The 114339-nt window shown below is 31.4% G+C and overlaps 12 protein-coding genes, 2 non-coding genes and 1 pseudogene across 17 annotated transcripts; 10 read left to right on the top strand and 5 right to left on the bottom strand.

Annotated features, from left to right (window-relative positions):
* Positions 1-5916: 5916 nt before the first annotated feature.
* On the top strand, positions 5917-20148 carry LOC114394619 (annotated as a pseudogene).
* Positions 20149-34016: 13868 nt separating this feature from the next.
* On the bottom strand, positions 34017-39045 carry LOC114394865 (DNA-binding protein HEXBP-like). Its single transcript, XM_028356535.1, has 5 exons — positions 38901-39045; positions 36104-36202; positions 34960-35106; positions 34699-34797; positions 34017-34229 (listed from the first exon to the last, which is right to left on the bottom strand). Exons 2-5 carry the CDS (start codon positions 36188-36190, stop codon positions 34128-34130), a joined length of 435 nt encoding a protein of 144 aa, XP_028212336.1. The 5' UTR covers positions 36191-36202; positions 38901-39045; the 3' UTR covers positions 34017-34127.
* A 3126-nt stretch (positions 39046-42171) lies between these two features.
* On the bottom strand, positions 42172-47152 carry LOC114396692 (digalactosyldiacylglycerol synthase 2, chloroplastic). 2 transcript variants are annotated; one of them, XM_028358793.1, is made up of 5 exons: positions 46954-47152; positions 45711-46101; positions 44789-45055; positions 43614-43963; positions 42172-42885 (listed from the first exon to the last, which is right to left on the bottom strand). In XM_028358793.1, exons 2-5 carry the CDS (start codon positions 45990-45992, stop codon positions 42393-42395), a joined length of 1392 nt encoding a protein of 463 aa, XP_028214594.1. In that variant the 5' UTR covers positions 45993-46101; positions 46954-47152; the 3' UTR covers positions 42172-42392. The 2 variants fall into 2 exon arrangements, with proteins under 2 accessions (XP_028214594.1, XP_028214595.1); XM_028358794.1 differs by lacking the exon at positions 46954-47152 and adding an exon at positions 46669-46825.
* A 2169-nt stretch (positions 47153-49321) lies between these two features.
* On the top strand, positions 49322-52980 carry LOC114397675. The gene is made up of 7 exons (XM_028359847.1): positions 49322-49479; positions 50074-50409; positions 50503-50596; positions 51110-51231; positions 51404-51553; positions 52318-52410; positions 52655-52980. The coding sequence occupies exons 2-7, from the start codon at positions 50089-50091 to the stop codon at positions 52703-52705; spliced, it is 831 nt and encodes a 276-aa protein (XP_028215648.1). The 5' UTR covers positions 49322-49479; positions 50074-50088; the 3' UTR covers positions 52706-52980.
* A 682-nt stretch (positions 52981-53662) lies between these two features.
* On the top strand, positions 53663-54399 carry LOC114397676 (NAD(P)H-quinone oxidoreductase subunit S, chloroplastic-like). The gene has a single exon (XM_028359848.1). The coding sequence runs from the start codon at positions 53720-53722 to the stop codon at positions 54179-54181; it is 462 nt and encodes a 153-aa protein (XP_028215649.1). The 5' UTR covers positions 53663-53719; the 3' UTR covers positions 54182-54399.
* Positions 54400-57254: 2855 nt separating this feature from the next.
* LOC114394778 lies at positions 57255-60468 on the top strand. Its single transcript, XM_028356451.1, has 2 exons — positions 57255-57578; positions 60092-60468. The coding sequence occupies exons 1-2, from the start codon at positions 57396-57398 to the stop codon at positions 60173-60175; spliced, it is 267 nt and encodes an 88-aa protein (XP_028212252.1). The 5' UTR covers positions 57255-57395; the 3' UTR covers positions 60176-60468.
* On the top strand, positions 58696-58838 carry LOC114397817. The gene has a single exon (XR_003663438.1). It is a non-coding gene; the product is annotated as a small nucleolar RNA snoR135 (small nucleolar RNA).
* Positions 59163-59305, top strand: LOC114397818. The gene has a single exon (XR_003663439.1). It is a non-coding gene; the product is annotated as a small nucleolar RNA snoR135 (small nucleolar RNA).
* A 5549-nt stretch (positions 60469-66017) lies between the features above and the next one.
* LOC114394531 (NAD-dependent malic enzyme 59 kDa isoform, mitochondrial-like) lies at positions 66018-73965 on the top strand. The gene is made up of 19 exons (XM_028356140.1): positions 66018-66470; positions 67607-67703; positions 67859-67977; positions 68074-68241; positions 69058-69186; positions 69662-69722; positions 70052-70155; positions 70243-70326; positions 70445-70551; positions 70709-70811; positions 71114-71221; positions 71410-71475; positions 71654-71726; positions 71819-71905; positions 72074-72128; positions 72220-72291; positions 72797-72859; positions 73242-73356; positions 73529-73965. Exons 1-19 carry the CDS (start codon positions 66351-66353, stop codon positions 73598-73600), a joined length of 1803 nt encoding a protein of 600 aa, XP_028211941.1. The 5' UTR covers positions 66018-66350; the 3' UTR covers positions 73601-73965.
* Positions 73966-78830: 4865 nt separating this feature from the next.
* Positions 78831-81490, top strand: LOC114395184 ((+)-neomenthol dehydrogenase-like). The gene is made up of 5 exons (XM_028356898.1): positions 78831-78899; positions 79091-79337; positions 80430-80471; positions 80572-80745; positions 80834-81490. The coding sequence occupies exons 1-5, from the start codon at positions 78880-78882 to the stop codon at positions 81209-81211; spliced, it is 861 nt and encodes a 286-aa protein (XP_028212699.1). The 5' UTR covers positions 78831-78879; the 3' UTR covers positions 81212-81490.
* A 2194-nt stretch (positions 81491-83684) lies between these two features.
* Positions 83685-87417, bottom strand: LOC114395181 (pentatricopeptide repeat-containing protein At1g03100, mitochondrial-like). 3 transcript variants are annotated; one of them, XM_028356895.1, is made up of 2 exons: positions 87220-87397; positions 83685-86795 (listed from the first exon to the last, which is right to left on the bottom strand). In XM_028356895.1, the coding sequence occupies exon 2, from the start codon at positions 86738-86740 to the stop codon at positions 84386-84388; it is 2355 nt and encodes a 784-aa protein (XP_028212696.1). In that variant the 5' UTR covers positions 86741-86795; positions 87220-87397; the 3' UTR covers positions 83685-84385. The 3 variants fall into 3 exon arrangements, 1 of the variants encoding a protein (XP_028212696.1); XR_003662967.1 differs by lacking the exon at positions 83685-86795 and adding an exon at positions 86796-86913 and having other exon boundaries at positions 87220-87417; XR_003662968.1 differs by lacking the exon at positions 83685-86795 and adding an exon at positions 86802-87005 and having other exon boundaries at positions 87220-87417.
* A 5998-nt stretch (positions 87418-93415) lies between these two features.
* LOC114395187 (sm-like protein LSM6A) lies at positions 93416-95208 on the bottom strand. The gene is made up of 4 exons (XM_028356900.1): positions 94996-95208; positions 94546-94681; positions 93803-93916; positions 93416-93680 (listed from the first exon to the last, which is right to left on the bottom strand). Exons 2-4 carry the CDS (start codon positions 94658-94660, stop codon positions 93634-93636), a joined length of 276 nt encoding a protein of 91 aa, XP_028212701.1. The 5' UTR covers positions 94661-94681; positions 94996-95208; the 3' UTR covers positions 93416-93633.
* A 1270-nt stretch (positions 95209-96478) lies between these two features.
* On the top strand, positions 96479-99652 carry LOC114395183 ((+)-neomenthol dehydrogenase-like). The gene is made up of 5 exons (XM_028356897.1): positions 96479-96638; positions 96757-97003; positions 97814-97873; positions 98747-98926; positions 99049-99652. Exons 1-5 carry the CDS (start codon positions 96619-96621, stop codon positions 99424-99426), a joined length of 885 nt encoding a protein of 294 aa, XP_028212698.1. The 5' UTR covers positions 96479-96618; the 3' UTR covers positions 99427-99652.
* A 2561-nt stretch (positions 99653-102213) lies between these two features.
* LOC114395186 (phosphomannomutase) lies at positions 102214-106491 on the top strand. The gene is made up of 12 exons (XM_028356899.1): positions 102214-102383; positions 102691-102785; positions 103217-103261; positions 103406-103472; positions 103815-103891; positions 104232-104267; positions 104590-104645; positions 104740-104839; positions 104944-105039; positions 105129-105218; positions 105751-105802; positions 106247-106491. Exons 2-12 carry the CDS (start codon positions 102717-102719, stop codon positions 106300-106302), a joined length of 744 nt encoding a protein of 247 aa, XP_028212700.1. The 5' UTR covers positions 102214-102383; positions 102691-102716; the 3' UTR covers positions 106303-106491.
* A 240-nt stretch (positions 106492-106731) lies between these two features.
* LOC114395182 (bifunctional protein FolD 4, chloroplastic-like) lies at positions 106732-110127 on the bottom strand. Its single transcript, XM_028356896.1, has 5 exons — positions 109850-110127; positions 108204-108529; positions 107723-107959; positions 107425-107592; positions 106732-107270 (listed from the first exon to the last, which is right to left on the bottom strand). The coding sequence occupies exons 1-5, from the start codon at positions 109974-109976 to the stop codon at positions 107100-107102; spliced, it is 1029 nt and encodes a 342-aa protein (XP_028212697.1). The 5' UTR covers positions 109977-110127; the 3' UTR covers positions 106732-107099.
* Between the last annotated feature and the right edge of the window lie 4212 nt (positions 110128-114339).

Below are 114339 nucleotides of genomic sequence, written 5' to 3'. Positions count from 1 at the left end.
TAACTTTATAGTACGGATGTTGCTTCCTCTATTTCTGTTTTGCTTCCTGCACCCCATAGAGACCCGAACATACAAAAATATCCCTCACCCTCTTAAACACACCAAGCACCCCACAATCATAGTCTCCTTTAAGTTTTCTAATTATGCACTGCCCAAGCTATTTTCCTTTTCTTCTTCCACCTTCCCTTTTTCTTGTTCTCTTCTTGCACCATTTACTGGAACGTATTCTGGAATAAATATTTCATAAGGGAAAAAATATTTTTCGTGTTATGGAAAAGCCTATCATAAGCCAATTAAAAATATATTCTGGAACAATCATTTCACAAAGGAAAACTTATGTTTTGTGTTATGGGTGTAATTCAAAATTATGTTAACATAATTATGGAAAAACTTATTTTTTGTGTTATGGAAAAGCCTATCCATAAGGGCTTTGAAGCATGATGTGTTATGGAAAAGCCTATGTAAAAGGTTTTGAAGCATGATGTGTTATGGAAAAGTCTATCCATAAGTCAAGTGAAATCATGTATATTAGCCATCTACATGAGGACAAGTATGGGATTTTTAAAATTATGGTGGTATAGGAAGCAATAGGCTGATTATACTGGCTTTAAAAACTCCTCCACCTGACACTTGGACCATGCACATTGTAGATGAATTTTGTTATTCTCATATACCTCGTTTTTTTCTTTATTGCTTTGACAAAAATATTTTTAACAAAAATATGTTTTCATTCTGAATTATAAATCCCCTAATAATATAATGAAAATACATTTTTATTATATAGATTCACAAGATTTGTTGAAATGTGCATCAGACATCCATTGTGTATCTTGATAAATGTTGTTGAAATATACTATTTCTGTTAATAATATTTTTGTTAAAAAAGAAATTAAAAAAATAAGGGTGTGAAGTTAGAAAAAAATGTGTGAGAATAGTAAAGCTCATGGAAGATTATATGTGCTTGATGTTGAAAAAAAGACCCAATTATGTATGCATGATCAATGCCCAAAGTTTGGATTTTCCGTTCCAAAAATTGGATTGTGATGGAAAATATATTTAAGCTGGGTTCATTATCCAATTACAAAGATGTGAAGGGATATCATATAATGATCAAGATTCTTTCCTTTGCAGGAGTATTATTAAATTTAACCCTTGTGTTTGTCTAGACTATAAAGAAAAAAACAAAAATGATAAAAATAAAACAAAAATATCAGTGTGTAAAATCATTTAAAGAATATTTTTTTAACTCAATCATTCATTTTAAATTCAAGACTTGAATATACAATTACAACAAATATATATTTGACAAAAGACTTTAAGTACAGTAAATATTTGACAAAAGACTTTATTATTCATATTGGTCAAACCTAATTCAATCAAATGTCTATTTTATTATGGGAATATGGTGAATTAACTCTAAGATTAATCTACATGTCTTGTTTAATGACATGTAGACTAGGGCACTTCATTGGATCCATTAGTGCACCTATTTTCTTTAACTAATATTTATATAAAATAATTGATATAAAAAGAATCTCCTTTAATGACATATGTAGAATTGGACACTTCATTAGCTAGCACATTATGCTTGGGTGCACCTAACCTTTTTAACTAATAGTTAAATAAAATAACTGATATGAAAATAATTTTTAGTTAAACATGTGATTTTATCTCTATCATTTTAAAAAAATATTTTAAATTTTATATCACTCTTTTTATTATATTTTACAATTAATTATTTCATTTTGATATATTAAATTTTAAAATTTTTATTATGATCCTTTATGATTTTAAAATGTATCATCTTTTTTTTTTTTAATTTTTCGTTAAAAATATTAGTCTTTTACTATCGTTTAAAATTTAAAATAATTAATTTAACACCCTAACCATTAAAACTGGTCATTATCTTTATTTTATTTCAAAAATTATAATTCACTAAAAAATACAAAAAAATATCGTGGGCGTGTAAACGTGAAATAATTAACGTGTATAGATACAGGGAATATTTGGATTTGGTTTGCTTTCACCGGCGGCGAAGGTAAGGTTCTCTAATTCTCCAAAATCAGATCGGAGGAAGGTTCTCTAGTTCTCTAATTTTTAATCATCATTATGATAAATTGATTATTTTAAATTTTAAAAGTTAATAAAAGACTAATATTTTTAATAACAAATTGAAATAAAAATTAAAATGATGTATTCTGAAAAAAAATTTAAAATAAAAGACACAAAATAATATTAACAAATGTTTTAGATTATATGTTTATTCAAGAGATTTAAGGTCTATATTAGTTTCAATAGCCTTTTTGGGAAAGGAGTATAAAAAACTATTTTCTTAAACCTTTTTTTGAAATAAATAATAAGATTAATATTTAAATGATTTACTACAACACCTATATAAATATCTTTACATTCATAGTCTTACTAATGAAAATAATGACAAATAAAAATTGTATCATAATAAGTTTTATTCCTTGATACAACGATAATTTTTTAAAGAAAATTATGAATAGTTTTTGAGACCTTAAATAATTTGGATTTTAATACAATTATCTTATTATTAAGTTGGCCATGACCTTGCTCTTATAAGAAGGAACCTCTGTTCTTGATATTGTTTATATTCATTGATTCATTCAATTAATAAAACTTCCTATTCATTAAGAAAATTCTAACAATTATGTAGAATTTTTCTAATGCTGACTCAGTAGTAGAAAATAAATTTAAAATAACTCCAAATTGATCCTTAGTTTCTAAAATCACACCAACTGGGACACCTTTTTTGGACCATCAGTGCATATTGGCATTTTTAAATTACTTCATTACTCCTAAAAGTGCAATCCAGAAGCAGAATAAAGGTAGGGTTACACACATGTGTAAAAAATGCCAAATTCCAACATCTTCATTCTTGACAATCCTTACCATTAGCAAACTCACAATTAGCATGTTGAAGTTTAAATAACAGATGAAGATTACAAAAAACTAGCTGAAGATTTTTTCTAGTGCGTACCACTATTAACGATATGAATCTGGACATTAAAATAGTATCAGACCTACTCACAAAATATTTGCCTAACACTTATCTATAAAGAAGGCCTCCCACTAACGTATACTAGAGTGACTATTAGCCAAGGCTCGTTAATTATTTTGTGAATGAAAAAGATTAACAGCACCCATAACTTTTAGACGAAAAGTTACAAATTGACTGTGACTTGTGTCATCATGTTTTAGTTAATTTATTTTTGTTTTGTTTTATATCTTCTCTTTTGCAAGTGCAATTGTAGTGCAACTTGCGAGTTCATACAAAGTTATTAGGTAATCTTGAAATCATTTCTGTTTAATTTAAGGAGGATAATCTATTTTTTTCTTCAATCATGACATGATATATAATAGAAAATCAATTAATAGCACTACTACTTTATTTGGTTGAGGTAGAGAGGAGGAAAAAAAATAATGTGAATTTCAGTCCCACACTTTCTACATTTTTTTAATTCAAATATCTCTATTCAATTTTCATTTTCTATTTCCATTCTCTCAATAAACACAACACATATACATTTGGAATATCAAGTTACCTTTACAATGAAAATATCTTTCTCTTTGCATAATATATATTACATTCTCCGCTTGATTTTGAACTATTTTAAGTGTATGCTTAGATGTGTGTGTGTTTTAGTTTAATTATTGATTTTATTTTTACATTTTTTTAAATAGAAGTACTTCTGTTATACCAAGCAACAAGAGTTGGGAGTATATGATATAGAGAAAAAACCAAAAATTCAATAGTGTTTAAATTGTCGTTTGAAGCACCTAAAATGAATATTTTCACTTTTTTCTTCTTCTTTTCAACGTTAAAAAAAGAAAACATTTTCAATTTGAAAGAGGACACGTAAAAAAGAAAAAAAAAAAACTACTGTCTACAGTGTCATTGGATATGACCTCCATTAAGGAAACTGATTGCTAAGCTCTCTCTAAATCATGGATATGATGAACGAAATAATGCTCTGGCAATTAGTCTCATAATAATTAATATACACTACTATATTATAATTTAGTTTGATTTCTTTTTTTCAAGTTCAAACACTGAAAATACAAACTTGTTTTTTTTCCTCTAGCCATACATACCATGAGATTTTCTTTACCCTTTTCAAAGAAGGAATTTCTAAGATCTCCCACTAAAATCCAAGTTAATTATATGATAAAACATATATATATTTCCTACCACATATATACAAAGTTAGGTCCACACTTTTTCGCCTTTATATATCTTGCAGATTATAGGCCCTTTAGGTTCAAGGTGGTCTTTGATCTTAGAAAAGTCACAATTTGCAAACCCAAAGTCTTTCACTTTCTCACCTAATCTAGGAAAAGGAAAAACAAAAGGCAAACAAAATCCACATCCCATTATATTGAGAACTCAGAACCAACATTTCCTTAATTTAAATATAACTAAACTCATTTTTTTAAGTAAGATGATAAATTTAAATTTTGTGAATAAAAAAATATAATAAAAAACACATTATAAATGATCAATCAAAATTTTAATAAAAACTAATTGTTAATAAAATTAATAAATATTTCGTACAATGTGACGATGATAAAAAAAAATTATAAACTCAGACCTTTTACATGGTTTACATTAATACTTTCTTTACTACCACATCCGGGGTTTGTCACTTACTTTTGTGACAAAATTTCATTCACGAATAACTTCTAGACAACGCATAAGCTTGCACGCTCTTATCTATGACTATATATGTCTGAGTGACCCACATTTATAGTGCAAAAAATACTTAAACAAAGAAATTGTGGGAAAAAGTGACACCATGTATATTATTCATCGTCATGCCTGATATGGATAGAAGAAGAATATTCTTGGTGGACCATACAAATGAATGAATTGTGTGCTTTAAAAATAAATGGCATGTGAAACGGTATTATACATTGGAAAAGGGACACCCGTTACTGCCACAAAATGGATTCAAATTAACTAGATTTTATTGTATCCTTGTAGTAAATATTTTACTTTAGCAAAATACCCAAACACATGTTCACATCTGAAACATATAGTTAGGAAAATTTGGAGCATTTCTTTTACATTTCTGTGGACATCTATAAAATTATATTATACATAGTTTTTGGATAGACATTATTTTATGTTTTATTTTGATATATTATTAGCGTAAAATGTTTAAATTTTATTAAAATGTAATAACAACATAAATGGTTTTTTATATTGTAATTTAATTATGAATTCTCATGTATAGTAAGTATTGTGTCATATTTATATGGTCTTGTCAAATCTTATTTTACACTTTTTAGAAGTTTTTTTCTTAGATAAATTTATTTTAAATTAACTTAATTAATTAACGTTAAATTGAAAATTCTTATATATTTTTAAAATTTCGTATTAGTTAATATTTGTTTGGTACTTTGTCTATATATAATTAATAGGATAAAATGTTTAATATATATGAAAACAAATTTTTTAATTATTATATCCTAATAGTTACTCAATTTTTATAAGATTTGATACAATAATTATGATAATTGGAAATTATGATTGAATAATTGAATTGTTAAACATCATGTCATCATGTCACATATAAAGTTATTGAAAAGTATGTCTTAAGTCTTATATTAATAGAGCAATCCCTATAGTTTCTGATAAACTCTAGAAGTCTTTTTATGTTTTTGGGTATACTAGTGCTTGTATTCAAAAGGTACTCTAGTTTGTTCATAAGTTGGGTTAAAAAAATAGTCCGGAGATATAACACTGTTAATTATCAACAATTGTGGACAAAATAATTAACTGAACTGCATAAAGACACTTTTGGACTCAGGACAAAACACGTGTCCACTACTGATAGAAAAGTTTGGCAATATATGATTTATAAGATCATCATGGTGATTCTTACCATGCTATAAATTTTATAGAGGGGTTTTGGTTAACATGTGAATGTGTGCCCTTTTGATTTTCTAGAAGCCAAGAGAGTGTGTCTCACAGTTTCAGTTCTGTATACAGTGGTGAGTTTGGCTTCTAAACTTGGATTTGTTGGTTGTCAAGTCACTCATCACTTTGTTACATGTATATGTTTATCCAGGAGCTTCTGTTTAAAGATAGTAAAATTTCTATATTTGTTTTCATTTTCAGGTAAATTTTGCTCCATGCTTTTCTGTCAAGTGTGTCTAAAGCATTGAAGCAGAAGTGTTACACTCATGGATTAATAATGTCTTTAATCTTCATCTCAGCTATGGTAAGTCAACGCGCATACCCTTTATTTGAATACGTGCATATGTTATTTTTACCTTTTCATTGGCAAATTAAAAGTGCACACATCATGTATTTTGAATCCTATGATACTTTTACATATAGCAGCTATATATATAACTCTTCTTTACAAACAATCTCCCTCTGATCGCGTGATCGATTTGGAGGATGTATTTTTCAATTTTCAAGTGGTATTGCATTAATCGTTCATGAGTGTTATCTTATTCTATATATATATATATATATATAATCCTAGTTCATTAGTGTCATGATATTGTTCAAGACTTCAAGTGCCTCCCTGTGATACTAATAGCAGAAATATATAACTTCTTTAAATTAAAAGGATCTGCCTCTGATTGTGCATGTGGTCGATTTGGAGAATGTATATTTTTAAATTAAAGTGTTATGTTATCATATAACTGAGTGTTATATCATAGTTCAAGTGACACTTGGAGGAGTCTCTTGGAAACTCATGTTTCACTCATCATGTCAACATGAATGCCTTTTGGTTCTTATATCAACAAGTGGGCATGACTTTAACATAATTGATGAGAAAATTAACAGTTGATATCAAATGTGTATGCATTTGTTAGAATATCGGCCATTAATTTTCTCATTAATTATTGACGATATTACTTACTTTATCGAGACAAATATGAAAAAGTAGATCATATAGCCGTAACAGGAAAAAAAAATTGTTGTACCATGCATTTCTGTATGTGTGAATGGAGTTGTTAACAATTATTAATTCTTTAGTAATTAGAAGAGTAATTGGGCGATTTAGTCATCATAAAATTAACATTTTAGTTTTTTTATGAAATAAAATTAACATTTTAGTTAGTGTAAGAGTATCTCTAATATGTAAGAACTCAATTTGAATTCTTAACTCTCTTTTAGTGGATCTCTTATTATCACACGAAATTTAAAAATTAATACTCACAATTCTTAACTTCAATAGTTAAACCTAAGTTGAGCTTTTATATCTTATTTTAAGTGGGTTTCATTTTATCTCTTCACTCACACAAAAAAAACCCATTTTAACTTGGAAAATTAGTTTTTAATAATCAGAGACAACCTTGATTGTGGTAAGTAACTTCTATAAGAACTTTACAAGCAACAACTGCTTGCTCTCTCAAGCCAAATAAAAAAAAAAACTACTTGCTCTCACACAACAGTAATACTTATTATTTGTTTGACCACAATTGTATTTTGAGTACATATTGCATGATTTTTCAAGACTTAGCTATACATAATCCCAGAAAATTAAACGGATAAGTGCCTAGTGACAACAAGCCTAATGGCACAAATTTTGAAAGCATAATTTTGTATATATGTGTGTCCTTAAGATTCCCTCTATCCACCTACATGGTGCAGTAGTAAGGTTTGTTTTTCTCTCTCCTGCTGCACATGCCCCTAATGGAAAGGATCCTAAACTCGTTTGTGACTTTGTGTGTTGTATAATTCATAACGAACTTTTGTACTAATGTTTATAGCCGCAAATATTTCCTCTAAGTCAATATAGTTTTGCTTGGTTGTCATTTTCTCTTAGAGATTCCTTAGCAATAATATATCAGGACAGGACCACCTGTGACTCGTGCGAAAAGATTCTTTGGCTGAGTATCCTAAAAGCAAAATATTCTAATTTGATTTCTGTATATCATTTGAAATCTCAAAAATCTCATATAAGAAAGGTTAAAATTTGTTTGTGATTTTTAATAAATATTTAATTTCTTTTTGTTTTCTAATAATTTTTTTTTGTTTTTTATGAAACAAAAATTTTATTTTTTGTTTTGGTATTTTCTAGTCCCAATAAATTAGTAATTTCATATTTGTTTTCTATGAAATTTCTTTTCATTTGTTATTAGTCTCTTTGAAAAAATTACTAATAAATGAAAATTTTTATTAGGAAATAAACACAAAATTTATTAATTTAGTAGAAAATATTAAAGAAAAAAAATAAAATTATTATTTTATTAAGAACTTAACAAAAAAAATTATTAGGAAGTAAATATAAAATTTGGGTATTTATTAGGGATCAAAATCATATTTTAATCTTGTATGAAAAATGTAATTAAGCTATTCTTATTATTTATTTTTGAAATTTTAAAATACGTAATTGTATAATTTGTTTTATTTTTTGTGACCACATATAGTTCTTAGATTTGACAAACGAGTCTCAGGAGATAACAAAAGCCAGTTTAATAATTTTTTTATTGCTACAAATACTACCCATCACTATTAAATTGCTATATACTATATTATAGATCAATAATACAAAAACAGAGTCATGCAATTTTATGTATTTTCTTTACTTTTTCTTCTTTTTAGAGTCTTGCCTTGCTGGCCGACTTTAGATGCTATAATCTTTATTCGTTAGCGGAGATATGTGGTTAGTTATGTAATTAAGAATGATATATGGGAAGGAAAGAAAAGTCCCAGATTCGATTTCTTTTTGTTAACGAAAATTAATAAAATAATTATTAATATTTGGTGATAAAAAATTTTATTTGTTAGTTTGTTATGGACGAATTTTGGCTCCTTTTAGTCATCAAAAATCCACGAAAAAGATAGTTTATTCTAATAATATAATTACCATTAATTCATAATGACACATAAAAGAGAACAAATGGCAGACTTCGGTGGAGAGCTTAATTTTGAAAAATTTATGATTATGATAGATTATCTTTGGTAAGTCATTTTAGTTAGTTTTTAATATTTTTTATTAATGAATTTTTTATTATTATTTGATAAACAAATTTTTTAAAGTAATTTTTAATATTTTTTTAATAACTTTTAGTATTTTTTAAAGTTATGTTTGATAAAATTAATCGAAAAAGTTAGATGAAAGCTAATAAGGTAGCTGGTAGTGAAAGTTAACAAACTATTTTATTAAATTATAAGTATTTGGATAAAATTAAATATTAAAGTAACTAAAAAATATAGAATGACAAAAAAATAATAAAATTATGATTTATTTAAAAAGAATAATTAGAGAATTGAATAAATATATTAAAGAAAAAAAAAGAAAAAGTACAAAAAATTAGAAATTAAAATTAAAAAAAACTTATTTATTGAACTATAAAACAAACTTTTTAGCTATTAAAAAAAAGTTAAAAACTAATGATAATATCTTGTTGAACATAACTATTAATCGCTTCTAATATTTTTAAAACATTAATTTCTAACTTTAACTTTTTTATATTTTATTTCTTTTTTATCTTTAAAATATTTATTCAATTTTTTTATTATCTTTGTTAAAATATTGTTGATGCATGTATTATTTATTTAACAAATTATCTATTCTCAATGTAAAAATAATACATGCATGTATTAGTTATCTATTAAATTCATTAAAATATTATTGATGCATCTATTATTTATCTATTAAACTCATTAAAATCAGTAATTTCTTTAATTATTTTAAAAGTCATATTTAACATTATTTTTAATTAAAAGTCAGTTAGAAATTGAATGTATTTAGAAATAATTTTAAATATGACTTTTAAAATAATTAAAGAAATTACTGATTTTTAATGAGTTAACTAATACATGCATCAACAATAATACATGTAATCATTAATTATCTATTCTCAATGTAATCATTTTTATATTGTCAAATAACTAATCAGAAATTTTAAAGTAATTATAGTAAAGTTATATAATCTAATTGTATATGATAATTTGTTATTATATCACTGAAAAAAATTAATATTGTTGATGCATGCATTATTTATTTATTTTTAATTACATAACAATTAATGATTGAAAGATAATTAAGTTTAATTTTTGTATAATGAGTTTTTATACTATTAATAAAGAAAAGAAGATAGAATAGTATATTTTTGTTTCTTGAATATAATTTTGAATGTTAAACACATGTGCACACGCTTCCATGGTCCATGGAGAAAAGGAAGAACCACCCGTATATAGTTATTATTATATTGATTTTCAACATTATCATTTAATAATAAAATTGTCTTATAAATTTAATAATACGATTAATTTATTATATTTTTTACATTTAAAATATTTTTTTAAAGATTAATTTATCAACTATTTACATATTTTAAAAAATAAAATAAATGTTTAGCATTATTCGACAGCAGTCCTCTTTAAAAAAAATTCTCTCTCCATATGTTGGTGTATATTGTTAGACAGTCTCTACTCCTGCTCATCGGTTAACGTCAATCCTTGAATTGTCACGTGTCCCTTTTCTCGTACTTTCATTGCTTATATATATATATATATATATTGGATATTTTAATTGTACTTTAATTATATTTTACTATTTCCTTAAAAACAAAAAAGTCTGAAACCGACAAATAATTTATGAAAAAAGAAGTTATGCACTAAATATATTATAAAATAATTTTATATTATAATTCAATTAGAATTTATTTTACATAATCAATCATCACAGTCAAACTCTTAATTTGTTCTAAACCGTTTTAAAATGATTTATATAATGTTTAAATTTCAAATTAAATTGATTAGATGTTAAATTAAAGAAAATTAATATAACTTGGTGCAATGATTTTTTCTCTTCAATGTCAATCCAATCCAATATGCCAACACCCTACTTTCACTTCCCCTGAGCCAAAAATTCGTGATTCTCAATTACACCCTTTTCACTCAGAAGCAATTACCATTTAACCACATTTTCTTGGCTTGTCTTTGTCATGGGAACTTGAGTTTCTGAATTGTTTATGTATATTGTTGTTGCTGCTGACGAAACTAGAACACACAAGAAGATATTACAGCCATGTATGTCCCTGACAATGACAAGGACAAAGGTGTTTCACTATATATTTTGAACTTGGTATTGTTTTTTTTTTTGTTAACCTTCTGACTTTCACTCTCCTCATTTCCTGGCGATCATTTAGTTTTGGTAATCATCTTTGGTGTTTTTTCTTCTGCACAGAACCACTATTGCTGTTTTGGATTTTGAATTTAGTGCTGATTTTTTTTTTTGTGTCTGGCATTTCAAAATGTGAGTTTTGTGTTTACTGAGTTATGATATGATATCAATAGTGCATGGAGAAGATCATAAGTTTTCACTGAATATGCTCTTCTCATTTGTGCTGTGTTATTTCTTTCTATGTTGTGCTCCTCTTATTCATAACTAAAGTGTTCCTGATTGAGCTTAACAAGTGTGGTTTCAGTGTTTCAGCTACCAAAGTCCATGATGTTGTACCCTTACAAGTATTTCTTTTCTTCGGGGTCTGCCAATTGAAGTATTGATCTCTGAGAGGAAAGAGAGTTGCTGCTATTATCATCAGGTTTATGTTTCTATTTACACAGTTTTGTAAAGCTTTAAATTAGGGGTGCTCAAATCAACTAGTTATAAAACCAGTTACTCATAACTGTATATAACTAGTTGCATAATAACTGGTTAGTTAAAACTAGTTATAAAATAATAACTGTTTTGTTAGTTATTTAAAATTTGGTTATTTAGTTTTTATAACTGGTTATTATAACTAGTTATAACTTCTAACAGATTACAATAACCTGTACAATTTAAAATGTTAATTTTGTTTTTTTTTTCTCACTCTTTTTATCCTCTCTTCTAAGTTATAGATATAATTGCTTATATAACTAGTTATGAATATAACTGGTTATATAATTAATCATATATTCATAACCGGTTATATAACTGATTTTTAAAATTAATAACTAGTTATACCAAATTATAACCGGTTATGCAAAATTGATTATTGTTATGGTTATAATAATTATTTATAATCTAGTTATTAGTTAGTTATGGTTATTAGAATAACTAAACTATGAGCACCCCCTACTTGAAATTGTTATGTAGCATTGTAGGTGTCTTAACTCTTCTTGTTCCTGGTTTGCTGCAGTTCACTGATATTTCTTTCTTCAGTATGGTTGGCTACTGTAAAAAGTTGAGAGAATTACAAATTCAAGAATGGAAAGGGTACGTTTATTTAACTGAGATCAGCTACTATCAAATTATTGAAGGATTTTTATTTATTTATTTATTTATTTATATTAGACAGAATATACCATGCCTTCCCAATTTTACACCATCTCTTGACTGTGCTCAATATCACATTTAGTTCATTTTCTTTTTGTTTATTTCTTTGCTTTAGTTTGGATTTACTTGACTTTCTATCAGACCTATGCCTTCTTAACAGTTAACACTCTGGTTTTATATATACTATGCATGTTTCTGAGTGATAATGTAGCTCAGCTTCACTTGACCAAGTTTTGAAGATATTTTTTTAAGGTTTAATTACTCATTTGATTCCTATGCATACACAATCTTTACATTTTAATCCCTACACGGCTACACCTAAAAATTACCATTTTAGTCCCTATGCATTGCATACACTTTTTAATCAGCTTTAATCCCTGTCATCCAGAATTATAAGGAATAAGACAGATTAAAAAGTGTATGTACAAGGACTATTGAGTTAAAAAGTGTTTACTTTTTGGAGACTAAAATGAGTAATTTCTAGTTGTAGGGACTAAATTGTAAAGATTGTGCTGATATAGGAATCAAATGAGTAATTAAACCTCTTCATAAAAAGTCTTGTTGTCTATGCAATTCCTGGCACTGGCACACACACGCACAGAGAGGGAGAGTTGTTACTCTGAGGTAGCTCTGGCGGTCAGAATTATTATTGATAAGAAGCATCTAAATAGAAGGATTTTAAGGAACAAAGACAATACAAACTTCTACACACTTTCCCTGAACAAAGGCAATAAAAGCATCAACTCTAAATAATAAGTATGAGGAAAAGAAATAAAGATGATTTCTTAATATTATTTCTTATTCGTTTTTTCTCTGACATGGTTAATGAACTTTAATATTGTTCAATTCATTCTTTTCTATTTTGTAATAATATTTTCAAACCTTTTGTTTTATTGGTGGTAATAATACTTGCACTAAAGCAAGAAAGGATTGTTTAACTTAAGGTGATACATGTTTAAACTTTTTTCAGATATTACATCAACTATAAGTTAATGAAGAAGAAAGTCAAGAGATATGTAGAACAAATGGAGGTTGGAGCTCAAAATCGCCATAATGTTCTAAGAGACTTCTCAATGCTGCTAGACAATCAGGTATCTGACGAGACATGTTTATCATTTTTATATAATAGGAAAAAAAATCATCTACCTAAATATATTCTTTTTATAATTGAAATTTATAATTTAACCTTGAAGTTTAGAAAGCAACCACATGAAGAAAACCAAACAAAAACTTGTACTTCAGGGTAATCGTTTTACAAGAATGGGAGAGAAGATCCAGAGAGCTTTTGTGTTATCAATATGTCACTTAAAATTCAAAAAACAAATTGAGGATAAAGAGTCTTATTAATCATATATTGCCCATATAACAACCAATAAATTCTAAGTAATCTTTCCGTAACCTTGAATTTCAGATAGAAAAAATTGTTTTATTTCTGCTGAACAACAAGGAGTACTTGCACATAGGCTGTCAAATATTGGACAAGAGCACCATACTCTTTTCCAGCAGTCAAATAGTATAAACATCTCTGAACTTCAAGAAGCATATAGAGACGTTGGACGAGATCTTTTAAGGCTTCTTAATTTTGTGGAAATGAATGCTATTGGTTTGAGAAAGATCTTGAAGAAGTTTGATAAACGGTTCGGCTATAAATTCACAGACTATTATGTCAAGACACGTGCAAATCATCCTTATTCCCAATTAAGGCAGGTTTTCAGGCATGTGGTAATGTTTCTGACCTTGAATACAATATATTTCAAATTTTACTTTAAGTTGTTTGAAGCTGATCAACCATTCTGTTTAATGTTAAACACTAATGTTACAAAATATAAGATAGCTTTTTCTTGTCTGCTCTTTGTTTGTTTTAGGTAGTATAATGTAATAGCTTCTTTGCAGGGCATTGGGGCTGTTGTTGGAGTCTTATCTCATGGTCTGGCTGACCTTCAGGATTTACAACAATCTCTAGGAAGCTACATTTCTATATATGACCAGCCTTCTTATACTCATCAGGTTAGTTCTTGATCAATTATATGCATGATACTGCTAAGCTCTACCACCTCTTGTGTTTGCTCTGATACCAATTTGGGGGAGAGAAAAGATAGGCATAGGGATATTGAAATTGTGGGTATCAACCACACCACAGGCTTTTAAAATCCATCCATTATAATCAGGGAAATTAAGAGCCATCTGTTATTATATCAACATATATTAAATCTGAAGATAATTACTCACATTTTGAGGTATCCATGCAACACTCGATGACAGTTATCTTCTGACTTCTTTTGAAGGATCCTATTCTTGATTCCATCAAAGAAGCTGTAGCCAGATTGTCAAACTCAACAAACTTCCTTCAGTTTTTGGGAAGACATGCTTTTATCATGAAAGAGGAGCTGCCATTTCCAAGTGAAGATCATATTGTTGATGAAAGATATCATTTCATGTCGCTTCTTTTGAACTTGGCAAATACATTTTTGTATATGGTGAACACCTACATTATTGTACCTACGGCAGACAACTATACCTTGAGCCTTGGAGCTGCAGCAAGTGTGTGTGGTGTGGTCATTGGTATGATGGCTGTTGCACAGGTGTTTTCTTCAGTTTATTTCAGTGCATGGTCGAACCGATCATATCTACGACCACTCATCTTCAGTAGCATTGTTCTTGTAGTTGGGAACACCTTGTATGCATTGGCTTTTGATATGAATTCAATAGTAGTTCTACTGATGGGACGTCTTTTCTGTGGGTAAGTTATCCCTGTCACTCAATATTTCATACCTTCCATATTGGTAACTTCTATGCTATTCTCTTGCTAGCAAAAAACTGTTACATATTATACTTACAGCCAGTTGATCATTTCACAAAATTTGCAAGATACCTCTCTGTAAATTTGACTTATCTTATCAGATTATGGTATATTTTATCATAAGTTTGTAGAGTAACTTAGACTTAAAGAATCAACAGTGCCTGATTTACCCAAGATATATTCACCTACAATATCATAACTTAGTGTAGCATAACTTCAGAATCCGGTATTCCTATGCTACCTTTGTTATATTGCAAATGGAGAGTATTATTTGCATACCATACTGAAATTTTAGGTAGTACATGAAATAGTATGGATTAGTAAAAGAATTACAAATAAGGTCATATTCAGGTATTCCTATGCTGCCTTTGTAGCTATATATCCTATATTTCAAACACAGTGCAATTTACATACTCTCTTGATTAATTGGTAATCAAATGCAACATTTTATGAAGTACATAATGCTTTATATGAAATTTTACATAGGTAACTTAGCTATATTCTGGTGGTTGATCTTTTTAATCTAAACATATTTATTTTACTGAAATATATAGAAAAATACCATCTTTCTTGACTGACTATCTGAAATGTGAGACTATGTATGTTATGACTCATCGGAGTGCTTCTTACAGTCAGATTAGTTACGAGTATAACACCCTCCCTCCACAGATACCTGCTAGAATAGGCGAGCCTACCAGAATAGGCGATTGACCAAGATGAGCTATAGCTGACCGGAATAGGCAATTGATCAAGATGAGCTATAGACTCTGATAGCATGTTAGATTTCAACTTAAAATCAACCAATTTGCATTAAGTGTAGTTGTTCAATAGATATATAAGTTGCACCTCGAGAGTTAAGACAGGAGATGTGGGATTTCCTAACATATACCAAAAACATTGTTAAAAAGAAAAAAAATATTGAGGCATATACTATGCCATCGTTGTTTTGAAAACTAGTTGCTGTTTTTTATTGACATGACACTATTGATGTGTTCAATATCATGATATTCAGGTTAGGCTCTGCTAGGGCTGTTAATAGGCGTTATATCAGTGACTGTGTACCATTGAAACTTCGGATGCAGGCCTCAGCAGGTTTTGTTAGTGCAAGTGCTCTGGGAATGGCTTGTGGTCCAGCTCTTGCTTGTTTGTTACAGACAAATTTTAGGATTTACAGGTTCACCATGAACCAAGACACTCTGCCTGGCTGGATAATGGCTCTTGCTTGGCTTGTCTATCTACTGTGGTTGTGGATTTGTTTCAAGGAACCCGCACATGAGAATCAAGGAAATCTTGTGCTATATCATGCAGATACAGGTATGTCAGCAAGACCACTAGTTTCTTTTAGTTATATGGAAGTCACTTATTTATTGTTCTTTCCTCCTCCAGATGATAGAAGGAGAGGGAGTGGGGATTTAAAAGTGATTTATATCAGTTTTCCTATTTGCTTTCTTCCTCTTGCATTAGTAGTGATATTGAAGATTATTATGTTTTTTGAGATTTGACACATTGATCTTGCTAGTATCCAACAACAGTTACATACATTAATTCTGAAAAGTATATGTTTTAACTTCCTTCATCAATATCAGACCTTTCTGTTTGGCTTGGTGTAGGCCTATGCCCCAAGGATAATTTTGGTTACTGTTTTTTATTAACAAGATCAAATTTATTTTTGTCTTTTTTTGCCTATTAATGTTCAATAAATGATCCTGTAAGACCAGCTTTTCTTATCACGATTGTATCTTCCATTTCTTGACATAAATCTCCATCCCTTCCAAGCTTGAGAGATGGATAAGAAAAACTGAATTTTGCTTAAGTGTTAGGTAACATTCAGAATTTTACCTTTCCCATTCCTGTAAGTATATCCACATCTGTATCCTTGGCCTTCAAGGATTTTATTATCAAAAGGTTGCTGCACTTTCACTAATTATTGAACTGTAGAAATTGAGATAATTCAAAATATTTGTTTACTTTCGTTGATTTTCTTCCCATTTCCTTGTTTGATCCTCACGTTTTACCGTCTACTTGATCTCCCCTGGCACAAGATTCGAATATTTGTCTCTATCACATTGAAAAAGAAAATGAAAATAAAATAAATCCAACATGTTGGCTCAAAGTAGATGTTTATTGTGATTCAATTATTCCTTTAGATAAATCAGGTTAACTTGTTGCGTGTCATACAAATTTCTCCTGTAAAGCAATCAATCTCAGTGTTACTACTCTATGTCAATGTTTTCTGCCATATCCTATGCCACAAACTTTAGTTTTTAGATTCCATGTTAGTAAATCCATTTTCCAATCTTGCTAAACTTACCGAAACACCTAGTTGATATGAAGTGATATTTAGTTATTTATTTTATGCTTCATCCTTAATTAGATATTTTTGCATTTTGTCAAAATGCATAGAACCAGTAGTACAAGTTGCAGTAGGGAACGAGCGTACACAACCATTACTAATGAACTCAGAAGAAAAGGAGCTGGATGAAGATGGAGAAGAAGAAAATGACAATACTGAAGAAACTAAGAAACCTGTGACTTCTATTGTGGTGGCATATAAGTTACTTACTCCATCAGTAAAGGTAAGAAAAAGAAACCAATCAATATGACTTTTGCTTCATGTATATAATTTTATATTTGTATTTGTTGAAATTATATGGATTTAGGAAGGGAAAGGAAAGGAAAAGAGACATTAAGCAATTGAATAATCTAAAATGAATAATGATTTGATGTGATGGAAAATACAAAGCACTAACCCCCATTATACTAACACAGGATTCCTATTCTTACTCAATTAAAACAAGGAAACATGATATCTAGAAGCCACTCCTTTTAGGTTTTCCGCCATGGAAATAGAGAAAAGAGAAGCATGATTTTATTTCTTGATTTAAAGTGAACAGAACAGGAGAAATATATCTTATTCTATTGGTTTCCCCTTTTCACTAACCACTGCTCTGTTTTCCCAAACTATTGTAAATCTGAATGCCTCTACCTTATGAATTCAGGAAAAATTAATTACTCTGGTTCTCTGCTTCATAATTGACGCTTCAAAAATCCCTGATTTTCCAAGTTACTTTACATGCATTAACTACATGTTTAAATATAGTAACTCGAATTACAGACTTTGCACTTACCAGGTATAATTGTAGGTTCTTTTAGAAAATGAGATACTAATATGACTTAGAAAATTTATACTTCAATTCAGGGAGAAGCCTGTGTAAGATTGGTGAAAATATATGCTTAGACTTTAATAGATCAAATTTAAACATTTCCCATATTCCTTCCTTTTTGAACCTTCTTTAATATGAATATGAATCAATCATCTCAACTATGATAGTATGAACTCAGATTCTAGCTTTTTGCACTGACAATAAATATATTTATCAGGTTCAATTATTTGTGTATTTTATGCTTAAGTATGCAATGGAGATCATTCTTGCTGAATCAAGCCTTATCACAGAATACTATTTTATTTGGACAACCAGCAATGTATCCATTTTTCTCGCATGCCTTGGTCTTACTGTGCTTCCAGTAAATATTGTTGTTGGAAACTACATCAGCAATATGTTTGAAGAAAGGTAAAGATTCAAGTACTATACTACTATTAAAAACATCTCGTCTTATTAATCATCATCATCAACATCAAAGTTCAATTCATTCTACTCATTATTTCTTGTTAGTGACTAGACAGTGTATTAAGAATGAATCATATTCCATTATAGAACATCAGTCCTATTCATTATAATCTTAAGGAATTGTTAATTATATTGGACCACTTAGACTCTAGTTAACATCGCAGAATGTGTATCTTTAGATCCTTAAAATTCCCATTTTGAACAGTTTTGTTTCTGATCCTCGAAAAGCTCCAGGATTTGATTTGTAATAAGAAATCTATCAACTTGTTCATGGGTTAATGTGCATTTTAAATGGAGTTTGTGCCACAATTATCATCTTCTATCTCGAAACGATGAGTCTTACCTCTTTTTTCTTTTGTTTGCTCACATATTTTATCTTTCCTTTCTGGTTGGCTTCTGCTTGCAGGCAAGTTCTACTGACATCAGAAATCATGGTTTGCATTGGACTACTCCTAAGCTTCCATATAATGATTCCTTACTCAGTGACTCAATATGTTGGATCAGCCCTTATCACATTTGTGTCTGCTGAAGTTCTTGAAGGTATTTTTTCTCATTAAGTAATGCTCGAAATTTATTTAGTAATAAACAGAACTGGCATGAATAGAAAGGTTTGCTGACAACTTTGCATTATCAGATGAAAATGGCAATACTTCAACTATTCTGATGACTATGAATAGGTACATAGTTAGTTTGTACCCATCATGCAATAAGGTCTGATTATGATATCATGTAACCCATCAATTGTTAAACAGGTTGATTATTTCTCAGTTATTGGCATTAACCTGGTAATTTACTTTATGTGACAATCTTAAATTTCATAATGGTGCTTTTTCTTCTCATCTGAAAATATTTTAGATAGATTTGTTTGCCTCATTCATTTCTATATAATGACTTGGTCAAAGATTTAAGTTGGTTCACATCTTATGCTAAACTCTGAAGCTGAAATTTGCTCCTTGAATGTGCCAACGTTTTTTTGTTTGCTCAATTAATCCAGGAGTGAACCTTTCACTTCTATCAAAAATGATGTCATCAAGGCTTTCACGTGGAACCTTCAATGGGGGATTGCTGTCAACAGAAGCTGGAACTCTAGCCCGAGTAATTGCAGATGGAACAATAACAATCTCTGGGTATTTCAGTGAAAGTAAACTCCTGAATACCACCTTACTCCCTGCACTCCTCATCTGCATCTCATCCATTATTGCTACCTGCTACAGCTACAACTCTCTTTATTAGAGTAAAAGTAATTAGCCTTTCAATAAAAATCTGAAGTGTATATAGTGGATTTTGTGAACTACTCACTTATCGGTGAGTAGTGGTTAAAAAATGCTGTATTAGCCAGTGTCGGAAGATACCTGATTCAGGTTGACAGCATAACGTTTTTGAAATCTAGTACTATTATGTTTCTATGAATAATGCAGGAGCAAATCTCCCTTGTGGAAGATTGTTCTTTTCCAAGATAGACCTTTTTTCTCCTAATATTGAGCATTTTAATAAAAAAGTTGAACTAAATATTGTTAAACAAGTAATCGAATTTGACAAGGAGAATACACCTAGCCAATGTAGTATATTGAAAATCGATTTGGCACTGAAATCAAACTTGGTTTGTAACTATCAAGCCTAAAATTCCTTGTTTGAGTTAGTAAATGCATAATTACAAGAAAACAGTTGAATATGTTATGAACTGTAAACAGTAGAATTGGTGGCAAAAACGGGCACAGTAAACCTGTGAAAAGTGAAGTATAGATATATCATTTTATTGAATATGTTACACTGCATCCTTTGGACATTGAGAACGACAAGAAAACAGTTGTAAACATGCTAATTACAACAAAATTGTGTTCTTCAGTTGGATATTTGTCAAATATGGTATCTCCTTGATCAATATCCTTAAGACATCCGATAGCAAGACCAATATTAAATTTAAGTGTTTAAGACACATTGGTTAAAATTGACCACCATTGTATTAGACCAATATCCATTATACATTAAAAGAGAAAAAAAAAGTTATGTACTAACAGTGTAAAAAGTTTTATATACTGATTTTATCACAATCTATCATGTATAATAAGTTTGTTAATTTTTAAAATTATCTTAAAGTAATTTAAATAGTGAATTACGATTGAATGACAGTGTAAAACCACTGTTTTATATTATTAGTGCATATGCATTAAACTCTTATGAGAAAACATGGTTACCTCCTATTTTTTAGGAAAGGGTTGGTATGTACCCAAATCACACAATGACCAACTCATTATAAAGTCACTTCAGTAATGTCAGGCCACATTCCAAAACCTGTAGTAACTGAATCTAAGGAATTGGTGCAGAAATGACAAATTAATCATATTGGGTTTCATTTACAAATTATTTCTCAATAAGGGTTTATTTTGAAACATATTGCACAGAGTCTGTTTTGGTAAGTATTTCGCCAGTACAATCAGTGAATCCGTCAACGTGACAGCTTGGAGTGCATTTTGCCATTGGGCTTGGCGAAACAGTCAGCATTTCGTCATTGGGGTTGGCGAAACAGTCTTGGCAGAGTGGATTTCGCCATCCTCATTGGTGAAATAGGTGCAGAGAGTGAATTTCGTCATCCTCATCGACGAAATTGGTGCTGAAATCGTATTTATTAGTAGAGATTTGATTAAAAATCATTTTCAATTATAAAAAAATATTAATTGATGCTAAAAAAAGTAAATGTATTTATTAACATCAATTAAGAGATTTGATCAAACAATTTTAACATCAATTATGCTATAAAATAAGTACATTTATTAGCATCAATTATCTTATATTTATAAACAATTTTTAATCTTTCCAAATTTGTTATCATAATTGAATTTTTTTTAGCATCAATTAAGAGATTTGATTAAAAATTATTTTCAATTATAAAATAAAATATTAATTGATGCTAAAAAAAAGTAAATGTATTTATTAGTATCAATTAAGAGATTTGATTAAACGATTTTAGCATCAATTATGCTATAAAATAAATACATTTACTAGCATCAATTATCTTATAATTATAAACGATTTTTTAATCTTTCCAAAATTGTTTCGTTAACACCACCAGCGAAACATGCCCAGGGGTGAATGCACTCCAAGTAGGGGTGGAAATGAGCCGAGCAGGTTGTCGAGGGCCTTCGGCTCGGCCTATGTAAGGCTCAGCTTGGCTTGTTTACTATAAAGGTCAAGCTCAAGCTTTTTAAAAAGTCTTTTTAGATAAAAAGGCCAAGTTCAAACCATAAAAAAAGCTTGTTAAGCTTGACAAGCCGGCTTGTTTAACTAATAATAATAATAATAATAATTTTATTTTATCAAATCTTATCTTATCTAGATTTTATTCTATCTAGATTTTATTTTATTCAGATTTTATTCTATCTAGATTTTATTTCGTCCAAATTTTATTTCATCTCATCTTATCTTATCTTGTCTAGATTTTATTTTATTTCGTTTATGGGCTTGGACTTAAAATAGATTTGAAAACTTTGGGGCTGAGGACGTATATAACAACACCAAGGTTTTAGTTTAGGAAGTTTTTTTTCGGAGAGGAGAATAATTCTAGGATTTTAAAATTTCAGTTTTTATTAATGTTCATGCACACTGTTCACATAGAATAAAATTCATTTTCTGCAAATCATCTCTAATCCATATATTTTTTAATATTATGCTCTTTTTATTTTCTTTTGATATACTTTGTGCTTTAACGATTTGAATTCAATATGATTTTGTTTATCAATTATTTTTGGATTTGTACATTACTTATACGAAATTTTATAAGTTTCTTTTTTTAGTTAGTATTTCACTAGGTTTTAAAATAATTAATTAATCAAAGACCTCTTTAAGCAGATTTTTAAATAGGCTCCTGAACCAAGCCAGACTTTTATATAAGTCGAGCCGAGCCTTAAAAAAAAGCCTATGACAGGTAATGAGCCAAGCTCAAGTCTTACGTATTCAACTCAGGCCGAGCTCAAGCCTAGTAAAGCTTGGCTTGGCTTGGCTCATTTCCACCCCTAACTCCAAGCCTATTTCGCAAATCCCGATGACGAAAATACGGTTGACGAAATGCTTACCAAAACAGACCCCGCACAATATGTTTTAAGATGGACCCTTAATGGAAAATAGTTTATAAATGAAACTGAATGTGGTCAATTTGCCTGCGGAAACTAATAGACTAAGAATTAAATAAATTGAAGGGACTAGAATTATAGTAGAACGACCAAAGGGAAGGTTGCAAGAGTAATTTGATCTGACTAGCTAGTGCACAACCTAAAAGGGTGTATGAAGTTTGTCTACCAAATTAAAACATTGGTACGTTGGAGAAGTAGATTGGGGATTTTCTGGTGGCGTGGATGCAATAAGGAAAGAATTGATGAGTGTCATGGCTATGGTAAGCAGAATCCATGCTTTTAAAAAATGGTCCACGACCGCAATATTGGCCAGATCGAACGTCAAGGTTTCTTGCCTCGCCACAACCACAATTGCGGCTGCATCGTCCACATTTGCTTGCAATATCCGCAATGTCAAGGATCATAACAAAACCGCAACTGCGGCCGTAATTTAAAACCTTGACAAAACCTACAAGTTGTATCACTCCAGCATGCCATGAAATTTGAGATGAACTCAAGGATGTTGTGGTGAATGTTATGCAACTACATGTGCTCAAGGCTTTAAATTGCGGTCGTGGTTGCAGTTTCATCATGCTTATAGCTGAGTCATAGTAGACCTATGGGTATTGTTAGACACTACCCATTAATCTTTGAACCATAGTTGCAATCTCCTTATCACAGTAATAACAATGTTATTGAAGCTTTTCTGAATTACTTTCAATAAATTGTAATACTTTTTAAAAAGAAAAATAAATAACTATTTACTTCTTAAACATTGTGATCTTTGTTAAAATACATTCCCATCCACTTAAAAAAGAGAGGATAGTTTTGGTCCCATTGGATTTATACCTATAACTATCTATCTATAAATATAATATTTCAGGCTGTTACATGTCAGGTGTAGATGTCTCTTCCAATACTACTAAGAAACTTTTCTGTTTTTGATTGAGTCTTTGTTACATGTGTGTCGATTTCTTTTCCAATACTACCAAGGCACTTTTCTGTTTTTGATTGAGGCTTTGTTACATGTCAGGTGTCGATTTCTCTTCCAATACTACTAAGACACTTTTCTGTTTTAGATTGAGTCATTGAAGTACTGTTTTTTTTTAATGTAATGGCTATAATTTCATTTTGGTTAAAGAATGAATATGAAGCATCCAATGAAACCCACAACCTCCAAACATCCAAAATAACTTTCATTTTTACCATTTTCCCTCTCTCTTCTTTCACACGATTTCAGAATTCAGAAACCTCTCCCCCTTCTGATCTTTGAAATGAACACCATTTTCAGCAAAATACACTGATAAGCGGCAATTTAGAAAATACACCAACTATAATGCTTTTCATATTATTTCTAATTTTCCCCTTAATTAATCTCAAGAAAAAACCCATTTTGACCAACACCTAGCTCACAGCTCTGCCATCATTGCTACTTGTAATGGCGACAACATGAAACGTTCTTCTTCCTTCTTCATATTCTGCTCTGGCTTTAATTTCCTTCTTCTTTTTCCACATTTAAACTCCTCCAACTCTTAACATTCACACTTCGCAGTCCGTTTAGCAATGAATAGTTACAATCCAACGTGTGTAAATTGGTTGCTTGTCGAGGATTAATAGTAGTACAAGATGTCAACCAATTTAAATGTTACACCAAGTCATTATCTAGCAATCATTGATGAGGCAAACAAAGGATCTAAAATATATGCATGTGAGAAGAAAAAGCACCATCCTGAAATTTAAGATTGTCACGTAAAGTAAACAATCAGGTTATTACCAATGCTAATGCCAATGATGAGAATGCAACTATTCTTTTGTTTCCTATTATAATCCTTAATAACTGAGAAATAACCAACCTGTGTAACGATAAATGGGCTTTGTACACACAACACTTCTGTTTTTAAATTATATTTTAAGCCAATTTCATGATATCATCAACCTGTTTTTTTTTTTTTTCTAAGCAAAATCCATATTACAAAAAGGCAAAATCAAGATAATGCACAAGAGGTGCACATGAGTGGCAGCTATGCAACTACAAAAGCAATTGTCTCCAATACATTCGTGAAGCAAAATACAACCATGTGACATTATAACAAAATCCCTACATATATAATTTTTTCAACTATCCACCTCCCCTTTAACAATTCCAACCCCTGCATAGTTTGTAACAGGCAAATATTCATCACCATAAAACATAACCTTTATCCTCATCAACCAAAGATTTACTTTTGGATTTTGATGATATGCTAGAATATGAGGATTTCTTTATTTTTTCTGCAGGCACCTCCAACAACTTCTCTGAAGCTTTCCGCATTATTTTACTCTGCATTATTCCCCAGCTACAGTGGTAGAGAAAAATTGAAGACTGTTAGCGAAGCCAAAAAATCCTGACACTTAGATCCACACCCTTGAAAACATCCACGAAATCGAGAACAATTTACAAGCTGGTATAAAATTAAATTTTCCACTTTGTGAACAAAATCACTCGACCAATTGAGTCATCCAAAAAGGAATCATTATATTCATGGAAGTCCAAAGCAAACCGTGATTTCTGATTTTAGAAGCTTACTAATTTGTTCAATCACATCCTTTTACGATCTCAAGCTTATAAATTTGGAGAAGAATTCATGAGGAACCATGATACAAATCTATTTGTATTAACTGTAACATCCAGATGGAAAAATGTTACATCTAGAATGGAAAGTTATATGATGGGAAGTTGAAAGGGAACAACATATCAATCATTGGATTTTTTTTTTTATCATTTTAAATGATATCCTGTTAGATAGATATGCCATCACATGCATGGTTTTAAAAACAATCTGTGACTGTGATTTCGGCCACAACATCAAGGTTTTTGGAGTCTACCGACCACAATGCAACCGCACTTCTAGTTACATTTGTCCACGATTTACTGCAATATAAAAAAATAAAATAGGATCTGTCTTTTCTGCTGTCCTTTTTCAAGCTGTTCCCGGACTGTCTCTCTAAGACTACGTCATCTTGAGGTTGTGTTAATATTTAAACAATTAAATATTAACACAACTCTCAAAACAAAATCGTTTTGAAAGAACAGCACACGAGAACAGAGTTTGAAAAGGGACAACTGAAAAGCCAATTTAAAAAAAAACACGAGGAAACCACAACTTCCACCGCAATGTAAAATCTTGATCACAGTCATAGAACATTCACCGCAACATCCCTGAGTTGTTCATGCATGGCTGCAACTCTTCCTTTAGAAGGCTTCTAGAATGATCTAATTGGTTGTGGAGATAGCGAATTTGAGCTAGAGGTAGGTCTCATATAAAAGTGAATGCAAAGTATGTTCAATGGGGTATGTTGGAGTCAGTTCTCCTAATACATCATTTAGATTTTGCCAAGGTTTTAAATTGAGGTTGTAGCTGCAATTTCTTTGCGATCCTTAATTTTGCAGGAAATTACGGGAAAATGTGTCCGATGTGACCGCAAATACAGTCGTGGTGATGCCAAAAACCTTTATGTTGTGGCCGATATTACAGTCACAGACTGTTTTTTAAAACCATAGATTCTGCTTGCCATAGCCATGACACCAGAAAATCCAAAATCTACTTCCCCTTTCGAATGTTGTTTTGATAGACAAACTTGAGACACCCTTTTAGGTTGTGCGTTAGTCAGATCATGTTTCATCTGAGTTAACCACCATATATATCGAAACAAGTTAGATCTCTCCTCGGAGGAAAAGCCCCTCCTATTCTGAAGTGCTTTGGACACTTCTTGAACAACAGATCCTTAACCTTCTCCTATGATTTCTGAATAAAAAAAGAAAATTGTATTCAAAACAAAACTAGAGATGAAATCACAACAACAATGACAAAACTGATAAAAGGAGATTTCCTCTGTTGTGTTGACAGTGATGTTCCTCATTGTTGTTGAAGCCTCCATCAGAGAGAAAAAGATAAAAGGAAAGAAAGGATAATGGTAAATGGAGCTCACTGTCATCGCCACCTCCGAGCTGCCTCTACTGCAAGCAACATGCAAGGCTGCAACTAACAATCACAATCAATCAATGGAAGTAAAAGAAAAGAAAGGAAGAGTTGATGAGAGAGACGGGTTCACAAGGGAGAAAGAGGAAGAGGTGATGACTTAAAAAGATCATGAACATCAAATGTCTTTATTTAATTTTTATCTTATATTTTTTTATAGTGGAAATTCTAAAAAAAATACTACACATGAACATGTAATGTTTTATTTATGAAATACATGAAAAACATTTATTGACATTTAATGCATTTAACTAATTTTTATTATTTTAAATCTTAATGCACATATTTTTAAAAGTATTGATGAACACTATATGCTTTTAATTATTATTTTTTTGTTTCATATGTTAATGGTACTCTTTCTCTTACTTTATAATATTCTTTCTGACTTCTATTATAAAAATTAATAAATTTATTATTATATATAAATAATATGATTTAGATGACAGGGTAAAACTTTTTAACACAGTTTCTTTTTCTCTATTTAAAAGTACAAAGCTACATATCATTTATTTTTTAATAAGTTAGTTAATACTATAAAATATTCATGAACTTTCAAAAATCTGAAGACTATTCATGATAATTAATGTGTTTATTTTTTTTCTTATTTTATATTTTAATGGTTATATTTAATTCAAATAAAATGAATGAGAATTAATAAATTCTTGAAAACATTCATGAACATTTAATGTTTTCATTATTTTGATTCAAATTTTATATGTTCACAGAAACATTTTATTCAACTAAAATGATTGAGAAAAAAATATCATGTTTATTCTGGATTGTTAATTTTGAAAAATTGTTTTATGTTGGAATTTAATACACAAAAATATTTACTTAGTAAATAATAATGTAATTAATAATTAAAATTTATAATTTTAAAACTAATTGTAGTTTGGTCAAGAGTAATTTAATTATGATTAAAAAATAATCTTAATTAGTCATATAAAATTAATAACTAAAATATTTAATGCTAAAATTTATTGAGGTTTGGTCAAGAGTAATTTCATTTGGATTAAAATTATATTAATGATTCATATAAAATTAATAATGTGATTAATAATTATAATATTTATAGTTCAAACTAATAGTAGTTTGCTCAAAAGTAATTTAATTTAATAAAAATAATCTTAAATGATTCATATAAAATTAATAATGTAATTAATAATTATAATAGTTATAGTTCAAACTAATAGTAGTTTGGTCAAAAATAATTTAATTTAATAAAAATAATCTTAAATGATTCATATAAAATTAATAATGTAATTAATAATTATAATACTTATAGTTCAATCTAATAGTAGTTTGGTCAAAAGTAATTTAATTTAATAAAAATAATATTAAATGATTCATATAAAATTAATAATGTAATTAATAATAAAAATATTTAATCTGAAAATTAGTTTTAGTTTGGTCAATAGTAATTTTAATATTTTTTTAAAAAACTTAATGATTCATACATGATTAGTAATGTAATAAATAATTAAAATATTAAATGTTAAATTTAATTGTAATTTGGTCAAGATTATTTTAATTTTGATATTAATATTCTTAATGATTCATTAAAATATTATTAATTAGATTTTTTTTGTGTGTGTGTGTATTGAGGCAATCTAGCTAGGACCAGAGTACTTCACCTCATATATAATGCTACAGATAAAAGGGACCTCGAGGAGCTTGAAATTCCCACACGCTTACTACTAACTTCACGTGAATAGCATCGTGAATGGTAATTCCCATATCACAACATTAGCTCATGATCCTCATTACATTCCAATATGACACCACCAAATACTTTGATTTACTTTAATAATCCCTCCACCGTTACCATTTTGTTTTCTTAGATCATCTTCATATCACAACATTAGCTGTTGTCATAGTCCCATTGGATTTATACCTTAAACTAAGTATTTATCCATTGACTATTCTATGTAGCAAAACCACTATGATATGGTGGTATATGTTTCCTTCATACAGTCAAGCTTCATCATTATGGAATGGTTGAAAAAAGCCTGTTTTCATTGCATGTCTTGCATGCTTCGCAAACATGATTTTGGTGAATATGGTTGTTTGCATTGTCACTCTCCCCTTAAACATCATTTTTCTTTGCGCTTGAATGTGTCTTCTCCAATGTAATCCCCATGTTGTGTTTTGATTGATCTAAGTAACATGGTTGATATTGCACATGATGGGAGAATGCTTATAATGTGATATTTTTTTAGATACATCAATAGAGGATAGCCAAATACTGTATTACTGAAAATCTAGTAGTGGTATCCAATGACATGAAAGAAATTTATATTATACATTCCTTTCAAGCCATTGCATACCACCATTAGATTTTCAAATAATATAGGTTTTTGGCTATTCATCATTGATCTATCTCAAAAAAAATATCACATTACAAGTCTTTCCTCATTATGTGTGACAATCATGTTAGTCACATAAACCAAAACACATGGGGGAAACGTAAATTGGAGAAGACAACTTTCAAACACAAAGAAAAGTGATGTTTAGGGGGAGAGGGACAATACCAACAATTACCTTCAGTTCACAGACAGGGAAATGATGGTTGATTCAGCCATGGTTCTCTAATAGTTAGAACACCCTTCTCTAATTTTAGGGTTTCAAAGAGGGGGAAAGTAGGTATTCAATTTTTTTTTTCAAAACGTATATTATTAGGAAAATAAAAATAAAAAAATCGTTAACTAGTTCTTGAGACCAGAGTGCAATATTAAGAAAATGATGTCTAAAGTAGACGTGGTAAGTGTGTCCAGGTGTCTTTTTATCATTGGTCCACCTCACAACCAACTCCAAAACAAGTTCTCCACAACCAACATCTGAGGATATGTCAAGCTGTTGAAGGTAATTCATGTGCTGTATATATTTACATTTTAGAGTACTTATATGCCAAATAAAAAGTCATGACGATCCCTGCCATTGTGCAATAAGGCATGATTATGATATTGTGAAACCCACTTAAAAGATCATTTAAAAACACTGAAGTATTGCATGAACAAAGTCCATTAATTGTTAAATAGGTTGGCTATTTCATAGTTATTAAGGATTTACAAAAGCAAAGAAAAGGGTAATTTACTTTATGTGACAATAATAAATTTCAGGATGGTGTTTTTTCTTCTCGCGATCATTTTAAAACATTTTTGATCCATTTGTTTGCCTCACCAGTCATGGCTAGATAATGACTTGGTGTAACATTTAAATTGGTTCACATCTTGTGCTAAAATCTGAAGCTGAAGTTAATTTTCTCTTTAAATGCGTCATATTATTTTGTTGGCTCAATCAATCAATTAAGGAGAGAACCTTTCACTTCTATAAACAATGATGTCATCAAGACTTTCACGCCGAACCTTCAATGAGGGATTGCTTTTGGCAGAACAAGCTGGAACTTTAGGTAGCTAAAGTAATTGCTGATGGGTCAAAAACAATTAAACTCTGGGTATTTGAAGAATGTAAACTCCTGGTTACCACTTGACTCAGCAATCCTCATCTGATGTAATAGTAGTTAACCTTTCCATACAAATTAGTTTGTGATGAGTTCCTTAGCAAATTTTGGACGTCACCTTTTAGCAAATTTGTTGTTATGTTATAGATAAATTTTCCTTTATTTTCTTTGTGATTGATCATTATCAGATGAAGAATTCTTCAAAAGCTACGTGATAAGAGCAGAAGGGACCTTGATTTCGAGGACAAGGGGCCTCCTGTCTACACTATAAGCTAAGTTGAAATTCTTTTCTTCCCATTTCATTCATTGCAAACTTATTTAAATACATTTGGTGATTCTGTATAATAACAGAATTCACAAGCACGATTGCAATAACAGATTGCTAACAGCTTTTCTAACATAATGCTGAAATGGAAAATAGTTGCGACTAACTACTTTAATTCTTTTATCCCCATCACAGCCATGCGTAATCGTCCAGATAAACAGATCCTTTTTTCATTGCGAGTCTCGGGTTCATTGTGGGTCTCGGGTTCTTCCATAGCTTGGGTCTCAGGTATGTTCTGATTTATGTTGCTAACACTCCATCAGATTTGTTGGTGGAGAAAAATCAAGGAGATATGAAATTAGAGAGCATGGTAAAAAGAGGAACTTTAGCATAAGGACTATGATATCAATATTAACTCTAACTAACCTCATTTTTTATATCTCATCGATGAACAATACAAGACCTATGAAGATGTGTGTCATGGATATGGCTAGCAGAATCCATAGTTTTAAGAAGTGGTCCACGCCTTCAATATTGGCCACAACATCAAGGTGTCTTGTCTCACCACAATCACAAATTGGCTACATCGTCCGCATTTGCTTTGAATTTCCCACAATGTCAAGGACTGTAACAAAACCGTAACTGCAGCCGCAATTTAAAACCCTGACAAAATCTACAAGATGCATCACTCCAGCATGCCATCAAATTTGAGATGAACTCGGGGATGTTGTGGTGAATGTTATGCAACTACATGTGCTCAATGATAGGAATCTAGCCAGGTCGGACCAGTTGATAGGAATCTAAGATGAACGGGGAGAGAGATAAGAAGAACTAGAAAGCTATTGAGTTAAGTCTGAGTTTTCTGTTATTCAATTCGAGTAACTAACTTGCTTTTATACAAGGAACTTCAACTAACTTTCTGTTATAACAGGTACCACAGGTGGTATTGTTATACGCTGTGATTCTACAGAACACAAGGCTACCTACTGCTATGAAGGGAATGATAAATTGCTTCCTGCTTTACACATAGTCCCGCAGGTAATTCGGCCTAACACTAACTCTCTTTGGCCTGCTGTGGTTCTCTGTGATATCCCCTGTGTCCCCTTGGCCTGTGTTGCTATCACTCAACGCTTTAAATTGCAGTTGCAGTTGTAGTTGTAGTTTCGTCATGCGTTTCTTGATATTGCAGACAATTGCAACCGATGTAGCCATACGTGTGGTTGCTTTGTACATGGATACTCCAAAAATCTCACGTTACGGCTGAAATCACAGTTGCAGACGTTTTCTTTTAAAACCATGCATGTGATGATATATCTATCTAGTAGATTATTATTTAAAATAATAAAAACAATCCAATAATTGATGTTTTGTTCCAATTTCATCTTCCCATCATAGCATTCCATTCTTGATGCAACTTTTTCCGTCTGGATGTTGCAATTAATACAACAAGATTGTATCTTGGTCCCTCGATAGTTGCTTCTCCAAATATATTGTCATTTCTGTGCATTGCTTCCGGAGATGGAATACACAAATGTATGATGGCCCTAAATTTATAGCTAAGTCATAAACTACTTGCAAGGAATATTGTTATTACTTTTTTTTTAAAGATTTTTTACTTTAATAATGTTAGATTCAAAAGATTATGACAATATTTACTAAAGCCCTATTTATCTAATTCTTTTTTTTTCATCTTCAATCTAAATAAATTTGATTTCATTTAAAGATTAATTGTTTTTTAAATATTATTCTAAACTCATAATTTTACATCAATTATCAATACATATTATTAAAATTGAACATGTTTTATTAATATATTTTTTATAAAAGAGTAAGAGGATACTATTATTTTGATAATCTAACATAGTATTCTCTTAATCTTTTGTAAAAATATATCCATATTTCTTAAAAAATATATTTAATAACTAAGAAAAATAATAAAAATATGATAAAAAAATTTAAAATGGTTTTCTTACTTCATTGATCGTATTTGTTTCTTTGTAAGGATTTTATTTAACATGTAAGATATTATATTACTTTTTTTTTAATTTATATTTTTCCTAAAAATGCATATCCATAGTCCATACAATTAATAATTTTAATATACATCTTCATATTTTATGAGTATTTAGATATTTAAATTCAGTTTTTTTTCTCAAATATTAGTTAAACAAAAATATTTTTCATATCATAGTTATAAATCATAACAAGAAAAATATTTAACTAAATTTAAATATAATTCATACAATTTTTTTATCTACGGATTAATTTTTTAAAAAAATAATACTATTCTGGATAAATTATATTTTTTATAAATTAATGTATATATATTAGTAAAATAAAAAATTAAAACAATAAAACCAGTTAAATTTTAAAAAAAAAATATTTTGAAAAAAAAACAAAACACACTGAAATCAATTCCTTCATAACGTCTTTAAGAAAAAATAATATTAGAACTAAGTATAATTTCTTAAGTATTGTAAAATAAAGTAAAAGCAAGTGACAAATCAGATTAGGAAAAATTGATTTCTCACTTATTTCGGTAAAGTGTATCATCCATATAAATAATTTATTAGATGTATTATTTGGATAAATATTTTTTTTATTCATTGGATGAAAAAAGTCTTATTTTGGTACATATATTTCTTTACATTACTCCTACACTTCTCTTGAAGTTCGAACATTTGGATGCATCTCAGTTGCAAAAATGGGGGAACATGTTGCACGCAACATGCACTATGGTATACCAACAATGCAAAGTAACAGACATTTTGGATATTAAGCATCACAAAAGGTTAATCACTTCTCAATGAACATTGCATCATGTGTTTTCCTATGTTAAGGTGACATGAGAGTGATATAAGCACCAGGCTTTGGCAAGAGAGCGAAGGATTTCTCTTGCACATTATCCTTAAAATAACATTTTCAATATGAACTCATGATTTAGGTTACGTGTGATTGAAGTAACTTCTACTTGTGGCTACACTCTAAATAATTAGGTACACAATAGCTTATTATTACTTGTATATAATGGTTTATAGCCATATCATGGGAAATGGATTTGGTGCTGTTTAAAAAGAATTGCAACTGTGCAGTTACTGATGTCACCATTCATGCAAGCTTTCCCCTCCACTATATATTAAAATTATATCAAATATTAAAACTAAAGGAATGGTTAATATCTCATGCCGTTTTTCAAAACTGTAGAGGAGCTTAATCCCCCTATATATCATGCTATCTGTTTTGGAATTTATTCATCTGATATCTTTTTCCATCTCTTATTTTCGTGATAGAGCTAAGGGAACCTTGTCCAATTTCACGGTCGCAACATTGCAACAAACTTTCTCAAGGGCTTAATGTAATACTTACAAATAACCTAGAAACGCAAGGCATGCAACTTGGAAGAATCAAACCTCTATTTATAATCGATCTGTTAAATTATAATGAGAAAGTTAGAAAGAAAGGTGATTGCATGTGCTGAATATTGAAATAAAGTTGTATCCAAATGTTGTGCACCTAGTATAAGTAATAAAAATGTCTACCATGTTTCAAACTAAAAACTATCAAGAGATTGTTCTCATAATTAAACATTCAGTTATGCCTAGCTTTCGGACATGTCCGTTTATTATGTCCAGCTTCACCACATAATCCGCAACGCACTGTTCTCTTTTGTTTAGGAGGAGGAACTTCAGCCTACAAATTGAGAAAAAGAAGTTAGATTATCTATATATAATATAAGAGTACATGCCCTCCAACAATGTCACATGCTAAATTATTTCTAAGCAAATTTTCCTCCAAAGATTCTACTCTCCTTTTTAAGGGAAGTTTCGCACTAAAATTTATTATCATTTTATCAAATTTCCATGTGGTCCATTTAATTGGCATCTCTAATCATTATTAATCTATTAGTTTCTTAGGCATTGCTAAATGGGAAAACCAAAAGGACTCAACTTTTTCTCTCTTTCCAGAAGTACTTATCATCTGCATTCATCAATTCAAATATTTTTTTTTATTGATGAGTTTACTATTAGCGTATACTTTCTTTGCGTTATGCTATTCGATAATAATATAAATTTCATTCTAAACATACAACAACATGAGGGCAATATACTAGTAATTCTTAAAAAGTGAGGGGAGATAAAGTTGTTCATGTTTCAAGTACCAATTCGTTAGGAAGATCACAGTCTAGATAGATGTGTCCACGTTCATTGCATATTTTGCAAGTTTGGTTGAGTTCTTCTTCTGTAACTCTCCCTAAAGCCTAAAATCATAAATACATATGAAAAAGTCATTAGAGCTATATATTCTGGAAAAAGAGAAAGAGGGCAACAAATTTGAATAAACCAGATAGACTTGTGTGAATAATTGTATTATATTCATGGTCAATTAGTAAAAGTAACAAATACATGCAGACTCTACATACCCATTTTCGGAAAGCCGGTGAAAAGCATGTTAACTGTCCAACTTTACCACATTTTTCACAGCGTTTATCAACAACACCATACTTAATGCACAACTGCTTGTGGATTCTTGGACCATTACCGAAATACAAACGTAATGGTCGTTCTTCCTGCAAAGATAAGAACAAGAATGAAAACTAACTATAAATTAAGGCTAGAATTGAAGTCAGGTATGATCGGTTTGCAAGACAGTACTAAACAAATCAGTAGACAAGAAAAACAATATAGCTCAAACCATACTAAGAGATATTTAGATCCTTAGAGGTAAATGGTTTAATTGTACATTTAATACATTACAGAAATTTATGGTATAGTATGATCCATGTAACCCTCCCCACCTAATGAATAAGGTTTTGTTATTAAATTATGAGAAAATAATATAAACTACAAGAAAACTCATAAAACACATCAAATAATTAACAAAACCCCAATATTCAAAGCTCCATCACAGAATCTCTTTTAAAAACACATTTTCTGGGAATTACAAGGTAATTAACCAAGAACAAAATCCCATCCCATAGATTACATCAAAACGTACAGGCTAAACCTTCTAATTGAAAATCCTTGCATTTTTCTTGTACCAAATACACAAACTACTGCAGGCAAAATAAACCTTAACAAAACCTCCTACTACTTTTCTACTTTACATCTTCTAAAATGGAAAGGGATAATTTAGGATGAAGATGAATTGTTAGGTTGGCTCTTTTATCAAAAGTACTTCTAAGACTAATATTCAATATCAAGTATATCATTTCCCAGAAAAAGGATATAAGTTTTCATCATCACTTCTTCAAATGAAAATGTAACTCCAAGACAGAGACTTCCCACTTGAGCCCAGAGACAAAAGCACATAAAAGATAATTTCCTTATTTTCCTTTCACCTAAAAACTTTAATGCTGAAAAAAGAATGAAACAAATGATAAACCATCCAAGACTATACAATGCTTGATATGCCACAACAAAAGCATTCAAAGCCAGGCAACTGGGAAAGCAATTACCATCAAAGAGAGGTAGGTTAGTAGAAAATAAACTATTCTGCTTTTTCTTATATTAGTGTTAGAGAAAAAAAAAAAAAGAATAAACAACATCAAAGAATTAAAAACTCACTTTTTCAGAAACAGTTTCTGTTGCTGCAGTTGCTTCATCAGCCAAACCATGTGGTTTTTTTGAACTTAATTTATCTTCCGTGTCCATGTGAGTGTCACACTACAGCCACAAATTGAATACTTTCGATTTTGTATAAATGCAAAAACTTAGTGCATGTACTAGCTATCCTCACATATCAAAATTCAAGTCTTCTGAAAATGGATTGTCAAAGTCTTATTCTACCGAAACAAAAAGTCAAGGAACTTGATAAATATTAAATGTATTATACAAATTGACAACTAAAAGTAGTAGCCTATATTCACTTTATATATGAAGCAGATTCCTATAAGACCTTTAACAATCAAATACAACCATTGAAAGATGCAAATATCATCAGCCTATTCCCATTAAACCAGCATCAGTTCCATTTCTCTACATCTGGTTAGAGTACTATACATATCACTTCTGAAAGCAATTTTAATGAATTATATGAGAGAAAAGCATGCCACCATCCTTTGTACGTATTGGGTTTTGGAGCACTAGTGACATGACATTCAGTAATGTGAACTAAAAAAAATAGTAATAACGCCACATTGCAGCATGCTTTAATTTTATTTGGCATGTGACACCGTTGCTGTTAATCAATCTGATAATCATTCAGCAAGAAGATGAAACAAGCTTGCTAATGCCAAATAGTAAGTGTTCAACATCCTATATATCAAACATTGATCACTTACTGAGTTGATCTCTAATGAGATAAAAAAAAAATGCATTTGCATATTTTACGTAGCATGTGATTTAGTGAAATGACAAGAGGTAAAGAATATTTTTTTAAAAAAAAATAATTCTGAAGATCTCATGACTCATGGAAGTTGTTAATGAGACCCTTAAAATACAGGTGCTGATAAGAAAAAAAATTGACAAAAAGTAAAAATATTAGTGAATAGTAACAAAAAAAAATTGTTGAAATCTTACTGTATTTCTACTAAATTAGATTCACTGAATCTAGAAGTCGCTTTAGAATTAAGAATTTAGCTATTCCAGGAAAAAAAAAGGTTTATTTTAGGAATAATCAATTTTACAAGTGGTTGACTATGTTTAAGAAGGGATTAATTGGTCAATAATGCATTCATGTACTAAAAATTCGTAAAGTAGTCAAAATCCCTGGGCAATATACATAAGAAAAAGATTCATTTTCTTTCTTTCTCCTTTTTCCCTGGCGGTATCAATACAAAGAAAAAGGGCAAAAAAATATCTCTCAAACCATGATAATTTAACACTTCATAATTGCAAATAAAGAGAGTAAATTATAAGGATCATGCACCAACCATGCTAATTGTTAGTGCCTAGTGCACAAAAGAAAACTACTCAACAAAAAAGAGGAAGAAATAAAAGCTAACATCTTTTAAGATGGTGAAGCAAATTGGTAAAGAAAAACAGATCCTCACTTTAAACAAGTGTATCCCTTGTGTCCAATTTTCTGTAACAAAATGATCATAAATTCAAGGTTGTCATTTTTTAAACAACTGTAATAGTTTTCTACATGTATCACCTATCCTAAAGAAGTTAATTAAACCAAGGCTTTCAAAAATTGTTCAGGACAGTCATTACATCGTCAAAAAGAAATGAAGGAATTCAATAATTTTTGACAAATTGATAACAAAGTAGCACTCACCTATGTTTACCTATCTATAAAGCAGTCTCATTGAAAAATATGCTAGAATCAGATCATACACTGGAAAAGAGTGTGTATTTCAGCACTTACATACATACCATCAATAAACTATCAATTTCAATCATAAGATTCAGGACAATAAGAATCATAATCTGGAGTCTCGACAACACTTTCAACAAAACTCTGAAACTATGGTAGTACAAACAATGGTAGTACAAACAAAATATCAACTTAGGCAGTCAAACTAGATGGGTCATCAAACATAGCTAGAATCAAGATTGGTGATCAAGTAATTAGTATATGGCCCATCAAACCAAACAGAACTAATTCCGTTCCTCAGCAAGAAGCACTGACATTGGGACTTCAGCACAAGAACCCTAAATTACACTACAGATTATGAGCAAGAACCAAAGTCTGCAAAAGGTAAACTAATGAGAAAAAGAGGTTAATAAGATACTCCCCCAATTCCTAATTATAGGATATTTTTAACTAATTCAGACACATTTAAAAAAGTTGATTTAGTTAATAATTTAAAATTTGTTCATAATTATAATATTTTTAAAAATTTTCCTTAAAGTTATCAGGACTAACTATGTAACTTTTTCTACATTATTACTTCTCACCTAAATAATTAATTTGTGGAGAAAGAATAATAATAATGAAATTTTAATTTTTAAAATCAAACTCTTTAATTATACGATCCCTGCAAGAAAGAGAGGGAAAACAATCATATCATTTATTATCTATTGACTCAAATAATTAAGAGTATTTTGATAAAAAAAAATATTAATACAAAGAAAAGATAATAGAAAAAAAGTTTGACAAAGGGATAAGAAAATTTCAAAACAATATCTTATACGGAGGGAGTATATCCAAGAACCAACACAATTGACACATGATTTGACCAATGAATTAACAAAGATCAAATTTTCCTTGCCACATATATAAGCAAAGGAAAAGAGAGTGTGCTTATTTTCGTCCTGATACATAAAACTGAATACCTGAAATCCATTTTTTTCAAAAGAAAAAAAAAATCAACAGATTTTTTTTATTTGGTTAATAAAATTAAGGGGGAGAGGATGGCACACCCCATTAAAGCATGAAAAGCCTATCGACTCAAAGAAAACTTCCAGGGGTACTTACATTTATGTAACCTCAAAAAACCAAGTGGAGGGTTGTTTCCTTTTCAAAAGAGTCAGCTGATGGAAGAGGAAAAATTAACAATGAGACACCAGAATATGAAACTAGGTGGTACGTGGTTTTGTTGATATATAGTTTCTGTCTTGGTTTCTGTGGTGGCAACCAACGACCAGTTAAGGATCAAATTATACTTATATTCAATAAATATAATAAATATTTAATATCAATATAATAAATAATTCATATATTTAATATTCATAATAAATGTGTAATAAATGCGTCACTATATTCAATTCATTTCGATCGGTTATTTATGACTTTATGTAATTGAATTGGCTGACCACCTTGAATAATAAGTCTTACCTATTTACTACACTTTCTTTCCGTTTCGACTACATTAATGACTATATTTTTTTTTATAGATATATTAAAAAGATTTACAACAACTCCCACATTTTATTTGATTATTTAAATTAAATCTCCTTAATGCATTGATAACTATATAATACTATATTTTATCGATTTCCTTTTTTTTCTATTTTTATGAGATTATGTTCCCATGAATCGAGGAAAAGCAATTTATATTTCGTGTAATTTGAATGTCATGCATTTATGTATTTTTTATTATAACTAAAAACTCTCACTTTATATTGTTATTACCGTACGTAAGATAATTAATTTTTATATCTCTCATATATTTATAATATTTTAAAAATACTACATATATAAACCATCTATCGATAATAGACAACAACAATTAAGAACTAAAAATATTATACTCTAAAATCCAACGTGTTTTTTATTTACACGGTTTATCATAAATATAAATATAATTTATATTTTTAAAAATGTATATTTATAATTATTTTATTTATAATACATTTATTTAATTCAGGTCTCTAAAATGATAGTACACAAACCCAATAAAGCTCTTCTTTTTAACTTTTGGTAGGTTTTTGTGGATTATGATCAGATTAAAGGAAAAATATTCACATTTATTCAACAATTTAGTGGTTATTTACTAAAATATAAAATTATTATATATTATCATACAATCATAAATTATCATTGATATAATTTTTAAAATAATTAAGCAAAAATTTATTAATTAACTTATTATATATGGTGAATTATTATTAAATAACGGTATAAAATTATTTTACATATGTAATCTTTTTTTTCTTATTTAACATGCTAGTTTATTAAATTTAAATTAATAAATGCATTCAAGTACAAAAAATCAAACCGAACAAAGAAGTTTTGCGTTGGGTTTCTGCCTACTAGCCAAACACTCATCCCACCGAACTAGACCTATTTCTGTTAGTGTACAAAAAAGGCAACGAATGAGTGAAATTTTGGTGTCCAAAATTTGAGCCCTTTATTCACGTGATGTGACACGTAGATAATTGTCATAAATACTGAGTTGTGAGATGCAATTTTTAGGCAATAAACTTATTTTCTCCGTTATTTTTGGCTCATTTGGTTATAATTTCGTAAATATCTAGTTTTTCATTCTAGTTGATCATTTTGATAGGTTACACTTAATTATTGATGGATCTTTTTTAAGGAATGAAGATTAGATTGAAAGGCAAGTTGGAGCAAGGAGTGTTAAAGCTTGAAGAAAGAAATTTGAAGCAAATTTCAATTACGCCAGAAATTTTGGCTTAAATGAAATTGTCTTTTTAGGAACATACAGAAAGAAGAATTTGCTTGAGTCGGAATTTTTTGGCTTAAGAGAAAATGGCATTGAATGTTTAGCTTCAGAATTTGTTAGCTTAAGCCATATTTCACTAAAGTGTTGTACTTTTTGGATGGTATTTAAAGATTTATAGTTTTGTTATTTGAATTTCATTTTATCTAAGCTTATTCTTATTTTAGAAATCCAAAAATATTTGCAAAATTTATAGTTTTTATCTTTTTTTTCTTTTATTGTCACACAATGTCATGCTTATTTACCTATCGTTCTATTCATTAAGCTTAGTTTGTAGAAATTTATGAAAACTGACAACTATTGTGCAAGTCCCTTTTGAAAACAATACTCTTACTCATTGAAATATTGTTATATGATTTGGTGTGTTTGCCAATGATCCAATATGCGTTCAAAAATCAACAACTCTCACTTCACGATCAACTTGATCCCATGCATCTCTGGGTTTAATCGTACTATGGCCACGTGTACGAATGCAATGCAATGTGTCTTCTTAATTGTTGTTGGTGGGACCAAAAGTGCATGTCTCTTTTGTGGTCTGCGGAGTACTAGATCTCTTTTTATTTTACCAAACACTATGGCAGCTAATGTTATTTTCGATTAGATTTGATCAAATTTATAAACTAATCCAATCAAAATTTTATATGTTGGATTGGGTCGTTTGTGTCTTCTTGTCTTGTTTTTTAAAATTCAAAATAATTTACAAAATTAAAAAAAAAAAAGTAAAATAGAAGCAAATGATAATACATAATTCAAGGTCTGGGTCCAATTCCTATTACGTTCCAATCCTAAAAAACCAACATAGGATAATCTTAGAACTTACATCTAGCATACCATTCAATAAATTTGCAATATCATGTGCAGTATGAACTTTCTTCCTATCATCTAAATCTTTTTTAACATACTTAAAGAATTTCATAAAACTACTATCTCTAATCACTAATAATAATATTTGATTTTTTAATTAATAATGGGTTGGATTCACAGGTCAACGGGTTTAAAAATTAACACTCATGACCTAGTTCGTATATGATTCCTACCCTTAGACACTCCTAATGGCTGCTTGCTTTGACCACCGTTGGATTTGTTTTATTTTTGGTTTTGGATACGACTAACTTTGGTTTCAGTCACTAATGTGCAACGACCAAAGCCCTATATGTTTCCTGCTTGTAAAATCGTATTGTATTTTAACGAGGAGAATCTCTACAAGTATCTTTACATTAGTTACCAATTACTAATTTTTTTCTTTACCCAATTTGAATGGAGCTTTCTAAGCATGTCTTTATATTGTCAAGTACAAGTCTATGGACTTGAGTTAAATTATCAAACTGTTTTTTTGGGAAATGTGTTAGATGTGGTTGAAATATGACTTGTAATAAACTATTGCTTGAAATGTTGAAGGAAGATGCTATTTGTTTATTTATTTGAAATCCATGTTATTTTAATCATGAATCTTCTAAATTTTGCAATCAAATTGAAGTAGTGAACAATTATGTTAAAAACCTCCCCAGTATAATCAAAACCAATTGAATGTTAGTCCTGGAATGGAAGAATTGAAGTTGGGGATTAACGGGAGGTAGCAATAAGCATAGTGTAGTAGTTAATGAATTGTTTTAATCACTATGATGTACATGTTGAAGATAGCAACAATAAAAGGTAAACATGGGTAAAGACAAGCACAACCGTTCAAATGCAAGGGTAACTAATTAGTTATATATGTATAGAAGATAGAATCTCTACAAATTTTAATTAACATCACAGCATTCCAACATCATTTTTCTTTAACCTTATTTCGTGGAAGCATCAGTCAACCCAAGCTCCTTGCGTAGCTCTTCATCTGGCTGCAAGCTATCAGGAATGGCACCAAAGATTCTTCTTGATACTTCAAACCCAGAAGCTACATGATGCACATATGCTGATGCTTCATGTACTTTCTCTTGCAAATTTAAGGAGGCAGCCAGAAAGTTTGAAGTTGTTCTTGACAATTTTCTCTCTAACGGCTTGTCTAAGTCAGCGGCCTTAAGAAACCGTTTTGTGGCGGCCTCCCAAGATAGGTCATGTCTCTGAGCATCAGTAGGCTGGGCAGGTTGTTCAGCCAGTGCCTTGAGTATGAGTTTAACAAATCCGTCATCGTCATCGTACGTCCAACAGTTTGGGAACTGCTTGAAAAAGTCATTTGAGGGATGGTTGGCACAAACAACAATTTTGCCCATTGCTAAAGCTTCTGCAGTTGTTGTGCAGACCACATCTGTTGTGCTTGGATTAAGAAACAATTTGTAACTGGAAAGCAGGAAATGAAGTGTTAGCATACGCATGTTCCCATCAGTACGTTGTCAAATAGGAATTGCAATTCAGATAATAGGATAACTAAAAAGACTATATAAAAATATTTGAAGAAAAGAATGGTGAAAGATGAAGAAAGCTGATTTCCTTAATCATGAGTGCTGGTATGGTGGCATAATGTCAATATGCTAAGCCATTATCTGCTACAGTTACAGCCATGCAATACTCAAACTAGGTGAATCTTAATAATTACACAGCTGACAAAGTGACAAACTGACATCTAAGTGAACAAATAGCAAGTAGGACAAGACATGCAAAAATTGGCAGTTTCTAACAAATACCGGAATGGTTTTTAAACTTGCAAATTAATATTCACAATATGTAATATTTCATGTTATAACTTAACAGTCACCAAAAAATGTTATAACTTAACATATTTCCGTTTACCTAAGGGGATTATCATCAAAATACTAGTATTGTATAAAAAAACTAAAGGGTATGGAGGAGCCTCATATAGATCAGAAAAATTACACTAAAGTAATAAGTGATTTATTGGCTTAAATCTTATAGTCAATATTTGGTCCATTAACATCCAATTGAATATTACAATGCAGATTCCCTTTTTCTTTTTATTTCCTTTCCAAATTATGCACCATTGGTACATTTTAACAATTATAACTGAAATGAAATAAAACATGATGTGAGCATATCAGTAGGGAACTTACTCATGAAATAGAGCATCAGCATGATCACGAGCTGGGTGGACTCTAACTGCTAGTTCCAACTTTTCTGCAGCTTTTTGAACTTCATCTGAGTCCTCTCCACTGCCAAATAAATCAACCTCAAGAGCAGATAATTCCTTTTCATGATCTTTAAGAAGTTGGAGCAGTTCCTTGTAGCCTTTGCTCCATATCATCTTCCCAATAAAGTAGGCACCTTTGGTAAAGGCATGTTCTCCCTTCTGTTGTTGTTCCCTCTTTTTCTTGCCAATCTCAAGGAATTTCGGATTAACTCCATGAACATTACAGATAATGGAGCCAGTGTAATCCTGGGTGGCGGCAGATAATCTAATTACCTGTAAATATTCAGCTAATCAATTTCAAAAGAGTAAGCATGCAATGCTTGCAAGATTGTGATAACCATTAATATTATTTTCACAGACTAATCATCCTAGTGAAGTCTCATTCTCATTTCTCACTAGGATGATATTCACTTACCTAAGTTGAGCATGTAAAGTTGCTCCCTAGAGGACAGCTTCATATTATCTTAGATTTTCATCCACACAAATGAATACACTAAGAAACATTATCACCACATTATCTTTACCTAACCAGAGCACACACATAATAAAAAGACCTGGAACTACTCATTCAGAATTAAAGTAATTAATAAAAACATTGTATGTCAGCCAAATTAGGATACCATGAATATTTAACAATTCAAGTCAATATGTTGTCTGCATTTCTTGTCTTGTGTCAAAGAAGAAATTTTAAGACAAAGATAAGGGATCCTTAAGAAGAAAGAAATATAAAGCAACAAAAAAAAAGAAGGCAACAACAAAAGAAGCTATCCGATCCCTCTGCATCTGTTAGGTAAACCGCTTTAAAAAAGACCACATTACTTGCACCAAATAGAAGTCAATCACCTAAAGCTTATCTCAAATCGGTTTATGAACAAAATAAACCTCCCTAAAAATACATGTTTCACTCCAACCAAATGCATACATTGCAAATTGTTCAGTCCCTCAAGCTCATGCAAAGATGGAAAATTACAGATATTTACATTCTTTCAAATTGCATTCAAACAAACACAAACACACATATATTAGGTGGAACAATGTAATATTAATTTGAATATTGAATACATAAATACTATTTTCCATGATGATATAATAACTTGCCTTGTGACAATATATACTAACAACCCAGTTGTTTAAATATTTCAGCAAAAATGCTTGCATGACTCCATTCTTCTCTCTCTTCACATACTCCAAATAATTCGTATGAATTATCCCTATAACTAGTCTGAATTTAGTCTTCCATCTTTTCCCATGGTGATACCACGTCAAGTGCTCGGGCTCCTCTAGAACAGCAATATCTGCAACTTTGTCAGGGATAATCTCTGAAATATCCCCAACAGCAAGAATGCTCCTTTTATCTCTAGAAAACTGCAGTATGAGTATACAATAAATTAGCACAACTTACATAACAATAAGGTTTGCATAAAACAGAAATCAGAGGATTCTTAAGAGTAAAAGCTGACAGATGCTCAAATCTATGACCAAATAACTTACAAAAAAGCATATTAGACAGAATCTGAGACTCAAAACTATTTAGTAATGAGAGATTGCAAGTTCACATTGAAGACCTCAATTACTAAAACAACATTTTTTTTCATTATGGCCAAACTTAGACTATGGCCTTTATTACACAAAAACAGTGAGTTGAGAAAATGAGAGATAACATAAGCAACAGAGAGAAAATATCAGACAGAATCTGAGACTCAACTATTTATTAATGAGAGATTTACATAAAGTGTATGCTCTGATGCAGAGAGCAAGCTATGTAAAGGACCTCGATCAAATGCATCTAACCGATGCAGTTACCAAGAAAAGACAGACAGTAACCAACAACAGCCAACAGATCACATGGTGGCTACAGCTAACAGAACATTTAACAGCAACAGACATTTTACAGTTACAGCAAACAGTCCTATATACTCTGGTAGTCTTCATTTGGAAATGTGCATATTTCTGTGTTTTGGTGGGAAAGCTTCCAATTTTTCCAGTCAATGGAAAATGTTAAAACACAAAAAATTATCACCTTTCCTGGATAAAACTGTATGCTGAAACCAGATGTAAATCCAACTCTCTCCTCTAGCCACTGGCAGATATACTTCTCATGCTCTGAGGGTGAAGCAAATGTAATGTTGTTGGGATATACTAGTCTTTGATCTTTCAGAGATAACCAAGGGATCACCAAAGTGACATCTCTTTCCCCACTTTTGGCGAGATACGCGGCACGAAACAAAGGGTTCACAGCGGTTCCTGTCAACCATGGAAGGCTAGCAGTAGTAAAAATTGCAATATGCTCTTTCTTGTCCATCTCTGGGGGTTCAAATGAGAAATCTCATCATCATAGATTCAGAACTCCATTGCAGATGAAAATCACCAGCAAAATACTGCTTTAGAGGATAACTAAATGATCACTTCAACTGCAAAAAAAATAAAACAAATATTAGCCGACATTTATACACAATGACACATATACGAGAGAAAAATGAACCAAACATGAGCCGAAACAAATGTATAACAATACACATTAGTGCATATTATAATATTTACAAGTTTAAAAGCAACTGAAAGGCCTCGAAAAGTACATGTCAGGCACATTGGCACCACCTATTAAAGACAAAACAGCTTGAAAAATAAAGTGATAATGTCAATGAAAATTCATCCCTGCCTCCTTCCAGAGATAAAAAGGTATTTAGAAAAATTGCTAAAATCGAAAATAGGATTTAAGAAAAAGGTTGGTGCAGCCAGGACTATGCAGCTTTTTTCATAGTCACCATTGATTACACATTCCATAATCCATAATAACCATCAACCACCATGCATTTGATATCAAAAGGTTCTCCTATTTTGATATTAAAAAAGGATCGTGTCCCATCCCAATTTCCAATTTTTCTTTGAAACAATTCCATTTCATCCATCTTAGAACAAATTAGAGGGAACACATCAAACAGGAAGCCAGAAAGAACAAGAAAAACCACAATCCATACCATTCATCAGAAACCAGCATCAAGCTTATGTTTTTCTTAAGGACTGATTAGTGATCATGATTGATTAGTAAGCCCCCAACAAAAGCATACTTCAGAAACCAGCAAAACCAGTTCAGTTTCCAAAACTATAATCCACCCTATTGAATCTCACATACCCTTTTAGTTCCTTTCTGTTTTTCGAATCTTGAACACCCCAAAATAGAAACTTTACATATAAATGTTAACAAAAACGATAGCAAATAAAATAAGAAAATAAAAGGGTGAAATTGTGGATATAAAATGTACCTTGAAGGGGTCAAGTAAAAGGGGAGAAGTAAAGAATGGTAAGGAAGGGATCCTAGAGAGAGAGAGACAGAGAGACCAACAAGTTGGAGGAAAATGAATGGCGAAGAGAGAGAAACGAAGGGAATTAAGGAGAGAGAAATAGAATATAATCTCTATTCTGAGTAAACAGTGTCGTGGTGGTGAACGAAAAATCACAGCCAAGAGGAAAGAAAAATCAAACAACCATATCATTGATTTATCAATTCTATAGAACTAGTTTGATGACCCGTGACATGCACGGACGGATTATTGACTAATTGATATGATTTTTTTAATTAAATATGTAAAGCATATAAGATAAAATAAATTTTAATTTTTTATAAACATAAGATAAATAGTCAATTTCCCTAATGCATGTTTAAATATGTTAATCAAGAATTATATAACTGTATTATATAATAATCTAATCTAATTATGTTATAATTAGTTAAGAAAATTATATACAACCGACAGGGATGTAAAAAAAATTATTGACGAGATAAATTGTAGTCTAAGTCAATAAATTAGTTAAGTCATGAGATAGTAAGCAAGAGAAAAAATAAATTCATATTAGAATTATTATAGTAAATTAAAAAAAAAAAGGCTAAATTCATACTTTTATATGCTAAATAAAAACACACTCAATAAATGAATTAAGTTAGAGGAGAGTAAACATGTTAAAAATACATCTATATCTTACACTTGTTTAAAAATGATTATATAATATAAACTTATGTTAGTCTTAAATCTATATAATAACCCTCTAGATTTAAGACAATAAGATTGCTTTTTCGTCAAGTGCATATAAATATTCTTCAATCGTAATAGTGAAACAAATTTATTGACATTTTAGCATTATGGATCAAGACAAGTTGGAAGTCAGATTCTTTTATGTAAAATGAAAAGGAAAATTGTACCAATTTTGAGAAACTTAAGAAATAAAAGTTGAGAGTTTAGTTCTTGTTGCTTATATCATTGTGAAATTTTTTTTTATCAGCATCCTCCTAAGAATATATATCCATGTCTCAACTATATTTCATTTCAATTTTGCAATTTCCAATCCTTGAGAATATGGCATATGCTTGAGGGTAAACAATTTGCCTAACAATGGGCCCTATAAATATTAGAATGAAGATAACATTTTTTATCAGAATATAAAAAATCTAATATATGTAATAAACATTTATTTTATTTATACATGTTTGAAATGTTTATGTACTAAAAAAAATTAAGTAAACAAAGACAATAAGTGGACTCTAACACAATTTTTTTTTTCTGCAGGACAAAGACAAGTCCTTACAATCATTCTAAAATATAGTTTGATTAAAAATGGGATAAAGAAGAAGTCGTAGATAAGAAAGAAAAATTGCAAAATTATAGATCAATAATATATTTTCTTGCTATACAAATGTTGTGAAATGATAGATATACCCAAACAAAACAGAGGCAAAAGTTCAGTCTAAAATGTACTATGCTTGGTTCTTGCATTTGTTCTTTGGAAAAAGGGCGTAAATAGATTTAATAATAAAAAGGTCATTAAAGGGAAATCACTGTTAATTGAACAATAAATAAATTACTCTTGATAGATTATGTAGCTTTGTTTAAATTATTACATATTATAGATTGTAAATTATAATTACAGATATGTATTTGATGAAAAATTAACAGTTAGTCCACATTTGTAAAATTGGAATAGTGGGGATCTTTCTAACAAAATTTTAAAAATATAGCGACCAAATATGCTAAATTGAAAAACTTGGAGAAAAAAGTATAATTAAACTTCTTTATGTTAAACATATAAGTTTTGTTAGATAAAAAATCAAAAAGTAAAATGAAAAACATAATATTTGATGGGTTTAATTTCCATGTACGGGTAGTATAAATATTTTGTATAAATATTTTTATATTGTTAATCAATTATAAATTATTCTAAATATCTCTTAAAAATTAATAAATTTATCATACATAATAATATATAATATATAATTGAAAAAAATGATTAACAAAATTATGTTCAAATTAATTAAAAAAATATTAGAATAATTTAATCAATAAACTATAATGCATAATTTGATAATTTAATTTAAATGTATTAATCTTATCATATTTTTCATCTAAATAAAATCTTGTCATATTTTTTATCCATAAGAAATAAAAGATAAATATTAAAAATTTACATCAGTTCTCACATCTTTTAACTATGCTAATCTTATTATATAATTATAAATTCTCATATATTTTTTATTAGTTAATGATTAATTAATAATATAAAATTCTTTAAATTAATGCTCATAAATTATTAGTGATATTCATTTTGTCCCTCTTGCGTGGAAACCAGCAGCAACAACCTTTTAAGTTTGCTATATTTCTCTGTTTTTGGCCACTTCACTTGAATATTCTACGTCAAACCCTACCCACTAGAGAGTACTGAAAGTCTGAAACCACCGTCTTGCAGGTTCCATTCTCATACCCATTAAACCATTTCAACGATTTTTCTGGAAACTCAAGGTAAAAGTTTCACCTTTGTCTTAGATTTCATCAAGTTGTTCTGTTTCCTTCAAATTCTGAGGCAACTTCTCTCTCTTTAGGGTCTAAAAGCAAATGGGTATCCATGATTTTTTTTTCTTTTTGTTTTGTTAATTGGTTAAGTAGGAAACTCGGTGCCATGTGGAATTTGTGTTCCTGATGATGTGATAAAAGGTTTATTAGGTTGGTGTTTGTTTCATTTCTTTTGTCCTGTTTTCAAGGTTTCCAAAGAGATCGCTGTTTGGTCTTTTATTTGGAGCTGAATAGTAAAGAAAAGTCACAAACTCACTATAGTTGTTTGCATTTTTTTAGAAAGATAAATATAAATGCACTTGAAAATGCTGTTGAGTGTTTTGGCATTTAGAGCTTTGTGCGTTGTATAATTCAGTTCAATTCACGTGAACATAATTCCTGTGGAAAATGTTATTTGATCTCAATTTGCTAGCCTTTTGAGGTTTGTAATTTCACTCTGAAAGGTTAGATTAAGGCATGTCTGCAGTGGTTGCACTGGAATAATTGGTTTTATAGTTCTTTTGGAGCTAATGTTATTATCTGTGTACCTTTCTTCTTGACTAGTTTGTGGTTGAAGAAATGTTGATTGGTCACGCAGATCACATATCGGAGTCAAGATCATTGAAGGATCAGATACTTGCCTACTCTGGGTCTGAATTAAGTGATGACGAACAGGAAGGTTGTTTGGAACAGATACTGTACTCAGCATCCTTTGAAGAGCATGCAAGAAATTGTGTTAAATATGACACGGTCATATGGCTTGCTATATCATTACTTCTGGTTTTAGCTTGGGGAATTGGCCTTCTTATGTTGCTTTACCTGCCCATCAGGAGATATGTGCTTCAAAAGGATTTGTCTTCTCGTAGATTATATGTTACACGCACCGAAGTAGTTTACAAGGTATATATGAGTTGTTCTACATGATCATGATGTTGTGATATATGCGTTTTGATATGGGAAGTGATCTTTTATTCCCTTTCTCCCTTGGTCTAGGTATCAAGGCCTTCGTATATACCATTTTGGGGGACTGCAAGAATTGAGAGGCGTGTACCTCTTTCTCTGGTGATTGATATTATTATCGAACAAGGTACTGACAGGCATACCAGAATGTTTTCTTGCACTCTATTTTAGTGTGTTTTGTTTAAACTAATTTCAGATACCTTCTACTTTTGTTTTGAGACTTGACCATATATATATATATATATATATATATATATATATATATTCATCCCTCATTACTGCAAAGAGTTATGAATTGTTCTAGCACATGGTTTATATTTTTTAGTCAGACTGAAAGGGCTGATATGAATGCTTTTCTGGAATCAGTATAAATTTTAAACTAACAATAATAAGAAATGGGATTAGATTTATATTTTTTTTGTTGCTGTTGACTGACGTCTAACATATCAATTTTTCCTTATAAATTGTGAGTTTTATATCATTCAAAAGAATGAAAGAGACAGTGGGGTTTTGAATGGCTAAAAAAATTACTGACTAAATACGCATAACAAAGCACAACTTGTGCTTAAAACCTACCTACATGATGTTTGTTATATCTTATACTTTTTCTTTGACTAGATTTGCTCAATTCTTTGTCCAGGTTGCCTGCAGTCTATATATGGTATCCATACTTTTCGAGTTGAAAGTATTGCACATGGAAAAGCTGCTCCTGTAGATGAACTACAAGTTCAGGGAGTTTCTGATCCTTCTCTTTTGAGAAAGGTGAAACAAAATATGTTTCATAGTATTATTCATTATATTTTTGGAGACAGATTTTAATGTTCAATTTTATTCCTTACATTTTATATTGTAGGGTTTCCTTTAATTTATACTGCGAAGTACTAACAAAGGGTATGTGATGTCATCATCTTAAAAAGCTACAATTGGTTTGCAGATGATTATAACAGAGGCTTCAAAGATCACACAAGATGTGAGTACAAGTGGGAACCATGCTGGTCCAAGCACAGATGTGGAAAACATCGCTCTTATGCCAAGAGCAACTGAGGGATCAGTTGTTTTGAGATCACCATCAAAAAGTTTGAAGGTAATGCTATACCTCCTGCCATGCATCTTGACAAAGAGTCACCCCTAATAACTGAAGCGATTGGATGAATGCCGGTGTTTTTAGCTTTTAGCTTTACGATCTTGAGCTGGTAGCAATTTGACCTATGGCCTTGGATTAACATACAATGATTTTTACCCATATAGTGAACTTTGTAAGAAGTATGCTAATGTTTTTATGCAACTGTTTGAATTATTAGAGTTTTGTAGGTTGAATTGAAGTTTGAAGGTGCACAACATGTTTTGAGAGATTCTGGATAAAGCAATACCATTTAGGAATTCTAATGCTAAAGGCTTATGGGCTATGGCCTATGAAAACTGATCGAATATATGATATTTTAATTTGCTTGGCAATTGTAGGCATGAGGAAAAATAATCTGTCCAAACATGTAAAGAAAGCAATCCATATGCACCTATCAAAAGGAAAAATGCATAGTTAACCATTTTCAAAATATTGGAGATCAGTAATAAATTCATATAATTATTTGTTTAATTTCTCTAATCATCCTATAAATATTTGGTACAACTTTTGGTTAGGTGATAGATTTGAAAGTTGTTGATAGTAAGTAATTAGCTTTGACAGAAACGAAATTTTGTATCATTTTTTTTAATCCTTTTGACATAAGAATGATAACAAATCATTCTGATACGTTGCTGTTCAAAATCAAGCCACCAATTAGATGGCAATAATATCAGATGCACTGCTTTAATTTCACTCATAAACCTCTATTGTATACTCATCTGCAGATGGCAGGCTCACCACATACTTCGTCACTTGAGCGCAGAGTAACCGGAGGATTGCTGCTTAATAAACTTGAAGAAGTCAACAAATCAGTGAAGGTTTGTATCTTTTCTTAATAGAGCATGGATTCTACTGAAGAACCTACAACTTTCTTTCTCTCAACTAGATAGAAACACAAATTCTTAATTTCTTCTTGTCCTCGCTCCAGACCTTAACCATGGTTTTTTGGAAAATTTTCTGTATTAGTTGACCATTTACTAGCTCCAATTGAGTTAACTTTTTTTATTATTTGCATTCATCTTTAGCTGACTTATTTTTGTTCTCTGTATTTATTATGACCAGAGACTTGAGTTGCTTATTGAGAAGTCGCATGCTTCTTCCTCCATCAGCTGAAGGTACCATAGTTTAGCAGTGCAAGAATTGAATTGAAAGGAGTTTCCAAATTAATAGTACCTTATTTATCACTATGGAGATAGTGAATAATGATTTCATTATCTTAGTGCTACTGTGTCACTGCTATGGCTGACCCCATAGAACTCTGCCTGAGGATTGTAGATGTTTAGAACCTCAAATTTTGATTACATAATTGTTTTTACTAGTTTCTTCCATTTTTAGTCCTTTTTTTTAATTTTAATTGTATATAGCCCAATTGGTATATTTCTATACCATAACAAAAGCCTCCATTGTTTTTTTTTCCTTCATATAATATAACCAAATCAGCTTAATCAAATGGACGTTATATACAAATAATCACTACCGGCGTAGAACATTATCACAAATTTTGGGGTATAGCTTTTTCACACTCTCACTTCCTCAATTTATCCTTCTTAAGATTCTCTTCAAATTGTCTCCTGCATTGTTATTTTGACCAAAATATTCTTTATTACTTTATAGTTTTTGTTGTCAATAAATAATAAATGCTATAATTTAACAACAGTACTAAGATAAACTCTTTTTTTTTCTCTTATAAAGATTGGAGAAGATAAATAACACAAATTAATTAAGTAGAAATATTAACAAATCTGAATAATCTTAAGAATAATTTTGAAAAAATAATATAAATCTTAAAAATTTAATGTTACTAATTATATTAAACAACTAAGTTAATTTTTACAAATCAATTAAAAGGGTCGTGTGTGTGTCTATATGTATAAATGTATATATGAGGGAGGTCGAAAGGAACATTGTACTTTTCAAGCTATTGGTGCGGCTCAAATCAATGACAGCCACCTATTGTATCTCATAAACGTACGATATTAACTTGTGGTTAGAATTAAATGATGAACCTCTTTTCTTACAAGAGAAAGATAGGGACTGATTTATCACTTATATATCCAATATATATGGTTAGTCACAGTCTTCTACATTAATATATTTGTGGCGTGTTTAGTTATTAAACATCTAAGAATGGCTACTTTTCCTACTCTTCATGGCCTGCACAACCCTCTTCCTCGATCTCAATTCCTAGGCCAAGATCACCCTCTCACTCACCAATTCCCTCTCAAACAACAAGTGCATCACAAAACAGCACCAACTCATGAAGTTCTAATGCCACGTGCTGCAAAGTTCAACATATTGGAAATGATGGGAGGGAGAGGACTATGCAACGGGGAAAAGGGTCTTCAGCAAGAGCTGAAAAGGCAAGTTGTTGTTCCACAATCATCAATATCATCACAAGAAGAAGAAGCACCAAGTGGTGAAAAAGAGGAGCAAGAAGGTGAAGGTGGTGATGATGATGAAGGAAGTGTTAAGGTACCAGAAGATGGTTTTGAGAAGGAAATGATGGGGCTAACAGGGGGCTTTCCTGGGGGTGAGAAAGGGTTGAAAAAGTTTATTGAGAAAAAACAACCCTCCTACAAAAGCAACTAATAATGTTGTCTCCCTCTCATTTTGAAAGAGGCCATTGTGAAGAATATTCAAAGGAAATTAATGTTCATTTTTATTTGATGTTATATATCTGTGCCCTTCTGATTTTTGACAATTCAAACTTGGATGAGGTTTGTTTTCTTAAGTCTTATCTCCCCCCTTTCTGATGAGTCTCAGAATTTTGTATGGAGGGTTTAATTTAATGTTTTCCTTTCAATTCATCGTGAATATCTATATGGAGCTCAATTAACAATTTAATGCATCTAATTTAATTAAATGTTATATATGAAGGATTTTTTTTATTGTTTTGTATAATATCAAATTGGTCTTTTTTTTACACATTAAATTTTTTATTTCTATTTACTGCACCATCAAATTTGATGTTAAAGAAGTTTTATTCAAGAAAAAAATATATATAATAATTTTTCTTCGACTAAATTAATCTTGCAAAATCTTCCCCAGTATAAATTGGGAAGTTGTTCTAAAATTATTAGTAATTGTTTTAGGACTGGTTCAATCATGATTTTCTGTTTGAATCCTTTGCTCATTCCATTATTGCAAATTAGAATCAATGCGGCATCACTTGAAAATGAGATATGAAAATTTTTAATCTCCTAATTACTAGAAAATATCTCGCTGGTCTTCAGAAGTAACATATATGAGACCAAACACAGTCAATTTTGATGAATCATAGCCACAGAAAAAGAATGTGCCTTTCTTCAGAACATTTGCTTGTTGATTAAAGGCAGCCACACAACAAAATTACATCAACATCCTTATTGGAAACAATATTATCTTCGGCCAATAGTCCAATATTGAAAATAGGTCTAATCCAAGAATGGTGAATTATATCATCACTTGCTACTGAAGAAGATTGAGTCTCAGATGCACAATCTGATTTGAAGATATTTAGGGTACGTGTGTGAATGAAATGGACTTAAGGGTAGTTGTCCTAATTTGAAGTTCTGGTGTAGAATCTAAATCTTATGATACTCTCCATGTTGTCCTTTTTCTGTTCACCACAAATGTGAAAACGGTTCCTTTGTTTCTTTTCTCTATTTTGTTATCCAAGATAAGGGTTATCCTGGATAACTTATCCACTTATCCTGTGTCTCTGGAATAAGACAAGATTCTGTTGAACCAGGATACAAATTAGAATTTGTTCATTTTTTATTAATCTATAATTGATTACATCTATTGTTAGTTTCATAAAAAATAATAACTACACATGTTTAATTTAGTTTATTTTAATATATTTAAAAAATATATATATATTGAGAGTTTATGATTGATTGTTTGTCCTGAAAAAAGCTTCCTTAAACATGCACCGTGTAAAATTAATCAAATTTAAGTTGGATCCATCTAAATTGAACATTCAAAATTTGAGTTTAACATTTCAATGTTTACTTTTTTTTACTGCAAAATGGCTCATATTATGCCATTAATAAGAAGAACGTTAATACAATCAGGTGGATGATCAAAAGATTGTGGACTAGCATAGAATTAAGACGTTCTTGATGGGAAATTCACCAGGTTAATTTTGTAGCTACACTTTGGTGTATATGGAGAAGGCAAAATGAGAAATTTTTGGAGAATATAGAGAAGCTTGCATCACTGTCTCTAGGGACTGCGAAAGAAGTTATTATGCAGTGCAAATCAGCCCATCAGTTTTAAAACTCTCCTCACTGGGCGTGTTGCAAATACTATCCATCCTGATGCAATTTCAAGGTGGACCAAAAACCCACACTGGTCATGCCTTCAAGTGCAAATCAGCTTAATTTTTCGTAAAACCGTCGTGATTTACATTTTATTTATTTATAAAATTGTCACCGTCTCACATTCTAAAACGCTTTGTTTAAAAGTGTGGTTGTTTTGAAGACCTAGAATAAGTTTTTTTTAGTAGTGGAAGATACCCTATATGGTATGAGTGCAGTCCTTAGAAACTCAGAAGGTGAATTCCTAACTGCTACATCTTCAGTTCTTATAGGCACAGCTCTCATAGCAGAAGTCGAAGCATCAACATTGCTAGCTGCCATTGCTTGGACAATTGACAAAGGATACAACAATGTCATCTTCCAAATTGACTGCAAACATGTGCATGATTTACTTCAATCCAGCAGCAACAACTTGGGCTCTTTTTGGTTTTTTTGTAAACACAATCTTAGTCTTATAAACAACTCTTTGGTGAGTTTCCAAATTAAATTAACTTGGTTGTCAATTAGGGACTCTAGTATGGTAGTAGGCTGATTTCATGGAGTAATTTCCATCTTTGGTGAATTTCCAAATTAATTTGTCATCATCATCATTGAAGATATCTTCAATAATATCTTGACGCCAAGCTTTAGCATTATGATCTATTACTTCACAAACTCTGAGGTTCTCCAACCCCTCAATGGTCTCACTTTGAACATATGAGCAATCGTTTGACTTCAGCCAAGTATCGTTTCAAGCATTTATTTATTTGCCTACCAAAGTGGTGAACTTTTTAAATAAGATAAACGACAAAGACAACTTTTTTAAAAATAAAAAATTGTTTTTGATAAAATAAATAAGATAAAAAAAATCAAAATCATCATTCAACCTAAAATATTATAACATGTTTTTTTAATAAATTATAATATGTTAGTACTTCTTGTATTGAAACCATCCATCTAACCACCAATTTGTTTTTTTTTTTTTACAAAGCAATTTTTTTACTTAATAACAACTTTAATTTTCTCTTTTATGTTTACAAGTGGAAGTCCCCACTTTAGTGGTGAAACCTTTTCAAATCCTAAATCTTATCTGGTTAAATTTAGAGAGAGAAAAAAAGAAGTTATAATCCCCTAATTAATACAGTAGTTAACAACTTCCAAAATATGTAGTAACATTGAGATTCTTCCCTATTTCTATAATATTTTTAATTAAAAATAATAATAAATTAATCTCTTAAAACACAATGGATCGTACACAATAATTAATTTTAGTACTCTTTTATTTCTATAAATTGCAAAATCAAACCTAAATTCGGTTGTTAATGGATATACCATAAAGTATATTCCGAGGGAGCAGCATAAGGCAGTTAGGCACTCTCGCAGCGGATCTCAGCTCGAACGAAACGAAACCTTGGTGGTTGGTTCCCCTTTCTCTGTCCTCACTCGTGTGCGCGTCTATCCCAAAGAGAGTGAGCGAGTCAGTACTGAGTAGGGTTTCAAATTTCCAATCGGAATCGGAAAAAATGGGCGGCGGCGGCGGCGATCACGGCCATGGACACGGACACGGCGATTTCAGGAACAAGGTCTGGAGTATGAGCGGTGGCCCTTACTGCCGTCCCAAGCACTGGAAGCGCAACACCGCCATTGCCATGGTCGGCGTCGTTCTCATCTGCATCCCCATCGCTATGAAATCCGCTGAACTCGAGGTACCTCTCTCTCTCTCTCTCTCTCTCACCGATCTGCTTCATTTTCACCGATGCGATTTAGAAAAGAAGATTTGATTTCGCTGTTCATGGTTATATGTTGATGATTGATTGATTCATTGTATGTATATGTAAAGTGAAGGTTATATGAGGCTTATGGCGTTCTTTTTTGTTTATTAGTTTTGTGTGTTCCTTTCCGGTGTAAGCCCTGTGATAAATGGTGTGGCTTTGTTTGAATTCAATATTTTTTTCGAATGGTGTCTACTATTTTCTCCGATGTTATTGTTTGCTTCAATTGATTCTCGATTATGTTGCCTCAAGTTTGCAATGTCTGGGTCGTAGTTATCAATAGCGGCAAATAGTGTGCTGCTATTATGATGTGGTTGGGTTGAGTGGTCAGTGCTGTGGCTGCTGAGCACTATAGGAAACACATTGCACCATGTTTCTGTGTTGTGAGGATATGTGGTGAAATTGCCGCTGAATATGAGCAAAATTGCGGAGGATAGCACGGCTACTTCCTGTTAGCACTTTGACCCATCCGTTTTCTGGCCAGTGTTTGATGGCCTACACCCTAATTTTGCCTGGCCAAATCCCTTATCTGGCCAAGGCCATTCGTTTTCTTTCCAGACCCAGATAGTTCACAGACTTTTGCCCAACCTGAGGGCAAGTGCACGCTGAGCTTATACTTTGGATTACTTTCTATTTTCCGGTGAGAAGGCCGGTGCCGGAGAATTTGAATTACCCTTCCTTTGTTGCTTTGTTTCCTGTTTCGTCGAAGAGGGTGGCTTCCAAGATGTTCATACGGACCAGTATATGGACCAACCATAACGTGACACGTGTCAATCAACATTTGTTTGTAACGGTCAACGTCCAAATCTGGGCTTGGGGACCAAAATTACGTGATTTGATATAAAAGGGGGACTAAATCCATGAATAAATTTAAAGGGAGACTAAAATCGAAATTGGACTAAACTAGGGGGACCAAATTTGCAATTTTGCCCAACTGTTTTGCTGTTTACAAAAATGAGGAGGGATAATAGGGACATTTTAAACTGCTGCTACTTAAATATGACATCAAATAGTATAGGTTGAAAAAATGGAGTGGAATAAATCCTTGTTCTGTGCAGGGATTGTGTGTATCGGTGTTGTGCTACAATCATTGCACTATTCCGAAAGAGTTCCCTGCAAAACAAATTAGGGGAAGATGGGCAGTTGTGCTTCACTTTGCTGTTGAAAATAACAACAATCATCTCCCCTACACTTCTTTTTAAAAGAAAGAGGAAACAAATTGTCAAATAATTCTTTTTTCTGTTGGTGATTCTACTTTCAGCTTTTATTTTTAAATTTTTTAAAGAAATACATTGCTGCATTCCTTCCTTTCCACAAGGTTGTGCTAAGTTGGACATTATTTCATAGTTTATTTCAGCATATGTCATCTATCCTGTATTCACCTTAACCTTTTCTTTTTTTTTAAAAAAAAAAAAAGATAAGTTAGACTCTTTTTCCTGTCTGGTATATGAAGATACACAGTTTAAATCAATTCCAAATAGTGTAGCTTGAAAAACTGGAGTCGAATGAGGCCTTGTTTGGCCAGGGATTGTGTGTATCGGTGTTGTGCTGCAACCATTGCATTATTCCGAAAGAGTTCCCTGCAAAATAAATTTGGGGAAGATGGGCAGTTGTGTTTCACTTTGCTGTTGAAAATGACAACAATCATCTCCCCTACATTTTTTTTTTTCAAAAGGTGTAACAAATTTCATTTTTTTTTCTTTTCATGATTCTACTGCTAGCTTTTATTTTTCATTTTTTAAAGGAATACATTGCTATATTCCTTTGTGCTAAGTAATAACTATTTAACATTTGTCGCTAAACTTATTAATTGTAGGCTTTATGTAATAAATGGGAATATAAACTCTGAATATAAGATATTATATTGATAGGTGTATTATGATAATGATATGATATGAAATATAAAACACTAGTTCTGTTTATAGGAATTCAGATTCAGTTGGCTGTGTGTTTTTTGTCTTTACACCTCTTTCATTCGATGCCTCTTGGACTTCAGATACTTACTTAAAATTATTGAGGATATAACTCATTCTTGGTAGCTACTTACCATGGAGCATATTTTGTCGATTATTTAGATCTTATGCTCTCTGGATTCTAGAATTCTGTGCATATAAAAGTAATATTATTTTGCTTTTGCTGCAACATGATAAATTTCCCCATGGTTTGGTTTGAAATGCCTAAATAGATGGCTGATTTTAATTTCTTTTCTAAAAGTGGAAGAATCTGGTTCAACTTTTCAAGTTGCCGCTATTCATTTTCGTAAAATGTAAGGGGAGGATGAGTCTTAGCGCAACTTTATTTTTTTATTTTTTCAAGTTGCTGCCTTGTGACCTTGCTGGAGTAATGCTACATAGATGTACTCTCCTCATTTTTTTTTAACATTTTGTTCGTAGTAATTTTAGCTTGAATGCATGAATTGGCTAAGAGTTTCTTTTTTGATCTTTCAGCAACGGCCACATCACCCTGTTCGCCCCATCCCTTCTCAACTCTGGTGCAAGAACTTTGGAACTAAAGACTATAATGATCCATGATTCATCAATTGCATAACTTGAGTGGATGTTCACATCATGTGAAGCAAACTTTATTTGTTAAATGCTAAGAATATGAACAGCTTTAAAGATTGCTGTTGTTGATGTTATGCAAGACTTGGATCTAGGATCATCATGTAGTGACATACTTTTGTTTTTTGGGCAATGGACATCCATTTAAAAATGTGAAATTAAATAAGTGCTTATTTCTGATTTTTTATTTTATTTTATTTTATTTGAGAGCTTGTTGAAACCGATGTTTTACTATAATAATGGTAATTGTGCTTTTATCAGTTTATCTATACCTTCTGTCTTGAGCTCCTCCCCCTCCCCAAAAACTCTTAACATTTTATGCGATTTTCCCATTTAAATGCTGGATAGAAAAGTTAGAGTTTTTATGTTTTAAATGAATGGAAAAAAGGTATAAATTATTCCAACCCGCCACTATCGTCAGTTTTAAAATATAACTGTCTAAATTAAAACCACAATTTTATGTTTAGACGCATAATATACGAGAATATAAAAAGAAAACAGTAAAAAAAAGAATAAGGGTATATTTGTGTAAGCATGTCAGCTCAAATATATAATTTGACTAGCTCTGTTCAAAATGGATACGTGTTTTCTTATGCTACGAGAAAATAGAATGCGCATGTTAAACCGATGGTAATGCCCAGTTGCCAACTGATGGAATGAGTTGAAAGTTGTAAAATAATGGAATGAACAGATTTGGTTCCAAAGTTTAGAAGGATCAAACTGTTTCCATCCGTTGAACCAAATGGAATCAAATTCTTTGATTTCAGCAAAAATCTATCTGTTGCACCTCTTTTTACCATTTTGTTTCTAATATTTTTTTCGCTCTCACTAAACTTATCCAAGTAGATATTGATAAGACCCTCTTAGCATATTTGTTTCATTCAGAAGAGTTTGATTTACCATCTTAATTAAACTCTTTTCCACTTGAACCAACAAGTGTTGATATTCTCTTCCTGAAAAATGGGTTTTATTCTATTGAGTGAATTTTAACCACTTGAAAACGAACATGAGGAATGTATTCTGATAATATACATAGTTGTTGTCTGTGGTTTTGCAAGACCACTTCTGGTTCGCATGTGTTTTAGGGTACCTGTTTCCAAAGAAGGTATTATTATTGGCCATCTATTGTGGACACGGCACATATTCTTAACTTCACTTGGTTCTAAGTTAAACTGACATGCACAGTCTTTAATCTGTCAAAGCTAACCACTTAACCAAAAGGAACACATATTGAAAACCAAATAAAATGAAGAATAAAATATGGAGGAAGTTTTGATCTATAAAGCACATATTCTAACATGGACATGTATATTTTGATATAGTTAATATCTAAAATATAGAATATTGCGCGTGTGCACATATATAAAGTGAGAGAACTTTTTCTTATGAGAGAACCAGAAGTGATCAGAAGAGTGAACAGTGTTTGTAATTGAATAAAAAGCTTAAATCAACGGTTTATAGTTTTTGAGTTGTGTTTTTATTTTTGTTATTAATTCTTCATTAAGAGTTGATTAATATTGAAATACTCTTTTCACCAAGTTGCAGAAGATGTACATAAATGAACTTTAAACGAGTTAAATGCTAGTGTACTTTAAGGATGATGGTATGATAGAGAAACAGTGAGCAATAATACAAGAAAATGACTATCAAACTAAACCACACGAGTTTGTATTGTTAGTATAAATTGGACACCAATACTCATAAAATAAAATGGAACTAAATCTTATTTTCAAACTCTATTTAAGTCTTTATTGATTAAAAAATAGAAGAGAAAATTTCACTAAAACTCATTAATTAAATTAGCCAATCATAAGGAGTGACAAAACTTCCCTTAAATTTTTTAAAATAATTAGATTTCCTAAAACTTATATACTTGGCTAACCTCCCGCAAAGTTATCAATGCAATTGGTGGAGGATTAATGAAAATGTCAAGTTTTAATTAATAACTAGTTGGGTTATCTGTGTCTATGCACGGGCTATTTTTTTAATATTTATTTTGTAATAACAATTAAATATATAACATCATACATTACTAAGTGAAATTTAAATATAAACACAGTCACAATATATCATTCTATAAAAAATACAAAAACAATAATTATGTATATACATTCTTGTTCCCAGTAGCAAACCAAAATTTTTATTTTCCAACCATTGTTATTACCACCAAGCCCATAAAAAATGACCCTCAAAATACATAAAATATCAAATACATATTTTCCTCACTTTACACTTACAATATACCTCAACCAATATAATATATTTGTATGCACTTTTCTAATATTTTAGAATTATAAATTCATTGCTCTTCAACACATAATGTAATTCAATTTTGCAAATTAAATTTAATGTCTGTTACTAAAAGTGACTCATGACACTTGCACCACTACTGATTACATCCCGTAGAACTCTTAATAATAATAAGAATAAAGTAAACCTTTAACTTTGATTAAAGGAAATATTGGTAAAAACCACAATCAAACATTTTGATGTTAGGATCAAAGGGAACATGGGAAGGCATATTACTTGAATTTGTAAATTTATTTTGACATTTAAAATTGTATAATTGAATAACTTAAATAACCTTTACCTTTGATAATGTAATTTGACAAAGCCGAAAGAGAAATAGTGGGGAAAAAAATAAAAGATAATATATTAAAATGATATTCTTCTAGAGACAGGAATGAAATACAGATTAATAAAAAATAATTGAAATTGCTTACTAGTCAATTTATGCGAAACGATATATATCAGAAGCCGTCAGGGGAATTAACTTTTTCTTGAAGCCTATCTCTAATAAGGAAACGATGACAATCTCAGTATATTAAAGTCAACCAACCACTATATTTAAAATTTCAGAAATCTATCCAATTATTCACTACCTTCTGTCAAATAAACCATATCATTTTTCCTTTTAACACGAACTTCGAAGTCTTTAAACTTGGCTTGATCATATGATTTCTTCAGAGAAATTTTTTGAAAAAAATAAACGCAACCTAATGGGCCTCTGCAAATAAGAAATAAACAACCAACTTATGAATAATAATAATATAAAACCATGAAAATTTTCTTACGAAAATATTTTTTTAAAAAAAAATATAAAATCACGTTGATATTCACATATAGAAGTCCTAATAAGGGTTTATGAATTACTTTGGTTAAAGTTAAATATGAGTGTCTATGGAATCCATGTACCTGAATTCATTCAATTAAGTAAATAAATCACTATTGACTTTTTTCATAAAAATGAATCCATTCAACAGAATGCATGGAATATATTAGTCTGTAATATGAAAAAAAATTGACAAACCATTATTACAATACAATATGTAACTTTATTCAAGCAGAATAGGAAGGAAGAAATTTCAGCAAAATAATACCTATTGTCAAACATGTGTTGTATATCCTCATCCATTTCAGCTTGACAATTGAAAATTATATAAAAGAAAGTAAGAACAAGGGTTTTAGTTTTGAAAATTTTAAAAATAACAAATACTTTTTAGTTTTAGTTTTAAAAAAATTAAAAACAATTTTTAAAATATGATTAGATTCAAAATAAGCTCATTTTAAAAGTTTCATATTATAATAAAATTAGTTTAAGAGTACTTTTGTGCGAAGTAACAACAAGGGTGACAGTAATGATGTCAGTAACAGTGGTGAAAATACAAGTAGTGGTTATGGTGACAATGACGATAGAGGTGATTGGTGGTGGCTAGTAGGGATGCCGATGGTATTTGTGATAATATTGGTGGTGATAATGACATTAATGGTAATAAACAATGGAGGTAATGGCAAAGGTGGTATTGGTGATAATGGTGGTGCTAGCAGTAGTAGTAATGTTAGTGGTATCGGTGACAATGATAATGATAGTGGTAGCAACGATAACATTGGTGGTGATTATGACAACAACGTTGGTGATCGTGGTGACGATGATAGGTGATATTAGTTACGGGATACAATGATGATGTTAGTGGTGGTGACAATGGTGGTGATAATATTAATGTAGATGGTGTTGGTGGTGTTGATGACGATGGTGGTGACGGTGACACTGACAGAGATGATATTGGTGATAATGGTCATGATAGTGGTAATAACAATGGTGATGGTAGTGGTAATGTCGTTGGTGATGACGGTGATGATAGTGGTGTTGGTGTCGACAACCAGTGATGACAGTGTGATGTTGGTGGTGGTATTGGTGGTGACGATGATAGTAACATTAGCGATAACGAGTATGCTGATAGTGATAATAGTAGTGGTAGTGACAACAAAAGGTGTCATGATCAAATATGAAAAATATATACTTTTTTAAAATTAAACCAAATTTAGAAAATATTTTTTCTTGGTTTTAAAAATGAATGTAAAAATGAGCTGAAAATCATTTAAGTTTTATTCTTGCTAAACCTGTTTTGTTTTCAAAATTACATTTGAAAACCAAAAAAATAAAAACTCAACCACCCCAAATAGACTAAGTTTTTAGTTTTATTTCTATAAAAAATCATTTACTTTTACATCTTATATTTATTAAAAGTAATGTAATTTTAGTCCTTCTTTAGAAACTAAAAATAGATGTTCTTTTATTTATATATATATATATATATATATATATATATATATATATATATATATATATATATATATATATATAATGAAATAATTTTTTCAAATAAAAAAGAGATGTATAACAAATAAGAATTGCTTGGAAACATCTCTTTCTTCTCCAAAATAGAAAGAAAAATAATTAAGTAGGCTGCATTTTCGTTTTCTTTCCATTCCTTTTTATGCCCTAAATAAAGAAAAAGATTAGTCATAAAAAATAAAGAAAATATTAAGTTTTTATGTCTTTTCTTTTCATATATTCTTTTCCATGATACCAATCAAAATGAAAATATATATTAGAATAGGTATTTGGTGGGATCTATAACTACCTAGTTGATCCCATGAAATATTTATTTGGCACAAGAGAACCCTAATCAGCCCCCACAAACAGACTATTAGACTCGTGATAAAACAAAATGATTTGATTAAGAAAAAAGTGAGATTTAGGCCACTTAATCCCATTTAAGAAAAATTAGGTAATTCTTGTATGAAGGTTCACGGTCCAAGGTCAAAAAAATTTATATAAATAAGAGGAAACCAGACAATAATCACTGTTTATTTTGGCATAATATATATTCTTTATTATCCTTATTCCTTTAAGTCGAACACTGATTTGAGTGTCATAATACATTTAATATTCTCCATTCTGGGCCCACCACATTTGGAGCATACTATAGAAAAGACAAGTAAAATTATTTGACATCAACACAAAGTTTAAAAACACTTGGTCTCCTCCTGCAACCTACCACCATATGATGCCACTAGATGTAAAACCTTTATTATATTTTTTACTCATTACGTTCCTTGAAATTGGAAGCAATTTATTTCTATAAGAATATTCCAAAGTACCAAGGTATTGTAGCGAGTGTGTCCGTGTGTGTATAATAATATAATTTCTTCTCAAAATTTGAAAACATATCAAATAATCAATATATATTTTACATAAATTAGAATACTCTATTTTAATTATTATATAGTAATACTAATTTAAATAATATCACTTTAAGTAATATTATAATTAATAAATTTCAATAAATAACAAACTATGACATAAACGAGTAGACACACTTCGCCATCGCCACCAACCTTTTTTCTTTTTCTTTTTGTCTAAAACATTTTTATTTTTGGGTTAAGAAAAAAAAATTCCGCTTGTTTTATTCAATGAAGTTAAGAGTTAGTCGCTTTCTCTGTGTATCCCTGCCCAAATCTCTCTCGGGCAGAGTCCCCTCTCGTAATTCCCCCCTCTCGCGCTGCCCGAACCCGCATCGGGCAGCACCTGCAACAACAACCCGCTTCAAACTGTTTCACCTCTCCGAAACAGAGGAGAGAGAAAGTTAGAGAGAGAAAGCTCCTCACGCTATAAATACCCTCGCGCTACCCCAGTTTCCACCTCGCAAACATTTCTCTCGTTGAAAATGCGCTTCGCGCAGCTCAGAGCGAAAAAGCAAAACCGCATTTGTTTGCATTTGTTTTAATTTTCTTCGCTTAAGCGCTGTAGTAGGTGGTGTTGGTTGTTTGGTGCATTTGATTTTGATTTGGAATTGGAAGAATGTGGAAGGTTGTGCGATTCGCGGCGGCCAGATCGCGGCGGTTCTCGACGGCGATTCCCGGTCCATGCAAGGTTCACAAGCGTGGCACTGATATCCTCCACGACCCTTGGTTCAACAAGGTTCACTCACTGTCTTTTCATCTTCAACTTCGCCTTCGATCTACACTTTTTTTTATTTGATTTCGCTAACTCTATTTATTTAGTTGTTTTTTTATGTTGATGAATTCGTTTGTTGTGTTAGTTTAATTTGTTTGGCTGGAAGGAAAGTAACTTTAACCTGAAAAGAGATGGAAGGGCAAGGTTTTCATAAAGAATAATAAATAATAAAATTTTACTTTATTTGGATGAAACTGAATAATGCAGTCGACTGTGTGGATCAATTGGCTTGAATGCATGATTGGAGAGCTTAATCAGTAGTCTCTCAAGTTTAGGTCTGACTATGTTGCTGCTTTAAATATTCGAAGGGAGAATTTTGTCACTCACAGCTTTATTAGCCGTTTAGTTTCTCCTGCTATGGTCTCTAAAAATGAAACTGATAGGTGGCCCTGCCAAATCATGGCGAAACCATGAAAAAGTAGAAGCAACTAATTGTTGTTTCACCTTTATCATGAAAAATTAAGTGATTTTTCGAGCAACATTGCCTATCCTGCTATGGTCTCTAAAAATAAAACTGACTAGTATATAACTATTTTATTCTTACTTTTTCAGAGGGCACCAAAGTATATGTTTGGATTTTAATTGAGAGGACTCAAAAGTGCTTTTACTATTAAAGCAACAATTTTTTTCTTCTTTATGTGTATTGAAATGCGAAAACATGCATTGAAATTCACAAAAATACTTTCCTAGCTTTTATTGAAAGTCCAAACATTGCAGGATTAATTCGGATACATTTTTTAAAAATAATTTAATGTCATCATGAATGATTTTTCCGTATAAAATTATGGCTCTGTGGTTTGGTTTATTTGAGGAGCAAGTATGTAACTATGTTACTCGTGTGACATGCATGAAATTGTATGAATGTGGAATCTAAGGTGAAGAAACTTCTTTAACGTCACCTACCTATTGATATTTTACATGATATATGATTTAAGTTAGTTTGGATAAATGCTGAATTGATTCATTGCAAAATTCTGTTTATTGAGATAAATATATTATGTTTACTATCTGATATAAAAAAATGCAAGTTACTCATGGCTGTGCTTGATCATTGTTTGGGATCCTAAAACTTATTTATTTATTAAATTCTTGATATGTAGGATACTGGGTTTCCTTTAACTGAAAGGGATCGATTGGGGCTTCGGGGCCTGCTTCCTCCTCGTGTCATTTCGTTTGAGCATCAATATGATCGGTTTAGTAAGTTTTAAACCTAACCTTTTGATGCTATATACATATGTTGTTCAGTTTCAGTAATTATTGGTTGGCCGTCTTTAGACTGTTAGTGTGTTTGGCTTCATGTTTGTTCCTTCTTTGGTAATATTTCATAGCTGTAATATATTATTATTTTTCAGTGAATTCATATAGATCTTTGGAGAAGAATACACAGGGCCAATCAGATAGATTTGTTTCTTTATCCAAATGGAGGATCTTAAATAGATTGCATGACAGGAATGAGACTCTATATTACAGAGTGAGTTGACGATGAAGTTGGCTTTCTAATGTATGAATACATCATAAAAATTATCATTATGTGATTTTTATGTTGTTTACCTTTTATGCTCTTCAGGTTCTTATTGATAACATCAAAGAGTTTGCTCCAATAATCTATACTCCTACAGTTGGGTTAGTGTGTGAAAATTATTCCGGGTTATTTAGACGCCCGCGTGGAATGTATTTTAGTGCGAAAGATAAAGGAGAGATGATGTCAATGATCTATAACTGGCCATCTGATCAGGTATTGAACTCATCTTGGTAAAATGCTGCATTCCTTTTCTTTTCATTCATGATAGAAAATGGATTGACTTTTTTCTATATCCATTCTTAAGATTGTGACTTGTGAGTATTAAAACTATTGAAACTTGGTGAATTCTGTACTTATTGGAATTCTCTAATTCTGTGGCCAAGTTTATTAAATTTTGCACTCCCTGATGGATAAACTGGAATTCAACTAGCATGGATATTGTTGTATTTTTGTTTTCTAGAAAAAAAAAATCTGTATATGTTAAAATTTGTAAGATTTGTCAACGAACTAAAGAAGTTTCATCTTATGAGGATCCATTTATTGCATTATTAGTGTCACTGAGGACTTTTCTTGGACATGAATGTTACTGTAGCTTCCTATATATATATATATATAAATTTGGCATGTATTCCCTGTTAGAGGGAGGTTTATGTAGGTATTAGGTTTATAAAATAGAGGGGAGGTAGTTGAAAGAATAGGAAAATCTAGAGGATGGAGTATTTTATTCCTGTTTCATTAAGTGACATTATTCTATACTGTTGAATTATCTGCCTTGCATGATAATGATACTTGTTTTAAATTTTTTTATTGAAATTTTTTAGTGATTTAGGTATTGAGTTGTGATTGTGGTTACTTCATTTCTTCTGACTCTACCTGACTTCAATGAAAAATGTTGTGGTAACTGGGTACAGTTCATTTATTATGTATATGCCTTGCTATAATTTTGGAGCTTTTTGGTTCAATGAGGAGCAAACTTGCTCCCTGGCTTCATTTATTTTTGGTTATAATAATCTCTTTTCCTTGTTTCAGGTAGACATGATTGTCTTGACAGATGGTAGTCGTATTCTTGGCTTGGGTGACCTTGGAGTTCAGGGCATTGGAATACCTATAGGAAAACTTGACATGTATGTTGCTGCTGCTGGTATCAACCCTCAAAAAGTAATGTTTTTTTCCCCTGCCTTTCTCTTTGTATCTTTAATTTTCTCTCAACTTCCACTTCTGCATGTTTGGTATAATTTTGTAGTCAATATTTGAAATATTAGCGTACATCATGTGATATAAGTTATGGATTGTTACCTGGTGGTCTAGGACTCAGATTTTTTTTTTTCTGTGAAAGGGATAGATGCATTTTTTTGAAGAGTGGGTTGGGTTGTTAACTCTTTTATGATGCTGAAAAAATATAGTTTTGCTTATGTTTAGTATTTGTATGTTTATCTTTTGCAGTTACATACATAATCAACAAATGAAAAAAAATGAGTTTATGAATCTTGACTTTGTTATAAACTTATAATTATTGATTTTGAATAATATTTTAATTTTAATTTTCTTTTCTTTTTAACTGCAACTTTGTAATGCTAGTAACTCTGGTTTAACCTATGTCTTATACAGTATGTTGTTTTTCCAATTGTTTCAGATACTTCCAGTTATGTTAGATGTTGGCACAAACAATCAAAAGCTACTTGAGGATCCCCTTTGTGAGTAGAACTCAATTATCTTTTTGCTTATTTCTAGTTGTCGTTTGTCTCACTTTTTCATTCCATGAACATATTTGCTTTGTAAACTGAGGAAGATGTCCTAGATTATGTGGTTGCAATTGAGTAATATAATCTTGTAGGTAATGGCTTTACTGCTTTTGTTTGCTAAATATATCTGATTAACTTATCATCCAATGATGTGTTGGAGTGGGATTTTTCAATTACTTTGACATTATTGATGGCTTGAGCATGCAAAAAGCTAATATGGTAATTCCTTGTATTTGACATCATAAAAGTTACTGTATTTTGACATCATTTTCATGTGTCAGATTTAGGAGTTCGGCAACCTAGGTTGGAAGGTGAAGAGTATCTATTGATTGTGGATGAATTCATGGAAGCTGTACACGCTCGATGGCCAAAGGCTATTGTGCAGGTTTGTATTGTTTTTAAAACATGTTTCTCTTAATGTTCAGTTTAGTATTACTCATTTAGTATAAGGATGATTGATTAATTTTTTCAGTTTGAGGATTTCCAAATGAAGTGGGCTTTTGAAACCCTGAAACGATATCGAGAAAGGTTTTGCATGTTTAATGATGATATACAGGTGAGAAAGTGATACTATATTTTGCTAACATTTAAAATCTTCAGTGTGTTAAGTAATGCACTGTGTTCTTGAAGTGACTTCTAAATATCAATTTTCCTTCATTGCCATTGTCCAATAGGGCACGGCTGGTGTTGCACTTGCTGGACTATTGGGAACTGTTAGATCTCAAGGTCAACCATTGTCTGATTTTTTGAAACAAAAGATAGTCGTGGTTGGAGCTGGGAGGTACTTGCAAAACTAATTTTGATCTAATCCTTATTGGGTATCCAGTTTGTTTTGTTGTTCTATCATGCTCCTCATTATTGATACTTTCTGCTTTAACATGGCTGCCAAAAGACTGTCCAGTTCTGTTTCACGTGAAACTTTTTTGTCTGGTGGGCAGTGCAGGGCTTGGTGTTCTCAGCATGGCTGTCCAGGCTGTTTCAAGGATGTCAGGGGGCAGTGGAACAGATGCCAACAGTCAATTTTTTTTAATTGATAAAGATGTATGCCTCCATTGTCTTTACTTTCTTTGTTAATGCTTTAAGTTGCAGCTCTCAAAAACCAAAATTGTATTCATAATAATATATGATCTAGTTCCCTCGTGATTTTGGCTCAACTTCATTATCCAAATATTTATTATTTTTTATCATCAAATTCTTTTTCTTAATTTGTCTCCATTTATATGGTTAACATCATATTATTATGAAATCCTCTTTTGGATTCTGTTATTTCAGTGTATGTGTGTGGTTCAATTGTTGTTATGATATACAACGTCTGCGAATAATGATGTGATTCCTGAATGCAGGGACTTGTCACGACAGAAAGGAGCAATCTAGATCCAGCTGCAGTTCCATTTGCCAAAAATCCAAGAGATCTTGAAGGGCTTTCAGAGGGTGCTAGTATAATTGAAGTGGTAAATGCTACAGGATTTGTTCAAGAAAACTCCATTGGCCTTTATGTTATTATTTTATATTTTTGTTATTATATATAAACAATTATTTTTCTATAAGAGGATACTTAAATGATGCTAATATTAAAGAATAAAGATTTTGCAGACTCATTGATATCCATGCTTCAATTGTTGAATCTAATGATCTTTAGGTTAAGAAGGTTAAGCCACATGTGCTCCTTGGATTGTCTGGAGTTGGTGGTGTTTTCAACACTGAGGTAATTACCTTTCATATTACAATACATACTCTTATTATGTTTTATTCCTCAGTGAAGTATATTCCATTAAATGAAATAGACATGTTTGAAAATGTCTTGTTTTGACATCGTTGGGTTCTGCATCCTTCATTTTATTGTAATTGGGTTTCTTCATTTTAATGGTTGAGATTCAACTCAGGTGCTTAAGGCAATGAGAGAATCTGTTTCAACAAAACCTGCTATCTTTGCAATGTCTAATCCCACCATGAATGGTTTGTTTGTACACGGCTCATTCAGCACTCACAATTGTTTAATAATGTCCATGTTTTTCATTTTGACTATTGTTTTGTTATCATTGTGACAGCTGAGTGCACTGCTATTGAAGCTTTCAGTCATGCAGGAGAAAATATAGTGTTTGCAAGTGGAAGCCCTTTTGAAAATGTAGATCTTGGTAATTACCACTTTGTAATATGATTCATTGGTTTTGAAGTATCCTGTCTAGTTGGAACTTTCTTCAGCTATGGAGGCTTTATTATAGGATGAATCTTGTTGCTATATAGTTTCATTGTTCATTTCAATATTATGTTTTAACACAACCTCCAAATGAATTTTTGTACAGGAAATGGAGAAGTTGGCCATGTAAATCAAGCCAACAACATGTACCTGTTTCCAGGGTAGGCATGCCTTTGTGGCTTATATTTTTTCACGGATCATGCCACTCAGTGGAAACATTGGCATAATTTCTACTGCAACATTTCATTTCAGGATTGGTTTGGGGACACTTTTATCAGGTGCTCGTCATATAACAGATGGAATGTTGCGAGCAGCAGCCGAATGGTATATATATTATTTGGGCACATGTTTTGTTCTACCAAAAGCTTTTAGACTTGGCATGAATTGAAGTTTAGTGAATTATTTTCGTGATGTTTGTAGGGCTGCTCTGGTGTTATTAGGCATTACAATTGAGCAGTCTGACCTTGTCTTGTGTGTTGTCTAATCATTTTGTCTGTTTTCTACCTCTTTTCTTTGAAATGTTTTCTTTACGAGTCCTGACATCTGGGCCATTCTTTTTTCTAGCTCAGTAATGCATGTGTGCAAAATGTGAGGATTTTTATGTTAACTGTTAAGTAGTAAATGTTAACATACATGATAGTCCTCTGCACTCTCCATAAGCTCTCGACTACTTTTCATCTTCAGCACATTTCTTCTAAAAGTTATATGGTGAAAAGCTTATTAAATTTTTTTTTAATACATTGCCACTCAGTAGTAAATAACTTCCCCTATGATGAGATGCCACTCAGTACCTTTTAAATAAATTACTAACATGCTGTCATCCTCTCAGCCTTGCTTCATACATGACAGAAGATGATGTCCGGAAAGGAATCTTGTATCCATCCATTGACTGGTAATGTTCCTTTTTTTTTTCCTTGTTATCATTTGATTTTCATTTTCTCATGCCTCTCCTTTTCCCTGGCTCCTTTCTGAGCTACTAAGAGAAATAAAATTCCATTTTTATAGACACACTAAAACCAATTCTGAATATTGCGTTTGGATGCCAAGTACGGTGCTAAATCTAACTAATAGTTTTAGTTTACTCATCCCTTATCAAATATGTTCAACAATTTCCCTAATATCGTGTTTTAATATGGTTAACACTTACGAAGACATTTACCCAAAATTTTTAAAAGAAACAATGATCTGGGTATTCGGTGGTGTTGGCAGATAATAAATGGTTCTCAATAGTTGATGTTGTGGCCTTCTCTAATCAATGCTACTTTGTTCTACAGTATACGAGATGTTACAGCAGAGGTTGGGGCTGCTGTTGTATGTGCAGCAGTTGCAGAAAAGCAGGCTGAAGGACATGGTGATGTAGGGTTCAAAGAGCTAGAGAACATGTCAAAAGTATGGAAAATTCTGATTACTCACCGATAATACATTATATTCTTGTTGAGTTGACTGTTATATTTTTGCATGCTATCAGGGGATAGCGAACTGTTCAAGATTAAATGTTGCAAATTAGTTAGATCCCGTATTTTTTGCTGCTGTTAACTCATGCTTGTTGCTTTGGTTGCAGGAAGAAACTGTGGAGTATGTCAGAGGCAATATGTGGTACCCTGAGTATTGCCCTCTTGTTCATGAAAAATGAACTTTTATGAAGGCTTTTTGCTATTGATATCTCAGTTCCGCGCAACCAAGCCCTTTAATATTTTGATTTCTAATCTTTTAGCAATTTATGACTAGCAAGGTTTTGATAGTTGAAGGTCAATTGGTGAGAAGGGGAGAGAGAGATATCCTCATTTGTTGCAGCCGTGAATTGTATGTGTAATGCCGCCCTCCCTTTCTTTTAGTGTGTGTTTGGATTAGCGTTTGTAGAATTAATTCGAGATCAACATGGTTTTAAGTAAATGTGATTTTAGAATAACGTGATTCGAGAAGCTTCATAAGCATTATAGACAGTTGTTAAGTTCTGTTTCTCTCAAATCATGAAGTGCATTAGGGTTCCTTTCCTTATTAACACCTACAAGCGTGCAATTCATGAATTGCTACATTATTATTTTCGTTAATAATGAATTCTTTCCAAAAATGAATGATAAATTATTTGAAAGATACTTAGGGGTAATGTAAATGATTTAATTATTTGATATTATGAACGAAGTAAATGTTGTATATTTTGGATGAGAGAAATGTAACACTGTAAAACACTTTTTTTTTTTTAATTTACCAGGATGATTGAAATATACTGCCATTCAACTCACACTAACAAATGAGCAAACTTCAAATATTACTCAACTTGTCAAATATGGAAGTACACTCATTTTTAGAATTCCTAAGTAACACCCGTCTAATTTCTAATAACTAGTTCTAATTTCTAATAACTAATAAGGTTGATGGCTAATCTAAATTTTTTAGAATCCTCAAGTTGGGCAGTCACTTCCAGCATTCAAATTTTACTTCCTGCCCCTTTTTAAGCTTCTAGGACACCTACATTGAAATGTAAAAAAACATTTTGGAATGCCTTTTGTGAATGTAAAAGTTCAATGAATAGGGTAATCCAGAATGAAATTTTACTGTGGGGGTGCAGGAAGCAATTGTCCTAAAATCATTAGTCCTATTAATCAAAATAAGCAAAGACTCAAACAAACTAGAGACCCAAATTACAACTTAAACTAAGAGAAAACCTAATCTAGGATTTACACCTGGGTTCCTTATTATTAGTATCAAACTAGTTCATTTATTACAATTAAAAAAAGTTTAAAAATACTCAAATAAAGTAAAAAAAAAAGTTGTAAGCCCATGGTTGATGTATTATTATGTCCCGATAATGGCTTTGCACACCCAGCCTGTTTTTCCAAAATTACCCCTGGCAAATTTACGGATTCATAGTCCGTATGGGTCCATAGGATTTTTTTTTTAATTTTTTTTTTTTAAAAAAAATATGTTTTATGAATTAATGGCTCATGTCAAACTATGATTTTCAGGTTATTAACACAACCTTCTAACCAATTGGGCTAATAAATCAATTATATTATAAAATAATTAATGTCGCTATATATAACACTAAAATTTATAATGTATATTTAATGCACATGTAAATTCACATAATAAATTTGGTGACAATTAATTTTGGTGCATTAAATATATTTGAACAAAATTAATCATCACAAAATTTATTACGTAAATTTACATGTGTATTAAATATACATTAGAAATTTTAGTGTTATATATAACAACATTAATTATTTTATAACATAATTGACCTATTATTAGCTTAGTTAATTAATAACTTGAAAGTCACAAATTCAAGTTCTACATGGGACACTAATTTTCAATTAATTTGTAAAACATTTTTTTTTAAGAAAATCTGTAATCCATACGTACATACAGATCAACAATCTGTAAACTTTGCATATTACGAATCTGTAAGTTTGCAAGGGATAATTTTGGAAAAAATGAAAAGGTGTTGGGTTCATAAGCAATTGACTGGGTGTCCAGAACAATTCCCTCAAGTGCCTTAGGTTTGGTTTTATTTTTTTTTTTTCACTTCAAACAAGTGCACCACTTTGGGCTCTTTTCTTCCTTTTTGGGCTTAAGCTCGTAAAGTGTTGATTACCTTTATATACTCCTTAGGACACTTCACTCTTCCTTTCACATGTATTTTAAGCCGAATTATAAATTCAAACCCTTTACTTCTTTTCCTTTTAGATCCTTTTGGTTCAATTGAGAGGTCATTCCTCTTGGTTCTTTCTTCTCTTTTGGAGGACCTTCCTTCATCTACACATCACACAACTTATCACAACTCATTAACCACCACATATTAAAGTGAATATAATAATAATGGAATTATTATATTAAATTTTAATTATAATTTCTTACAATTATATGTTGACCTGTATAAAGACCTAAACTTATTATTTTATTTAGAAATAGTTTTGTTAATTTATTTAAACAACATTATTACCTACAAATAAATTTTTTAAGTAAAGTTTTTGCAGTAAAAAAAAAGAAGTTAAGTAAACTTTTGGGAGAAACTGCACTATCTTCACTCAAGTTTTTTTAAATGACATTCATATCTTGTCTAGTTCTTTAAAAAACACTCACTTCTCTCAGCATGATAAATGGTGTGTCACTTTATTAAATACATAAGCGAGAGGAGTGTTTGTTTAGAAACTAGAGTTCGTGATCTAGTCTTTGACCAGTACTGTGATTCAACTTAAAAACTATAGTTTGAGTATCATTTAAGAACACCATAGATTCTTTGAAAAAAAAAAGACAATGACCTTAGAGGAGGTGATGAGTTTAATTTTTCCTAAGTTTTTTTTTATAGAAAAATTAGACTAAATTTTTTTAAAAAAATTATTAAGTTAATAAATTAACTTCAAGGTTTAGAACTGAAATAAGCCACTTGCACTTGTTTTCAGAAAAGATTGACTTAAACATATCTCGTTTTCATCCATATCTAGAAGCCACAGACATGAAGGTTTTTTTAACGGTGACATTAAAATTTAAAACTGTAACTTTATATAAATTATTTAAATTCCTTATTATCCTGTAAAATATATCGACAAAGAAATAAATGATGAGTGCATCTTACGTCTGCATGATCGCAAAGCGTTACATGTGTGTATAAAATCTTGAGTTCTTCCCATCCTATGTCAGGATTTTCAAATTACTTTTGTTTTTCTAGATCATAGACCACATATGATTTTTGGCTCAATCTTTTAGAGATTAATTATATTTATAGTGTATCTCAATCTTTTAGAGATTAATTATATTTGTAGTGTATGATTATTGCTGACTAAGAAAATTTTGCACATGTAGACAATCGAACCATGAGAGTATAGTTTGTTTCCTACGCTATACATCTCTTGTTTAAAAAAAGAATAAAAAGGTTAAACTTCTAATTACTTTTAAATACTGGAATATTAGATTTAGAACGATCTCAATCTTTAAAGTATTAGAAGTTGCGTGAATTGACCAACAATAGTATTTTAATTAGTGTATGTACTACCATTGATCAACAACAACTACTCGTAACCATTATGGCAGGTTTGAGCAAAAAACAACTTCAGAATGGACAATTTTTTTGCTGAATTGAGACAATTAATGTAGAACTTATATAGGATAGTCCTTCAATAAAATTATAATAAAAGAAGGCTTGGAAATATTAAAATGAAACTTGATTGAAATATCTTAGTCTATCTTTTTACGCTTGATAATAAAAAAAGTGAAATTTGATTATTCAAGAAAACTATATTTCGTATTATGATAATGATGATGGACTAGTATTAGCACGCGATTCTCACATTGTTTTTATTTCTGACTTTAATTTAGATTTTTCTTTAGTAGATACCAGAAATATATTTTAGGAGGTAATCTTATTTGAAACTAAGTAGGTCTGAGTTTAATTTAGATTTAAATGTAGTGGAATTATAATGTAAAGAATATGATAATTTAATTTAACTAACTTAGCTTGATAAGAAAACATATTTTAATTATCAATACGATTTTATATGTAAAAGATGTAAAATGTAAATACTAAATTAATAGCAGCCATTATTTTTTGTTATATTCTTATCATTTAATACTGCAATATCTTTTCCATGTAAAATTGAAGGATGGATATGCTATATTGCCATACACATGAACGTTGATATAGATTGGGGTGTTGAGAAGTCATATCACCAATGAAATATATAACTTTAAGTCTATGAATTTTACCTAACTTATTTTTTGAAGCCAAAATTTTACTTAACTTAAAAACTGATCGATGTTAAAATTTGGAAAGCTTAACATATTCAGATTTTATATGTTGTTGATCTGTTTTTTTAGCTCAATATTCTCACTTAATTAAGTAAAGGGGAAAGATACGGAAACATAAAAATACCAAAAAGCAATCTCAATATAAAAATAGAACAATAAATAAACTCAAGATCTATCACAATTGGAACTTGGAAGTTTTCCATGTACTATACGGATATCTTAAAATTTAAATAAAAAAATAAAATTTATAATAAATTAAAAAAATCATCAATATTGACTAATGGTAAAAAATTATATATAAGAAAGAAAAAAATATAGTAAGAGATATTTTTATTCTTAATAACAAGAAATCTATTTTATTAAATATGAATGAATTAAAAGACAACTTTTTTAAAGTTGAAAAGAAAAATATAGAAACAAATTATTTAAATTAAAACAGATCAATTTATATGCATTACTTTTTATTCTACCAAAAATCAAAATTTAAAATTAAAATTTGTTAAATCCGAGGAAATATGTTTGAGAATTACAGAAATAACCAAATAGTGTGAAAATGAGATATTTAATGTACAATACTGACAGAAAAGAATAGATTTTTTAAAAAAAAATTGAATATTCATATTTAATATAGAAGATTATTAATGGATTAGTGTTAAATATTTATTCTAAAAGACAACATGAAAGGAGGAAAAAATGATTTCGCATTGCAAAAGTGACATGAGAATGTCCATACTAGATTAGGTGGAACATTCTTGGATTTTTGTGTTGTCTCTTTCTCTACATGTTGTGGCTAGTCCAATTAATATAACATCTAGTATTCCATTTCATCATGTGCCACTGTACGTGCAACAAACACTAAAAATTTTGTACATATATATATATATATATATATATATATATATATATATATATATATATATATATATATATATATATATATCTAGAAGAATGAATAATCCAGTAGAAAAGACGACACAAACTCTAGTAACAAGTAACAACTAACCCATTTGACTAGCCGCCATTTTTTTTTTAATGTTTTTGAGAAAATTACAACTTTACTTCTTCTTTATATATATATATATATATATATATATATATATATATATATATATATCATCCAACATTCATCTCTCTCCTTAAGACATCCATCAAGTTTCAGCATCTATGACACAGGCAAAACTAAGGTTAATTAGTAGCTTTAACGACTTCAAACTATGTTTATTTGTTTTTACATTTTTCTTGGGCCATTCATGTAACATGACACACCATTGTCCACATGCAATGATTCATTTTCCCTTAATTTCTTGTGTGTGATATGTTTGCATTATTTGTAGCATCAGGTGGAATTGTTATTGTTTGTGGTTTGTGATTTCAGGTATGCTGTTGTTACTGGGGCAAACAAAGGGATAGGATTGGAGACTGTTAACCAATTGGCCTCAAATGGAGTCAAGGTGGTGCTCACAGCAAGAGATGAGGACAGAGGCCATGAAGCCATTGAGAGATTGAAAGAGTGTGGTCTCTCTGACTTTGTGATTTTTCACCAACTTGATGTGACTGACTCTGCTAGTATTGTTTCACTAGTAGAGTTTGTGAAGACACAGTTTGGGAGACTTGATATCTTGGTAACATAATACTGAATATTCCCAACTGTAGCATTCATTTTCAGTATCTTAATTTTATTTTTTTTAGAAATTGTTGTATGATCTTCAACCAACATATGTCTATGGTCTTTGCCAAGCTCTCCGTGATACATAGTTGAATTTTTTAATTTATGAGAAAGAATTAATAAAACTTGGTTACATATTACATGAAGATTGACCAAGACTATACATGTAGTGATATATCTTGGATTATATATTATTTTATTGGTATTGTTCTTTTCCAAATATAAAGGTAAATGGATGAATTTATTGAATTGTGACTTGACTCAACCTGACTTTTGGTCTCTCTAAATATCACCAAGCTTTTCTCTCCCTTTTTCAAAAAGAGTTGGAATCCAGTAAATGTAAAATGTTTTCCTTTCCTATATAGTCCCTCTTTTAGTCTTCTTTATGCTCCATGATTTTGTATTCCTTTTATTTTTCTCAATAATATTATAGCTTGCTGAAAATAATAAATATTAATTGGGATGTGAATCTAGTTGAAGTTGTAGTATTGTGACGCCTCAACATATCATTTTGTCCAAAAAAACATGTAAGGTTTTTTTATCACATTAATATTGATGTAGTTTTAGTTTCTTAATGACTAATTTCTTGCCAAAAAAATCTAATTAGTCACGTTTAATAAATTTTTTTTTTCCAATTACATTTTTATCATCTAACACTTAAGAAAATCGAATTCAATATTACTTACATCAATAATTAATTGATAAATTTTGTTATCATGGTTGTACACTAAAAAAACATTAGAATGAAAAAAATTAAGAAAATAAATTTCAATTTTTAAAAAATGAGAAATGAAATAAAACCTCATGATAATTTGAGAGACTTAAAAATAAGTTAAAACATTACACCTATAAAATATGAGATAATCTTGTGCATAAATTAGGCAATGTGCACCATTTAGTTTGTGTATTGCCCTAAATCCTAATAGAATATAATTACTCATAACTCTTGACGAAACAGAAATAGAGTACTTGGAATAATTTGCCCGGCTTAGAAGTCATTTATGAATGAATCATTTTAACCTTTGAAAAATCCCACATTATTGTGTAGGTGAACAACGCAGGAATCAGTGGTGTCAATCCATATGAAACGGTCAGTGTGTATTTTTTTTATTTTTTTTTTGTCTAATGTGTGGGATTTATGGTCTATGTGGAGCCTCTATTAAAGCTGAGTTTCTTCTGCATGAATGCAGGAAGGATCAACAATTAACTGGAAGGAACTGGCTCAAACTTGTGAGATGGCAGAAAAGTGCCTAACAACAAACTACTATGGTGCAAAGGAAACAACTGAGGCATTTCTTCCCCTTCTTCAATTATCCAACTCACCTAGGATTGTTAATGTTTCCTCCCAAGCAGGATTGTTAAAGGTACAAGAGTGCCTTAACTTTTTTCTTGAAATATGATTTTACACTAAAGTCTAAAAATTGACAAAATTGTGTTATGCTGATGTTACAGGGTATAGCAAATGAATTGGCCAAAGGGGTGTTTGATGATGCTGAAAATCTTACAGAAGATAGAATAGATGAGGTACTCAAAGAATTCATCAAAGACTTCAAAGAAGGTTCACTCAAAAAGAAAGGTTGGCCAACCTTCTTGTCTGCCTATATGGTCTCAAAAGCAGCCATGAATTCATACACAAGGATTCTAGCCAAGAAGCACCAAAACTTTTGCATTAATTGTGTGTGTCCTGGTTTTGTCAAAACAGACATAAACAGAAACACTGGCTTCTTATCCGTTGACCAAGGTGCTGCTAGTGTTGTGAGGTTAGCACTGTTGCCTAATGCTTCCCCTTCTGGCCTATTCTATAGTAGGCAAGAACTGTCAAACTTTTGAATGATTTTAAATGTATTAGAATCATGCAGATTCAAGAATAAACACAAGAGAATGTGTCTCTTGCTGACATTTTTTTTTACCCATTATTTGTGTCATTGATAGGAGTTAGAAGAGAAAATTAGTTAGTGACAATTAGGGGGTCAGCGATTAAATAAACAGGGGAGTGGCTTCATTCTGTTTTGTATCTTTTGTAGATTGAGCATTAAAGGAGAAATCCTTAAAGGAGAGGATATTTTCTGTTCTTTTGATTAAAACAGTGAAAACAATTTCTTTCTTTAATTTCCATGGTGGATTCCTGATTGCAAGAGGAATACTTGCTAGTTAGACCTTGATTCTCACATTGGTCACACTTAATTAGCATGACCAAAGTTTCCATTTGCCATGTTTTTATAGACACTCATGTTTTAGGATCCTAGATGAACTATAACTTATGAATTGCTTTAATTATTTTGATTAAGTCTTTTAATTAGTTTTTTTCCTATATTTATTTTTAAGTGTCATTTAAGATTTTATATAAAAATCAAGAAATGTAATAACAGAAACAGTGGCTTCTTGTCCGTTGACCATGGTGCTGCTAGTGCTGTGAGATTTTATATCTCTCTAGAAATTCCTTTGACACTTATCATTTTTCTTTATTTCTTTTCTTATTACAATATATTTATATTTGTATCTCTTTACTTTTCTCTCAAGTTGTCAAATAATTTTCTAGTGTCTACCAATCATTTTTTAAAGAAATTACCAAAAGAACTTAATTGTGACAATTTTATAAATTTGAATGATTAAATTTGAGAAAAAAATTATATATTAAAAACCTAAAGCAAGCATTAATTTTAAGTTTACTATAACGTTTAAATAAGAGAAGTGAAGTGATGTATGTATAATAATTTGTCCAACTCAGTTTATACAATATTATATATAGTGTCTATTTTTCTCCTCCACCATATAATTTATTTCATTTTAAATTCAATTTTATCTTACTTTTTTCTCTTTTTCTCTCATATTTTTATATTTTGTTTTAAAGTATAATTTCTTTTCAAATAATGCTTTTGCTATCAAAATACACTAAATTAATGAATGACAAATACAATTGCTTGTCTTAATAGAGATATAAGATGAGTTGGATAATTAAAAGAGAAGAGAAGAAAAAAAAAAGATCACCCGTGACCAAAATAAACATTTGTCAATAAAAAAAATTGTTTTTGTCTTATTTAAATATTTCCTACGTTCTTCATGCACCCACGTCCCCACTAGCGCCAGTTTGACTCACTGATATGAACTACTACTTTTGATGAATGCCAATAATTCTTATTTTATGAGATCAACTTGACTATTTTGAAGGAACTGAAACAAGACAAGAAAATTCCCATAAATATTTTCTACCCTGTTCCATCATCCTTTAGAATTTAGCTTACAGAAAACCAAACTCGGATTTTCCATTAATTCTATTTCCTACAACTTCAAAATTCAATGAAGGCCAAGATCGAATAACTGGTCTTGGTCTTCAAAATTAGTTAGTTAATTGTTAATTGACCAAATAGTTTAGGTCTTTCACCAAATAAGTAGACATATTAATGAGTAATGACTGCAGTTTAAAGAGGCAACACCTTGAAGAAACAATAAAGAAAAAGTGTTTTGATTCGCTACTTTTTTTTCTTTCTTTTTTACCAGTTGGTATATGCCTAATCTTAATTAATCTTGTAATAACTTCAGAATGATATTATTGCCGAAATAAGTGTATAATTCTACTGTATTTCAAGCGCGTGCTTATCTCAGTTTTTATCATTTGAGAGTCGACTTAACAGTGATATATATACTATATACTTTTTTTAATTTATATCATATTTTTTATATTAAAAAATACACATTTAATACACAAACTATTATTAGCAACTAGTAATATTTCGTATATGAAATTACAATTTTTTTCATATAACATATAAAATTACATAACAACTTTACATATCAGTTTTAAAATTGTAGAAAAGAATAAGATATATATCCTGATTTACCAATTCCTATTTTCATTATATAGAATTCAATAAATATAATGGGTTAATTATGTCTAGAACAATAATTATATATACAAAAGATTCTCACAAATTTTACATAATCTAATCATAATTATTTTGTACTTTTTATTCTTCCAATTTTTCCCCATCTCATCAACGAGTTTTTAATTTTTTTATGTAATTATAATAACTAATATTCACGTGAAGACTAACAATATTTATATTTTAAATAGAAAATTTATATCAAAATAAAATATGTTATTCTTAACAATCACCTTTTATCCCACTCCCTTTATCCACTCTCCCACCTTCGCCCAACAAAAGAAAAAACAAAACACTTTCACTTGCCTCCTTTATTTCTAATAAGATATTCCTCTCAACACTCTTTTACAATAATTTTTACAATTAGAAAAAAAAATATAAGAAAAGAGAAAAAACATGAGATATAAGATACGCAAAGTGAGTGGAATAAATGGGGGAAACAAAATAAATTGTAGAAAATTGATGTTAAAACAACATTAATCTTTCTACAATATTGTTGTACAAATTGTCAGTTGCATTGAGTGGAATGTATCAGCAAGTGATCATTGTTGGCGTAAGATTACTGTTCAGTAACTACTTTTTCATGGCCCATTTCTTGATGCATACCCGTGGAGGCTAAAGCAAAACAAAACCTCTTGTTTTTCCAACCCTGCTACTGTTAATGTTATTAACCAGTTAATGCTGTATTGCATTGCTGAGCCCTGCATGTACTACATTCACGCAAATCCTTTCCATTTCTTTGCTTCTGTCACTACCCTGGTGTCTCAGAATTCACAAACAACAATGTTCTCATGATTGACAAAAATACATCAACAAATATTGTGGAAGAGAGTTTGGGTAGGACTATGTTCCTATGGATCAACAACCATGCATGCATGAATGCAAGTGGTGTATGTGTCATACAATCTTCTATTGTTGCCTAAAAATGATGCAACTGAAGATCTATAACTTGATTGAATATTTTACATAAAATATTGTGTTGGTTTATTCACATTGGTAGTACATTGGTGTTAACTCTGTAAATATGAGAAAAGGAGAGATAACGAAAATTCAACAGCCTTATGTCATGAAGATGATCTTTGAAACTTGCAAGAGCTAATACTTGGTTTGGATGATATTTTGCTCAATTCAAGCCTATCCACCTTTTAAAAGCCAGGGCTGCTTCCCTTTTGTTTAGTTGGGATTCTGTCTGAAATTTCGGAGCCTTCCCTTTGTAAAGTGATTTATGGTATTTCAAGAATAGCATTCGGTACTTGTACTTGTCAACAAACATTTTTCCTTTTTCCATCATTGCCACAACTTCATTGGCCCGAACAAAGAATCCGCCCCTCACAAACGTGTACAGCACGGAATCAAGAAGTTCCTGATCAAACTTCATGGAGATAGAAGAAGCAAGAGCTTTCATCTCACCCCACAGTTCTGTCACCTCTTGATAATTCCCTCCAACGGCAGCATACCCAGTGACCATAGAGTGGAAAGTTTGCGCATTTGGCGAGTTTCCTAAGCTTCTCATCTTCTTTAGAGCTTTTTCTGCATCTTGCATCAGTCTCTTCTTGCAAAAAAAGTGGATTACATTATTCCAGTCATGAACTCCACAATCCACACTCTGCCCTTCCTTGATTTCCTGCAACAACTTGGTCACCAGCCCAGCTTCATCAGTCTCTGCACCACTTTTAGCCATCATGCCAGAGTTTTGTTGAGTGACTTTTGGAATTCTAGCCTCTTTCCTCTCTTTAAATAGTTGGAGTGCTCCCTGTGTGTCTTGTTGGAGCACCCTGGATTGGATCATTGCCTCATAAGAGCTTGAGTCAAGCTGGATACCAGCTATCTTAGCATCTCTCAGAAGTGATGTGACATCTGCAGCCCTATTTGCCCGGCAATATGCTTTCAAAAGAGAAGAGTATACAGATGAACCGGTTCTAACTCCGGCTAGACGCATCTCATCGAGAAGATCGTGTGCTTGATCCAGCCATCCAAGTGAAATGCATGCATTAATAACATGAACCAAGGCTGAGTTGTCATTGGAAAAGGGAGAATCTTCTCTTTCTGCCTTGAGAAGAAACACTGCTAAATCCTTGGTCTTGCCAGCTTCTAGAAAAGCTTTAACTAATTTCACATAAATTGTTTCAGTTGGCTGCAGTATACCATGTTTGGTTGTAATCAAGTCCACCTGCATCTGCAACTTAGCTAATAAAGAACCAAGTATAGCTTTTGACTCTAATTCAAGCCTTAAGAAGTTTCTATCTATAGAAAACTCCTCATAAGATAATACAGCATTTGTAATTGACCTGTTATTCTGTAAACTATCCAAATCTTCACTGTTGTTCAAACTATGCACAGAAGCCAGTCCAGGAGAGTGGCTACGATCAATGTCAGCAGCATTTGTCATAAATTTGGCAGCTGCAAGAGAATTTCTTGCTTCCTTTGCTTTGCTAAGCATTTCCAAAATCATGTTTGATGCAGAGTCTAGATCCCTAAATTTCAAATGGCATGTCAGCAAACAATTATAGAACTGTCGGAACTGTAAATCATTTAGGTTTGGAGCTTCCTCCATGTGCCTTTGCAGCTTCTTGAGCTCTTCTCTTCGACCATTTCTCTCATATACACGTGCCATTATTATCAGTAAATTTGCATCAGCTTTGATGCCAATTCGAGGCATCATATCAAGAAGCTCCTCTGCCTTCCTAGATGTCTCAAATAAGAGACACCCTGCCAAAGCAATGCTAAAAGCAGCAGCGTTTGGCTTCATGGCTATCAAAGGTGCATTGCTCTTCTTACGCGGATCTACTCTATTATTCTGGAACAAATATCCTATTTCAAGAATCAACTCAGCAGCAAGGTAACTTCCCTCTGCTGTTTGTGACATGTGTGCCAAAACTGCAGACCAAGCAGTGACTGGGGGGAAATGCTCCATAGCTATCATCTTTCTTAAAACAGTTGATGACAGAACTGGTAGCCTGGCTTTTGCAAGGCCAAAGCTAAGGTAGATAAGCACCTCCTTTTCTAACAAGTCTTGTTTACCTTCCTCAATGGCACGTTCAACCAATTCATAAGCTTTTTCTAGATATTGAACATCAAGGCTGTCCACATAACTTGTTACAAGCTTGCTGATGACAAATTTTCGGGGAAATCCCTCCATGTGCATATGCTGCTCAAATAATTTCCATGAATAATCTAATTGATTATCATCAATAGCATTTTGTATCTCCAAACTAACTTTGGCTGGGTCTTGAGCCTGGACCAGGATTCTTTCAGCCACACTAGAGAAATATAGTCCTTGAAGAGTAAATTTATTCTCTGATCCAAGTGGAAATGCTTGAGAACTTGAGTTGGCTAAATAAGAGCCAACAGACTTAACAATAGACTGGACACTTTTGTTACTAGAAACTCGGGCTGTGCCATAATTGCAATTAGCAACCATGACATATAAAACAAAAGGGATATCAGGTCCTGTTTTGAGCTTTCTTATTGCAAGCATCTTCAACTATCAGCAACTTTGCGAAGATGAATTTCAGAATAAATTCAATAAAAACCTGTACATTCAAAGCAATTTTATGAGAAGTAGATGGATTTGAGGAAATCGGCGGGGGTTTTGGTGGTTCCTGATCCTGCTTTCTCTGTTCCACTCATTTTTATCTCAACTTCAAACACCTTCAAAGGAACAACAAAATAACTTTGGTTGATTAAACATACACAGGTATGGTGTCCAAGTTTCCTCCTCACAGCAGCATTTTCACAAACACCTTGTGGGGTGAAAAAATGCAAAATAAAAAAGTGAGTGAGTTGTAAACACTCTCGAAATTCCAATTACTCCTCTATAATTTCACCTCAACAGGGTGCACGAAAAAGCTACGTAATCGAGATTCACAAAAATAATACAATATAAAAAGAAAAAAGGAACAATATTGTATTTTGATAATGAGAGAGAAAAATTAAGGATGGCTTAGAAGGGGGTACCTGAGATGAAGTGGGTTGAATTGAAACCGCGATTCACTGTCTCTTCTCTTCGTCAAATGCTTCTCGAAACAAACATGGGAGAAAAAAGAAGACAAAAAACGTGTAAAGGGGCAAACTTTATGGTTTCAAAATAAACCAATGTGATACAACTACGAGCGGAGGGAAACAGCAACATATAAAGACGTAAATAAAAATATGGTAGTTCGTGTTATTTACATGAATGGAAAAAAAAAAAAAAAACTCATCACTTAAAGTGGAAAAATTAATCATAACCAATAGATAAAATCAGATAGATGATATATTATGTTGTAAATCAAACCTAAAATTAATATATATATATATATATATATATATATATATATATATATATATATTCTAATTAAAACCGTTCAATTTTTAAGTAAATACACCGAATTTTATTTCCTCCTTTTCACGTCTAGTGGTGATTTGTTCAAGTTGTGTCCCACTTCCCTATTTCTCTCTCTCTTTTGTATTTTCATCTACTTAAATAACAATAGTAATAATAATAATAATAATATTCTTTTCTTTCTTCTAATTTTCTTCCCTCCTATTTGCATCTATTTGATTTAAATAGAGTGTAAGGCAGGGACATATGAAAATGATCACACGGAAAACTTGTTATTATAAGTTGTAATTATATAATTTTAGTCTTCTAAGTTTTAATTTATTCAATTGAGTCACTAGGTATAAGTATTTTAACTATGGGATTTTAATCCTTAGATTTCAATTATGTTAATTGGGTTCCTCATGCTTCACAATTGTGCAGTTTTAATTTTCAGTTATACATATTATTTCATATTTATTAATCAGAACATTGTTTATCTATTAAATAGAGGAATTAAAATTGTATAATTAAATTTTCTCAATATATAATAAAAATACATGATAAAAACTAATGAGTTAAGACACTCGTAACACTAGATAAAATCATAAAAAACTCAAAATGAAGAACAAATTAAGAAAGACAAAAAAGTAGAAAAAAATTGTAAGTTCTAAAGTTTAAAATAAATTAATTTTAAGTTTTTAAAAATGTTGAGTAAAAAAATTAAAAAATTTATTGGCACGTCAGATTAGTTCACATTGGAAAAAAAAACCTTGTTAATATTTATAAAAAAAAAAGGAACCAAGTAATAATATGTTTATGTTTGGAGTATATAACCACTTTCATCCAACAAGTCTAGGATGTTAACAAACTCATTCCTAAAAGATTAAAAATTAAAATTTAGTCCCTAAAAGTATAAAAAGTATGACAAATCAGCCCTCCGTTAATGTTAATGGATTTATCTACCTGACATGTTGGGATGAAAATTTCACGAAAATGCTTACTCACGTGACCTTCATCAAAATGTCAATGGATTAATTTGTTAGTTTTGTTGTTTAGTCTCTTCTTTCTTCCCTTCTCATTCTTCTTCTCTTTGATCACTACCGGCCACCTTGAAAGGATATTTCCAACCGACTTTCACTCCTTATTTCTCTTTTTATACAGATTTACAAATTTCATTTACAAATCAAATCAACAAATTCCATAATCTCATCATTAACCCACGGACCAAACCCAAATCCAAACAATCCACCATTCATGCTTGAGTTCAGATATTTTTCGATCATCCATTTTGCTCAAAGCTTCGGCTTCACCATTCTCATTGAGCGACACGACAACCACATGGGTATAGAGAGCCTGCAAAGGTAGCACATTTGAAAGCAAAAGAGTTTGAGGACCTCGACGAAGGAGGAGCCGGGGCATGCAACAACAACGGTCCATGACTTGATATGGGGGATGTAGCCGAAGCGGAGGATAGAGGTGGCATGGAGGGTGTGCCGGTTTTGACGAAAAAGACAATAAGGAGTGTGACACCCTCTACCCCTCACATATATACTAATAAGGAATAAAAAAAATTAAACTTAATTCAAGTTTTTAAAACATATTTAAATACAAGCCTTTCAAGAAGGTAGCAGGCTCACATTCACCTTTCTAACATTATCATAAAACTTTTCTAAATAAATAATAAATTCACTTCGGCTCAAACAAGGCCGTCTATAAAACCCTATACCCCAATGCCACATCCTATCAGAGCGTTGTGTCCCGACGTCCTTCAGCACATGGTTCCTTAAAGCAATTCACCTAGTCATCTGCTCCCCCGAACACAAAGTTCAAGATCATCACAGGATCCAAACACAAACAACACACGGGAGTGAGTTATTACATTCCTAACTAATAGAGAAACAAGACAACTAGATATACATATCATATAAACCAAATAAAACTTAGTTACACGAAATTCATGTAATTCCACCACTTTGTCATTCAAAGTTCACTTTTCAATCATCAATCACATTACACAAGAATCACACGCTCTGATCAAGACATAATAACACATCAATTTCATAATAAATAATTAGCAAGCGCATGAGACAGTTATGCTAAGACTCAAGCCTATATGCAATGTGGTACCATGTCAGTGAAAAACCACCCTGGGGCGCTTAGGAGTACATAACAAGACACACCACACAATGGGTTTGTCAGGTCACTCTCACTAAGTAAGATCATAGGGAGACCAGTCAGGGTCACGATGTTTTGCAAGAATACTCCAACCATATGTGATCAACATAGGCTTAAAGGAGTACTCAAACCCGGTGACCCCCAAGGCCTACACTCCGAAGAGTCCGTCAGGGCCTCTCCCTCCTGATTCAGGTCCAACCCCTAAAACAATTTTGCATGCAGACATTGCTCATGAATTATACAATACCCACGACCTCACACTCGTGTTTTAAACACGTTCAACACAATTGCACTACGATTTAACACTGGTTCCTAAACAGGAAACCTACACTTTCTCTTTAACACTGGTTCCTAATTAGGAACCTACACTTTCTCTTTAACACTGCGCATCAACGCTTTTCTCAAGATAACACTGGTCGGGTTATTGTACAATTCATAGCTTACAACACAAGTAACGTCACATCAAGTGTTAACTACACACTTATCCACAACCAAAACTCATTCACAATTTCACACCTCATAATGTCACAATCCACCATCACATGTTTACACGTATCTCACAAATTAACACATGTTCAACTTTACACTTATACTCAATCTCAATAACAATATTATAATCTCAAAGCAACATGTTATTTCACAATTTATCACATATTCCATTTATAAACACTGCTAGTGAATTACACAATACCACGACCTCACACTCATGTTTCAACACATTTAACACATTGCGCTACAATTTAACACTGGTTCCTAAATAAGAGACCTACACATTCTCTTTAACACTGCGCATAAACAATTTTCTCAATATCAACACTGGTCGGGTTATTGTATAATTCACAGCTCATAACTCAATACACACATCTCAATACACATGTATCTCAAATCTAAACATAGTATTCTCGAACTCCAACATTTGAATAATTTTTGGAATCACACAATAACACTACAACATTATTTGCATAAAATATTAATATAAATAAATATATAACTAAATCTATATATATAAATCCAGCAACGTATATCATATTTGATAATGAATTTAAAGAAAGTTTTCAATGTACCAATTTTAAATAATTATGTAAACACTTTCTCATATATATAAGTATACATGAATTCATATATATATATATTATCTAAGAATACAACACATAGTCTATTAGAATTCTTTTCTCAATTTCAAATATAATATCAATTTTAAACTATAAAAAAAACTAAACAGCATGAAAAGGGGAAAATACAAACTCAATATCTTCTTACTTAATTTCATCAATTCATACTACGGTTCACACTCAATACAAGAGCACATTAATTTCACAAAAATTTCTCATTAGGACATCAAATGATTCATCAAACATATATAATTTATATATAACTCATAGTTATAATTATAAGGATAAAGTAAAAATTGTAGAAACACCCCAAAACTCATTCCAATTGATACTCTGAGGATCCCTGCACATGTTCTCATTAATCCCCAATCGTGAATAACTCATCCCTTACCTCTAAGCGGACTCACGTGTCTTCAGCCAGCGATAGCAGCATCTCTAGCGGTTCCCTGAGATTCCTTCAGTTATTCCTCCGACTGTTCCGATAGAATTCCCAAACGTCAGAGAGACGGAGAAGAGATTGAAACCTCCACTTGTACTGTCTTCATACGATTCCTTTTTCTCCCTCCACGAATATTTTCTCGCAAATCCCAACGGTGGAAGCATGCGGAATTGAATTTCGAACAACATATCCAAATTTCACAATAATCCAACGGTTAACGAAACCGGGATCGTAGTTTTACCAAGACAGCTCTGGGTTTCTGCGGGAAAGAAAAAGGCTACAATGCGAAGGGTTTTTCTCTTAGTTCAGACATGATATCGAAATTCCCAACGGTGAGAATGCTCGGAATTGTGTTGCGAACATGATACTCAAATTTCACGACAATCCAACGGTGAACGGGTTCGAGATCGTCGTTTTTCTGAGACTGGTTTGGTGGGCTGTGGGAAAAAGAAAGGGTTTTGAGAGGAGAAGGGGAAAAACGAAAATGAGGCCAAAAGGAGGCAGCTGACTTAACATAACTATTTATACCTAGGGTACTCAGCCTATTATTTGCTCTATATTTATTTATTTATTTATTACTAAAAAGCTTTTTAAATTTATTTACGAAAAATTGGGATGTTACAAGGAGGTTGAGGTTGTTGGCATAGAGAGTGTTCTAATAAAATAATTGTTAAAAGTTTGATGCTTTAAGGATTTTGGAGTGACTAAGATCTATTAAAAGTTTGATGTTTTGAGGATTGGGTTAGAGTTTGGAGTGAATGGTTGTGGTATGGCAATCACAATGAATTGAGGTTGGTGATGGTGTCGTTGTCAAAGGGTGATTGTTGTGGAGTGGTTGTGGGATCAATGTGTTTTCCAATTTGAGAAAGGAAGGGTGGAGGCTCCAATTCTCATCGACACACCATAGAACCTTGACGAAGGCAATGCCAAGCAATGAAATCTACATGAGCAAACATTTTTGTCTCAACGTGTCATGTAACGAATTCATTAATGTTAATAGAAGAAAGTTAATACATATATATATTTGTCACATTTTTTATACTTTCAGAGACTAAATTTTAATTTTTTCTCTCAAAAGTGTACTACACTTTTAGTGACAAAAATGATTATTTATCCTTAAATTTGTGTGAAAGTTTGAGTGAGTTGTGAAAGGAATTCCATTTCTTTTATTTTTAAGTATGAATTAATTTTTTTATTAACAAATGTTAGTTGTTAGAATATTAGTTTTGTTAGTAAAAGAGATTGAATCCACAACCTTTTCCTCCTTTTCTTCTCCCTTAACCATTCAACCCACCTTATATCTCCAAATAAACTACATTTACCGAAGACACATTAAAAATGCATAAGGAGATTAAATGTGACAAGAACCAAACCAACAACTTTGACAGATTTAATAAATTTTTATATAGACAGACCATATTCAGAATCCGTGATACAAGGACTAATTTATATGTTTAACCTAAAAAAATATAACCATTAGTATGAGGGGCCTAATCTTTTGGGGGTTATATTTATATATAAGGGAGTAAATAAATTTTGACCATATAGACAGTTTGACACCTCTACACGTTCAGTTGGCCGTTCAGTTGGGACAGGTAAAGAAGATTTAGTGAGTTAAAAAAACATAAAATATAAAAAATCATTTAAAAAGAACTAGAACAAAAACATTAACATAATGTTTGGTGGAAAAAAAATGGAGGGGAAGGAAGGAGAGTAATTTTAAAAAAATTTGTTTGGTTCAAGTTTTAGGAGAGGGAGAGAATGGAAAGGAACAAAATCCCTCTTCACGTAATTTTTGCTCCTTCTAATATTGACAGATTTATAAGTGCTCCTTCTAATATTGACAGATTTATAAGGGAACTGTAATGACTAAATTATCCCTATTTATCTTTTGAAATTTAAACTTATAAGGACACGAAAGCAAAATAGTTTTTAAAACCCCTCCCTACCCATGTGAACCAAACAAGAAAATGGATATCTCCCCTCCATTAAAATCTCTCACTTCCCCATTTCAACCACACATAATGTCTAATCAAAATCTCTTCCCTCCCCCCACCCCACCCCCTCATTAAAATCTCTCCCGTCCTTTGAACCAAACAGTCCTTAAAGTAATGGCAGTTTCTATTTGTTTTGAATTTTCAAAACAGGCTAAAATATTCTACTAAAATATGTCAACGAGCATTTTACAAACTGGTCATACCGTTTTACCTTGAAAATATAACCAGGGCAAATAAGTTACAATAGGCGAGAGTTGAAACATAAAGGCAGGGCAGTCCAATAAGCCTTTCAAAACTATAAGCGTCTTCCAAACATTAAAAAAAAATATCAGATTCCTATACTTTCTAAGCCCCCTCTGCTAGAGTCCTCTTTGAGGTACTGATGTATAGAACTGCATCAAATAAAAGAAATTTCCAATTATTTCTGCAATCAAATATTAATCGTGAATACAGAACATTGTTTCAATTTTCCAGCAAGATATAAAAAAGAACATTGTATTTCAAACATTAGTACCATTATTCCCTCGGATGAAAGCGTCACCATACTTGTTCTTCAGTTGTCCATTGACGTACTCCTCTGTCTGCTCCATTGCAATATTCATATAGCCATCTAGACAAGCAAGTATACCTGCAAGATTAGCCCAAAGGAGTGAGACTACTTCATGCATACAGAGAAGCATAACATAACAAATACAACTATACAGTGGACAATGAGCACCAATACACAAATTGTAAAGCCATCAAACATGAAATTTGACAATAAAATTATGGTCACAATTTCAACTGCTCTACCTTGTTTTGTCACTTTGATACTCAATTCCTTTTCAACTACTCTCAAACAAGAAATTTAAGAAAAATATCATAAAGTCATAGACTATATGATCTTAAAATAGTGTCAATATGAAAAGAAACATCCAACATTTGATATATCAAAGGGATAAGCATATGCCATCCTTTTCCAACAATTTTGGGCAAGGCTCAAATACACGTTACCCAGGAATCTAAACTAAACCAATAGTTGAGATCAAAATCCAACACTAATCACCAGCAGACTAAATAAACAACTTTCTTTCTCATCCAATCAACAAAATCATCAGGTTTTCCTTTCCCTCAACAAGGCAGAAAAAACTGCGACAAGCAAATATGGACCAAACATTAACATATCAATATTCAATACATCACCCCACCCAGATATACCCGTTAATTCACAAACATTTTAAAGAATTTTCAGACAAAGTGGTAAATAAAGAGAGGAACCTCTGTAATCAACACCAGAATTGAGCTTGACGACAACCGGCCTCCCACGAATGGATTTGAGGAAATCGGCGGGGGTTTTGGTGGTTCCTGATCCTGCTTTCTCTGTTCCGCTCATTTTTATCTCAACTTCAAACACCTTCAAAGGAACAACAAAATAATTTTGGTTAATTAAACATACACAGGTATGGTGTCCAAGTTTCCTCCTCACAGCAGCATTTTCACAAACACATTGTGGGGTGAAAAAAATGCAAAATAAAAAAGTGAGTTGTAAACACTCTCGAAATTCCAATTAATCCTCTATAATTTCAACTCAACAGGGTGCACGAAAAAGCAACGTAATCGAGATTCACAAAAATAATACAATATAAAAGGAAAAAAGAAAAAAAAAGGAACAGTGTTGTATTTTGATGATGAGAGAGAAAAATTGAAGGATGGTTTAGAAGGGGGTACCTGAGATGAAGTGGGTTGAATTGAAACCGCAATTCACTGTCTCTTCTCTTCGTCAAATGCTTCTCGAAACAAAGATGGGAGAAAAAAGAAGACAAAAAACGTGTAAGGGGGCAAACTTTAGGGTTTCAAAATAAACCAATGTGATACAACTACGAGCGGAGTGAAACAGCAACATATAAAGACGTAAATAAAAATATGGTAGTATGTGTTATTTACATGAATGAAAAAAAAAAAAACTCGTCACTTAAAGGGAAAAATTAATCATAACCAATAGATAAAATCAGATAGATGATATATTATTTTGTAAATCAAACCTAAAATTAATATATATATATATATATATATATATATATATATATATATATATATATATATATATTCTAATTAAAACCGTTCATTTTTTAAGTAAATACACCTAATTTTATTTCCTCCTTTTCACGTCTGGTGGTGATTTGTTCAAGTTGTATCCCACTTCCCTATTCCTCTCTCTTGTATTTTCATCTACTTAAATAACAATAACAATAATAATATTCTTTTCTTTCTTCTAATTTTCTTCCCTCCTATTTGCATCTATTTGATTTAAATAGAGCGTAAGGCAGGGACAGAATAAAAAATGCATGTGAAAATGTTCACACGGAAAACTTGTAATTATATAATTTTATTCTTCTAAGTTTTAATTTATTCAATTTGAGTCACTAGGTATAAGTATTCTAACTATGGCATTTTAATCCTTAGATTTCAATTATGTTAATTGGGTTCCTCATGCTTCACAATTGTGCAGTTTTAATTATCACTTATACATATTATTATCTATTAAATATTAAATAGAGGAATTAAAAATATAATTAAAAATACATGATAAAAACTAATGAGTTAAGACCTTGGTAACACTAGATAAAATCATAAGAAACTCAAAATGAAGAACAAATTAGGAAAGACAAAAAAGTAGAAGAAAATTGTAAGTTCTAAAGTTTAAGATAAATTAATTTAAAGTTTTTAAAAATGTTAAGTAAAAAAAATTAAAAAATTTATTGGCACGTCAGATTAGTTCACATTGGAAAAAAAAAAACTTTGATTTTGTTGGAATTTGAAGTAAAAGAAACATGAAATAACTGAGTCCAGTCAATCCCTAAAATGAACTCCTATATTTCTAGTGCTCTAGTTCATGAGGACTAATGATAATAAATCTGTGCACGTGTATGAAATCTAAGCCAATATTTCTAGTGTCTGATATTTATTCACAAGAACCCAATACTATTTTTTTTAATAATTTACCGATTTTGTGAAATAACTTTAATGTATACCGGATAAAAAATGGAATTCACCACAAATAACTTTGACACGCTGAAAAGTTATTTGCAAACAAATAAAGAAAACCATTTTTATTTATTAAAAAAAAACAAATCCATTTCTTAGAAAATAATAAATAAATAAATAAATAAATAAACCAGTTATTACTTTTGTTTCTGATGTTGAAAATCAAAGTTGAGAAGTATTCGCTATCCCGAAGTTTGTAGAAAACATTGAAAAGTTTATATATAAACTGATAAAACAACTGATAAACTCACTTCTTAAAACTGGTATCTGATTTACAAAAGGTTACAAACTTCTCTTGCATAAAGAATGGCATCAGCAACAATAAGGTACACTTTTCATCATCCACACACACTATATGGTCCACAAATTTTAATCAATAATAAAATCAAAAGGCTTTTAAGTGCTTATTTTTTCATAATTGTCATGGATTGTTCAATGTTACAGGAATGCAGTTGTCACGGGAGCAAACAAAGGGATAGGATTTGGAATATGCAAGCAATTGGTTTCTAATGGCATCACAGTGGTGCTAACAGCAAGGGATGAGAAAAGGGGTCTTGAAGCTGTTGAAAAGCTGAAAGAGTTTGGTGTGTCTGATCAAGTGGTGTTTCATCAGCTTGATGTGACTGACCCTAAAAGCATTGAATCCCTTGCAAATTTCATCAAAACCCAGTTTGGAAAACTTGATATCTTGGTATGATTTAGTTTTTGCCTCTTATTATGTTATGTTTCTACATCTTTCTTCTTGTTGATACCAGTAAAGCACCAGGGACACACATATCTTATCCTGTCCAGGTTATTGTTAGAAAGCTTAGAAAGAGTACACTATCACAATCACAAGATAAAGATTATTATATACACTGGGATTGGTCTAATGGTGGGAGAATTTTGGTAATTTGCACAAGATTCGAGTTTTAAATCTTGTTATTGCCATTGCTCACTAAACTGGTATTGCAAAGTAGGGATTTGACTCTTCAACAGTGTGAGTTGGTGTACTTTAGAGAATGAAGTACAGTTACAGCCATTGATTTGCAAATCAACTGTTGAAATTGTAACAGATATGCATATATACTTATATTTTATCACAATCATAGCCGTTAATTTTTAAAATCATTGGCGCACCAGGCCGCCACCCTCCTCACAGAGCCAATCCTTGAAGGAGAAATAGGTTATAGTCCAAAAAGTTGTAGTTTATATAACGTGAATGGAATCCATATTCCTTGCATGACAAAAATCGTGTCTTTTCTTTTTTCCCAATAAGATCATTTATGATAGTCCAAATCCTCATTTTTGGACGTTCATTGTCTTTCATCCATGTTCATATTGACACTCTTAGTTAGCTTGAACATGTCATTTAGTTTTTTATCTGGTACCAACTCTTAGATTGGTAGGATTTTGCTATTCTGCTGTGTGTTTTCTTCCATAACTCATTATTTTTCCCATTACCAAGCACGCCTATTTGGGAATTGGAATGAATGATGATTAATATCCGTATTCTGTTTAGGTGAATAATGCAGGAATTCATGGAGCATATGTTGACCGTGATGCTTTAGCTGCTGCTGGGGTATGTATTCCAAGCCAATATAGAATATTTCCTTCATCTTCTAACCTGAAAGCTCAAAGTAAAGGCAGTTTTCACTATAAAGCATTAATTTCAAGTATTTTTGATTGAATGCTTAGGACATACTTGATTAGTTGATCTAGTTTGGGAATGATTTTCCGGAATGTATTGTCTGCAGCTTTTTAGTTTGCATAGGTGATAGGCCTAACACCATATACTGCTCGGTTAAAAAAGTAGACAAATTTTAGCTTGCTTCTCCAAAAGTCAAGTGTCTGCGATAAGAGTTATAATTGCAGTGCTTATAATTATGATGATGTGCACAACCTAACATTAGTTTCCTAACTACAACATACACCCACTCTTGGAATTTCAAATTGGGCCTAACTTAACCCTAAAAGTTAGCTTAAGATGTGATGGTTTTCCCCTACTTGTATACTCTATTTTGGTCATATTATTGCTAGTTGATGTGAGATATCCAACTCACTCCCCTCTCGAGCATGAAGTTTGTAGGACTAAACATCTGTGAGTGATTCAATAATGACCTGATAATAGGTGGTTCGATAAGCCCAACAACAATAGCTAGAATAAGTTTTGATATCATCTTAAAATTTGGAACTCCAACACCCACTTCTTTTCCTTTGGTCAATGATATCCTCTCATCCATGTTTCTGTGTCATGTCTGCTACAAACATTTCTCTCTCCAAGTAATAACTTGATTAACATTTTTATTATATTCTCTGTTCTTTGGATAGAACTTAATCTTTGTTGTTGTAAAGGACAGATTAATTGTAAAGATCTTTTATTTTTGTTGTATTTGAAGATAATTGCACTTATTTTCAGTAATGAAGAGGTTAACTTTCTTCTCTTCGACTGCAGGAAAAAGTTGCCAATGTTGATTGGAGAAAAATCTCAACTGAAAATTTTGAAGCTGCCGAAGCAGGCATTAGAACAAATTACTATGGAGTCAAATTAATGTGTGAAGCACTTATTCCCCTTCTAGAATTGTCAGGCACACCAAGGATTGTCAATGTTTCCTCCTCCATGGGGAAGTTGGAGGTATGTGACTCTCTTGAATCACAATCAAGCATGCCAACTTTTACTACTCAGACTAATACTATGCTTTTAGTGTTTTTTCAACCATTATGATGTATTTGATATTGTTGCTCATGCTGATGTAGAAAATACCAAATGCATGGGCTAGAGGAGCCCTAAGTGATGCTGAGAGCCTAACAGAAGAAAAGGTGGATGAGGTTTTGAATCAGTTTCTAAAAGATTTTAAAGAGGGTTCATTAGAAACCAAAGGGTGGCCACATGCTTTTTCTGCATATATAGTCTCAAAAGCTGCTTTGACTGCCTACACAAGGATTCTTGCTAAGAAGTACCCATCTTTCTGCATCAATGCTGTTTGCCCTGGCTTTGTGAAAACAGATCTCAACTACAATACTGGCTATCTTAGTGTTGATGAAGGTGCTGAAAGTGTTGTAAGGTTGGCTCTGCTACCTAATGGAGGTCCTTCTGGTCTATTCTTTTCTCGAAGTGAAGTGGCATCATTCTGATCCAAAGACTGTTGTGTACTTGAAGAGGATAAATAATAAGCATGGTTTCATGATAAGACATGTATCAAATTTGTACCTAGCACAACAAGAAAATAAGCCACATGTCTGATCACTGATGGCTGCCCATCATTGATGAGAACAACCCTATAGTGAATTCTAGATATTACAATGACATTACTAATTTGAGAAATCTAATTTTGGATATAAAGATATCTGTTTGTTAAAATTGGAATCGGTTTATGAAAGACTTGAATGATCTTTACTAGAAGCTAAATAGATGCCTTACCTATCTGTATGCGTATTAATATCTAAAGCTGGATTGTTAGTACTTCTCTTTCTTTAACAAATTGCTATACCCTAGCTATTTAATTATGACTCTAACCAGTGGAAGAAGGAAGGAACTGAACATCCTCAAATGCCAGCTAACATTTAAGCCAAATAGTGGCCTTCTAGCCTTGTTTCTTTTAACAGGAATCTAGAGCCGTAATTTTAGCTCAATATTTTGTTTCCATGTGATGAAAAATATGAATACCGATTATCATTATTGTCAAACTGTCGAGCTAACCTGTAGATTCTTATGAGTTTACCATTAGGTAGAGAAAATGAGTTAACTTGCTATTCAACCTTTTTTTTGGATAAACTCAGGTAAACTATTAAACTTATGTAAAATTGTATGAACTCTAAGTCAAGAAATGAGTTAGCAAATTTGAAATCAAATGTAATTTTTATCCCACGGTAGCAATGTTTTACTACAATTCAAATGATATGAAAAAATTAACTTCCTTTTGAAATGATTTCACTTGAACAACTTATGTTTTCATGAATTTATATATGATTTGGTCAATTATATAGTTTGATCTTATTTACCACTTTGGTTTACTATGAGTTAAAATATTGAATTATTATTGTGTTAAGAGTATTATGCTATGCATATATGTCATTAATAGATTTTTTAATATTATTTTTATATTGGATAAATTTTTATGTATTTACAAGTCGAGTTTATAGAAGATCCACAAGTTTATCTATGTGTTTGGATTGTCATATGAATTCACACTTGTGTTAAATCACATAAAACCTTGAGTTTAATATTTATACACTAGTGTAAAATACTTTTACAGTGTCATCTAATCACAAATTTATTTGAATTACTTTAAGATAATTATTTTTAAAAGTCAACAAACTTACCATACATTATGATTGTGATTGGATGATTATGTAAAAAAATTTATATTGTCAGTGCATAACTCTTTTTCTCTAAAACTTTTATGTGGAAGCAACAAAGAGTTATTTCGATTTAACGTGTTTACACCAGTTGTAGTTGTGTATCTAAACACGTTATACGTCTATAGAAGCTCCACGAGTTTATCCACGTGTTTGATTGTCATATCCAATTTACATTTATGTGTCAAATCACGTGAAAGACTTTTACCAAAAACAATAAAGAGTTGCTTTGATTTAATGTGTTTGTTAGTTGTAATTGTGAATTGAAGCACGCTATATATTTATAGAAGTTCCACAAGTTTATCCACATGTTTAATTGTCATATCAAATTTATATTTATATGTCAAAGCACCGACAAAGATTTTACGTAAAAACAACAAAAAGTTATTTCGATTTCACAAGTTAAGAATTTAGCAAGCTAAGAATTTAGCAAGCTATAATCGCTAACCTCAACACACTATATGCAGATTTCCAAATTTGACAAGACAAACTTTGTCCATTATTGTGAGGAAAGTGGGCAAAAGAGAGAACTAGTGTGAAGCAAGACAGTGAAGTGAAGTTGCTAAGAAGTTGCCTTCCAACTTAAAGCCAAAAAGGTGCAATGTAACTACTCATAACTCGCCTTATCCCTCCAAATTACCCTTAGGACTAACGCACGTCAAACCCAACTTTTGAAAATCCATCCAAATGGTACATAAACAACTTTTCCTAACCCTAATTATTTGCCAAATAGATTAAGGTTAAAAAAAAACTAATTAAATTATCTGTGGCAGTATGCCCTTTAGGAGAAAAGCAAGCTCTTTCCTCATCTGTTTTTATTTTTTGTCATTCGCAATGGTTATTAAGATACTCCAAATTCTTTTCCGGGACAGAGTTCCAACAATTTTAATTGTATATAATATAATTTAAAAATATTTAACCTTTGATTTTCCTTACAAATATAAATTTTGTGACCTGTACATATAGAAAATAAGGATTTCTTTGCATAAAAAAAGGTCTCCCAACTTTGCTTGACTTAGACTTTGCTAACTTTACGTCGTGAAGTCTTCTTCCCCCACAATCCAATTCAATGAGCAAATTAAGGCTTTTGTGCCAAAAAAAAAATTAAGGTATAACTCATAATGCCATTAAAAAAATTATAATATATGGTTATCAGGTTATCATGCCCATAAAATTTAGATACAACTTTTTAATTAGTTTTTTTGTGTTTATTTTTCAAATAAACTAATTTTTATCTCAACAACATGTAACCAAAAATAATCCATGAACAACAATTTATGCCTAAATTTCCTTTCAAGGAATTCTATCAAGATCTGAATTATTTTTTAAGAGAAAAAAAATCCCCCTAACTTAAAACAAAGAGTACATTTAAAAAGTGCAAAACTGTGGCATGGATGGAAAAGATCAATAACTTGCACTTTTTTTTCTTTCCAAAATTTGAAAATTAACCCTAATCTTACAAAATACTCATTCACGTTTGGTTAACCCCAAAATTCATGACAGAAAAGTAAACATCATCAACTTGAATTTGATTGATGAATTTGTTGTTGAAGCTTCTTCACTTTGGAAATTTTAAATGTTACGAGACACATGTTTCTCCAACTTGCTGGGTCCCACACAGAGCTTCTTCCTCTGTCTATTTCCCTCGCAGATCTCAACCAATTCTTATAAACCCCTTTGGAGATCTGCTTCAAGCTCTGTCCCCTTCTTCCACATCCACACTCCCCTCTCAGGCAAGTTCTCACCTTTCAATTCCACTTCTGCATTTGCATCAGTTTCAATTACAAAAATCTCACCTTTTTCCCAATTTTATTTATTTGTTCTGATGAATAAGCATTGCAAAACAACTTGGATGGTGTATTTGCTGAAGGGTGTTATCTAATTTTGGATTATGTTTATTGAACTCTTTTAATTTTATTTTTTTTTAATAAATTGTGGACTTGTTCTGTCATTTGATGTATGTGCCTTTTGAGAATTGAAGAAAATGGAGCTTATTTGAAGGTTTGAAGTTTGATAAAACAATGTTTTAAAATTTTGCAGGTTTTTGTGGATAAGATTGAGCTATAATGGCTGCCAGGAGACCGGGTTTGATTGCTTTGTTTGATGTTGATGGAACTCTTACAGCTCCCAGGAAGGTATCTGTTTCTTCTAGAGCTAACGGCACTCCATGACCATGTGTGTGGTTGTTTTGTTACATTTTAAAAAACTTATCTGCAACCGCAATTTTGGTCACAGCAACAAATTTTTGGGGTCCCTGTGGCCGCAATTGTGGCTGCATTCGGCTGCATTTGTTTGCAATTTCCACAATATCAAGGATTGCAACAAAACTGCAACCTTAAAACCTTGGTTACATACAATCGTAGCTGAAAAATATATGCATGCTGCAATTTGATATAGTTCCAAGACAGATCTGTTATCTGTTTGCCACCTGAGGTTGTTCATAATTCACTAATCATCATATGCTATTGTTCCCCTTTGCTAAACAAAACTAGAAAATCTGGATTTGTTCTTTCTGATTGTTTAGTCGTGCATCACCTCTGCTTATTATTTCCTACTTCAATGCTAGGTGGTCACACCGGAGATGTTGACATTCATGCAAGAACTGCGGAAGGTGTGTGTGATTTGGAAATTTTTGAACATAAAGTGTATTTCATTTCTTGGTGTTTTTGTTCAACGTTTACTTTGCCATGCATAAATCTGTGCTGATATTCTTTGTTCTTTTTTTGCTGTTGAATTTTGTGTTGTCTGGGTACAGGTTGTAACGGTTGGAGTTGTTGGGGGTTCTGACCTTATAAAGATATCAGAGCAACTTGGCAGCACAGGTTAGCTATTTCATTACTTTGAGATGCTGTAATGTTAAAAACAAGCAGGAAACCACTTTGAGAAAATTGATTTTAGTGTTTCTTTTCATTACTTGATTAATTCCATCATATATTTATTCTTTCCTTATTCTTCTTGTGTTCTGATGTCCAAAAAGGGCTGAAGTCTGGAATTATGTGTGCTTATATAAGCTTATAATAATTGTTACAAAGTTTCCCTTTACATTATCTGCTTTCTTCTTCTTACATTATCTGATTTGTGGTTGAGTTATTAACATTAAAGAAGAAAACAAAGAAAAAACCAAAAGGATTTATCTTTTGATTGCCCCAATTTGTCTGTTGCAGTTACCAATGACTATGATTATGTATTTTCTGAGAATGGTCTTGTGGCTCACAAGGAAGGAAAGCTCATTGGAACTCAGGTACAACACATAAACCTCAATCCCTGAATGAAGCAAATTTCCATGACCAGAGATGTATCTTAGTAGATTTTTGCTGCTCCGTTTGAGTTATTAAACAGAACACAGCTAGTGTCACTATGTTGTGACTTGTAAGCAAAGCAGACATTACAAAAAAATTATAAGGCCTTTTTTTTGCTAAAGTTTGTAAAGGAAATTATAGCCATTAACACCTATTGAAAGTTGAGCTGGTAAACTTTTTCTTTAGCACAAGTCATCCCCTACACACTCTCACTCTTTTAGCAATGTAATATTTTTTTCTCTCTAATATATCATGACTAGTTGTGAATTGCCCTCTTTTCAGAGCTTGAAGTCATTCCTTGGTGAAGAAAAGCTCAAGGTAAGGCCTTATTTCTAATCCTAATCAATTCATCCTACTTATTTGAGACTGAAGCTGCATGCTGACTAGAACCTAATATTGTTTTGGGGTTGCTACATATTCTCATCCCAGGGCATTCTATGCCTACCATAACCAAAAATTGGCCAGAAAAATCTAGTTTATCTGTGAATTCATTTCAAGTAAGCTCAGAAGACAAGTGAATAAAAGAGATTATATTTTTGTTAACTACTTGTGAAATTCAATAAAGTTGTGAGCATATAAAGAAGGCATTTTATATCAATAAACTCCGTTTAATAATGACAGAATTGATGATATCCTGCAGGAGTTTATTAACTTTACACTTCATTATATTGCTGATTTGGACATCCCCATTAAGAGGTTAGTGGGATTCAGAGATTAATATATATATTTTTAGATTTGTTATAATGTTATATGAAACTGTTGGTTACTAATTGATATAAAATATTTTTAGGGGAACATTTATAGAGTTCCGTAGTGGGATGCTGAATGTGTCACCTATTGGCCGAAACTGTAGCCAAGAAGAAAGAGATGAGTTTGAGAAATATGACAAGGTTATGTATTTTGGTTTTTATCACATTCTCTAGAATTTTCACTATCCATATTGAAATGTTAGGCGTATAATTTTACACTAAAAGTTTGCAATTTAAGTTCTCAGGTTCACAATATACGCCCGAAAATGGTTTCTGTACTTCGTGAGAAGTTTGCTCATCTTAACTTGACATTCTCCATTGGAGGACAGATAAGTTTTGATGTAAGTAATGATTTTCATGACATGATGTGGTGATTTTATTTTTGATAAAGTGATAGGTCAACGGGTCTTAATTTAAATATACTCCGCAGGTTTTCCCTCAAGGTTGGGACAAAACATACTGCCTGAGATACCTTGATGGTTTCAATGAAATTCACTTCTTCGGTGACAAAACTTACAAGGTTAGTCCATAAGTTTATCATGGAGTACATTTTTGGAGTATCAAATCAACATCTTAGACATTTTCTGCCTCCCTTCATACATATGCTAGTTCGTGTATTCTATGTAGTCTTCATTTGTTAGCACTCACTTTTGTCTGATCACCAATGTCACTTATTTTTATGAAAATCCTTCGAGTTGGGGCAAATGTTTTTGTGACAAACAAGTAATTGGCAATTTAATTCAGTTTTATAGATGCTGACATAGTGACATGAGTCCTTGTTCCACATTTTGAGTATTTCAAATTATTCAGAACAATAGAGTGCTTTTAGATTGTTTATTGAAAAACATCTCTTATTATAATAACCTACTGGTGCAATATCACCTTCAAAGTCTAAGCTATTTACCCCTTGTTTTAGGGTGATCCCTCACTTTGCATGACCTTGTTTGATTTATTTTTGTGGTTTTTCCACTGCTAGATTTTTAGCTTCCATAAGCATTGTTAGGGTAATAGGCAGAAGGATTGATTAATTTCCTTTTTTTCCCGCTGTGCAGGGTGGAAATGACCATGAAATCTATGAGTCTGAAAGGACTGTTGGGCACACAGGTTAGTTGGTTGCTTTAACTTGTATTATCATGTGCAAAAAAATAATTGTGGTTTCGGTGGCATGGGGAAACAATTAGATTTCGATTTCTTTAAAAATTAAGAGCCAATTTATTTCATATTTATTTTAGTAAATAAAAACAATTTCTTGTAAAAAAAATTCTTCTCAATATTCTGATTTTTTTCATAGGATTTAAAAAACAAGTCAGAATAAAACATAAATTGTTTTAAACTTATTCAAGAAACTGTAAGTGCAGATTTTTATAAAATCTCAAAAACTAATTATTATAATAACTTTTTTACAGAATTTTAAAATAACCTTTTTTTAAATAAACCAGTTAAAATTAAGAACCAAATCAATGTAGGGTATAAGAAAATTTTTATGTGATCCTTATTATTTGTATTGATCATGTGTAATGCTTATTATTTTGTATTTTTGTTTTTCAGTTACAAGCCCTGATGATACAGTGAAGCAGTGTAAATCTCTGTTCCTAGAAAATTAAAGAATTTTGCAGCAACATATTGTTATTGAGAATTAAAGAGGGAGTAGTGTACTCAACTGTTTTAGAGAAGACCACAGGCTGCAATCATAATACTTTGTATTTTTATTATCAGTTTCACATTTTGGATTTAATAATAAGCTTATCATTCAACTAAATTGATATAAAGTCATTGTCTACTTAATGATCCTACCACATCGAAGGGTATAAGTAGGAACGTAGGTATCACAAATTCAACGTATTTACCATTATTCATATGTAGTTCTATGCCTCGTTTAAGTGATAAAACGCATTTACAAAAAATAATGTTACATGGGATTTCAAGCAAATGCCTCAAATGGTTGAGCATTTATAACCCAAGGGCAATGGGGGAAAATTGAGTTAGTTCCATAGTTCGACAAACTTGCAAATTCAGAAACATGACAAACCAAAGGCATTAAATGATTTGGGTCATAATCTTTTTATAAATTAAAATGTATACTAGACTCCCGAAACTTGCAACTGACTTTAGTCTACTTTAATGCCTTCCACAGACATATCCACTTTAGTCTCTAATGTATGCCTAAAGATTAATGCATTGATTGCTGTATGTCGTCCCACTCAGTTTTTATTTCGTAGCCATCGATATATGGAAGATGTTTTATATTATCATCCAAAGGAACATTTTCTCTTCTTATTTTGGCTTGAGGAAGAAACTCAAACACCCCCTCCCCCGAATGTTGAAAAAATGCTACCTTAAAATCCAAGACTCCCCAAAACAAAAATTGATGGCTCATAATAGTATACATCCTTTCACAGTGTTATTCAAAATGGTGCACCCTCTTTGCAGAAATGAGTGTATTTTGGAGAAGCATTGCTATGGTCATTGGACCAACTCCTCCAGGAACTGGTGTAACAGCAGAGGCAATTCTTATGGCTTCTTCATAACAAACATCTCCCACCAGTTTGTAACCTCGGGGACTATTTGGATCCTGTCACATATAGACCCAAACATGCATTGGTTAAATAATGTTGATATTGAAACTTAAGTGTTAAATATGAAATTGATTCCTAAAATACAGCACCAACCAAGATAGGAGCCTGGTAGAATGCTATAAACACGAACTTGATATAAAATCTACTCACCTCTACTGGGTTGATTCCAACGTCAATAATGACTGCACCAGGCTTTATCCAGCTTCCCCTCACCATGTTTGCTTGCCCAACGGCAGCAATGATAATATCTGCCTGTCTTATGATCTCTTCGGGGTTACTGGTTCTAGAATGGACAATACTGACAGTAGCATCTTCCCTCTAGTAACATCAGAGACACATAGAAGTAGAATCATATACATGTGAAGCGAAAATGAGTGAACAGCAACTGAAATAAAATTAGTTTTGAACTGTTAACTAAAATTTTAAGTTTGGCCCAATGTGATATTACTTGCAGCAAGAGAGCAGCTGGCATTCCAACAATATTGCTCCGACCAATCACAACAGCCCTCTTTCCTTTGATAGAAACATTGTATCTGTGCAGTAGCTCTATGCATCCCTTTGGTGTACAAGGAACAAACAGTGGTTCTCTTCCACGCATAGCAAGACGACCAATATTTAACGGATGAAAACCATCTACATCCTTCTCAATTCTAACAGCATTCAAGATGTTTTGCTCATTCATATGCTGTAACAATGCGAAGGGAATTTAATTAAATGTCCATTAAACAATCTTCAAGTTATAGTTGTTTAGGTGTCAACAAACTTGGCTACAAGAATACAAGTTATCAATGTACTGTGTCTGAAAAGCTTCACTTAGTACCCTAAGAACTTGGGAATATTTCAGACCTAAATATAAAAAGAGACTTATGACATAATTTAGCATATTTTGCTCAGAAAAAGAAAGTGAAGTTAGAGATCTAGAAATATACCGAAGGTAAGGGTAACTGAACAAGGATGCCATGAACTGAAGGATCATCATTGTAGCCTGCAATATAGTTCAAAACTTCTTCTTCTGTGGAATCCTCAGGCAGATTTGCTTCCAAAGAATTGATTCCAACAGATTCACAAGCCTTCTTCTTGTTACGCACATAAGTTGCAGAGTCTTTCCTATCCCCAACAAGAATTACAGCCAACCCAGGAATCACACCAATGGATTCTCTCATCCTGGAAACTTCAGCTGTTATCTCATCTCTGATTTGCTTGGCAACGGATTTTCCATCAATCACCTTAGCAGAAGAATCCATAGTCATAGCAGCTGTACATATTATATAAAATCAGATGAAGGCATATGAGCACAGGTTAGCAAAACCTTATTTGGTAAATAGCAAGCAGAGGAAAGACACACTGGCACGTGCATGTAAGGGAATACACATACATTTATAAGGACTGAAAAAACATGTGTATAAGAACCAACAGTGTTAAATTTACAATGACAACAATAGGCTAATAACTAAAAGAACAAATGAACCTTTCAAAAATCAAATAATTGCACAACTAAGGGTATGTTAGGGTAAACAGCTCTAAATGCTTATTGAAAAATTGTTTATCATGTAAGCCCTCATGAATAAGTTGGTTATATAATTAAATAAAAATTGGTTTTATATAAGTTGTCAGTTGTGTTCATTGAAATAAGCTGAAGGCAGCTTAGAGACATATCATAAGTTCTTTTCACAAGTGCTCCCAAACACCTATGCAAATTCCAAACGCATCCTAAGTCTATTATCATGATCCAACCTACTAAGAAGACCTCTCAAATTCTTTAAAGGACAAACCATCTTAAATCTGATTATCAGGCAATTTGGGCAAAAGACATCTTAAATCAACTACAAGCAAAGCCAAATACAGAGAGAAGCAGTGTCATTAAGACACCTTGGAGCCACAAAATTTATGCATCTACAAAGTCGCATATATTACCAAGGGATAACTGGAAGACCATATAGTCATCCAAAATCACAGTGCTCCTATGCTAATTTCAAAATTTGGAACTAAACAGACCACAATCATAGCAACAATAAGGAAAAAACTTAGATACAGTTTAATGCATTTGATGTTATTCTCCAATCAAAAAATGGAGTTTACCTCAGTAACCTATACTGACCTTCAATGCAAACTTTTATTACACAGATTACCAGGATGAAACTGTAACTCTAATTAGGGAGTAGCACCAAAAACACCGAAGGAACTGTATCTAATTATCACCCCAACAATAAATAGAATAAAAAATAAAAAAATCAGCCAGTAAAGAAACACCAACAAGCACAAACTAAAAATTTCATCAGGTAAGAGCAGGTCCAGCAGAATACATGCACAAGCAAACCAATCTTAAAGCAACACAAATAGGCAGAAAACGACTCATCGCTGTTTTTGCAGTGAATGGCAAAAACAAATTAAATACTTTTTCACAAAGTAAATAAAAAAAAAAACAAATTTTGAAACCTTTTCACAAGACCCACAAACAAAAAGGCGCATTTTTTTTGTTAAAAAGGAGAGAACCCAGATAAACCCAGAAGCCAAAAACTACACAGAAGGTTGGCACAGACAAAAAGAAAATGAAGTGAAGGTGAGAGTTTAATACCAACGGAGGCAACATGAGAAGAAGAGAATCGGAGAGAGGTGGGACCCACACCCACTTGGCGGAAAACAAGAGAAGAGGGTTTTGAAGAGTAGCAATGGGAGTGAGTGAAGAACACCGAAGAAGCCATTGAGATTCGGTGGTTCCTCAAACAACGATTCAGCAAGCTATACGTTGTGCTTTGTTGTTGTTCTCTTCCCTGTGTTTTTGTTTGTGTAAAAAACACGACGCTAGGATTCTCCGAAGTGAAACTTTACTTTGGGAGTTCTCAGGGGACTGATACTCTTTTTTTAAGAGTTTAATTTGGTGCAGTATACACTTTTAAGTTTTAACCAATGAAAAAAAAATACTCACTTTTTTTTATCATTAATCAAAAATAGAAAATCAACATTTTTATAATATTGAAGGTAATTATTATTAAAAAAATAACAAATTTAGAATGGTAATGATTTAATAATAGGAGTAGTGTAAAATTAATGTATGTATTGCGTATATTTTTATTCTATTTAATTTTAATGATAAAAAACACTACCATTTTTCAGTTTTTATATAAAAAAATAAGTTTTATTGTTTTATCTTGTCATCTTATAAGATTTGACTTATTTAACATGTTATTATATTCATTAATATGGGCATGGCATAGTGGTAAAGTAAAATTTTATTGGATTTTATGTGAAAATATTATACTTCACCTTTTTTAAGTGAATAATGATAAAGTAAGATAATAATAATATTAGTGATTGGTATCCTGACATACAATTGTTTGTTATATTAATTATTATTTTTTTATTAACGAGTGAAGTTACTCATTTTATTTTCTAAAGTGAATTAATGACTTTACAAGCTCCAAATTCAAAAATATTTTATTATATGCAACACTAAAGCACAACATTTAAATACAATTTCTTTTGAATGTTTTTAGTGTTTTCTTTTATCAAAATTATAGTTTCTCCTTTTTTTTATACTGCATAATAAAGTGATGCATTAAAAACCAGCATAAGTTATTTAACCTAAACTTTAACTCTAATTATAAAATTATACTAAAATACCTAAACTAGTTCATTAAAATTTTGTCATGGTCGGTTGTTTATTTGCCGTTTTTTAAATAATCCTTTTGTTCTTAACATTGATTTTTTATTAAATTAAGATAAGATTAAGATTATGAAATTCACGAGTTTGATTGGTTCAAGATAAGTCATCCGATGTAATTTATTTTATAGCACTTTGAGTTGCTAATAAAAAAAATATGGTACTTTCTGTTGGATATTTTTATTTCCTATTTTGTAATAATTGTGAAAAATTATTATAAATACAATAAAAAATGAGTATTAATTATCTATGTGTCAATTATTAGAGATTTAAAATTTATCTAACCATTTTAGAAATAGATCTCCAAAAAATCCAAAGAATTGACACAATAATATAAGGTCTCATTGCGTTTATATGTAAGGGAATAAGTAAAATAACTCAAGTTCAATTTATTCTATATGCAAAATTTCTTTGGCTAGCAGCAACCACGTATGGTAAACAGAGTTAGTCTCTCTGGTCTAGTAAATCGAAGACATTCGTGGTCTCTGATCAAGGACAAAAAAAGTCATCAAAGAAAAATTTACACAATGTTATAACTAATATTTTGTAGGAGCTTATTTTAACTTATTTAAAAATGTCAAGTTTTGTTTTATTTTTTACTGAAAAGTATTCATTGACTTTGCCAATGATTAATTTTTATAAATAAAAAAATATGGTTAATCAGCTTTAATAGAATCTTATTTCTCAACCACATTTGTTTATATATGATTTCATATCCACTTAGACCAACATAATATTGGTCTAAGGAAGGTTTGAGTCTCCAAAAATTTGTCTTAAATTTTCTTTCTAAAATTAAAAAAAAAAAGTTTCATCATATGAAGTGGTCTTACTCATCATTTTGTGTAAGCTTATATCATTCTTATTAAATGACTTTTGATGTACCAATATGATATAGTATGGTTGGACATAATCCTTAAGCATGCGATTGGAGATTTGATCTTCAAATCTCTAGGTATGAAAAAACATCTATTGAAATATGTCAATTCTTTAAATGGATATTAATATTTTAGTATATTAGTCTATAGCTTTCATATAAGAGATACCTTGGGTTTTAAAAAAAAAGGCGTTTGATATCAATTTCAAAAAATATTGAGTATGGGTCAAGTATGTGTAGACCAAATTGTCAATTGGAGTATGTGCATTTTTTTTTTTACCTTTTATTATGTTTATTTTGCTCCTTCTTGCCTTGCATCGCCAAGGGTTGTGACAACATGGTTTTTGTGATCATTGTTTGTGGTCAATTTCTTCTTGTGTGTTGAAGATGAAAGTCAACTTTGTAACGTAAAGTGTTTTTTTTTGTTTGGTCAGACTTTTGTTGATGACCTCTATTTTTGTTTTATTCTCCTTGTGCCCATTGTTTTCATTAGATTTCTTCTAGTTTTTTCATTATTGTAGACAAAACAAGGGATTAAACATGTGTTAGGGTTTAGGGTTTGTTGATGATGCTCTGATGAATTGAAACAATGATGCTTTGTTTCCTTCTTCTTTTGACTTTATTATTGTGTGTTTCCTTTTACAGAATGTCTTATAAGATTAACCTTTTTATTGCACCACAAAGGCCAATATGTCCAAAATGATGAAGGGGTGTTGGAATATGTGGAGGGTAAAAAATGTTACTTGGAGTCATTAGAGACTAACCGGATGAATATTTTGACTATTTGTGACCTGTGTAAGGCTTGCAGTGGATATAGTTAGTTTCGAAAGGTGTTTTATTTAGTACCGAGAAGAGGGTTTGATGATGGTTTAACTCCGTTTGATAATGATGAGGATGTGTTAGCTATGTGTATTGAACATAATTTGTAGTTTAATGGCACCTACATGTTTTTATATTGGCAAAATTGCAAAATTGGTCTTCCACTTTATCTCCAATTACAGATTAGGTCCCTCTATAATTTAATTCACAAATTTGGTCCCCAGTTTTATAAATCCCTGCAAAATTGGTCCTGTAAGCCCGATTTGAACGTTGACCAATAACTTCAGACGTTGACTGCCACATGTCAATGTCACGTGTCAACGTCTAAGTGGTTCCATGTAAAAGTTTCATTTTTTGTAGGTAAAATTGCACTTTTGGTCCTCCAGTTTTACTCCAATTTTGCTTTTGGTCCCCCTATAATTTAATTCACACATTTGATCCCCCAATTTTATAAATCCCTTTATAAATTGTTCTTGCAAAATTGGTCTTTTGAATGATTTAGCCACTGGTGCTAAAGACATGGTAGGTCTTGATAAATCTCGCACTTCTTTTTCATCGCAAGTTTTCCACTCACTTGTAACCCAGAGAAAAATCACTTTTTGTCTCTTTCCTACTTTTGGGGTTGTTCAACTTGAGAAAGTAGTGCATGAATCCCAACCTGGGTCTGAAAATTTCAGATCTCTTACTTTAACAGGTTTTGTAATAATCCCCTCTTCTTTTTCTTCTTTTTTTTGCTCCCCCACGCGGTATTATGTGTATACAACTGCTTAAGTGGCCTATGTATCACAATGGTATTTTTGTTTGAAATTTGAAATACAATTTCTCCAGTAATGAAATTTGGCTGAATTTATAAAGAGATTTATAAAAGTGGGGGACCAAATGTGTGAATTAAATTATAAGGGGACCGAAATCGAAATTGGAGTAAAACAGGGAGACCAAAAGTGCAATTTTACCTACAAAAAATGAAGCATTTACAGGGAACCACTCAAACGTTGACATGTGACATTGACACATGGCACTGACACGTGACAATTACACGTGGCATTGACACGTGACAGTCAACGTCTGAGGTTAACGGTCAATGTCTAAATCGGGCTTCCAGGACCAATTTTGCAGGGATTTATAAAACTGAGGGACCAAATTTGTAATTTAAATTATAGGGGGACCAAATCCGAAATTGGAGATAAACTGGGGGACCAGAAATGCAATTTTGCCTTTTATATTTACATTATTGTTGTTGACCATTTTGTTATTAAGTTATATTTATTGTAGAAGAATCTTCTCAAAATAATCATTAACTTTTGTAAATTTGAAAATCAAAATTTATTAAAAAAAAGGCCATAACATTTTACCTGACATGGAACATCCCCTATACATGTGGGTTGGCCATGTCATCAAGGATGTAACAATTTGGCACTCAACGTCAATAGAAAGGAATGAAACTTGATAGAATTAAATTGTCGGTACATTTACAAAATTGTGAATTAAATTAATCATTTTCATAATACAGGACCAATGAGTGTAAAACATAAACAAAATTGAGCTTTTATCCTTTTTATATTGTATAGTTGACATTAGACAAGAGACTGTCACTAGAAAGTATTAAGGTTTGAGATTTGGCTCTATAGACATTGAACATATCACACACTAGGAGTGGGGAGGAACTCAAATATAACGAAGAAAATGGGTGTTGTCATGCGTATCATGCAAA

This window comes from Glycine soja, chromosome 18 (assembly GCF_004193775.1).
Source record: "Glycine soja cultivar W05 chromosome 18, ASM419377v2, whole genome shotgun sequence".
Taxonomy (NCBI): domain Eukaryota; kingdom Viridiplantae; phylum Streptophyta; class Magnoliopsida; order Fabales; family Fabaceae; genus Glycine; species Glycine soja.
The sequence above is the reverse complement of the archived record's forward strand: the minus strand, read 5'-3'. Positions and strand labels throughout refer to the sequence as shown.

Coding starts and splice junctions, on each gene's coding strand:
- LOC114395187 (XM_028356900.1), bottom strand. CDS start 94,660: ATGAGCGGAACAGAGAAAGCAGGATCAGGAACCACCAAAACCCCCGCC. Junction 93,917..94,545: donor TTCTGGTGTTGATTACAGAG/GTTCCTCTCTTT, acceptor CTAATCTTGCAG/GTATACTTGCTTGTCTAGAT. Junction 93,681..93,802: donor TTTCATCCGAGGGAATAATG/GTACTAATGTTT, acceptor TATTTGATGCAG/TTCTATACATCAGTACCTCA.
- LOC114397675 (XM_028359847.1), top strand. CDS start 50,089: ATGTTGATTGGTCACGCAGATCACATATCGGAGTCAAGATCATTGAAG. Junction 50,597..51,109: donor TGATATTATTATCGAACAAG/GTACTGACAGGC, acceptor TTCTTTGTCCAG/GTTGCCTGCAGTCTATATAT. Junction 51,232..51,403: donor ATCCTTCTCTTTTGAGAAAG/GTGAAACAAAAT, acceptor ATTGGTTTGCAG/ATGATTATAACAGAGGCTTC.
- LOC114395184 (XM_028356898.1), top strand. CDS start 78,880: ATGACACAGGCAAAACTAAG. Junction 78,900..79,090: donor ATGACACAGGCAAAACTAAG/GTTAATTAGTAG, acceptor TTGTGATTTCAG/GTATGCTGTTGTTACTGGGG. Junction 80,746..80,833: donor CCCAAGCAGGATTGTTAAAG/GTACAAGAGTGC, acceptor CTGATGTTACAG/GGTATAGCAAATGAATTGGC.
- LOC114395183 (XM_028356897.1), top strand. CDS start 96,619: ATGGCATCAGCAACAATAAG. Junction 97,004..97,813: donor TTGGAAAACTTGATATCTTG/GTATGATTTAGT, acceptor TATTCTGTTTAG/GTGAATAATGCAGGAATTCA. Junction 98,927..99,048: donor CCTCCATGGGGAAGTTGGAG/GTATGTGACTCT, acceptor ATGCTGATGTAG/AAAATACCAAATGCATGGGC.
- LOC114395181 (XM_028356895.1), bottom strand. CDS start 86,740: ATGCTTGCAATAAGAAAGCTCAAAACAGGACCTGATATCCCTTTTGTT.
- LOC114397676 (XM_028359848.1), top strand. CDS start 53,720: ATGGCTACTTTTCCTACTCTTCATGGCCTGCACAACCCTCTTCCTCGA.
- LOC114395182 (XM_028356896.1), bottom strand. CDS start 109,976: ATGGCTTCTTCGGTGTTCTTCACTCACTCCCATTGCTACTCTTCAAAA. Junction 108,530..109,849: donor TTCTCATGTTGCCTCCGTTG/GTATTAAACTCT, acceptor TAATATGTACAG/CTGCTATGACTATGGATTCT. Junction 107,271..107,424: donor TTGGAATCAACCCAGTAGAG/GTGAGTAGATTT, acceptor TATATGTGACAG/GATCCAAATAGTCCCCGAGG.
- LOC114394778 (XM_028356451.1), top strand. CDS start 57,396: ATGGGCGGCGGCGGCGGCGATCACGGCCATGGACACGGACACGGCGAT. Junction 57,579..60,091: donor TGAAATCCGCTGAACTCGAG/GTACCTCTCTCT, acceptor TTGATCTTTCAG/CAACGGCCACATCACCCTGT.
- LOC114396692 (XM_028358793.1), bottom strand. CDS start 45,992: ATGGACAAGAAAGAGCATATTGCAATTTTTACTACTGCTAGCCTTCCA. Junction 45,056..45,710: donor TACAGTTTTATCCAGGAAAG/GTGATAATTTTT, acceptor CTCATACTGCAG/TTTTCTAGAGATAAAAGGAG. Junction 42,886..43,613: donor GCTGATGCTCTATTTCATGA/GTAAGTTCCCTA, acceptor CCTGCTTTCCAG/TTACAAATTGTTTCTTAATC.
- LOC114394865 (XM_028356535.1), bottom strand. CDS start 36,190: ATGGACACGGAAGATAAATTAAGTTCAAAAAAACCACATGGTTTGGCT. Junction 35,107..36,103: donor CAGAAACTGTTTCTGAAAAA/GTGAGTTTTTAA, acceptor TTATCTTTGCAG/GAAGAACGACCATTACGTTT. Junction 34,798..34,959: donor CACCGGCTTTCCGAAAATGG/GTATGTAGAGTC, acceptor TTATGATTTTAG/GCTTTAGGGAGAGTTACAGA.
- LOC114395186 (XM_028356899.1), top strand. CDS start 102,717: ATGGCTGCCAGGAGACCGGGTTTGATTGCTTTGTTTGATGTTGATGGA. Junction 104,840..104,943: donor AGTTTGAGAAATATGACAAG/GTTATGTATTTT, acceptor TTAAGTTCTCAG/GTTCACAATATACGCCCGAA. Junction 105,219..105,750: donor TCGGTGACAAAACTTACAAG/GTTAGTCCATAA, acceptor CCCGCTGTGCAG/GGTGGAAATGACCATGAAAT.
- LOC114394531 (XM_028356140.1), top strand. CDS start 66,351: ATGTGGAAGGTTGTGCGATTCGCGGCGGCCAGATCGCGGCGGTTCTCG. Junction 71,906..72,073: donor TTTTGAAAATGTAGATCTTG/GTAATTACCACT, acceptor ATTTTTGTACAG/GAAATGGAGAAGTTGGCCAT. Junction 72,129..72,219: donor AACATGTACCTGTTTCCAGG/GTAGGCATGCCT, acceptor ATTTCATTTCAG/GATTGGTTTGGGGACACTTT.